We start from the raw sequence: 127215 nt of genomic DNA on the forward strand, positions 1-127215 counted from the left end.
TCACACCTGTAATCCCAGCACTTTGAGAGACCAAAGTGGGCAGATCACTTGAGGTCAGGAGTTCAAGACCAGCCTCGCCAACATGGTGAAACCCTGTCTCTACTAAAAATACAAAAATTAGCCAGAAATCACTTGAACCTGGGAGGTGGAGGTTGCAGTGAGCTGAGATCGTGCCACTGCACTCCAGCCTGGAGTGGACCCAGTCTAAAAAAAAAAAAAAAAAGCAATAGTCACATTACTAGAAGCCTCTCAATGTCCCCAGTCTGTGAGGTAGAAAAGTAATTGCAGCATCAGGAGGGTAGAAGATTTCTCCAGACTGGTTCCATAGGAGAGAGAGAAACAGACTCTGCCAAGGCAGTCTTCTGGCCTGTGAGTGGTATCCTTCCCTCTCAGTCATCAAGGATGCCCCACTGCTACTCAAAAGCCACAGGAAAAGTTACCAGTTATGTTGGGATTATAGTTTTGTGTTTCCTTGAGGGTGATCAGCTCTTTCTTGCTTATAGGTTTCTTTTTTTTTCTTTTTTTTGTTTGGACAGAGTCTCACTCTGTCACCCAGGCTGGAGTGCAGTGGCACGATCTTCTTGGCTCACTGCAACCTCCACCTCCCAGGTTCAAGCGATTCTTCTGCCTCAGCCTCCTGGGTAGCTGGGATTACAGGTGTGTGCCACCCACGCTTGGCTAATTTTTGTGTTTTTAGTAGAGATGAGGTTTCACCATGTTGGCCAGGCTGGTCTCGAACTCCTGACCTCAGATCATCTGCCCACCTCGGCCTCCCAAAGTGCTGGGATTACAGGCGTGAGCCACTGTGCCCAGCCATGTTTCCTGAACACCCAAAGTAGCTTAAGTCACACATATTTACCAGGAGTCAGTGTTGAAAGAAAGGTCCATTGTCATTCCAAAATGCGCCCTTTACACTTATTAGGAAATAAGGTAACATTATTTCCACAAACATTAAATGCGGGTGATACAGATATTAGTAAAAGTCTTTTTTTTTTTTTGAGATGGAGTCTCGCTCTGTCACCCAGGCTGGAGTGCAGTGGCACCATCTCGGTTCGCTGCAATCTCTGCTTCCTGCGTTCAAGCGACTCTTCTGCCTCAGCCTTCCGAGTAGTTGAGACTACAGGCGTGAGCCACCACGCCCAGCTAATTGTTATACTTTTAGTAGAGACGGAGTGTCACTGTATTGGCCAGGCTGGTCTCGAACTCCTAGACCTCATGATCTGCCTGCCTCGGCCTCCCAAAGTGCCAGGATTATAGGCATGAGCCACTGCGCCCGGCTAGTGAAAGTCTTTCTATAACCACTATTGCCCCCATAAATTTTCTTCCTTTTCTTTTTTCTTTCTTTCTTTTTTTTTTTTTTAATAGTGATAGGATCTTGCTCTGTTGCTTAGGCTGGAGTGCAGTGGCTCATAGCTCATTGTAACATCCAACTCCTGGGCTCAAGCCATCCTCCCACCTCACCCTCCTGAGTAACTAGGATTACAGGCATATGTCACCATGGTTGGATAATTTAAAAAATTTTTTCCCATAGAGATGTCACATAGAGATGGGATCTTGCTCTGTTGGCCAGGCTGGTCTCAAACTCCTGGCCTCAAGTGATCCTCCTGCCTCAGCTTCCCAAAGCATTGGGATTATAGGTATGAGCCACTGTGCCCAGCACTCCTACAAATTTTCATGTGTGGGTATGAAATCCCCTGACTCCCTAATAAGCCCAATGGTTGAAAATTTAAAGGTCAACATATTTATCAGAAATGAGAAAATAGGCCAGACGCTGTGGTTCATGCCTATAATCCCAGCACTTTGGGAGGCCAAGGCAGGCAGATCACCTGAGGTCAGGAGTTTGAGACCAGCCTGGCCAACATGGCGAAACCCTGTCTCTACTAAAGGTACAAAAAATTAGCCAGATATGGTGACGTGTGCCTGTAGTCTCAGCTACTTGGGAGGTTGAGACAGGAGAATTGCTTGAACCTGGGAGGTGGAGGTTGCAGTGAGCCACTGCACTCCATCCTGGGCAACAGAGCGAGACTCCATCTGAAAAAAAATTTATATTATGTATAATAATATATGTATAATTTGTGTTATTACATTATATATTTTATGTTATATATTATGTATAAATAATAACATTATTATTAGAGAGTCCATCAAATAGTTGAGAAAAACATAGCTAATATTTATTGAGCATTTATGGTGTGCCAGGCTCTGTGTTGAATGTTACATGTGCTTTCTCAATAATAATAATGTGTCTATTATTCTGCCCCAGTTACAGATGAGGAAATAGGCTAAGGAAGGTTGGGTAACTGACCAGGCTGGCAAGTGGCAGGGCTGGGACTCCACCCCGAATCTGCTCAGTAGCCCAGGCTCTGCTGTCCATATGATTCACAAGCATTTATTCAACTAAAATTAGTCACAGACAGTTATCAGAAATTTACCTTTAAAATCTTAAAAATGGCCATATTTGATTTTTTTTTTTTTTTTTTTTTTTTTATGAAACAGTCTCGCTCTGTCTCCCAGGCTAGATTGCAGTGGTGCGATTTTGGCTCACTGCAACCTCCACCTCCCAGGTTCAAGTAATTCTCCTGCCTCAGCCTCCTGAGTAGCTGGGATTACAGGTGCCCACCACTGTGCCTGGCTAATTTTTGTATTTTTAGTAGAGGTGGGGTTTCACCATGTTGGCCAGACTGGTCTCAAATTCCTGACCTCATGATCCACCTGCCTCAGCCTCCCAAAGTGCTGGGATTACAGGCGTGAGCCACCACTTCCAGCCTGATCATATTTTTACCTATGAAGAATTGGTCCAGTTTTCTAGAGTGTCATATAAATATACTAATAACCTCACAACAAGTTGCTGAAATTAATAAATATATATATATCAAAGATTATAATGCATAATGTTAAAAGCTGCAGTAATTTTCAAAGAAAGTAGTACCTAGATACAAGAGTCCTCCAGTAAGGAAGGTGAGTAACTACCCATTTGCCATGAATCAGCAGTTAGCCTATTAGTGGTGCTTCACAAATACTTTTTTGTCATCTTTGAGGGGTAGAAGCACTGCTATTCCATAGCTCCTAGAGAGATGTAGCGGCCAGGATGAAACTCAGAAGCCCAGGGAGCTCCAGCCGTAGGATCCCAGAGCTCAGTCTCTCTGCTCCCCTGGAATGTGTTTTTCCAAACTGCGGTGTGAGGCTGAAGGGCCAGCACACTGGACCCAGGCTTATGAAATGGACAAGACCAATGTGAAAGGGACTGGTTCTTTGCGGGTGCTCATTAAATGTGGTTTTCCCCTTCTCTTATTCAATAAATAGCTATTTGGTTTGTGTCATCTCCTCTTTATTGCTATATTAGAAAATAATAGCATCATTCCCACATACAGCATCTGTGACTAGAGCTGACAACACCAACATAGGGCAACAGTGCTTTCTGTGGCATTTGCATAGAAAGTGCGCCCTTCGAATAGGCAGTATGCCTGGAGCTGTTTGGAGTTTAGCCTGAGACTCAAATCTGCAAAAGCCTTTTCTGAGAAAGCTACCCTGTTTGTGATTGCTACATTCCAGTTTATGTGACAGCCATTGCTTTGTTTCCTAGCAGTCCATAGATACATCATTGGAAATTGTGGTTTGGAGCATCATTTAAGGGTTTTTTTATTTTTTAATACGTGGTTTAAATGACACCGCTCTTCAGTTTATCATCTTCAGTATAGCATCTGTTTTTTATTCATCTTGTATCTGTACTTTACCTACTAAAGTAGGGGGCCATTGTTCAATGAAATTATGAAAATCATTTCAAAACTTTACCACTTTAGTTTGTTGGTGGTGATTATATGGAACAGACCCCCTCAGATATTGTTGATGACTGTATAAATTGATAAAACCTCTTTTGAAAGCAATTTGCACATGCATCAAGGATCATGAGCATATTCATACTCTGAGCCTATAATTCAGCATCTAGAATCTAAACCAAGGAAAAATAAAAATACAGAAAATATATGTCTAATGGTATTTATTGCAGATTTATTAATAGTGCAAAAGTATAAACAAATAGACATATGATTAATATATTTTAGTAACCCCCAAGTGAAATATCCTGCCATTAAAATGCTATCCTTAATAAGTTTTACTAGAAATGTTTTTAAAAATGTTTTTAAAATTGTAATGTTGGCCAGGTGTGGTGGCTCACAGCTGTAATCTCAGCACTTTGGGAGGCCAAGGTGGGAGGATCACATGAGGCCAGGAGTTCAAACCAGCCTGTGCAACATGGCAAGACCCCATCTCTACAAAGAAAAAAAGACATTGTAATGTGGGTTGGAGAAAGTGAGATATAAAATTGTATATTTATTTTATGCTGGGAAAATTATACACAAGTATATACCCATATACCAGGATGGTGGTATTATGGGTGATATGTTTTTCTTTCTACTTTTCCAACATTTTTAATAATGTGATTACATTATTTTTATAGTGGAAAGATTTTTTAATAATTAAAAAACTCGTAAGTGCAAGTAGAACCGTATGCCATTATGAGGAGAATTTTTAGAACTAAGGATACCAGGACACCTGGCCTGACTTAAAGCCTAGCAATAGGACACAGGGTTTGAAATTGAAACTATTCCCCCAAATCCAAGACATACACATATCCATAGATAAATTGGCAATGATGGCTGTAAACCAAAAGTGATTTGGGTAACTCAAGTTTATTTGAGGGAACCCCTCCAGACATTATGTTGGCAGGAACTATGGCCACCCATGGTGCCATACATAACCCCGGTACAAGCTGTCAGGGAACCAAATAAAATTGATATGCCCTCATGTGGCTCAGACAGTGAGTCTTGTCAGCAGTTGTTCTGCCCAGGAAACTTCTCTGTTGCTAGTGTCATCATTCTATACAAAGGCAAGTCTGGCCAGTCCTAACTAACAAATACCAGTACAAAGGCATTACAATGTCTTATCCATGATTTGGAAGCTTTTTGTTAGTGTTCAGATGACCACATTCTTCTACTTTTCCCCTCTCCCAGGACATTCACTCAGCCTGTCCTGGGAGAAGAGCCTTCCTCCTAGTCCCTGCATTCAGCAGTGCATCTGGAGTGATGGTGCAGTGGAGAATGTCTTGTTATTAGTTTCTGGACACTGTCTCTCTCTTTCTCTCTCCAAATTAAGTTTTAATAAAAATATATTGGTGAATGTCTTGAAGATTCATTCATTCATTTGGTCATTTCTTCATTTATTAAAGGATTCATTAAAACAAACATAATAGGCCAGGCACAGTGGCTCATGCCTGTAATCCCAGCAGTTTGGGAGGCCAAGGTGGGTGGATCACCAGAGATCAGGAGTTCGAGACCAGCCTGACCAATATGGTGAAACCACGTCTCTACTAAAAATACAAAAATTAGCTGGGCGCCGTGGTGTGTGCCTGCAATCCCAGCTACTCAGGAGGCTGAGATGGGAAAATTGCTTGAACCCAGGAGGCAGAGGTTGCAGTGATTCAAGATGGCACCACTGCACTCCAGCCTGGGCGACTGAGTGAAACTGTCTCAAAACAACAACAACAACAACAACAACAAAAACAGGCATAATTTATTACATACTGGAATTAAAGAACACAGAAAACCACCACCCTTCTTTCAGTTTATAGGCTAAATCAGGCTCACAGATAAAAATCTAAGGATCCTCAGCATGGTATTCCAGAAATTGCTGGGGAAGCTGGCGGGGTTGGGGGGTGGTGGGGGAAGTGGGGGCCGTGATGAGTGTGCTTAGGACCTGGTAATGAGAGTGAGATGGGACCACATGTTCCTTAGGGAGTAGAGCTCAGACTGGGGAAGGGGGAGAGGCTCTGGGAATTGCTGAAGGGAGTGGGACTCGGGTGTGGCCCAGGAAGGTCTTGGGAGGGCTGGTAACTACTGGTGAGCTGAGTGTAGCTTGAAACTTAAAGGGAGATTCAGGAAAGAGATGAAAGAAGACAAATGTCACATACTAGACAATTTTGCTTAAGTCTATCTCTTGAGTGAGGGAACAGTAGGACTGTTGCTTTTTCTTCCTGAATCCACCTCTGCAGTTTGGTCCCCTTTGGGTAGATCTGCAAATAGGGAAGTGTTCATGGCCACCTGCCCAGGAGGCTTCCTAAGAATTTGTTGAGCAAATTTCTTTGATACCCGGGATTTGATATTTGCCAAGAGTCAGCCTGAGCAAATTCCTAACTGTTGAACATGAAAGCAGAATTCTCAGAGTCGGCCAGCTCTGCAAATTGTGTCTTTCCCTAGCAGAGAACTTGCAGTAGTACAGGCTATTTCCTCATCCACTAAGCACATGCTTGTTGGCCTATGTGGTGGTCTAGCCTTTGCATTCTTGCCTTTGAGAAGATTTCTGGAGAGTACCAGGCAAGATTCTTCTCCAGCCTAGGAGGTGGGACGGCAAGAGGATGGGCTCTCCAGTTCTTTTTTGTCTATTAATTCTACTCCTCCCCTTCTAGGATCTTCCTTTATCTCTTCATCTCCATTTTCCCCGCTTTTTTCTCTACCCTCTTATTCCCTATTCTGGCCAAATGGATTAGGGAGTGGGGAGGGAATGGTCAGGGCTGGGAAGTCCATTCTTATTTATTTTTCTCTTTATAGCAAATCCCAAGCTTCCTTCATGGAAGCACATGGGAAATTACACCCCTGGGTTGCTGAGGCCACTTAATTTAAAAAGTAAGCCCAGTCTGGAATGTATCAGTTGGGTGAAGCGTCCATCCCTGGGGCATGGTCTTCAAATGCCTGCCATGTCTTGGAGAAAAGCTGGGGCTCACAGAGTGCTGCTGCCCCTGCCTTGCACACACATGTGCAAGGGTTGGTGGTGCTGGGGACCAGGCTTAGGTAGAAGGGAGGTCAGCCCTTCCAGAGGTGAATATTCTGAACTCAGCCTCTCTAACTCCAAATAACTTAAAATGAAAGATTTTGTCTGGGAGCAGTGTCTGATGCCTGTAATCCCAAAACTTTGGGATGCTGAGATGGGAGGATCGTTTGAGGGCAGGAATTGAAGACCAGCCTGGGTAATATAGTGTGATGGTTAATATTTGGTGTCAACTTGATTGAAAGATGCCTAGATAGCTGATCAAGTATTGCTTCTGGGTGTGTCTGTGAGGGTGTTGCCAGAGGAAATTAACATTTGAGTCAGTGGACTGGGAGAGAAAGATCCACTCTCAATGTGGGTGGGCACCATCCAATCAGCCACCAGCATGGCTGGAACAAAGCAGACAGAGGAAGGTGGGATAAGACGGCTTGCTGAATCTTCTGGCTTTCATCTTTCCTCTGTGCTAGATGCTTCCAGCCCTGAAGCATCAGACTCCAGGTTCCTTGGCTTTTGGACTCTTGGAGTTACACCAGTGGTTTCCCAGGAACTCTCCAGCCTTGGGCCACAGACTGAAGTTTGCACTGTCGGCTTCCCTGCTTTTGAGGTTTTGTGACTCAGACTGAGCCAACTGGCTTCCTTGCTCTTCAGCTTGCGGACGGCCTATCGTGGGACTTTGCCTTGTGATTGTGTGAGTCAATTGTCCTTAATAAACTGCCTTTCATATATACATCTATCCTATTAGTTCTGTCCCTCTGGAGAACTCTGACTGCTGATACACATAGCAAGACCCCATCTCTAAAAAAAAGAGAGAAAGGCACATTGGAAAATAGAGAATAGATCAAGAAAACAATCCACTCATAATTCCATTACCCTATCACTACCACTAGTAGCATTCCAAAAAGGTTTTCATTATTAATTCAGGTTGGTGCTATAGTGGGTACACAGGGTCAAGGGGAAGGTACCTGCAAAGTCTAAGTGAAGCAAAGACTATCCTTTGAGAATGAAATTAGGAAAAATTGTTGAGATCAGCCCTCTATAGCAATGGCCCAATCTATGAAACTGAAATAACTTTGCTGAGACATTTCAGCTTTCTCATCTGTAAAATGGCAATAATACTTGAATTCCCTCCTTTTCAGACTTGTTGTGAGATTAAAATAAAATAATAAAAAGCAACAAAGTATAAAGTCATTAGTAAATGGATGTATCCTACTGTGTCATGATTATCCAATTTATTTAAATGACATAGGCAATCAAATTTCATAATTCAGGATTTAAAAAATTGTACTTGGAGCCTCTCAATTCCTTTCCTGTCTGATTTGGTGAAATATAATAGGTAGGTAGTTGGTAAATAAGTCTTGTTTCTCACAGGTTGTATATATCTATCTGGTTGGAAATAAAATAAAGATATGGCAGACTAATGCCTATTTGCACGTGCTTTTAGAACATCTCTACTGTACTGTAGCACCATTAGATGATTAGTGTTAGTAACTAATGCTCTGGAAGTATGAGAATAATAAAATAATGATGAAAACAAAAAGAATAAAGAAAAATAGAATACTCATACTTTATTATAGTTTTGTATTCTTTTTTCTAATTAAAAAAAATTTATTATAGCCACACCGAGAAACAGTCTATAAAAAAATGAAAACAATTCTTATTTTTTAGAGACAGGGTCTCACTCTGTTGCTCAGACTGGAGTGCTATGGCATGATCATAGCTCACTGCAGCTTTGAACTCCTGAACTCAAGCAATCCTCCCACTGCAGCCTCCTGATTAGCTAGGACTACAGATGCACACTACCATGCCCAGCTAACTTAAAATTTTTTTTTTGTAGAGAGAGGGTTTGTTTTGTTGTCCATGCTGGTCTCAAACTCCTGGCCTCAAGCAATCCTTTTGCCTCAGCCTGCCAAAGTCCTAGGATTATAGGTGTGAGCCACCACCTCCAACTTAGATTTGTACTATAAAATTAACCTCAGAAGCAAATCACTGCTCCAGACTCTGTGAAACCATGTGATCTTGGTCTATTTTGTGTTGCCATAACAGAACACTTGAGACTGGGTAATTTATAAACAAAAGAGGTTTATTTGGCTCACAATTCTGCAGGCTGAGAAGTTCAAGGGCATGGCCCTGGCTTCTGGTGAGAGCTTCCATGCTGCAACATAACATGGTAGGGAAGGTCAAAAGGGAAGTGAACACATGTGAAGAGGGAGAACCTGAGGGATGTCTCAGCTTCATAAACAACCCACTCTCACTGGAACTAATCCTTTCCGACAGGAACTAATCCAGTCTTACACCAAGCCATTCATGAGGGATCCTCCCCCATGATCCAGACACCTCCCACTAGGCCCACCTCTCAGCACCACCACATGGGGGATCAGATTTCAACACGAGTTTTGGTGGGGACAAACAAACCATGTCCCAGCCACGCCACATGTGGCACACCAAAGCAGAAACATAAACATATGAACAGCTGTTTTAGAGAAAGTCTGTTTTCTATGCTGCCAGAAATACAAAGCAACGGTACTTATTCTGATGGGTTCTTGAGTTATTTCAATCTTTTCCACATATTTCCTAAGCATCATTCCTTCATGTACAATTAGATGGCCCTCAGGCTTCATCCCATCAGAGATCAGAGTCAAATCCCTATGAAATGAGTTGAATTTCATCCTCCCAAAATTCACATGTTAAAGTTCTAACCCATAGCACTTCAGAATGTGACGTGATTTAGAAATAGGGTCATTACAGGACAAGTGCAGTGGTTCATGCCTATAATTCCAGCACTTTGGGAGGCCAAGGCAGGAGGATTGCTAGAGCTCAGGAGTTTGAGACTGGCCTGAGCAACATGGCAAAACCCCATCTTTGCAAAATACACAAAAATTAGCCAGACATGGTGGTGCGTGCCTGTAATCCCAGCTACTTGGGAGGCTGAGGCATGAGAATCGCCTGAACCTAGTAGGTGGAGGTTGTAGTGAGCCAAGATTGTGCCACAGCACTCCAGCCTGGGTGACAGAGTGAGACTCTGTCAAAAAAAAAAAGAAAGAGGAAGGAAGGAAGGAAGGAGAAATAGGTCATTACAGATGTAATTAGTTATTTTTAAAAAATAAGAAATAGGGTCATTACAGATGTAATTAGTTAAAATGAGGTCATACTGGAATAGGGTGGGCCCCTAATCCAATATGACTGGTGTTCTTTTTTTTTTTTTTCTAAACAATATTGTATAAAGACTGGTGTTCTTATCCAAGGGAGAAATTTGACAGACATGCATAGAGGAAAGATGGTGCAAAGAGACACAGGGAGAAGACGGCTACCTACCAGCCAAAGAGAGAGGCCACAGACAGATTCCCTTACAGCTCTCTGAGGACCAAGCAGCCCTTCCGACACCTTGATTTCAGACTTCCAGCCTCCAGAATGCGAGACAATACATTTCTGTTGTTTAAGCTATCCAGGCTGTTGCCCTTTGTTATGGCAGCAAAAGAATACACCTTTCTTGTAGGAGATACTTATTTGTGATTAGTTCCAGAGGAAGAACTTCCTGGAGAAGGTGGGCAGGTCAGTGGGAGCTCAGCCCCTCACATGGGGCTGTGGGCCTTCAGGCTGCCAAGGCCCACCCAACACTTGAGACGGTTAATGGCACCCATGTAAGGCCAGGGATTTGGGGAAGATGATTTCCCTCCATCTCTGGCACAGACTGATCCTGGCCTAAAGTAACTCACATTATGCTTCCTCTCTTGACCTACACTTGACTGCCATTACTGAGACAAGACTGGCACATGGCCAGGCACAGTGGATGGCTCATGCCTGTAATCCCAGCACTTTGGGAGGCCAAGGCGGGTGGATCACTTGAGGTCAGGAGTTTGAGACCAGCCTGGCCAACATGGTGAAACCCATCTCTACTAAAAATACAAAAAATAGCCAGGCATGGTGGTATGTGCCTGTAATCCCAGCTACTCGGGAGGCTGAGGCAGGAGAATCACTTGAACCCAGGAGGTAGAGGTTGCAGTGAACCAATTTTGCACCATTGCATTCCAGCCTGGGTGACAGAGTGAGACTCCATCTCAAAAAAAAAAAAAAAAAAAAAGACGGGCACAGCACTACACTGAGATTTTGTTCCATCAGAACTTCCTCTGGCCACAGAGTCAAGTCATTTGTAAACCATCATCACTTGTGCAAATCTGAAAACTGGGGACTCTGCAGAGGATGACAAAGGACACCGGATGTGGACAGAGGAAGTTGTGATGAAGTAAAAAAAAATCCCTCAGTGAAATCAACCAAAGTGTCCATTTCTACTTTGATAATGTTACATGAGAGTGGAAATGCAACTTATTTTATAGGAATACTAATTTTGCAATGAGTTTGCTAAGGTGTATGCCCTGCCCACTGCTGATGGACCAGGGTTGGGGATCTGGTCCTGAGACCAGCCAGTCCACTGGATAAACTGTGCCCTAGATGCCCTCCCTTGAACACTTTCACTCAGGTCTGCCATCATTCTGTGGATAAGAGGGACAGAGAGATGCCTTTTTTTTTTTTTTTTGACAGAGTCTTACTCTGTCGCCCAGGCTGGAGTGCAGTGGCACGATCTCGGCTCACTGCAACCTCCACCTACCGGGTTCAAGCAGTTCTCCTGCTTCAGCCTCCCAAGTAGCTGGGATTACAGGCACGCACCACCATGCCAGGCTAATTTTTGTATTTTTAGTAAAGACAGGGTTTCACCATGTTGGTCAGGCTGGTCTCGAGCTCCTGATCTCATGATCCACCCACCTTGGCCTCCCAAAGTGCTGGGATTACAGGTGTGAGCCACCGCGCCCGGCTGAGAGATGCCTTTTAAGAGAAAGCTAGGCAGAAGACACTGCTCAGGAGAGATGAGTGGAGAGAGGTGGAGCTGAAGGACCCCGAAGTACAGGAAGCAGAGGGGAGCCTCCTTTTCTGTCCCACCGTGGTCCCCTAAGGCTCATCCTTTCGCCCTGTTTCCTGCTCTTTGAATCCAGCAATCCAAGATTGCCTGCTGTGTCCTAGTAATGCCCACTGCTGGCCCCACCCTCTCTGACCTGAGCTAGCTCAAGTGGATACCTGTTCATTGTAACCCCTCACCTTGCCCGGAGCAGCATCTTGTCCTTACCCAGGGAGCAGTCCAGCCACCCCGTCCCTGGGCTGCCGAGCACCTGGAGAAACAGCAGCCAGAAGACTGGACCCCACTACTGTTCATATCCCCGTCTGCATGGATTGAAACTCTGTTTTATTCACTGCTGTGGTTCTAGCCCCTAGTGCAATTCCTGCCACATAGTGAGCACTCAAGACAGTGTTTGAATGAATGAAATGCATTGCTTCAACCTCTGCTGGGCTATCTGAGCTCTCTGTCTTCTCTCAGCACTTTTCACCTGTCTTTGCTTAAGTCCTGTTTGTTTCCTGCCCTGGCTCTTCCACTTGCTCAAGTTACCCTCCTGCTGCCTCTCTCTTCAGCAGTAATAGCTAACGTTTACTGAGTGCATATTGTGGACTGGGCACTGTTCTAAGTGTTTTTACATGTGTGAAATCCTTTAATCCTCTTGAAACCTATGAAGCAAATCCTATTATCACTCCTATCTTACAGATGAGAAAGCTGAGGCATGGAGACTAAGTGACTTGTCCAACGTCACAAAATAGCAATAATGAGGACTCAAACTAGACAGTCTGGCTCTAGTCAACATCCTTAACCCCTCATTAGCTTCGTGATAATAAAACCCAGCAGTGCTCAGCAGCCTAACTAAAAGAGCAGAGAAAACTCTTTCTTCATTAGAAGAGAACAAGACTATTCTTTATAAAATGTTTGTGAAAAGGAGTGATTGGTCTCTAGTTTGGGTGCCTAGCACAAGTCACCACCCCCTGGTTCACCAAGAAAACTGAGGGAATTGGGTATGAATTCTGCAGACCCTCCTGCCTGCAGACATCTTTGTCAGACCATTCTGCTGCCTTCCTCCTGTCTCAGAGAACTGGGTCTGCCCTTGCTTTAGCTCTTGATCTAGGTCCCTCCTGACTGTTTTGGGGGTTGCCTCGTTAGATGCACCCATCAGGGTCCTGGCAGAAGAGAGGTGGTGCACTCAAAACTTGGGCTGCTAAGCACCGTCAGAGTTTAAGCAGGGTTCGATGAAGAGCCCACCCACAGGGTGTGAGCAGAACAGGACAGGGTGCGTGGGCACAGGCAATAGCAAGGACCCACAAGGGGGGGTAAACGGTGACCCTGGGGCCTGGCACAAGTGGGCTCTGTGGAGAGTGGGGGCCTGGGAGTGAGGTGGAGTAGAGTTGTATTTGACAGCAACAAGCCTTGCCGCTCTCTCTCCTGCCCATCCGTGGTGCAGAGGCTCCTGGAAGCTGGAGGGCAGTGGAGGCTGCCTGATGGAGTCTCCTGGAACACGGAAAAGTTGTGGAGAAGTGAGGGTCTTGGGTACACGGAGCATAGCCAGCACATGGCTTCCCCGTCCTGTGTGCTCAGCCTCCCCTTCTCTGTTAGAATGCTGTCTTCTCTCCTCTGCTGACCCACATCTCCCCTTCCTTCCAGGGACAATTCATCTATAGAATAATTTCTAATAATCGTCTCCACTTCCTTACTACCTATTAACTTTATTTATTTATTTATTTATTTATTTATTTATTTATTTATTTATTGAGACAGAGTCTTGCTCTGTCGCTCAGGCTGGAGTGCCATGGCACGATCTCAGCTCACTGCAACCTCCGCCTCCCAGGATCAAGCAATTCTCCTGCTTCAAACTCCCAAGTAGCTGGGATTACAGGAGTGCACCACCACGCCTGGCTAATTTTTGTACTTTTAGTAGAGACGGGGTTTCACCATGTTGACCAGACTGGTCTCAAACTCCTGACGTCAGGTGATCCGCCTGCCTCAGCCTCCCAAAGTGCTGGGATTACAGGCGTGAGCCACTGTGCCTGGCCAACTTTTTAAAATCCTTATTGCGTTTTAGATTACAAGTACAACATTAAGTTATGTAAAATTTGAACACTACAGGCCGGTTGTGGTGGCTCATGCCCCCAGCACTTTGGGAGGCCTAGGCAGGCGGATCACCAGAGGTCAGGAGTTCGAGACCAGCCTGGCCAACATGGTGAAACCCCGTCTCTACTAAAAATATTAGCCAGGCATGGTGGCAGATGCCTGTAATCCCAGCTACTTGGGAGCTGAGGCAGGAGAATCGCTTGAATCCGGGAGGCGGAGGTTGCAGTGAGCCGAATTGTGCCACTGCACTCCACTCTGGGTGACAGAGCAAGACTCTGTCGCAAAAAAAAAGAAAAAAAAGGCACAGTGGTTCACACCTGTAATCCCAGCACTTTGGGAGGCCAAGGTGGGCGGATCACGAGGTCAGGAGATTGAGACCATCCTGGCTAACACGGTGAAACCCCGTCTCTACTAAAAATACAAAAAATTAGCTGGGCGTGGTGGTGGGTGCCTGTAGTCCCAGCTACTCGGGAGGCTGAGGCAGGAGAATGGCGTCAACCCGGGAGGTGGAGCTTGCAGTGAGCCTAGATCGTGCCACTGCACTCCAGCCTGGGCGACAGAGTAAGACTCTGTCAAAAAAAACAAAAACAAAAACAAAAAACTACAAAAGTATATAATATATAAAGGAGAGTCTTCCATTGAATTAACCCATACATACACTAGAAACCACCGCTGTCAAGAGTATGGTGCATGTTTGTCTAACTTGTAAAAAGTATATGTATGATCCGAATGACTGAAATAAAAAATAATGACACCATTAAATGCTGGTGAGGATAGAGAGAACTTTGATCACTCACATATTGCCAGTAGGAAAATAAAATGGCATGGCCACTCTAGAAAAGAGTATGACTGCTTCTTACAATATTAAATATGCACCTGCCATATGATGCAGCAATTACACACCTGGGCATCTACCCAGAGAAATGAAAGTTTTTATGTTCCTGGTCATAACTGTTCACAATAGCTTTATTCCTAATTGCCCCAAACTGGAAACAACTGAAATGTCCTTTAATGGTGGAAGGTTCAATAAACTATGGTACATTCATACCATGGAATACTACTCAGCAATAAAAGGGAAGGAATTATTGATACACATGACGATCTGGATGGATCTCCAGAGAATTTTGCTGAGTGAAAAAAGCCAATCTCAAGTTACATACTGTGTGATTCGTTTTAGATAATATTCTTGAAACAATAAATGCATAGAGATAGAAAACAGATCAGGGGTCAGGTAGAAGGGAAGAGTGACTGTGGCCATAAAAAGGTAGCATAAGGGGTCTGTGTGGTGGAACTGTTCTTCATCTTGAGTTTGGTGGTGGTCACATGAATCCACACATGTAAAATTGCTTAGAACTAAATACACACACATGAGTGGCTGGGTATGGTGGCTCATGCCTGTAATCCCAGCACTTTGGGAGGCTGAGGCAGGCATATCACTTGAGGTCAGAAGTTCAAGACCAGCCTGGTCAACATGGTGAAACCCCATCTCTACTAAAAATACTAAAATTAGCTGAGTGTGGTGGCACATGCCTGTAATCCCAGCTACGCAGGAGACTGAGGCTGGAGAATCGCTTGAACCCGGGAGGTGGAGGTTGCAGTGAGCCGAGATCGCGCCACTGCACTCCAGCATGGGCAGCAGAGTGAGACTCCATCTCAAAAAAAAAAAGAACTAAATACTAAAAAACTAAAAATTGATGACATCTGAGTAATGGCGAAGGGTTCTATCAATGTCAGTTTCCTGGCTGTGATATTGTACAATAGTTATATAAGATGTTACCATTGGGGGGAAATGGGTGAAGGGTACGCAGGATCTCTCTGCATATTTCTTTTTTCAATAAGTTTTATTGAGATAAAATTCACGTAATATTTACCTTTTTAATGTGTAAAATTTAGTGGTTTTTAACATATTTACAAAGTTGTGCGACTTCAGCACTATCTAATTTTAGAACCTCTTCATCACCCCCAAAAGAAACCCTGTATCCATTATTAGTTACTCCCTGTTCCCCTCTCCCCCAGCTCCTGGCAGCCACTAATCTACTTTCTGTCTCTGGATTTGCCTACTCTAGATATTTCATATTAATGGAATCATACAATATGTGGCCTTGTGTCTGGCTTCTGTCACTTAGCACAAGGTTTTCAAAATCCATCTATTAATATTTTATAAAATGTGTCTGTACTTCATTTCTTTTTACAGCCAAATAATACTTCATTGTATGGATCTACTTCTGCATTTTATTTATCATATTCATAAGTTGATGGACATTTGGGTTGTTTCTACTTCTTGGCTACTATGAATAATGCTGCTGTGGACATTCATGTACTAGTTTTTGTGTGAACATGTGTTTTTAATTCTCTTAGGTATTTATACCTAGGAGTGGAATTGCGGAGTCATATAGTAACTGTATGTTTAACTTTCTTTTTCTTTTTTTTTTTTTTTTTTTTTGAGATGGAGTCTCACTCTGTCGCCCAGGCTGGAGTGCAGTGGCGTGATCTCGGCTCACTACAACCTCTGCCTCCCGGGTTCAAGCGATTCTCCTGCCTCAGCCTGAGGCCTGAGTAGCTGGGATTACAGGTGCGCGCCACCAAGCCCAGCTAATTTTTGTATTTTTAGTAGGGACGGGGTTTCACCGTGTTGGTCAGGCTGGTCTCGAACTCCTGACGTCGTGATCCACCTGCCTCGGCCTCCCGAAGTGCTGGGATTACAGGCGTGAGCCATCGTGCCCGGCCCTCTGTGTTTAACTTTCTAAGGAATCACCAAGCTGTTTTTCAAACGGGTGGCACTGTTTTGCATTTCCATAAGCAATGTCTGAGGGGTCTGATTTCTCCACATCCTTACCAACATTTGTTGTTGTCTGGTTTTTTTTTTTTTTAATTACAGCCATCCTAGTAAGTGTGAAATTGTAACACATTGTGATTCTATATTATCTCCCTTTTTTTTTTTTTGAGATAGGGTCTTGCTCTGTCACCCAAACTGGAGTGCAGTGGTGTGATCACAGCCCACTGAAGCCTCAACCTCCCAGGCTCAAGTGATCTTCCCATCTCAGCCTCCCAAGTAGCTAGGGCTACAGGCATGTACCACCATGCTTGGCTAATTATTTTCTTTTTTGTAGAGACAGGATTGTACTGTCTCTTATAATTGCATGTAAATTGGCCTGGCACAGTGGCTCACACCTATATTCCCAGCACTTTGGGAGGCCAAGGTGGGTGGATCACTTGAGGTCAGGAGTTCGAGACCAGCCTGGCCAACATGGTGAAACCTGTCTCTACTAAAAATACAAAAATTAGCCGGGCTCAGTGGCACATGCCTGTAATCCTAGCTATTTGGGAGGCTGAGGCAGGAGAATCACTTGAACCCGAGAGGCAGAGGTTGCAGTGAGCCGAGATCGTGCCACTGCACTCCAGCCTGGGCAACAACAGTGAAACTCCGTCTCAAAAAAATTGAGCCACCACACCCAGATAAATTTTGTATTTTTAGTAGACACGGGGTTTCACCATGTTGGCCAGACTAGTCTTGAACTCCTGACTTTGTGATCCACCCGCCTCCGTCTCCCAAAGTGCTGGGATTACAGGCATGAGCCACTGCACCCGGCCTACCTGGTGTTTGTTAAATGAACACTTGGGTGAACTGAAAACACCCAGTGATGCTCCAGAAAGGAGCACAAGTGCAGTAGGAAGGGGAGGAGTTTTTCCTATTGGCAAGAGGCCTCATGGAGACTACATCATGGTAGAATTGGTAGAATTGGAACTGCTCTGTGAGCAGCAGAAAGAAGGAAAGTGAGAAAGGAAGAGGGAAAAACCTTGGGGCTATTCCCTGGGAGTCTTAGAGCCAGCAGGAGATTCTTCTTTCACTGCTGCCCACAGGCAAAGAGGGAAGTAAAAAGGTGAAGGAAGATACAGAGAGCTCCTCTGTCTCTGCTGTGCCTCCTTTGCTGAATTCAGCACCTACATGCTAAATGCAAAAGCGCTTTATTTACTCAAAAGAAGTTTGGACTCAATGGTCCCAAACGCTTGGCACCTCTTTCCTCCTCAGGTAGGATGAGAATCCCTCTGAACAAAGCTGGATAATGGCTTTACTATGTCCATGGAAATTTTCCCCCTGGGAATAATGCCTTTCTCAATTATATGGGCATTTTCAGTGTACACCTCTTTGGAAAAGGTCAAGAACAAGCCATATAAATACAATCTTTTCTAATTATACATTTATATTTGGGTAAAAGTTCTTTCATAGTAGGGATCAAAGAGAATATAGAACTTAAAGACAGAGAGAACTCTCCAGAAGAAAGTCTGAACTTACCTGACAAAAAGTTAGATGAACAGCATTGGTTGTTTTTTTTCCTTTTTTTGCTTATATATATTATATGCCTTACAATGAATATGTCTTACTTTCCTAATAAGAGAAAAAAGCAATACGTTTATTTAAACCATAAGAATTGCTGCCGGGTGTGGTGGTTCACACCTGTAATCCCAACACTTCGGGAGGCCGAGGTGGATCGTTTGAGGCCAGGAGTTCATAACCAGCCTGGGGAACATAGTGAGACCCCGCCTCTACAAAAAAAAAAACAAAGAAAGAAAAGAAAAAAACCTATAAAAATCCGGGTGTGGTGGCACACACCTGTGGTTCCAGCTACTCGGGAAGCTGTGGTTGGACGATCACTTGAGCCAGGGTCGAGGCTGCAGTGAGCTATGATCATGCCAGTGCACTCCAGCCTGGGCAACAGACAGAGACCCTGTCTTAAAAAAATAAAATCAATAAAATAAAATAAGATAAAAAAGAATTGCTCATTAGCGGACATGGAGTAAAGGTTATCAGAAGAAAAAGCAGAAGGGCTGAGGCCATCTTGCTCAGATTGGAGGCTTATAGGATAAGGGAGCATATTTGTTTCCTATGCTGCATAACGTATTACGACAAATGCGCTAGTTTAAAACAACTTCCCTTTATTATCCCACACCCTGTGAGTCAGGGGCCTGGGCATAGTGCAGGCCGCAAGGCTGTCATCATGGTGTCGGCCGTGGCTCAGCTCCATCTGGAGGCCTGACTAGTGACAGATCTGCTGCCAAACTCATTCGGGTTGTTGGCAGAATTTGGTTCCTTGCTGCTGTAAGACCAAGGGTCTGGATTTTTGCTGACTGTTGGCTGCCCTTAGCTCTATGAGGCTGCTCACAGTTCCTGGCCATGTGGACCTCTTGATAGGTCCTCTTACAAAATAGCAGCTTGCTTCCTCAAAGCCACTAAGGGAGGAACAGAGCTAGTGGGGTAGAATTGTATATAATGTAATCTAATAACAGACTAACAGCCCATCACCTTTGCCATATTCTGTTGGTTAGAAGTAGTCTTAGATTGGGAGGCTGAGGCAAAAGGATTGCTTGAGCCCAGGAGTTAGAGGCTGTAGTGGGCTATAATTGCATCTGTGAACAGCAACTGCACTCTAGCCAAGGCAACACAGTGAGACCCCATCTCTTTAAAAAAAAAAAAGAAAGAAAAAAAAAAGAAACAAACAAACAAGAAAAAAAAAGAAGCAGTCACTGGACCCACCCACACTCAAAGGGAGGGAATTATATGATTATACAAAGGTGTGAGTTACTAGGAGGTGGAGATCATGGGGACCACTTTAGAGTCTGTTCCTTAAAGGGAGCTCAGAAATTCTTTCGGGATCCATATCCCCTTGTCATTCAGCATTCCAGTACATTCCAGTGGCTGTCCTACTGCAAGCACCTGGGATTCTTCACCTGACAGTTTTCCTTCCACCTGAGACACAGACACGCTGAAGGGTTACTGACCCTACGAGCAGGCCTCAGCCAATGATGGATGGAAACCGGAGGCTCCCCATCTTCCTCACCTCTTGGGTAGGAAAGCTCAGAGGCATGTTCTGCACTGTCTCCCAGGGTCCCCAGTAGGACTGAACCCCAGCTGCAGTTACACAGAAGCAACTTGCTTAATAATGTTCCTTTTCTTGGCTTCCTTCCCTTTCCTGCCTTACTTCCCCACTCTAGTCTTCCCGCAATCGCCTCTTAAACAAACTAGTTGAATCTAGAAACAGAAAGTAGAGTGATTGCTAAGGGGTAGGGAAAGGAGGGAATGGGGAGTTATTTGGTTTAAGGTATACGGTTCAGTTTTACAGGATGAAAAGTGTTATAGAGATGGATGATGGTGATGACTGCACAACATTGTGAATGTGTTTAATACCACTGAATTGGACACTAACACTTATTAAGATGGGGCCGGGCACGACGGCTCACACCTGTAATCCCAGCACTTTGAGAGGCCTAGGCGGGCAGATCATCAAGTCAGGAGTTCGAGACCAGCCTGACCAACATGGTGAAACCCCGTCTGTACTAAAAATACAAAAATTAGCGGGGTGTGGTGGCACATGCCTGTAATCTCAGCTACTCAGGAGGCTGAGGCAGGAGAATCGCTTGAACACGGGAGGCAGAGGTTTCAGTGAGCCGAGATCATGCTACTGTACTCCAGCCTGGGTAACAGAGCGAAACTGCATCTCAAAAAAAAAAAAAAAAAAAACCAAACAAAAAAAACAACTTATTAAGATGGTAAATTGTATGTTACATGTATTTTACCACAATTTAAAAAAATGAAACAAAACAAAATATACAGAACAAAACTAGTCGCACTCAAATCCTGCCTTAAGGTGTGATTCTGGGACAACCTAACCTAAGGTAATAGGAATCTATATTAATTTTGGGTAGCACAGAAAAAAAGCACTTACAAGCTGAGTTTAGGGTTATTTATACATGGCATCCAACTGAAAGAAACCTGAAATCAGCAAAGACTAGAAATGAGAAAAAGAGTCCAGCAGGTCTGGGGAGGAAAATGAAGAATCAGACACCATCTTCAACAAGTTAGTCAAATGTGACTAAGCTGGGAATGGTTAAATTTCCCAGCTATAGATAGGTAATATCCTAAGATTCCTCACAGTGTAATAAAGCAGATTTTTTGCATCCTAAACCTGAACGTAGCAATTTGGACATGTCACAGAGGCAGGGCACAGAAGAGGCAGCCAGACTTCAGCCCTCCAGCGATTAGTAAGTAGAAGTGACCAGCAGTTTTGGGCTGCCCAGCACCTATTGCCACTATCTTGTTAATTGTACCCTGTTTTTCCTTGAATGTCTCCAAGATACCTCAAAATCAGTAAGTCCAAAACCAAACTCATGATTCTCCCTGCCAGACCTAGGCTTCTTTGAGCATTCCATAGGTCAAGATGGTGCCATCATCCATCTATGTAAGCAAGCCAAATATGATGGCTCCAGACTGGTTCCCTTCTCTCCTTCCCTGTATACAATCCGTCACCAAGTCCTGCAATTTTACTTCCTCAATTTCTTATGGGTTTTTGTTTTGTTTTGTTTTGTTTTTGTTGTTGTTTTTTTTTTTTTAGATGGAGTTTTGCTCTGTCACCCAGGCTGGAGTGCAGTGGCATGATCTCGGCTCCCTGCAACTTCCTCCTCCTGGGTTTAAGCCATTCTCATGCCTCAGCCTCCCAGGTAGCTGGGATTATAGGCATGCACCACCACGCCCAGCCAAGTTTTTCTTTCTTTCTTTTTTTTTTTTTTTTGCATTTTTAATGGAGATGTGGTTTCTTCATGTTGGCCAGGCTGGTCTCAAACTCCTGATCTCAGGTGAACCACCCGTCTCGGCTTCCCAAAGTGCTGGGATTACAGGTGTGAGCCATGGCGCCAGGCCTACTTCCTCAATTTCTGTTAAACTCATCAATTTCTCTCTGTATCCACCACTATGACTACTCCAGTCCAAGTCCCTGCCATCTCAGCTTCCAAAATAGTTTCCCAGCTGTGTCACTCAGTAACAGGGCAATCCCTGTGTGATGGTTAATTTTAGGCATCAACTTGACTGGATTAAGGGATACTCAGCTGGTGAAGCATTATTTCTGGGTATGTTGGTGAGGGTATTTCCATAAGAGATGGGCATTTGAATCAGTGGACTGAGTAAAGAAAATCCACTGTCACCCAATGTGGCTGGGCACCATCCAATCCTTTGACGGCCTGAATAGAACCAAAAGCTATAAGACAGGCAAATTCTCACTTTCTCACTCCTGAAACTGGGACACCCTCTTCTCCTGCCCTTGGATGTCAGAACTCCAGGTTCTCTGGTTCTTTGGACCCTGGAACTTGCACCAGCAGCCAGTCTGTTTCTCAGGCCTCTTGCTTTGGACTCAGAATTACACTGTCAGATTCCCTGGTTCTCTAGCTTGCAGACAGCATATAGTGAGACTTCTCAGCCTCCATAATCATGTGAGCCAATTCCTATAATAAATCTTCTCTCGGCTGGGCGCGGTGGCTCACACCTGTAATCCCAGCACTTTAGGAGGCCAAGGCGGGCGGATCACCTGTGGTCAGGAGTTTGAGAGCAACCTGGCCAACATGGTGAAACCCCGTCTCTACTAACTACAAAAATTAGCCTGCGTGACGGCAGGCACCTGTAATCCCAGCTACTCGGGAGGCTGAGGCAGGAGAATCGCTTGAACCTGGGAGGCAGAATTTACAGCAAGCTGAGATCGTGCCACTGCACTCCAGCCTGGGTGACAGAGTGAGACTGTCTCAAAAAAATAAAATAAAATGAAAAATAAATCTTATCTTCTATCTATCTATCTATCTATCTATCTATCTATCTATCTATCTAATCTATCTATAATAAATCATCTCTCATCTCTGTCATCTATCTATCCATCCATCCATCTCTCTCTTTCTCCTATTGATTCTCTGTCTCTCTGGAGAATCCTAATACACTCTGGGCATACAAAGCCCTCCTGACACCCCCTCAGTTTCTTCTTAGGGAAGTGCCCCTGGCCACACTTCCCAACCTCAGGACTCCTACACATTCTCACAGTCCATGTACCTCATTGTTTTTAGCGTTCAGTCATAGTTGTAACATAAAACATTTGTAAATATATTTTTATTGTGAGAACGTTCAGTATAACGAAATACAGAGAACAACATATCAAGCACCTATGTAGTCATAACCCAGAATTAACAATATTAACACATGTTAACTTTCTGCCATATTTATTTCAAATTTCGTTTTACATTTAAAAGAAATCAAACATAAAACAGATGTGGTTAAAATCCACTTGAACAGTATTTCCCTTCTCCACTTCTGTTCTCTCTCCCTCTTCAGAGGAACTAGCAACAAGAATTTCAATGTATTTCTTTCTCATTCATGTTTTTATGCTTTTAATAGATAAGGTGTATTTTCAAAACCATTGGTTGTGTTCCTATTGTTTTTTGGTTGTTGTTGAGACAGAGTCTCACTCTGTTGCCCAGGCTGGAGTGCAGTGGCGCTATCTCAGTTCACTGCAACCTCTGCCTCTTGGGTTTGAGCGATTTTCCTGACTCAGCCTCCTGAGTAGCTGGGACTATGGGCATGCGCCACCACGCCTGGCTAATTTTTGTATTTTTAGTAGAGACGGGGTTTCACCATGTTGCCCAGACTGGTCTTGAACTCTTGAGCTCAGGTGATCTGCCTGTCTCGGCCTCCCAAAGTGCTGGGATTACAGGCGTGAGCTACCGCACCTGGCCTATTCCTACAGTTTCTAAAAGCAGATATAATTAGTTTTAATTTAAACCACTTTGATTTCATTCAAGCCAAGAATATCTTGGTCCTCAGATGGTGGATTCAGAAGGGAACCAAAGAGGGTTTTCATTCTGTCTCATCGTGGAGAAACAGCAGCAAGAACAACGAGCTCATCTTTCATCTTCTTCCACTTCCCCCCAAGTACCAGAGGGGAGCTGGGGCCAGCAATACCCATCAGAGAATATCAAAGCAGAAGCACATAATGTTTTGGCACCTGTGGGCTTACCTGGTGGCATCATAAACATCTAACACCAGCCCTGAGAGTTGAACATTTTAAAAATAGGTAAAAATACAGTGGATGAACAGGTGGCCTCAAGTTTCTGTGACGCCTGGTCCTGGAGACATGGTGCTGTGCTCAGGTTGGCTTCCAGCCTACTTCCGGTCTGCTTCCTGTCTGCTTGAGCCATGTGGCCCTGCTGCTGGAGGCTTGGCATCTGAAGATGTGAAGCTTTTGGTTAAGAGGCTCAAAGTGCCTCTCAGTTGTTACATGGAATTAATAAGGGTGAGTAAATGCCCGCGGCCTTCTCTGGGACACTTTCCCCTCTTTGGTTTGTTACAGAAGATAAGGCTAAATAAATTTTATATTGATTGCTTCCAGACACAAAGGAGGACATCAAAGAGGAGTAAACTCCTTACTTTCCAAGTGATAGCGCCAGCCAATCTGTCTAGTCTAGATTGAGAATTATACCTTGCCATGACAAAGGGTCCAAAGAACATAGTCAACTCATCATCCTTGGCCAGGAATAAAGTTATTGCTTCTTAAGGGGCGGAGAACTCTCTGGCCTCATATCGTTAACATACTTGCCACCTCTAACTAGACCCAGTCAGGCCCAATGAGCTCCATTAGAGTGAAACTCAGAACCTGCTAATACCGAAGTGTCAATGGACAACAGTATTTGTTTATGTGTAAAACTGGTACTTTTTTTTTTTTTTTTTTGGTGGAAAATGAGGAAGTGAAAAGAACGTGACCTTTGGAGTCACACAGACCTGGGTTTCTCTCCTGGCACCGCCTCTGACCTGCTGTGTCACATGAGCTTTCTGAGCTTTAGTTTCCACTTCTATGACACAAGGAGAAAATTCCCATCTCATAGGGAGAATTTAGTGAAAGGACTGAGCATTTTTTCTGGGAGATGATTGGATCCCTTCATCTGATTTTTTTTTTTTTTTTTTTTGAGACAGAGTCTTGCTCTGTTGCCCAGGCTGGGGTGCAGTGGCCCGATCTCAGCTCACCACAACCTCCACCTCCCAGGTTCAAGTGATTCTTGTGCCTCAGCCTCCCAAGTAGCTGGGATTACAGGCACGCACCACCACGCCCGGCTAATTTTTGTATTTTTAGCATGGATGGGGTTTTGCCATGTTGGCCAGGCTGGTCTCGAACTCCTGACCTCAAGTGATCCGCCTGCGTTGGCCTTCCAAAGTGCTAGGATTATGGGTGTGAGCCACTGCACCCGATCCCTTCATCTGAATTTGGAGAGGGCAAAAGTTTCAACTCTGGGTTGTGCCTGGGAAAGGTGGATATGAGGTGAAGATCAGATTCGGGCAACCACAGGAGTTGACAGAGTCTGCTGGCCCTGCCATCATTTAGTGACTGGTAGAAGGCTGCTGCGGTGAGAGCTGGCTTTGCTTCGATCCTGTTAAGTAAACCACGAGGATGCTTCAGTGTTTGGAGCGGCCTTCTTTGGTCACCCACTGTGACCTGGGGCAGAAAGCTTCCAATCTCGTTCCCACGGGAGTGTTAGAGTGTTATCCATGTTAGGAAAGAGAGTGGTTTTCATTTTCAGAAGAACACGAACACATTGGCCTCCAGATGAATATGCAGCTTCAAAGCTTCTAAAATAGCTGGCTATCCCTTGTCCTGAGTTTTTGCTCAAGGTTTATGACACTGCTGTCGGATGTCTGTTGCCCCATATTGGCTAGACCGGAAAAGTGGAATCTCTTCTCCCTCTCCACATCTGAAAGAGCAACACTGTCTGCTGTCCTACAGAGCCTGTCATTGATCTATGATTTGGCCTCTCACCTTAGACTGTTCTCAATAGGTAGAACAGCACTCCACCTTCGCCCATGTGTAACATTAGGCTGTATAAACACTACCAAAGGAAACATACATTATTCAGGGAATGTGAGTGTGTAGGTCCCACGCCCACAGTGTGTCATGGACTCACCAAAGAGATGTGTTGCAAATAATGAGTGGCATCTTGTTTCAAACAATGCAAAGCCAACAATAATAGGAAAAATGACACTTCTCTGGATTCTCCAGCTAAGAAAACACAAAGCAGTTTTGGTGGATGGCGTTCAAGCCAATGACTTTTCTACCTAAATTATTCTTTTAGTTCTTTCAAGCTGGTTTTGCAAGGTTTTAAGGAAGCCACCCAGTTGTGGGTGGAGCATTTTCTTCTGGGAGCTACTCCCAGGTACATGAAATACCATTCAGAAATGAGCAAGACATGTTCACAAGGCCAAGGGCTTCTTTGGGGCCATAGTTACACTTCACTATGTGCTGTTCACACATGGATTTTTGGTTTGACTTGTAAACCCTAGGCTGTTGTTGGCAGGCATTAAAAAATATGTGTCAGCCAGGCGTGGGGTCTCACGCCTGTAATCCCAGCACTTTGGGATGCTGAGTTGGGAGGATCACTTGAACTCAGGAGTTTGAGACCAGCCTAGACAACAGGGCAAAACCCCATCTCTACACAAAATACAAAAAATTAGCCGGGTGTAGTGTCATGTGCCTGTAGTCTCAGCTACTGGGGGGCTGAGGCAGGAGAATCTCTTCAGTCTGAGAGGCCAAGGCTGCAGTGAGCTGTGATCGTCCCATTGTACTCCAGCCTGGGTGACTAAGTGAGACCCTGTCTCAAAGAAAAAAGAAAGAAGGAAAGAAAATATGTGTTAATGATGGGGAATCTGATCATTAAAAATATACATATATGTGGAATAATAAAGTATATGATATTTATCCTTCCCTTGTTTGTTATGACAGTATTTCCCCAGAGCTTACGTGGCAGGTGTCAGAGTGTTTTACGTGTAGTCCACATCTTGTATTACATGCTCATTCTCGGAGCTGGGCTTTGGCAGAGACGCTAAACACACAGATGCCAATTAGGAAACTAAAATCCAGTCATTACCCAGAGATTAAATATTTCAACACAGTGTCTCAAACTATAATTAAAGTCAGTGAGCTTTGTTACTGGGAGAACAAAAACAGAGAGAGGCAGACAACTATTTTTGGAATTGTCCTTATCTTCAACACGATCTACTCTATACATTTATCAAATCGTTTACTGTACTTGCAACTTTACAAATCAGTCTAAATAAAACATCATAAAATGACATCTTTGCTGGCCGAGTGCAGTGGCTCATGCCTGTAATCCCAGCACTTTGGGAGGCTGAGGCAGGAGGATCACTTTTTTCTTTTTCTTATTTTTTTGAGACAGAGTCTCTCTCTGTCACCCAGGCTGGAGTGCAGTGGCATGATCTCAGCTCACTGCAATCTTTGCCTCCCGGGTTCAAGCAATTCTCCTGTCTCAGTCTCCCGAGTAGCTGGGACTACAGGCGGCCACCACCATGCCTGGCTAATTTTTGTATTTTTAGTAGAGACAAGGTTTTACCATGTTAACCAGGCTGGTCTTGAACTTCTGACCTCAGGTGATAGGAGGATCACTTAAAGCCAGAATTTCAAGACCAGCCTGGGCAACAAAGTGAAACCCCATCCCTACAAAATATTTGGTGACACACATCTGTAGTCCCAGCTACTCGGAGAGGCTGAGGTGGGAGGATCACTTGAGCCCAGGAGGTTGAGGCTGCAGTGAGCTAAGATTACGCCACCGCACTCCAGCCTGGGTGACAGAGTGAGACTCTATCTCTAAAAATAAATAAGCAGGGCCAGGCGCAGTGGCTCACGCCTGTAATCCTAGCACTCTGGGAGGCAGAGGTGGGCAGATCACTTGAGGTCAGGAGTTGGAGACCAGCATGGCCAACATCATGAAACCCCCGCCTGGGCGCGGTAGCTCACGCCTGTAATCCCAGCACTTTGGGAGGCCAAGGCGGGCGGATCACGAGGTCAGGCGATCGAGACCATCCTGACTAACGCGGTGAAACCCTGTCTCTACTAAAAATACAAAAAAATTAGCCGGGCGTGGTGGCAGGTGCCTGTAGTCCCAGCTACTCGGGAGGCTGAGGCAGGAGAATGGCGTGAACCCGGGAGGTGGAGCTTGCAGTGAGCCGAGATCACGCCACTGCATTCCAGTCTAGGCGACAGAGCGAGACTCCGTCTAAAAAAAAAAGAAGAAAAAAGAAATACAAAAATCTGCTAAAAATACAAAAATTAGCTGCGCGTGGTGGTGGGCACTAGTAACCGCAGCTACTCCAAAGGCTGAGGAGGCAGGAGACCGGAAGGCGGAGGTTGCAGTGAGCCGAGATTGCGCCACTACAGCCCGGGAGAAAGAGTGAGACTCCGTCACGAAAAATAAATAAATAAACAAACAAACAAATAAGTGATGCAGCTGTGAAGTGGCCTAGGGAGAAGTAGGGAGGAAACAGGCAAAAGAAGAGATGGTAGGAATAAGAGACAGAGAGACAGACCTCCTCCCTGCCACCCCCAGAAAGGTTAAGAAAGAAAATTAAAAAAAAAAAAAAAAAAAAAAGCCAGGCACAGTGGCTCACACCTGTAATCCCAGCACTTTGAGAGGCCGAGGTAGGCGGATCACTTGAAGTCAGGAGTTCGAAACCAGCCTGGCCAACATAGTGAAACCCTGTCTCTACTAAAAATACAAAAAGTTGGCTGTGTGTGGTGGCGGGCACCTGTAATCCCAGCTACTTGGGAGGCTGAGGCAGGAGAATTGCTTGAACCTGGGAGGCGGAGGTTGCAGTGAGTGGAGATAGCACCACTGCACTCCAGCCTGGGCGACAGAGTGACACTCCTTCTCAAAAAAATAAAAAATAAAATAAAATCAATCAATTAAAATCCGTAGTCTTTGCACCACATTTTAAGTGGTAGTACAGTTCAATTTTGCCCTAAATTTACTATTTGTATTTTGTTATATCTTCTAAATCAAAGTATAATTGCAAGAGTATAAAGTACACATACACTATGTGCATGTCTTGAGCATATACTAATAAAATTATTTACTTTTTTTTTTTTTTGAGACGGAGTGTTGCTCAGTCGCCCAGGCTGGAGTGCAATGGCGGGATCTCGGCTCACTGCAAGCTCCGCCTCCCGGGTTCACGCCATTCTCCTGCCTTAGTCTCCTGAGTAGCTGGGACTACCGGCGTCCGCCACCACACCTGGCTAATTTTTTTGCATTTTTAGTAGAGACGGGGTTTCACCGTGTTAGCAAGGATGGTCTCGATCTCCTGACTCGTGATCCGCCCGTCTCGGCCTCCCAAAGTGCTGGGATTACAGGCGTGAGCCACTGAGCCCGGCCAAAATTATTTACTTTATAAATATCAAAGTTTATCATTGTAGAAATGACAGGTCATATATAACAGTATTTATCTATCTATCCAAGTCAGAAAAAATTACTTGCTGAAAGAATTAAGTTTAAAAAACCATTTCCTACTACCTAAACATTTGGTCAGCTAGCTTATGATTTCATTTGTCTGTTTTTATCCTGTTGTTTTTGCATCATGTAAGTACATTCTTAATGGCTTTTTAAACAAACTAAATGAGTAAATGTGGATAAAAGGCTTAAGAGTGCTATATAAATGTGTACATTATTATTATTTCTGACTCTGGAAATTAACAGAGCTAAGAATATTTTAAAGGTGCTGCGAACATTTTACTATATTTTTACTTATTTTTTTTTTTTGAGATGGAGTCTTGCTCTGTCACCCAGGCTGGAGTGCAGTGGCACGATCTCTGCTTTCTGGGTTCAAGCAATTCTCCTGCCTCAGTGTCCCGAGTAGCTGGGATTACAGGCGCCCATCACCACACCCAGCTAATTTTTTTGTATGTTTAGTAGAGACGGGGTTTCGTCATGTTGGACAGGCTGGTCTTGAACTCCTGACCTCAAGGCCTGCCTTGGCCTCCCAAAGTGGTAGGATTACAGGCGTGAGCCACCGTGCCCAGACCCATTTTACCACATTTTCTATACCCATTTTGGGATAATAACAGAACAGGTATTTCCAAGGCAATGTCAGGAAACACCACACATTTCCCTAACACTTTTTGCTGACTACACAGAGAATGGGGCAGATAACTATTGACATGTGGCAGGGAGATGTACTTACAACTACGATTTATCTGATTAATTACATTTTCTGACAACTAGCATGATGTCACAGTATCCAAAATGGAAACTCATGTTACAGATAATATCCAATCCATAGATAATAAAGAAGGACACCCCCTCCCCCATCCAAATACTTCTAAACTTGTTTATGTCTAAAAGGATTTTTTTTTTTTTTTTTTGACAGAGTCTCACTCTGTCGCCCAGCCTGGAGTGCAATGGTGCGATCTCCACTCACTGCAACCTCCACCTCCTGGGCTCTATTGATTCTCCTGTCTCAGCCTCCCAGATAACTGAGATTACAGGCACCGGCCACCATGCCTGGCTAATTTTTGTATTTTTAGTAGAGACGGGGTTTCAGCATGTTGGCCAGGCTGGTCTCGAACTCCTGACCTCAAGTGATCCACCCGCCTTGGCCTCCCAAAGTGCGGGATTACAGGCATGAGCCACGATGTCCAGCCAGGAATATTCTTTTTAAAAGACATTTTACAAAGAAAAAAAATCTCTAAAGTTTTTTCCATCTTAGTATTCTCTAATTTTATTGTTTTAAGTGTGTATCACAGAAAATAGCCAAGTACAATAGAATTAAATAGGCTGCACTTTAATGATCAGAGATATTTGATTATAGTTTGGGTATTAGGTGAAAATAGGAAGTATTGTTCATCCTGTTAGGTGTGAAATTGACATTATGGTCAAACAAGAACATATGCACATTTTTAAGAGACACATACTGAAATATATATGGGTGAATTGAAATTTTAAAAAATTTTATTTATTTATTTATTAACCATGGGGTCTCGCTATGTTGACTAGCCTCCCAAAGTGCTAGGGTTACAGGCATGAGCCATCATGCCTGGGCAATTGAAATAATTTCTAGGATTAAAACAAAAAAATCACAGAGAGAGAAAGTGATAACGTGGCAACATCTTGATAATTGTTAAATCTGATGATGGGTATATGAAGGTTTATTGTTCTGTCTACTTTTGTGTAGGTTTAAAATGTTTATATAAAAAGGGTTTGTTTATTTTATTTTAAAATTTAATCTATGTGTTTATTTATTTTGAGACCAGGTTATGAGACTGGCTAATTTTTGTATTTTGGGTAGAGGTGTGGTTTTGCTGTGTTACCTAAGCTGGTCTTGAACTCCTTGGCTCAAGTGATCCAACCACCTCAGCCTCCCAAAGTGGTGGGATTACAGGCGTGAACCACCACCCCCGGCCAACAAAAAAAGTTTTAAAAATGATTCAAATAATTGGTTTAACAGTTTTGTTTTTTCATATGTAGAACATAAATTGGATAGAGAGAATTCTGCTACACTGTTTATCTGCTAAAAGGATTATTTATCTAGTTCACTAGTTCTCAAACTTGAGTGTGCTGTTTAAAACTCAGATCGCTGAGTCCAGCCCCAGAGTTTCTGATAATAAGTCTTGCAGGGGCCCAGCAATTTGCATTTCCAACAAGTTCCTAGTTGATGCTGATGCTCCAGTCCAGGGACCACGCCGTGAGAATTACTTCTCTAGGTAAACCATCTCTTCTAAGCTATCCTTCTTATTCTTTCTGCAGCCAATTCCATTCCTTTACTATTTCATGTCAAGCATGAGCTTTACCTGTCCTTATGGGCCAGTTTCTTATCTTAATTTATTCTGGAATATACTGAGAGTCAAAATCTTGAGAATTTGATAATTAAGGCTCCTCATTGTTTGGTTCTGACTTACCCAACTTTTCAATCTTTTCTTCCTTTATTCCCCTGACTCCAGCAATATCAGGATATTTGTACTCTAAGTGAGTCATACATATTCCTACCTCAGTACCTTTACCCATTGCCACCATCCCCTCCTGAAATGCATACATTGCGTTCACACACACACACACACACACACACACAAAATGAGTAACCAAAAGGTCCAGTCCAAATCTCCCCTTCTCTGTGAAGCTATCAGCATCCATGATGATCCTTCCCACTGAAAACTTCTCACTTTACACTAGTCATACCATCATGTAATAATTTATATTTTTTTATATTCGTGCTTTTTTTTTTTTTTTTTGGCTTTTTGAGATGGGGTTTTGCTCTGTCACCCAGGCTGGAGTGCAGCGGCACAGTCTCAGCTCACTGTAGGCTCGACCTTCTGAGTTCAAGCAATCCTCCAACCTTAGTCTGCCTGGGACACAGGCATGCACCACCACGCCTAGCTAATTTTTGTATTTTTTGTAGAGACAGCGTTTTGCCATGTTGCCCAGGCTGGGTATTCATGCTCCTTATCTCCTCAATAGACTTGTCAGTTCCTTGAGAGCAGAGACCTTGCCTTACACAGAACTTCTTTGTGCAGCCCACAGACTTTGGCCCAGAGCTGTGTTCTTAATAGGCACTTTCATTTTCCCTGCAAACTGGGGGAAGTATGTTTTTTCTAATAATGGATGGAACCTGAAGTCTACAGCTATAGAATAAGCACCAGGGAAAGGCTCATAGAATCCTATCATCTATGCACATCCAAGCAGTGCTATGAGAATAATTAATGATTATGCAGGTCTTTGAGATCCTCAGATGAAAGGGGCTTTAAAAGAGTCCAGAATTATGATGATGATCCATGTCACCTTTTTTTTTTTTTTTCTGAGACAGAGTTTCGCTCTTATTGCCCAGGCTGGAGTGCAATGGTGCGATCTCGGCTCACCACAACCTCCGCCTCCCAGGTTCAAGCGATTCTCTTGCCTCAGCCTCCTGAGTAGCTGGGATTACAGGCATGAGCCACCATGTCCAGCTAATTTTTGTATTTTTAGTAGAGATGGGGTTTCTCCATGTTGGTCAGGCTGGTCTTGAACCCCCAACCTCAGGTGCTCCACCTGCCTCAGCCTCCCAGAGTGTTGGGATTACAGGCATGAGCCACCATGCCCGGCCCATGTCACCCTTTCAAAGCCTGAAACCAAATTTCACAGCATCCCTCAGGTTTCCTCAGACTGGGAAGAGTTCAGGGCTACTCCTCCAAGGGTGGCTAAAAAGTGACTTCTCAACACCCACCACTCAGGATTTTCAGGAAAGACAAACTTTAAAATAAGGCTGGAGATAGCAAAAGTCCCAACAAAACAAACTCTTGGCTTCCTGAGAAAAAGTGAAACCGAGATACTATGTGTTGTCCTCCAGCAGGGACAGTTGGACTCCAGACCAGTCATCTGCACCTGTCTTCCTATCTTGTCCTCTTGGCTAGTGGCACTCACTGGCTTTCAGGTGTTGGGATCTGCCTGCAGTCACCTGGATCAGAACCTGCATGTTCAGGCCAGGCATGGTGGCTCACACCTGTAATCCCAGCACTTTGGGAGGCCAAGGCAGACGGATCACTTGAGGCCAGGTGTTCGAGGCCAGCCTGGCCAACATGGCAAAACCCTGTCTCCACTAAAAATACAAAAAGTAGTTGGATGTGGTGGTGGGCACCTGTAATCCCAGCTACTCAGGAAGCTGAGGCAGGAGAATTGCTTGAACTCAAGAGGCGGAGGTTGCAGTGAGCCAAGATCATGACGCCATTACACTCCAGCCTGGGCAACAGAGCCAGACTTGGTCTCAAAAAAAAAAAAAAAAAAAAAAAGGACCTGCACGTTCAAGTTGTTATTTTTGTTCTAAGTATATAAATTTTGGCCTGAGTTCAGCTTTCATGAAGCACTACGAATCAATCTCTCTCTCTTTCCCTCCCTCTCACTCATGGCATGGGTGAAGCCATCTCTTGATTACCACTTGAAAATCTGTTATGACCCAAGCTCGGGAATATTGCTTCAACATCGAAGCTTAGATTTTCTTCAACTTCCATTTTCCTTGATAGCAAGTTTCCTCTCTCTGTTCTCTTTGCTTTATTCCTGCATCCTTGTTTTAGTTGACTTGGGTTGGTACCACTTTACCAATAATTCACTAAACATAAAAAATGTCTTCTCTGAGTCTGTAGCTATGACTGCCTATGTTAGATGGAACTAAAAGAGCTTCAATACTTTTGCAGGCCCAGGCAAACATGGATACAGTTATAATTAAGCAGTAAATCACAACAAGATGCTGTTAGAGCATGTCTCAGATGTGTTGGCGAAAGTTGAATGTCCTCACCTGCCAGCAGGAAAGAAAAAAAAAGAATGAAAAGCCCAGCCAAGCTTAACCAGACAGGGCTTATACCCAGTATGATCATAAAGCCACTCCTGGCTTATATTTCCAGGAATGAAAAATCCATTGTACAAAGAGCCAGGGTTATATTACATACCAAATGCTAATTCCCTCTTTAGCAGATCAGGTTAAATCATTTCCTGGTTTGCAAGGGGCAACTTTGATTAGACTAATTGTGAGATTAGAAGAACCCAGACCTCTATGACTGGCATGCCAAAAAAGTACAATTTATTTAAAACAATGACCAGAAAATTACATACAAAGACTTAATTCCAGACCCTAAATTAGAAGGTGTAGGGTTTTGTGTTTTTTTTGTATTTTTTTGTTTGTTTGTTTGTTTGTTTGTTTTGAGACAGAGTTTCGCTCTTGTTGCCCAGGCTGGAGTACAATGGTGCAATCCCCGCTCACTGCAACCTCCGCCTCCTAGGTTCTAGTGATTCTCCTGCCTCAGCCTCCCGAGTAGCTGGGATTACAGGCATGCACCACCATGCCCGGCTAATTTTTTGTATTTTTAGTAGAGACAGGGTTTCTCCATGTTGGTCAGGCTGGTCTCAAACTCCCAACCTCAGGTGATCCGCCCGCCTTGGCCTCCCAAAGTGCTGGGATTACAGGCATGAGCCACCACGCCCAGCTAGAAGGTGTAGGGTTTTAACCTGGATCTGCCATCAACTAATGGAGTAATTTGGCCTCATTGTACCTTGCTCTGGCCTCGGAGGCTCATTGTTGGTTTTGGTCCCTATACAGCTAATGTCAGTGTGGACAGTCCTTGATTTCCAACTCAGACTTGGAAAACAAGCAAACGAGTACTGGAGGAGGCACTGACTCTCAGTCTCTAACTACCCTTTGAGCCCAATTCAGGACATGCTTTCGTGGAAGAAGGAGGTCTTTCTTCTGGGCAAATATATATATATGTGTGTGTGTGTGAATATATATATATAACATATCTATATACATGTACATACACACACACATATATATATTCTATAATATATATAATATGTAATTTTTTAGAATGAGTCTCACTCTGTTGCCCAGACTGGAGTGCGGTGGCGTGATCTTGGCTCACTGCAACCTCCACCTCCCGGGTTCAAGCAATTCTCCTGCCTCAGCCTCTTGAGTAGCTGGGATTACGGTCCCCCGCCACCATGCCCAGCTAATTTTTGTATTTTTTAGTAGAGATAGGGTTTCACCATGTTGGTCAGGCTGGTCTCGAACTCCTGACCTCAGGTGATCCACCTGCCTCGGCCTCCCAAAGTGCTGGGATTACAGGTGTGAGCCACCACGCCTGGCCCTAATATTTGTATTTTTAGTAGAGATGGAGTTTCTCCACGTTGGCCAGGCTGGTCTCAAACTCCTGACCTCAAGTGATCTACCTGCCTTGGCCTCCCGAAATGCTGAGATTACAGGCATGAGCCACCATGCCCAGCAAATATATCTGAATGATGTATCTTGGGCAAATATATCTGAATAACTTGATGATGCCTCCTCCCCAGGCCCCTCCCTAGCTTCTACTGAGGTAGGGTACTGGTACCAGGCTTCTACTGAGGCTCAGCTGTTAGCAGCCCCTTAAGCTGGAAGAAGAGATGCAACGAACCAGAGGGAAAAGAGAATCTTTAGTAAGTTATAGTTGAAACAATACTATAAATTCATGTAAACCATGGGCTAAATGGCTTTTTGTGATTTGGACTGGGACCTTCAACCACTACCTGTGACCATATTTTTGCAGGAAAATGTTTCCTGAGGTGTACACAACTGGCTTATTGACTTTGGGATACAAATTCCTCAGTAAATTGCTGACTGTGCCCTCACAATAGAATCTGATTCTGGAAGAGACCTTAGAGACCATACAGTTGAACTCCAGATTTTCTAATGCCTTCCTTTAGATTGTTCTAAGGCATGGGATCAAAGGATTTGTCACAACTATATTGCTCATAATCTGTAACATGTTCTCTAAGTGTGGTCCCCGACTATCTGGCAACGACAGCATCACCTGAGAGCTTGTTATAAATGCAGATTCTCAGGCCTCTCTCCAGACTTACAGAATCAGAGGCTCTGGGAATGGGGCCCAGCGATCGGTTTTAACAACTCCTCTGTGTGGTACTAGTTTGAGAATCACCGGTCTATAGGAAAAACGTATTTATCAAGGGAGAAAGTTGTGGGGAGATGCTTTATTGTCTACCTTGAGTGTGCTTAATATTAAATATGTGTGTAAGTAGCCATTTTTGTCCTGTCTTTGCAACCTGCTTTTTGCGTTTGAAAAACAGAAATGACCTCATTTTGCCCCCTCCATCAAAAGCGGGTTGACGACGTCATAGTTGAACATTCTCTCTCTATCTGTCTTTGATCTCACGATGGAGCCAAGATTCTGCTCAGAGAAAGGTGCTCCTGCCAGTACCAGGCCTCTGAGCCCTGGAGGTCACCAGGCAAGGTGCTTCCCATACAATTCAGAAGCAGGCTGGCAAGCTGAGGTAAGGGATTTGACGGCTTGGCCACCACCTGACAGGGAGGAAATCAGCTCGCGCACTCGAGTCCTGCCTGGTCCTGCTGGGGAGCTCCCCAACTCGGGAAACACCTGGTCCACATATGGTCAGAGAGCTGAGGGCCAGGGCCTCACAAAGCAAGGACAAACATCCTCAATAACCTTCCATGGGCTGTTATCAGAATTAATGGCAAGGCAGGGGGCACCCACAGGGCTCTGAGCCCTTTCAGAGAAAGGCATAGTATGAAGACTTTTCACAGAAATGCGTGTTTATTACGTGTGGGTGACTTTTTCCTATTTATCTCTCTGCTGGACACAAATTCAACTGGGAGTTCTTGAGGAAAGGGCCATCGCCTCACTTAATATTATATTGCTAAGATTCAACCATATTGTTATCTGTAGCTGTAGTTCATTTGTTTTTTGTTTGTTTATTTTTTTCAGAGCCCACTGAAAGAATAGTTCATTTGTTTTAACTGCTGAATCACATTCCATTGTAGGAATAAAACACAACTTACTCATCTTCTCTCCTCTTGATGGGCATTTGGATTGTTTTGGGGTTTTTGTTACTGTAAACAGGAGACAAGATGTTCCTGTCTGGAAAAAGATCAGTAAGGAGCAACTTAACCTATTGATAACAAAACCCATTATGAAATATAATAATTAAAGCAATGCAGTACTGGCCTGGGGAGAGACAAACTGACCAATGGAATAGAATGGAATGGTGTGGAACTTTGGCATATGCCAGAGGTGGCATATAAAACCAGTGGGAGGGCCAGGTGTTGTGGCTCATGCCTGTAATCCCAGCACTTTGGGAGGCTGAGGCAGGAGAATCACTTGAACCTGGGAGGCAGAGGTTGCAGTGAGACAAGATTGTGCCATTGCACTCCAGCCTGGGCAACAAGGGTGAAACTCCATCTCCAAAAAAAAAAAAAAAAAGAAAAGAAAAGAAAAGAAAGAACATATAGGTGAATCTTTCAGACTTTGAAGTTGGAAAAGACTTCTTAAATAATACCTAAACAGTATTTAACTGAAAAGGAAAGACTGATAAATTTGACTATATTAAATGTAAGAACATTTTTCACACATAGATTTTTCTGCAAAAAAATTTCCAAGAATAAAGATTATTCTGCTACTCTTAACCTCTCCCCAGTAATAAACTTTTTATAATTTGAGATTAGATTTGAATATAAATACAATTCCAGGCTGGGCGTGGTGGCACATGTCTGTAATCCCAGCACTTTGGGAGGCCAAGTCAGGAGAGTCACTTGAACCTGGGAGGCAGAGGCTGCAGTGAGGCAAGACTGTGCCACTGTACTCCAGCCCGGGCAACAGAGCAAGACACCATCTCAAAAAATAATAATAATAAATAAATACAATTGCAGTTGACTCCATAGTCTTTTTTTTTTTTTTTGAGACAGAGTCTCATTCTGTTGCCCATGCTGGAGTGCAATGGCATGATCTTGGCTCACTGCAACCTCGATCTCCTGATCTCCCAGGCTCAGGTGATCCTCCCACCTTAGACTCCCGAGTAGCTGGGACTACAGGTATGCACCATCACACTCAGCTAATTTTTTTTTTTTTTTTTTTTTGAGACGGAGTCTCGCCCTGTCACTCAGGCTGGAGTGCAATGGCATGATATCAGCTCACTGCAACCTCTGCCTCCTGGATTCAAGCGATTCTCCTGCCTCAGCCTCCCAAGTAGTTGGGATTACAGGCCAAGCCACCATGCCTGGCCAATTTTTTGTATCTTTAGTAGAGATGGGGTTTTATCATGTTGGCCAGGCTGGTCTCAAACTCCTGACCTCGTGATCTGCCCGCCTCATGAGGCCTCCCAAAGTGCTGGGATTACAGGCGTGAGCCACCGTGCCCGGCCTCGGCGAATTTTTGTATCTTTTGCAGAGATGGGTTTTCACCATGTTGTCTGGGTTTCATAGTCTTAAAGGGAATCATTCTTTCCCCAAAACTGCAGTAACATTATTGGTGCCAAATCACCCTCTTCCCTTGACCTGGTTCATCTTAACCAAGTGTTCCCTTATTGCTTCCTGCTTCCTCTTTCACCCCACTTAGAATAGAAACATCAGAGCCTTTACTAGCTGGAAACCATAATGGGAGAGAAAGGTCAAAATATGCTGAATTAAAACATAAGTGGGACATTATCCTCACCCAAAGATAAAAATTTGAAGTTACCAACAATAAAGAAGCTAATGGAAATTAATTAATATTCCTTCCTCAAATATTTATTTGAGCATTAACTCTCTCTTAGACACTGTGCTAGAAGCTAGAAATAGAAACATGAGATGCAGCCAGGCACGGTGGCTCAGCCACCGTGATTACTCCCAGCACTCTGGGAGGCTGAGGTGGGTGGATCATTGAGGTCAGGAGTTCGAGACCAGCCTGGCCAACATGGTGAAACCCCCGTCTCTACTAAAAATACAAAAATTACCCAGGCATGGTGGCACGTGCCTGTAATCCTAGCTACTGGGGAGGCTGAGGCAGGAGAATCACTTGAATCTAGGAGGCAGAGGGTGCAGTGAACTGACATTGTGCCATTGCACTCCAGCCTGGGAGACAAGAGCGAAACTGTCTCAGAAAAAGAAAAGAAAAGAAAAAAAAGGAAACATAAGATCCAGTCTCTGTTCTAAAGGAAGACAAGGAGATGCTAGGGCCAGTGTGCTTGGCACTATGTTAGAGTTCTATAAGCTCCCAGCAGAGCACACAAGAAGGAATGGGCGGTGATAGCAGGGAGAGTGGGGAAGGTTGGGGAAAGGCAGGGATAGGAGAAGCTTGAAAGGTCCAATTTGAGCAAGGACATGAAGGTGTGAATAAGCAGCTGAACACAGAGAAGCAGAGGTAGTCAGCATGGCTGAAGCACAGGGTCCCAGTGGGGAGACTGCTTGAGAACCAAGGCACAGCATGAGGCAGAGGCCAGTTTGGGTGTTTGAACTTTCTTCAGAAGCTAGAGGTGCCACTGAAGAGTTTCAAACACAGGAGTGGCATTATTATTATTATTGAGACAGTTTCGCTCTTGTTGCCCAGGCAGGGGTGCAGTGGTGCAATCTCGGCTCACTGCAACCTCCACCTCCCAGGTTCAAACAATCCTCCTGCCTCAGCCTCCCAAGTAGCTGGGATTACTGGCATGTGCCATAATGCCCAGCTAATTTTGTACTTTTAGTAGAGACAGGCTTTCACCATGTTGGCCAGGCTGGTCTCGAACTCCTGACCTCAGGTGATCCATCCACCTCAGCTTCCCAAAGTGTTGGGATTACAGGCGTGAGCCACCGTGCCCAACCAGGAGTGACATAATTATATTTGGTTTCAGGGAGATCACTATGGCTGCAGTGTGCAGTGCGGGCGGAAGGGTTTGAGGATGGTGGTAGGAAGTTCACCCAGACCGGAGCCCATGGTGGCTGAAACACAGAGTTAGCATTGGGAGAGGAAGGGCACTGAGAGAGAAGTGAAGCAATTGGATGTTGACTAGATTTGGGAGATGACAAAGCATGGGATCTAGGATGACTCTGTTTTAGACGCCCAGGTGGATAGATGGTGGTACCACTCACTGAATTACAGAATACAAAAGCTAAAGCGAGTTTACGGGGAAGATAATTAATCTTGAGATACATATGGGACATCCAGATGGCAGAGCCAGAGAGCTAAGAGGCCCACCATGGCATGCTGCAGAGCCAGGGCAAGGAAAGGGGCAGGGCAAGCCCAGAGAAACCTCTGCAGAACCTGGCTGGGAGGGGCGGATTGACAGTGGAAGAGACAAAGGGCACACGGCGGAAGAGGGTGTTTTTTTGGGGGGTTAGGACAGGGTCTTGCTCTGTCACCAGAGTTGGAATACAGTGGTGTGATCATAACTCACTGTAGCGTCAAACTCTGGGGCTCAAGGAATCCTCCCACCTTAGCCTCCCAAGTAGCTGGGACCACAGATGCATGCCACGATGCCTGGCTAATTTTGTAATTTTTTGTAGACATGCGGTCTTGCTCTATGCCCAGGCTGATTTAGAACTCCTGGCCTCAAGTGATCTTCCAGCCTCAGCCTCCCAAAGTGGTAGGATTATAGGCACGAGCTACCATGCCCAGCCAAGGCTGGTTTTTAAGTTTAAGACATGTGAAACATAAATATGTATCCAGATTGTGAAAAAGAAGCCAGTAGAACTGGAATATTTGATGGAGAAATCCCATCTTTATGTCTTACATCTTGTGGATATTGAACTTTCAAAGAAAAGGTAATGATATCTGTAAGAAGCCACTCTTACTCTAAATCCTAGAAAGTGTCAGAATTATAGCATAGTCCCTCTTGCCTCATCAACAGCAAACAATAATTTTGATGCACAAACAAGGTATATATCCAAAATTGCAAGAATCACGCAAAGGAACGTAATTCAGAATGGCAGGCGCAGGCCTAATATCTTCATCTGCATCTGTGTTCCACTAATATCCTAACAGCATCCAGCCCTTCTCATTGGACTTTTCTATTTCGGTGGGATCTGTGATACAATCACATAGGCATTTTCCAGATTTATGCAGATAATACAGAATATCATTATAAATTCATGACATAGACATTGACGGGCTGTACATGGAACCCAGCTATAGAAAGGGAAAGGCAAAGAAAAAGAACCTGGCTAGGAGTACATTGAAGATGAAAACACACTGGAAATATTCCCACCCAAGCCTTCCCACTCGGCACTCAGTAGTGAGTGATCATGAAGGTTTCTGGCAGGAAGAGGACACTCAAGGAGATTGATCAAATGTCTCTTTTTTCCTCCTCCCTGATCTTCTACCTTCTGGACTGTGCTTTGTCTTTTTTTTTTTTTGAGACGGCTGTCGCCCAGGCTGGAGTGCAATGGCGCGATCTCGGCTCATTGCAAACTCCGCCTTCTGGGTTCACGCCATTCTCCTGCCTCAGCCTCCTGGGTAGCTGGGACTACAGGTGCCTGCCACCACGCCCGGCTAATTTTTTTGTATTTTTAGTAGAGATGGGGTTTCATCATGTTAGCCAGGATGGTCTCGATTTCCTGACCTCGTGATCCACCCACCTCGGCCTCCCAAAGTGCTGGGATTATAGGCGTGAGCCACCGCGCCCAGCCTGTGCTTTGTCTTTGAGGACACCAGATTCCCATGAGTAAAGAGGAAGCCATTTAGTCAATTCTGCTTCCTCAGGGTCTCCCCCATTTTCCTTCGTTTGGTGCCCTTGTCTGCAGGCCTTCATCCCCTCTGGACCTTGGCAGAAGCCTGACTGGTCTTTATGCTGTGGAATCACTCAGACCCGAGTTGAAATCTTGGTTCTGATACCTTATGGCTGTGTGACCTAGGTTAAGTCACTTCACCTTTCTGAGTCTGTTTCCACACTTGTAAAACAGAGATGGCTACTCAATAAATGGTGACTAGTATTGTTGTTATTTATGCCTTCAATCTCTATCCAGGGTTCTTTTTCTTTTCTTTTTTATTTTTTTGAGACAGAGTTTCAATCTTCTCACCTAGGCTGGAGTGCAATGGTGTGATCTTGGCTCCCTGCAACCTCCACCTCCCAGGTTCAAGTGATTCTCCTGCCTCGGCCTCCCGAGTAGCTGGGATTACAGACATGCCCAGCTAATTTTTGTATTTTTGTAGAGATGGGGTTTCACCATGTTGGTCAGGCTGGTCTTGAACTCCTGACCTCAAGTAATCTGCCCGCCTTTGCCTCCCAAAGTGCTAGGATTACAGACGTGAGCCAAGTAATCTGCCCGCCTCTGCCTCCCCAAGTGCTAGGATTACAGACGTGAGCCACCACGCCTGGCTCCTAGGGTTATTTTTCTAAAGCATGGATCTGACCATGTCTCCTTTCTGTTCAAAACCTGCTGTGGTCTCTCCTTCCTTACGGAGTGAGGTCCAGATGTCTCAGCCAGGTGTTAAAAGCCCAGTCTGCCTCTTCAGCCATTATCCTCCACGCTTTCACCCTTTCCCCTGCTATGTATGCTCTTGCAATAACTTCTTTCCATTCCTTGAACGAACCTCGTGCTCCTCCTCAGTGCCTTTCTATTAAGTGCATCTGTGTGTTTGTCATCAACGCTTTTATTTTTTAACCTGATCAGCCTATCCAATGCATACCCATTCAAAGCCCCAATTCTTTGTCTCTCTGTCTCCCCTAAGTGCCTTTGGGATGTAGCTTGTGTGTGCCTGTGGGTCTGTTATAGCATTTACTGGTCTGAGACATTTCAAGAATGATTTTTTATTTATTATGGTTTTAGAACATCTGGAGAGTAGGCCCTTACCTTTTTTATCCTGGTATCTCTCTGTCAAGTTCCCTCCCTCTCATCCCTCTTTTCCTGCACTTAGGAGGTAAGAAATAAATGGTTGTTAAATTGAATTGAACAAACCACTCATACTGCAGGTCTCTAAATCTTTAGAGTGAGCTGTGATGATACAGAGTTTCATCTTTACACAGCGAATTCCTTTGTGGTTATTGACTCTGCACGTGAGCATAAAGAGGACACATAGGGTAGCTGTGTTCAGTAATTACCTTATCCTCCAAGTGGAAGAAGGTGGGGAGACTTAGCTCATCACCTCAGTCTTAACAACTAGAAAAAAAGATACAGTAAAGTGGATTTTGATGGTGTGTGGAGAAAAAAGAGTGTGGGTGTTTATGAATTAAAATGAAATGAGCTCTGGCCAGGCATGGTGGCTCATGCCTGTTATCCCAGCACTTTGGGAGGCCGAGGTGGGCGGATCACCTGAGGTCAGGAGTTCAAGACCAGCCTGGCCAACATGGTGAAACCCCCGTTTCTACAAAAATACAAAAATTAGCTGGGTATGATGGCAGGTGCCTGTAATCCCAGCTAGTTGGGAGGCTGAGGCAGGAGAGTCGCTTGAACCCGGGAGGCAGAGGTTGCTGTGAGCTGAGATCTCGCCATTGTACCCTAGACTGGTGACAGAGTGAGACTCCATCTCAAAAAAAAAAAAAAAAAGAAACGAAAAGAACTGAGCTCTATAATATCCTGAGGAATCGAAGGCAGTGCCTCTGTAATCTGCATCTCTGGTTTTTTGTGTAGAAACTCTTTAGTTAACTTATAGTTCCTTACTTCAATCTCAGACTTCTTTGAATACCAATCTTAGGGCATACTATTAGGTATGACTTGAAAAGAAGTTCCATAGTCAATTAAGTTTGCAAAATACTGGATTAAACAAACAAAATAAAATTTCTCAGGGCTTTTACTATGTTAATAAATTTTGTGAATCTCTAAAAGAGGGCATATGGTATAGGAGTTGTTACAGAATGAATGTTTGTGTCTCTGCCAAATTCAGTTTTTTTTAAGAGATGGGGTCTCACTCTATTGTCCAGGCTGGAGTGCAGTGGCACCATCATAACTCACTGCAGCCTCAAACTCCTGGCCTCAAGCAATCCTCCTGCCTTAGCCTCCTGGGATTACAGGCTCAAGCCACCATGCTTGGTTCAAATTCACATATTGAAGCCCTAACCCCCAGTGCGATGGTACTAGGAGAGGCAGCCTTTGGGAGGTAATTAGGGTTAGAGAGGTTAGGATGTAGCGCTCATTATGGGATTAATGCCCTTATCAGAAGAGGAACAGACTGCATCTTGCTCTCTCTCTCTCCCATCTGGACATGCCAGCGAAAAGGCATCTGTCTATAAGCCGGAAGAGGGCCCTCACCAAGAACTGAATCTGCCAGCACCTAGATCGTGGGACTTCCCAGCCTCTAGAACTATGAGAAATAAATATCTGTTGTGTAAGTTACCTGGTATGTTTTTCTTTCTTTCTTTCTTTTCTTTTCTGAGACAGTCTCGCTCTGTCACCCAGGCTGGAGTGCAGTGACACGATCTCGGCTCACTGCAACCTCCACTTCCTGGGTTCCAGTGATTCTCCTGCCTCAGCCTCCCAAGTAGCTGGGATTACAGGCAGGCGCCATCACACCCTGCTAATTTTTGTATTTTTAGTAGAGACAGGGCTTCACCATGTTGGCCAGGATGGTCTCGAACTCCTGACCTCAAGTGATCCTCCCACCTCGGCCTCCCACATTTCTGGGATTACAGGTGTTAGCCATTGCTCCCGGCCTGGTATGGTATTTTGTTACAGCAGCCCAAGTCAGACTAAGACAGGAGTGTTCTCAAATGTATCTGAAAATGGAATTCTTTTATAACAGCGCATTGTGGTCTAGGGTTTTCTGGAGTGCAGTTTGGGAGATGCCACTCTGATTTAACCTTCATAGAATCTGGAGCCTGTATATAGATTTGTTTCATCTCCTAACAGCAGCACATGATGCGCATTATGCCTTTCCTTCTATCAATGTCCAGAGGACTGCGACAGTGACTATGCATTTCATGTTCTTTATGAATCCTTTACACAGCCCAAATACATGGATTCTAGATTTCTGGTAAATATTCTAAGGAAAACCCTCTACTAATTTATGGAAAATGAGAGAATTTTTGTATCGTTCCTATCCTTACCTTCTTATTCAGAATGATGTAGGTTGTCTGTATTCAAAGGCTACAGGTAATTAAAAAGAAAAGTGAGGTATTTAATTAAATGTCACATTACACTAACAAGGAGGAAATTGTTTTTTGTACATAAAGCAGCTTGTCTTACCCTCTGTCTGAAATACATTAGAATATAAAAATTATCGGCTGGGCGCAGTGGCTCACGCCTGTAATTCCAGCACTTTGAGAGGCTGAGGTGGGTGGATCACTTGAGGTCAGCAGTTTGAGATCAGCCTGGCCAACATAGTGAAACCCTGAATCTACTAAAAATACAAAAAATTAGCAGGGCATGGTGGTGCGCACCTGTAATCCCAGCTACTTGGGAGGCTGAGGCAGGAGAATCACATGAACGCACGAGACAGAGGTTGCAGTGAGCTGAGATCAAGCCATTCCACTCCAGCCTGGATGACAGAGCAAGACTCCATCTCAAATAAATAAATAAAATAAAAATAAAAATTATTTGCAGGAGTGCCTAAATAGCTAAGACCTTCACTGTCTGGAACTTTTAGAAAACCTGCTGTTCTGGATAGCTGAGGTTCCCTGATTGTTAGGGTTTAACCCATAAATTCACGAATATTCAAAATTCTTCCCTTTCTGGAGAACTTTTTCTTCTTCTTCTTTTTTTTTTTTTTTTTTTTTGAGACAAAGTCTCGCTCTTGTCCCCCAGGCTGGAGTGCGATGGCACGATCTCGGCTCACTGTGACCTCCGCCTCCCGGGTTCAAGCAATTCTCCTGCCTCGGCCCCCCGAGTAGCTGGGATTACAGGCACGCCACCACGCCCGGCTAATTTTTGTATTTTTAGTTGAGACGGGATTTCACCATGTTGGCCAGGCTGGTCTCGAACTCCTGACCTCAGGTGATCCACCCACCTCGGCCTCCCAAAGTGCTGGGATTACAGGCATGAGCCACTATGCCCAGCCGACTTTTTCTAAAATGTGTTTTGTGCTGCCTTGCCATCATAACTAGAAAACACTGAACATAACTGAGCCTTTGCATTAGACTCGGGATATGGAAAATCCCTTTAGGGCCTAATTTCGTGTGTCACATTGTTTGACCCAATACAATCTTTTCCCCAATGGTGGTGATTTGGAGTTCCTTCTCTGTGTTGATTTTTTTTTTCTTCCTTCCTTCCTTTCTTTCTCTCTCTTTCTTTCCTTTTCCTTTCTTTTCTTCTTCTTCTTCTTTTCTTTTTTTCTTTTTGAGACAGGGCCTCACTTTTTCACCCAGGCTGGAGTGCAGTGGCATGATCATGGCTCACTGCAGCCTTGACCTCCCAGGCTCAAGCGATCCTCCCACCTCAGCCTCTGGAGTAGCTGGGACTATGGGCATGCATCACCACACCCAGCTAGTTTTTTGTATTTTTAATAGAGACAGAGTTTCACCATGTTGGTCAGGCTGGTCTCAAACTCCTGGTCTAGGATTACAGGCGTGGGCCACCACACCGGCCTGATTTTTGTCTTTAAATACAGGCGGTGGCTCACTCCTGTAATCCTAGCACTGTGGGAGGCTGAGGCAGGCGGGTCACTTGAGGTCAGGAGTTCAAGACTAGTCTGGCCAACGTAGTGAAACTCCATCTCTACTAAAAATACGAAAGTTAGCTGGGCGTGGTGGCGGGTGCCTGTAATCCCAGCTACTCAGGAGGCTGAGGCAGGAGAATCACTTGAACCTGGGAGGTGGAGGTTGCAGTGAGCCAAGATTGCGCCACTGCACTCCAGCCTGGGTGACATAGAGAGACTCAGTCTCAAAAAAAAAAAAAAAAATCACTCTGGTAGGCAGCCCTTATTTCTCATTCTTGTCCCCATGCCAGCCTCTTGCAGCCCCCATTTTGCTCTCTTCTCTTCCTGTCTCCTCACTAATTTTCTGCAGGCTGTTAAGCAGAGCACAATAGAATCTATTTTAGAATCTGTTTTATTTTATTTTATTTTATTGGAGACAGGGTCTTGCTCTGTCACCAAGGTTGGAGTGCAGTGATGCAATCCTGTCTCACTGCAACCTCAACCTCTCAAGCTCAAGTGATCCTCCCACCTCAGCCTCCTGAGTACCCGGGACTACAGGCATGTGCCACCTTGCCCAGCTAATTTTTGTATTTTTTGTAGAGGCAAGGCTTTGCCATATTGTCCAGGCTGGTCTTGAACTTCTGGACTCAAGTGATTATCCCACCTCAGCCTCCCAAAGTGCTGAGATTACAGGTATGAGCCACCACGCATGGCCTAGAATATTTTTTAAAACAAGAAGGGCCTAGAATTCTACAAGAAAATTATACAGACATTAACTGTTCAGAAGCCATTGCACTTATTTCTATTTTTAGTTTTTAAAAATGTTTTTCAGGGTGCTACAGTGGCTCATGCCTGTAATCCCAACACTTTGGGAGGCTGAGGTGGGAAGATCACTTGAAGCAAGGAATTCAAGACCAACCTCTACAAAAAACCTCTACAAAAAATGTTTTTAAAATTTACAAAGCAAGACCTTGTCTCTACCAAAAAAAAAATTAAAAATAAAAAAGGTAGCTGGGTGTGGTAGTATACACCTGTGGTCCTGGCTACTTGGGAGACTAAGGCAGGAGGTTTGCTTGAGGCTAGGAGTTTGAGGCTGAGTGAGCTAAGATTGGGCCACTGCCCACTTCAGCCTGGGTGGCAGAGTGAGACTCTGTTTCTTTTCTTTTCTTTCTTTCTTTCTTTTTTTTTTTTTTTTGAGACAGAGTCTGGCTCTGTCACCCACACTGGAATGCAGTAGTGCGTCTAAGCTCACTGCAACCTCAGCCTTAGGCTCTCCTGCCTCAGGCTACTGAGTAGCTGGGACTACAGATGTGCACCACCACGCCCGGCTAATTTTTGTATTTTTAGTAGAGATGGAGCTTAGCCAAGTTGTCCAGGCTGGTCGTGAACTCCTGACCTCAAGTGATCCACCCACCTTGGTCTCCCAACGTGCTGGGATTACAGACATGAGTGACCACGCCTGGCCAAGACCCTGTTTCAAAAAAACAAAAATGTATTCCAGATAGGTGAGTTACAGAATGTTGGGTTTTTCAAATAAATTCAGTAAACTTATTCAAAGCTGAATCCTAATTCAATTGCCCAATGACCCCTGACCTTTTATATTATTTTATTTAAAAATTTTTTTTCAGAAACATTGTTTTGCTATATTGCTCAGGCTGGACTTGAACTCCTGGGCTCAAGTGATCCTCCTACTTCAGCTTCCGCCCCTGACTTTTTATTTTTATTTATTTATTTATTTATTTATTTATTTATTTATTTATTTATTTTTGAGATGGAGTCTTGCTGTGTCACCAGGTTGGAGTAGAGTGGCATGATCTTGGCTCAATGCAACCTCCGCCTCCTGAGTTCAAGCAATTCTCCTGCCTCAGCCTCCCGAGTAGCTGGGACCACAGGTGTGCACCACCACGCCCAGCTAATTTTTGTATTTTTAGGAGAGACGGGGTTTCACTATGTTGGCCAGGATGGTCTCAATCTCTTGACCTCCTGATCCACCCATCTCTACCTCCCAAAGTGCTGAGATTACAGGTGCGAGCCACCGCGCCTGGCATTTTTGTTATTTTGAGATGGAGTTTTGCTCTTGTTGCCCAGGCTGAAGTGCAATGGCACGATCTCAGCTCACTGCAACCTCCACCTCCTGGGTTCAAGCGATTCTCCTGCCTCAGCCTCCCAAGTAGCTAGGATTACAGGCGTGCACCACCATACCCAGCTAATTTTGTGTTTTTAGTAGAGATAGGGTCACCACATTGGCCAGGCTGGTCTCGAACTCCTGACCTCAAGTGATCCAACTGCCTCGGCCTCCCAAAGTGCTGGCATTACAGGTGTAAGCCACTGTGCCCGGCCAGCACCTGACTTTTTAATTGATAGGGCACAACACCTTCTATTTTAGAAATCTCAAAGAAGGCTGGGAGCGGTGGCTCACGCCTGTATTCTCAGCATTTTGGGAGGCCAAGGCAGGTGGATCATCTGAGGTTGAGAGTTCAAGACCAGCCTGGCCAACATGGTAAACCCCATCTTTACTGAAAATACAAAAATTAGCCAGATGTGGTGGCACATGTCTGTAATCCCAGCTATTTGGGAGGCTGAGGCAGGAGAATAGCTTGAACTCGGGAGGCAGAGGTTGCAGTAAGTCGAGATAGCACCACTGCCCTACAGCCTGGGTGACAGAGCTAGACTCTGTCTCACAAAAAAAAGAAAAGAAAAGAAAAGAAATCTCAAAGGATTCACAATCTGGAAGTCTGGCCACATCCTGTGGTAGATAGGTAAATTCTACCAATAGTCATAGTCGTAACTCTTCAACCATTCAGAAACAAATGTGTAAAATAGTCAGATGAGCTTCCTGAGTTCACACAGCAAAACATCTAGGGAATAAGAGACATTTGACTTTCAGTCAGTCTCTCTCTATTTGCTAAATAACATTTCCTCTTTGGTTGCACAGCTAAATTTAAATAAAATAATGAAAGTTCTTTATTTGAGACAGAGTCTTGCTCTGTTGCCCAGGCTGGAATGCAGTGGTGTGATCTCGGCTCACTGCAACCTCTGCCCACCGGGTTCAAGCGATTCTCGTGCCTCAGCCTCCCGAGTAGCTGGGACTACAGGCATGCACCACCATGCCTGGCTAATTTTTGTATTTTTAGTAGAAGGGGATTTCACCATGTTGGCCAGGCTCAAACTCTTGACCTCAAGTGATCTGCCTGCCTCAGCCTCCCAAAGTGCTGGGATTACAGACATGAGCTACCGTGCCCAGCCAAAGGTTATTTATTTATCAAAGATATTCAGTTAGTGGATATGATGGTTAATTTTATGTCAACTTGCTTGGGCCATCATGTGCCCAGATGTTTGGTCAAACATGATTCTGGGTGTTCCTTTGGGGTGTTTTTGGATGAGGTTAACATTTGAATCAGTAGACTGAGTAAGGCAGGTTGCCTCCCCTAATGTGGGTGGACCACATCCAATCAGTTGAAGGCCTGAATAGAACAAAATGGTTGACACTTGCCCCAGTAAAGGAGAACTCCTCCTGCCTGACTCCTTTTGAACTGAGACATCAGCTTTTCCCTGCCTTTGGACTTGAAGACTTGAACTAAAACACAGACTCTTTCTTAGTTCTCCAGTCTGCTGGCCTTCTTGTGGGAACTACACCATTAGCTCTCCTGGGTCTCCAGCTTGCCGACTCACCCTGTAGATCTTGGGACTTGTCAGCCTCCATAATCATGTGAGCCAATTCCTTATTATCTATCTATGTATTTATTGATCTGTCTATTCATCCATCCATTCATCCTATTGGTTCTGTTTCTCTGGAAAACCCTAATAGAGTAGACCTACACCAATGTCAACTAATTAAACTACCCCCAAAGGCCTATCACTTCTCCAGCAAGAAAATCCCTCTTTGAAATGCTTGGCTATACAGAATTCAAACAGGATCATGGATTTTTATTGACCAGAGAGAAATCAAGTTCAATGTTGAAAAAAATTCTAGTACTGAGATACTAAATTTCTGGAAGATAGGCACTATGCTAGTTTTGCTTTATAGTTTTAGTACAGTGAATAATATAGAAATTTTATTTTTTAAATGAAACAGCATTGTTTGATGGTGATGATAAGAGTAATGATAACCAGTAGGGCTTTGTAAGCTAGTGTTGTCATGATAATGCAAACAAGGTAATATCTAGAGCAACTGGGAGTGATAGAATTTATTGGCGGAAGTCCACTCTGAAGGACGGTCCTTTTGTCTTGCTGATACTACAAAGAGGTGGGCTTCTATACTCAGCACTGACTGTGAGGCCAGCTTTTTATCTCTGCTCTGCACCTCTACCCTAGCGTTCTTTTCTGCCCTCTCATGCTCCTTACCAGTGTCAGTGCTGAACACAACCCTTCTCTGCCTCTCAACTCCACCTCACCATTGTCCTGTTTTCTTCCATCCAATAAGGAAGGAGGGCGGGGCTGTGCCTTCCCTGACAGCCAGCATCTTGGGACTTGCTTCAGGCTCCACCTCCCACACCATCCACCACCCGCTGTGGACTACACAGCTCTCACCCAGATGCTGTTTTTCCATCTTAGGAGCTGACCTCATTGTCCCTGGGGCTGGAGCCATCTATAAGGCAACACTTGCCAATTTGGGGGTTTATGGCATTTTTGCATTTCTGGCACAGAAGGAGTCAGCCTGTCCCATTGTCTTTTGTCATAAATAAGGTATTAGCAACCACCTTTCCTCTCTGCGCACAAACATGGCTGAAAACACAGAAGTGCGACTTGTATGTCACACATGGATATCGATTCACTAGTTTAGGAGCGTGGCTGCTGTTTATGGAAATTGCCAGCATACAGTTCTGCTTCCTGTTCTTGCAGACCAGCATGACATTTGGCTCGATTGAGCCCCTGTCATGGGTTGCCACACAAACATTGTCTGTCTGGTGCTGTCATTTCCTGGCAGTGAACAATTATTCCACATTGCCTCAAGATGCCCTCCCAGTGTCCCTCTCACGGCAGCAGAACCAGTCCTCAAAAGGCAAATGTGTGGCCAGAGCATTCTTCTGGAGAACATAGGCAGGAACAAAGCCAGTGTGGTTTACTGGAAAGCACACCAAATATAGTCTGAGGAGCATGGCCACACTATGTAGACAATAGAGGAACTGGCCCCCCTCCCACTCACCATTTAGTTGTCACAACCACACACGTGCCTTCCTGTGCCTTCCCTACCTGACGTCATGAGGTGGGAAAGGTAGCAGCAGTTGGCTCTTTTCCATAATCACTGATCAGCCCCGCCACATAGCACTGTCAACTGGAAGCTACCACACACCCATAGTAACCCAGCTAATAGCTGTCTTTCTAGATTTTTTTTTCCACTGATGTGCACTGTGTTCTTGGCCATAGCCCTAACTTTACATGCTTCAATTTCCCCATTCTTTAAAGGAATTTAATAGCAATCCAAGTTAAATTCTGCATCCTTACAATAGATTGTGTTATATTAGTGCAAAATATATTTCATCATATGTACATTGAGAATAATTAACTTCTACCTTAGTAATCCATCAAGTATCCAACTAATATTTACTTAATATCTACTCTGTACATGTCATGGTACTACAGGCTCATTTTGAAGTTTTAACAACAAATTATATATTACTTGGAAATTTGTGTCTTTCAAAAGCTAATATCAATGGTTATTTCATATTTTAAATGACAAATACCTATTCAATACTTGGGATTCTTTAAATAATAGGAATTTAAATGCAACAGAGGGATAAAAAGCGAAAAATTCCATTCAGACATCAGGTTTTATGAGGACTAAATATAATGTTAGTAATAAATGATGTGGAGTTTCCTTACTGGAAAGTACTACTTATGCCAGGCACGGCAGGTCACGCCTGTAATCCCAGCACTTTGGGAGGCTGAGGCGGGAGGATCTTTTGAGCCCAAGAGTTCAAGACCAGCCTGGGCAACTTAGCGAAAAACTCGTCTCTACAAAAAATTTAAAAATTAGCCAGGTGTGGTGGCATGCACCTGTAATCCATTTGGAGTCTGTGGCAGATCACTTGAGCCCAGGAGTTCAAGGCTGCGTGTGCTATGATTGCGCCACTACACTCCAGCCCAGGTGGCAGAGCGAGTGTCTCAAAAAAGAAAGAAAGAAAGAAAAAAAAGACTAATCATAATAATTCCTCACAAGACACGAAGCATTATCCCGACACAAAAAATGTTTTGGAAACCCAAACTGACCTTTATACAGTTACTTGTAGGATCTCAGACCTTTGAAATAGTCATTTAAAAAAATTATTTATTTATTTGAAATAGTCATTTTTGATCACCAGAAGGAAGAAATCACAAATAAAAAAAGAAGAGGCTTAAGGCTCAGATCTGTAGATTACTTTTTCAGGAACCTGGAGGACAGAGAGCTGGGGAGCAGACTGCAGAGGGACTTGAGGTTTCTGGAGTTTGGACGGCTTACATGTAACCTGGTGACACCTTCACGCCCCAGGGTTGCCATGGCACCACCTTTCCGAAATACTGCTTCCTAGGTACAATATATCTTTTTTTTCTGAAACGGAGACTCTCTCTGTCGCCCAGGCTGGAGTGCGATGGCACGATCTCAGCTCACTGCAACCTCTGCCTCCCGGGTTCAAGCGATTCTCCTGCCTCAGCCTCCTGAATAGCTGGGATTACAGGCGCGCACCACCACGCCCGGCTAATTATTGTATTTTTAGTAGAGATGGGGTTTCACCATGTTGGTGAGGCTGGTTTCGAACTCCTGACCTCGAGATCCGCCCGCCTCAGTCTCCCAAAGTGCTGGATTACAGGCATGAGCCACCGCGCCCGGCCAGTACAATCTATCCTTATTATTTTTTTTTTTGTAATTTTTATTTATCTACTGGCATCCCCATGGAGGCCCTTTCCCTCCCCAACTTTCCCTCGTGTGTGAAATAAAGACCACTGAATCTATTAACTTCCCAGGCCTTGAAATTCCATTTTCGCACATACTGCCACCGCTAAACGATTTCTGAATTTTTTGTTGTTACCCCCTCAGCTAGGAGTTCCATTTGCTAAGCATTTTAACAGCAGAGAATGCAATTCTGTGGGCCGATGCATTTGTGTTTAGCAGGCTCAGATATCTCCAAATAACCTTCCTATCTTCACACTGGTGGCTTTTGAATTGTTCAGGGTTTTAGAAATACCATAATCTCATTCTATTAAATATTAAGGGACTCTTTCGGATTCCCTGAGCCTTAAGGTTACGTTATGCAAATCTGTCCGAGTGTGTTTCCATGGTGCAGAATAAAAGTTATGGTAGGGTTTTTTGAAGCAGCATGACTATAAACGTCACTCCTGTCACTGTCTTTCACAAGAGCCCACTTGCTGTGAAATATTTTGAAAACAGAGCTGAAGTGGAGATAACGCAGAGCACAAACAGGCGGAAATAAGAATAAACCGTGCGTGGCAGGCAGAAACCCGGAGGTTGGCTGTTTCTGGAGGGGAAGAGAAGGCTCTGTAAAGCTGGAGGAGAAACCACGCCGGCCACTGTTTAGGGGCCTCCTGGGGGTCGTTTCCCTTGCCCCCTCGGGTTGGGGAGCTCCTCCAGGCCAAGGAAGCGGCCCCCTAAAACCGCTTCCGGGACTGCAGCTTGTCTCCCCACACTCTCAAGGAGCAGAGCCTTCTCGGGCCACAATTCTCCGCGACCCAAAAATAACTACACAGATGTGAGGAAAAGGGCCAAAGCCTACAGCACAAGGTGGTGCTTAGTTAAAGCCTTATCGCTTACGCCCAGGAAGCTCGAAACCCAACCCAGCGCCAGCCTTTTATAGCCGGTCCCTCGAGCCCCGCCCTAGCAACTTCTCCTAGCAACGCCTCGCCCCGTGCTCTGCCGCCTTATCTGCCTCCGCCAGGCCTTTCCTGTTCCCCTCCCCCAGCCCGCACCGCCCCGCCGCCCGGCTCACTTGACCCGCCCCAGGGGAGGGGAGGGGTGAACGGAAGCGCGAGGGGCGGGGCGTTGGAAGATGCTCGCGTCATCAAGATGCGCCGGGCGAGTTGCGGCGCCGGGCGAGTTGCGGCGCCTGGTGTCTCAGGGAGGCTTGAGGTTCGGGTAGTCGGTGACATGGCGGAGGCCGCGGCGCTGGTGTGGATTCGCGGCCCTGGCTTCGGGTGCAAGGCGGTGCGGTGTGCCTCGGCTCGGTGCACCGTCCGGGATTTTATCCACCGGCACTGTCAAGATCAGGTGAGGATTTCGGTTCCTGTTAGGAAGGAGAAAGAGGCAGACAGGTGGCAGCGCTGGGTGTGGAGTAGGTCTGTCCGGGGCGGGGGTACGTTTATTCTCTGGGGTTTTCACTCGTTGAGGCTGAGAGTTCCTCAGTGTTAAGGTGCTTCGAATTGTTACTGAGACCTTCCTTTGCTTTTCTTTTGTGGTGGTGGTTTTGCCTCCCCACCAAGAGGGAGAAAAAAACTGTTACAGGCACTTAGTCCCGCTCACAGTTACAAATACTTTGTTTCTCTTTCTTTATCCGTAAATATAATGGTCTTCTGGCAGTTGGGCCGGCTGATTTTTAAGGCTCCAGTCTTCACCTTCTTACTATGGTTATGTGACGTGTATTTTGTCCACTCATCACACATCCTTGTTAGCCCCAGCCTAGAGAAGTATGTCATATCCAAACCCAGGCCAAAGGATGATTGGGAAGGAAAATTGATTCTTCTGGTCACTCGTTGTGACCAAGCATTCACACGTGTGTCCTGTTGAGGGCCTGGGTTCTTAGGGCCTGTTACGTAGAAGTGTTCACTATTAATTTGATGGTCTCATTTGTCCGTGCATATTTGTGAAAACCTACCAGGGACTTCCAAAGTTACACGTGAGCTTTTACTGAACTTTCAAGTAAGTAAGCTTTTACCAGCTATAAGATATTAAACCTGTTCAGTTGTCAAAAGAATTTAGTGGTTTCCCTGAATGTAATTTTAATGTTGGCACTTGATCTAGAACTCTGTTCTTTCCGCACCTCATCCGTGCTTTCCTCGGCTATTTCCTCTGCTTACTATTTATAAGCTTAACAAATGTTAACACTGCAGTCTAGACCAAAATTTTAAGAGACTTGGATCGATTCCGTGAAGAAGCAATGTGTGTTTGCAAATAATACGGTTTTTCACTTTCCATGTTTTCCTTCCTGCTCTGTAATCCTGTCTAAAAACTGTAAGCACAACTGTTTTTGACCATGAAAATAATTGCATTCTAATTCCTTTGAAAATAATTCTTATTTCATGAGTACAGTGTTCTTTTCTCCCCCTCCCCCCCCCCCCCGACGGAGTTTGACTCCCGTTGCCCGGGCTGGAGTGCAATGGCGTGATCTCGGCCCACTGCAACCTCCGCCTCCCTGAGTTCAAGCGGTTCTCCTGCCTCAGCCTCCCAAGTAGCTGGGATTGCAGGCGCCCGCCACAATGCCTGGCTAATTTTTGTATTTTTAGTAGAGACGGGGTTTCACCACGTTGGCCAGGTCTTGAACTCCTGACCTCGGGTGATCCGCCCACCTCAGCCTCACAAAGTGCTGGGATTACAGGCTTGAGCCACTCCTCCCGGCCTATGAGTACAGTTTTCAAACTTGCTGACAATTGATCCAAAGTGAAACCAGAAAAAATAGGATCTTAATCATGAGGTATGTTGGAAAAAAGAATTTTTAAATCGGAAGCAAGAAATATAGGCCAGGCGTGGTGGCTCACGCCTGTAATTCCAACACTTAGGGAGGTCGAGGCAGGCAGATCACCTGAGGTCAGAAGTTCGAGACCAGCTTGGCAACATGGTGAAACCCCATCTCTCCTAAAAATACACAAAAATTAGCCAGGCGTGGCGGCAGACACCTGTAATCCCAGCTACCCCGGAGGCTGAAGCAGAAGAATCGTTTGAACCTGAGAGGTGGAGGTTGCAGTGAGCCGAGATTGAGCCATTGCACTCCAAACTGGGTGACAGAGCAAGACTCGGTCTGAAAAAGTATATATAAAGAAATATAAATGAGTGGATTCAGTCAGAAACTTAAGGAACATGACCATAGCAAATATGAATAGAAACACAAAAGAATATTAGTTGAGATACTGGAACAAGTAAGAATAGCTCAAGTTCACACCTATGTTTTTAAAAACAAAACTATTCTGAGACATGATGAAGTTAGTGTTAACTCCCACTGAGAAAATAAAAATCTGCCCTGCTTTTCATCAGGCTGGGATAACAGACACAGATGAAGCCAGCTGCAAAGTTTTTGTTTTTTGTTTTTGTTTCCCCCACACTACACCGATGTATAGCTGCAGAGTTAACAGGAAATGGTGATGTGTCATAATGTCATAACGACCCCCACGAAGGTCTGCTGCTTTCTTATTCACTGAGAAACCTTGGTCTCAAACACCATAGAATATATAAGAAATTTTGCTGTTTAAAGTTCTCTCAATAAGAGTGAACCTTCCCACTCTTGCCTCGTAGAGAAGCATTCTTGATTTCCAACCCAGGTCAGAGCTTCCCATTAAGGGTTTCTGGACACAACTTTCCACATTTATCTTGAATTTGTAGTTTCCAAGGAAAGAGGAGCCTTCACAATCCAGATCTGATGTTGACGTTTTTATATACAGTCCTGCTTTATTTTGAACCTGTTTAAACACTGCTTGATGTAAATTTCACCTCAACTCCACCCTAGCCCCAAATCTTATAATGACACTCCTTTCTTTGGGTTGGTGAGATACCCATGACTCCTGGTGTGCAGTTCCCCTCGTTGCAGTGAATCAGTAAGTTTGACAGGTTTATCTCTGATAGCCTTAGGCTGGTTGTGCTAAAACACACGTGATAATTTGTGTTTGAAGCACTTTACAATGCACAAATGGTTAAAAGCAGTTAAATTGAGTCTAAATGTTGTATCCTTTTTTCTGCTTGTGACTTCATTGACAAGAATCTTAAGTAGAAAATGCAATTTTGTTGATCAGTTGTTTTGTTTAATAAGCCATTCTGTTTGGAAATGAAGTATACATCATTTTCATGGTGTATACTTTCTGCCTTCATATTAATATCTTTTAAAATTATTTAGAAATACCATACCCATTAGACATACAAAAGGCTTCTAATGTGTAAACATTAAACAGATACAAAATGTATTACATATCTCATTTAATGTTTACAACAGCTCTTTGAGGTAGACAGTATTTTAAAGACAAGAATAGTCGTTCATGTTACCTCATTGCAGATAGCCTGAGCTCCCTTGCTCCTCTCTCCCGCCATTATATTTGTCTGGGAGAACCCCAGACAGCATAAATCCATCTCTCCACCTGTTCTGCCCTGGCATCTGGGCAGTGACTGTGATAGAGAACTATAATCACATAGCTCAGTCTCCATACATCCACCAGCCTGGTGCTGCTTGGTAATTCTGTATTTTCTTGGTCCAGAGTGGGCTTTTACTGGGTTACAGGACTGCTTAGTGTATTGATTCATGTAGGCTTTGGGGCAGCTACACAGAATCTGGGGCTGCCCAGCATCTTAGGCTGTCTTCAGCAACTTTGCTCATTTTTGCTCATTTTTCATGTATTTATGTCTCCTATGGTGTACTTATATAGGTGTATTAAAAACCACACTCTTGACTCCTTCCTTCTCTACTTCTTATTCCTACCTGCACTTTTTAGGATTGAGGACTACTTTTGATGTTCAATTTAATTTTACCTGTTTAAGAAAGTCAGAAAATGGGACCTCCACAGTTATTTAATCTGAGTCCTGCATAGTCTTCTACCTTGACTCAGATTACCTATCAGAGAAGAAGAAGCAGTTTTTGTTGTCACCGCAAAGACTGAAGTTTCTTCTATATGTGATGATTAGGTAATATTGGGAAAAAATTATACCCAAAATGCATCATGTGAAATGACTTTTTCTCCTAGTAGTTTACATTTTCAATTCAACAAATATTAATTGAACACCCTCTGTTGTAACCAGAGTAATAAAAAGACAGCTAGGTCCCTTCTTGTAACAAACTTAGACTATTATCTCATAAAAGGCATTAAAAAAACAAATTTGTCTCTAGAATGTTCCAGTGGAAAACTTCTTTGTGAAATGCAATGGAGCACTCATTAACACCAGTGACACAGTGCAGCATGGAGCTGTTTATAGTTTGGAACCCAGACTTTGCGGTGGAAAAGGAGGTAGGACCTGAACATTGACTACTTAGTTGTAACACATTTGCAGTCTTTATTCATTTATTTTCATATTCTGCTGCTGACATTTGCTGTCTTTAGCCATGGTATTAAATTAACAACCTTCTTAGTCTCTTTAGTATGCCAATATTGTTTTACCTTATGAATTCTTTTATTTACTTAACCTGATTTTGGACATTTTCTCTCTTATTCTTTTGTTTTCTTTCTTTTGAGACACTGCCTTGTTCTGTCGCCCAGGCTGGAGTACAGTGGTACGATCACGGCTCACTGCAGCCTTGACCTCCTGAACTCAAGCAATACTCCCACCTCAGTTTCCCCAGTAGCTGGGACTATAGGCACATGCCACCATGCCCAGCTAATTTTTGTATTTTTTGTAGAGATGGGGTTTCGCCATGTTGCCCAGGCTGTCTTTTATTTTGGTCGAGGAAAAAATATTGTATGATACAATTCCCACTTTGTTCAGCTGGATAGCTCTTAGGGAACCTAGGCTCTAAAACTTTGGGGGAAAATTAGATGAAGAGAGATGGCCATTATTCTGTTCAATTTGCTGAATAAAGAGTTTTTTTTCTAAATCTCCTTCCGCTTTAATCAGGATTTTGTCTCATTTTTGTAGTTCCAAAGGAAGTCTAAAGTTACCTTAGGAAACACAATTGTTTATAAGTTGAGGCAGATTAAGGTTTTGTTTAACACAACTACTAGGAAAGAAAATAACAAAGAGCGAAAACAATATAAACAGTTGTTGGTATTTCTCCTAATGTAGTAACATGTGATCCCTAAGCTTTCTCAAAATCTACAGTGATTTGGTTTGGTTTTCAGAGAGCTGACATCTCAGACTATATCCAGCTGTTTGAAATTGTATCATTAAGAATGAAGCGTGGGCTGGGCACGGTGGCTCACGCCTGTAATCCCAGCACTTTGGGAGGCCAAGGCGGGCGGATCACCTAGGTCAGGAGTTCGAGACCAGGCTAGCCAACATGGTGAAACCCCGTCTCTACTAGAGATATAAAAATTAGCCAGGTGTGGTGTTAGGAGCCTGTAATCTCAGCTACTTGGGAGGCTGAGGCAGGAGAATCACTTGAACCCTGGAGGTGGAGGCTGCAGTGAGCCGAGATTGTGCCACTGCACTACAGCCTGGGTGACACAGTGAGACTCTCTCAAAAAAAAAAAAAAGAATGAAGCATGTGGCCAGGCATGGTGGCTCATGCCTGTAATCCCAACACTTTGAGAGTCCAAGGTGGGAGGACAGTTTGAACCCAGGAGTTTGAGACTAGCCTGGGCAAGATGGTGAGACCTTGGTCTCTACAAAAAAAAGAAATAGCTAGCTGCGTCGGTACACGCCTATAATCCTAGCAACTTGGGAGGCTGTGGTAAGAGGATCCATTGAGCCCAGGAGTTCAAGGCTGCAGTGAGCTTTGATTACATCAAGCCATTGCCCTCTAGCCTGGATGACAGAGCAAGGCCCCATCTCTTAGGGGGGATAAAAAGAATGAATGAATGAAGCATGTTATATCAGCCAGTGGAGCTTAAAATTGCCTTTCCTTCTAAACTCATTGAAAAATCTCACTATATACTTTTTAAGTTCTTAATCTGAGAATCTTGGGATCTCTGTGATTGTGTAAAGCTTTTTTTTTTTTTTTTTTTGAGACGGAGCCTGGCTCTGTTTCCCAGGCTGGAGTGCAGTGGCACGAGCTCGGCTCACTGCAAGCTCTGCCTCCTGGGTTCACGCCATTCTCCTGCCTCAGCCTCCTGAGTAGCTGGGACTACAGGCGCCCGCCACCGCGCCTGGCTAATTTTTTGTATTTTTTAGTAGAGACGGGGTTTCACTATGTTAGCCAGGATGGTCTTGATCTCCTGACCTCATGATCTGCCCGCCTCAGCCTCCCAAAGTGCTGGGATTACAGGCGTGAGCCACTGCACCTGGCCTGGGTAAAGCTTTTTAAATATTCTAGCTGTACAGGTATTATACCGGTATGCAAATAACTAACACAAGGATAAATAATTAGGTTTGGGAAGGCTAGGTATTTTATCTCAGAACTATAAAATGAAAGGTGAAAGGCATGAGGTTAAATCAGTCTTTTTACTTTCGCTGCCTGAATTAGAACCTTGATGTTCATCTTTTCTTAAAAAAAAAAAAAAGAAAGTAGAGATCATTGTTAATCTTGTGATACAGATTGTTTTCACAAATTCTGCTTTTATCCATCCTTGAACACATTTTAACCTGCTTTCTCCAAATACATCTGCTCAGGTTTTGGATCTATGCTCCGAGCACTTGGTGCTCAGATTGAGAAGACAACCAATCGAGAAGCTTGTCGGGATCTCAGTGGAAGGAGACTACGCGATGTCAATCATGAAAAAGCGTAAGATGCCCACCTTTTTTTGTGTTTTTGAGGAGAGACATATACTTTCCTATTAGTAGTGATTATACATATGCCACGCATATTGGAAATGGAAACTTAAAATATTTACATCCAAATTTATTATCAGATTTAACCTTTTCCATAATTTAATAATCATCTTTGGGATTAAGTTAAGATCAGTACCATATGCTAGTAGTAAGCATGGCTCACCTTTCTAAGAGAATATCACAGTATGAACAAGTGCATTAATTCGTCAGAGACATTTTATATATAAAAGTGTATATGTAATATATCTATTCAGTTATATCTCTTCCTCCCTCATCCCCAGAATGGCTGAATGGGTAAAACAACAAGCCGAGCGAGAGGCTGAAAAGGAGCAGAAGCGGCTGGAGCGACTGCAGCGGAAGCTTGTAGAACCCAAGCACTGCTTCACCAGCCCCGACTACCAGCAGCAGTGCCATGAGATGGCTGAGCGTCTGGAGGATTCCGTCCTCAAAGGTGAGAATGAGGATTCCTTAGTGTGTTCAGCTGGCACCCCTGAAGCCAGCTGTTCAGACTGCTCTACGCTACACACAAAGAGCAGTTCTTAAGCTTTTTTTAGGTTACAGATGTCTGAGAATCTGATGAAAACCTTGGAACTTTTATCCTCAAAAGTGAACACAGTATTTTTTTTAAAAAAGAACACATACACAACATTTGGCTTTTTTTTTCCCCCCAAAACGGAGTCTTGCTCTGTTGCCCAGAGCTGGAGTGCAGTGGTGTGATCTCGGCTCACTGCAATGTCTGCCTCCCGGGTTCGAGCAATTCTCCCGCCTTAGCCTCCAGAGTAGCTGGGATTACAGGCACACACCACCACGCCTGGCTAATTTTCATATTTTTAGTACAGTCAGGGTTTCACCATGTTGGCCAGGCTGGTCTCAAACTCCTAACCTCGTGCTTGGGATTACAGGCATGAGCCCAGCCAACATTTGGCATATTTAACCCCTGAATTCCATGGGGCCATGGGCCCCAGGTAAGAAAATTTTTTGTTTGTGTTTAGGGATAAGCTAAGTCTTCAGAAGATGTCTAGACCTCAAAGAATTTGCTGCCAGTTTTAAGTCAGTTTTTAATGTGAATGAGTCTCATTAACTTTTGTTTTTAGCATCCAAAACATGGCAGGCCTAGTATGGGAACAATCGAATAAGAAACAATCTTTTTGCATCAAAAAGGTTATGACATAACAGGAAAAAGACAAGTGTATGCAAATAACTAACGCAGGGATAAATAAATAGGTTTGGGGAGGGCTGGGTATGAACTTGTCAGTCTCAAGGTTACAAATTGTGCAATGGTGCTTTAAAAAATCTGCTCCTAGACTAGAATGTTTATCATTTTAAATCTGTGTAAATTTGAGATTAACTGTATAAAATGTTGGTATCTTAAGAAATTTAAATCTGGAGCTGTAGATTGCAGCTCTTTTTGCAATCCAGGTTATTTATGATTTCTTTAAACTTAGTCCCTATAGTAGAAACTGAGTTGTTAAAATTTCTGGTTAGGTATGCAGGCTGCCTCCAGCAAGATGGTTTCAGCAGAAATCAGTGAGAATCGGAAACGGCAATGGCCTACTAAATCTCAAACAGACAGAGGAGCCAGTGCGGGAAAGAGGAGATGCTTCTGGTAAGTGTTTCACTTTCGTTCCCAATTGATCTTTGAGGACTGACTTGAGACATTTCCTCCTTGTTTATCTGGCATAAACACATTTTTGTGTAGTGTTTGGTGGGAGCTCAGACAATTTCCAGAGTGCTTCAAGCTTTAGGTTTCAGTGATTGTCACATTGTACTGGTAATGGTTTCTGCTGTGAATGCCATTAATTGAATGTAAAGGATGAATTTTTTCCTTACACTGAAACATAAAAATAGCTTTATATTTGAATTACTTTTTTGGTGTTGAAGGGGTTTAACTTTTAGAAATTCTAGGTGGAAATCAAGCTGTACTTTCCAGGTGGTTGTTTTCTGTGGTTTTTCGCAGTCATCATTGAGGTCTTTGGTCACTTTGCCAGACTTCTCTTCACCACTTTCGCACTTGAGGGTAAAAAGCACAGCAGTACTTTTTCTTGTCCATTTTTCTGATAGTTCTCTTGTCCCTCTAGTTGGTCCTCTTGTTGCCAGTGACTTCCCTTGGGCCAAGTTCTTGAAAATAAGTTTATCCCCTTTGGGGATAAATAGATAATTATTAATCAAAGATCATATAACACTATGAGTTCAGCATACAATGTTTGTTCTTTCTGAAATGGGAATTAAATGTTCCTGAGAGAAAGGGTGGTGACACTACCTGTGGTTTGTATTTTTTTAATGAGTTTTATTGAGGTATAATTTATATATAGCAAAATTCACCCTTTTTGGTTGATTGGTTCTACGACTTTTGAAAAATGTATATATACTATATAGTCACGTTACCACCACCACAATCTAGATAGGGTGTATTTTAATGACCTGAAATAGTTCCCACGTGCCCTTTTGCAGTTAAGTCCCTTTTCCCCACCTCTAGACCCTGGCAACCATTGGTCACCAGTGTGATATTTGTTACTATGGTTTAGTCTTTTCTAGGATGTCATATAGCCTTTAGTGTCTGGCTTCTCTCACTTAATATAAAGCTTTAGAGATTCATCCATGGTAGTGTATGTATCAGTAGTTCATTCTTTTTTATTACTCAGTATCATTTCATGGTGTGAATGTACCACAGTTTGTTTATCCAGTCTCCATTTGGTAGACATTTGGGTAATTTCTGGGTTTGAGTAATTATTAATAAAGCATGGTTTTTTTTTTTGTTTTTTTTTTTTTTTTGAGACAGGTTCCTCACTCTGTTGCTGAGGTTGGAGTGCAGTGGCGCGATCTCGGCTCACTGAAGCCTTGACCTCCCAGGTTTAAGCTATCTTCCCATCTCAGCCTCCTGAGTAGCTGGGGCTAGGGTACATACCACCATGCCCAGCTGATTTTTTAAAATTTTTTTGTGAAGACAGGGTTTTGCCATGTTGCCTAGGCTGGTCTCAAACTCCTGAGCAGGTGATCCTCCCGCCTCAGCCTCGCAAAGTGCTGGGATTATAGGCGTGAGCCACCGCGTCCAGCCCAAGCATAGGATTTATAAATGTGTGTGTGTGTGTGTGTGTGTGTGTGTGTGTGTGTATTAATATTTATTATTGGGCAACACCTCTGTAAAACAGAATAATTGTTCCTAGGATTTTCTTTATATATTTTTTCACCAATCAAATCAAGGGGCGGCACCGAATAATTTTCTTTCTTTCTTTTTTTTTTTTTTGAGACGGAATCTTGCTCTGTCGCCCAAGCTGGAGTGCAATGGCACAATCTCGGCTTACTGCAACCTCTGCCTCCCAGATTCAAGCAATTCTCCTGCCTCAGCCTCCCCAGTAGCTGGAACTACAGCCATGTGCCACCACACCCGGCTAATTTTTGTATTTTTAGTAGAGATGGTGTTTCACCATGTTGGCCAGGCTAGTCTTGAACTCCTAACCTCAAGTGATCCACCCACCTCAACCTCCCAAAGTGCTGGGATTACAGGCGTTAGCCACCATGCCCGGATGGATTTTCTTTATAACTATTTATTATTATTATTATTATATATTTTTTTTTTTGAGACAGTCTTGCTCTGTCGCCCAGGCTGGAGTGCAGTGGTGCGATCACGGCTTACTGTAACTTCTGCCTCCTGGTTCAAGTGATTCTCCTGCCTCAGCCTCTCGAGTAGCAGGGACTACAGGCACCTGCCACCAGGCCAGGCTAATTTTTGTATTTTTAGTAGAGACGGGATTTCACCATATTGGCCAGGCTTATCTTGAACTCCTGACCTTGTGATCCACCCACCTAGGCCTCCCAATGTGCTGGGATTACAGGCATGAGCCACCACGCCTGGCCAACTATTTATTTTATCTAATTTCCAGCCGTCGAAAGTAATGTAATGCGGGGGAAGAAAGCTTTAAGCAAAATCAATTTTGCTTTTAGAGATTCAGGACTTTAGAAAGGAGATCCTCTTGGATCTTTGGGACAGTTGGTCCCAGTCTCATTGAAATGTTTTTTCCTTCTGTTTATAAGCTCTGGAATATCTTTTTCCAACATTTGCCTGTTCTCCATCTCAAGCTAGCAGAAACAGATTCTGTTTCCTGAACAAACTATAACTCTTTGCTTTATTTATTTATTTATTTTTGAGACGGAGTCTCACTCTGTCACCCAGGCTTGGAGTACAATGGCGCGATCTCGTCTCACTGCAACCTCTGCCTCCCGGGTTCAGGTGATTCTCCTGCCTCAGCCTCCTGAGTAGCTGGGACTATAGGTGCATGCCACCACATCTGGCTAATTTTTGTATTTTTAGTAGAGATGGGGTTTCACTATGTTGGCCAGGCTGATCTCAAACTACTGACTTCGTGATCTGCCTGCCTTGGCCTCCCAAAGTCCTGGGATTACAGGCCTGAGCCACTGCGCCCAGCCAACTCTTTGCTTTAAATAGAAGCTACAAACGCTGTTAAACCTTTCTGTTGCTTCTGACAGGTTGGGCATGGAGGGACTAGAGACTGCAGAAGGGTCTAACTCTGAGAGTTCAGATGATGACAGTGAAGAAGCACCAAGCACTTCAGGAATGGGTTTCCATGCTCCAAAAATTGGTAGCAATGGTGTCGAGATGGCAGCCAAATTTCCCAGTGGTTCTCAGAGGGCGAGAGTAGTGAATACAGACCATGGATCACCAGAACAACTGCAGATCCCAGTGACTGACTCTGGGAGGCATATTTTAGAAGACTCATGTGCTGAGCTGGGGGAGTCCAAAGAGCACATGGAAAGCAGGATGGTTACAGAAACAGAAGAGACCCAGGAGAAGAAGGCAGAGAGTAAAGAACCCATAGAAGAGGAACCCACTGGGGCTGGACTGAATAAGGATAAAGAGACAGAAGAAAGGACTGATGAGGAAAGAGTTGCTGAGGTAGCACCTGAAGAAAGGGAAAACGTTGCCGTTGCCAAACTGCAGGAAGGCCAGCCAGGAAACGCAGTAAGTATGTTTTGGGGTTGATACCTAGAGCCAAATCAGTTTAATCTCCACAATAAGTCATTAAAATGAAAATGTGCTTTTGCCCCTCAGCTGCTTAGTGAAAGGCTTATTTGATTTTAAGAAGTACAGATTATGGTGAAGCTTGCCTTATTCCCCAAAAACTTTTTAAGCTCTGGCATTTATACTATGTTGCCACTAGGTGGTGTCCTTGATTCCATATTGCATCAATTGTAAGATGCATGTTTTCCACATTTTAGCATGTCTAAAATGAGATGTGTATAACATATTATAACTTAATTGGTATTGTTTATTCTTAGTAATACATGAATGAGGGTATATTACGATAGATGGCATTTTAGATTTGATGAAATGTGCTCATTTTTCCCGTCACTAAATTGCTACTCAGCTTTTTCTAATGCGAGGATAGCTTGAACAATAGTTTCAGCTGAATGTGAAGACCTCTTCTATAGAAGAGGAACCTCCTTTTAAATTTATCATTAAATCTCAAGTACCCACAGTCAGCCTTTTAAAAAAGGCATCTTCAGCCAGGTGCGGTGGCTCACGCCTGTAATCCCAGCACTTTGGGAAGCCGAGGTGGGCAGATCACTTGAGGTCAGGAGCTCGACACCAGCCTGGCCAGCATGGTGAAACCCTGTCTCTATTAAAAATAAAACAACAACAAAAATTAGCCGGGCATGGTGGTGCACGCCTGTAATCCCAGCTACTCGGGAGGTTGAGCCACGAGAATGGCTTGTGCCCTGGGAGGCGGAGGTTGCAGTGAGATGAGATTGTACCACTGTACTCCAGCCTGGGTGACAGAGTGAGACTCCATCTCAAAAAATAATAATAAAAAGGCATTTTCATAGTACATTCTCTCAAAAAGTTGGTTTTTCACTATCTACAATGGACTGGCTTCCAGCAAAAATCTCTGTGCTTTGATCTAATGGTTTGCTTTTTAGAATAGGTGAAACCTAAACTACTTAATTTCCTTCGATAAACACAAAACCTACCATTTGTTTAGCCAGCACCTTCCCCTGCCCCCAGTAAGTAAGTAAAAATGCATAAATTGCCCTTTCTGGTGAGACTATTGGAATTTTTTTATGCTAAGGTCCTTACAATCTCTGAATTTGTAAGCATGTAATTTTTGTGTTATGTGTATACAGGTAAGAGCTTTATCCTGACTGAAGTCTTAGAAAAATAAAAAAGGAATCATAGGATAAAACCTGATATTTTTCAGTGTTAGCCATGGAGTTTTGTTCTTGATGTTGTAGTAATAGCTGTTGTATTCCTAACAACCAAGTGTGATTCTTTAAACACACATAAGTGGCATTTTAGAATTTGGTCATAAATAAGCCAAGGTTAACTCCCAGAAATCTAACAAAACAGCTTTTTTAAGAAAACAAAGATCAACTAGAAAGATAGAGTATGTCTCCAGAGCTCTTTAATATTTTAAAACTGTGAAAGTTATTCTTTGAATATAAAAAATCACTCAAAGATAGACATTTTCATTCTTTTCAAGGTATCATCATTAGCAGTATTTAATTTTGTCTTTTTTTTTTTTTTTTTAATGACAGAGTCTCACTCTGTTGCTCAGGCTGGAGTGCAGTGGTGTGATTTCTGCTCTACCTCCCAGGTTCAAGTGATTCACCTGCCTCAGTCTCCCAAGTAGCTGAGACTACAGGCACGCTGAGACTACAGGCACGCGCCACCACACCCGGCTAATTTTTGTATTTTTAGTAGAGACGGGGTTTCACCATGTTGACCAAGCTGGTTTCGGACTCCTAATCTCAAGTGTTCCGCCTGCCTCCACCTCCCAAAGGGCTGGGATTACAGGCTAATTTTGTCTTAAAGTCTATAAAGGCACTTGGTGGGTAGAACAGTTGCAAGTCTATTGAACAGCATTTGAGTTTGTTGAGTTATATAAGGGAGAGGTCTGACAATTAGTTTTAATTACTCAATTAAAATAGAAAGCATTAAGATTATGGAATTAGTAGATTCAGAGGCATGGGATTCTCATTAAGCTTTTAGGAGTGCCTGCTCTTTCTGTGGGAATAGTGTGGGGATAGGCTGGCTATATTTTACTGTTTAGATGTTTACTAGAAAAATTGGAAAAGAAAGCAATATTAAAAATCTGTTTGGGAATGCTATACTTCTGTTACTGTTCTGAATGCTTGTTTCTAAATGTATAGATGAAAAATTAGTTATTATGTGTGTTGAGAATACTTATGGAATAACGTGGATGGATGATGATTAAAATTCAGTTGCAAGGTATGGCAAATTAAATGAAAATTTCTCAAGAAATGTAGTTGACAGTCTTTATTCACAGGAAGGAGCCTGTTTTAAATATTTTCTTATTTTTTTCCCTCAGGTTATTGATAAGGAAACTATAGATTTATTGGCGTTCACCTCTGTTGCAGAACTGGAGTTGCTGGGTTTGGAGAAGCTCAAATGTGAACTGATGGCCCTTGGACTGAAATGTGGGGGCACTCTGCAGGAGCGGGCAGCAAGACTCTTCTCTGTCAGAGGACTGGCAAAGGAGCAAATTGACCCGGCTTTATTTGCCAAGCCTTTGAAAGGGAAGAAAAAATGAGTATCATCAGAGCTGATTCCTATTTGTTTATAGTGTCTACCATTTACAACCTGCATAATGTGGACTCTTGACCAGTATTCCTGTTGATATTAAAAGCTAACTTTTTAGTAACCCAATTCTAACTATCCCCTTTTTCCTTGTCAGGGCTGTAGAATTAATGTCTGAAACCATCTGGGCCTTAAATTTTCTTTGTCTGGTTTTCTTTAATGTATTTAATAAATACAGGGCTATTCACATTTTTTGGTTTGATCTTGGTGTCATTTAGGTAATGAATCTATCCAAGGAATCTATCCTTTTGACCCAGGTTATCAAATTTGTAGACATAAGGTTATTTATAATGGTCCCTTCTTACCCTTTTAATGTCTTTAGGAGCTGTGTTGATAATTTCCTTTTCATTATGATACTGGTAATTTCTGTTCTCACTTTCCTAATCAGGTTGGGTAGGGGTTTATCAGTTTTACTGATCTGACTTTTTATTTTATTTTATTTTTTTTGAGACAGTCTTACACTGTCTCCCAGGCTGGAGTGCAGTGGCGCGATCTCGGCTTACTGCAAGCTCTGCCTTCCGGGTTCACGCCATTCTCCTGCCTCAGCCTCCCCAGTAGCTGGGACTACAGGCTCCCACCACCACGCCCGGCTAATTTTTTATATTTTTAGTGGAGACTGGGTTTCACTGTGTTAGCCAGGATGGTCTCGATCTCTTTACCTCGTGGTCCACCCGCCTCAGCCTCCCAGAGTGCTGGGATTACAGGCGTGAGCCACCGTGCCTGGCCGACGATTTAACTTTTAAAGAACCAACCTTTGGTTTTATTTTTCTCAATTGTTTATATAATTAATTTCTGTTATTTTCTTTCTTCTATTTAGCTTGAGTCTCCTTTGATCTTTTTTCTTTAGTTCCTTAAGATAAGCCTTAGGTCATTGATCTTAGACGTTATTTAAAATACATATTTAAAGCTATACATTTTCTTTTAAGCATTACTTTAGTTGCAACTTTACAATTTTATTATGTCGTATTTTTATTATTCAGTTCTAATTTTCTTTTTTTTTTCTTTTTGAGATGGAATTTCGCTTTTGTTGCCCAGGCTGGAGTGCAATGGTACGATCTCAGCTCACTGCAACCTCTGCCTCCTGGGTTCAAGCGATTCTCCTGCCTCAGCCTCCTCAGTAGCTGGGATTACAGGCTCCAGCCACCATACCTGGCTAATTTTTGTATTTTTAGTAGAGATGGGGTTTCACCACATTGGCCAGGCTGGTCTCGAACTCCTGACCTCAGGTGATCCACCCACTTTGGCCTCCCAAAGTGCTGGGATTACAGGTGTGAGCCACCATGCCCAGCCTCTGATTATTTTCTAATTTCCTCCCTCAGTTCTTCTTTGACCCATGGATTATCAGAAGTGGGTTGTCTGATTAGCAAACATTTGTTTTTTTTCCTCTTAATATCTTCTTGTTGCTGATTTCTAGTTTAATTCCATTGAGGTCAGAAAATATCCTCTTTATGATTTCAATCCTCTTAGTTTTATTGAGACTCGTTTTATGACCCAATATATTGTCTGTCATGGTGAGTGTACCACACACAGTTTAAAAGAATGTGTATTTTAGGCCAGGTGTGGTGGCTCGTGCCTGTAATCCAGCATGAGATTACATGCTGAGATTACAGCTGTAATCTGTAATTTGAGAGGCTGAGGTGGGAGGATCATTTCGAGACCAGCCTGGGCAATGTATAGTGAGACCATGTCTCTAAGAAAAACAATATGTAATTTGAATTGTTGGGTTAATATGTTTTGTAATATCGATGAGATTAAGTGGTTGATAGTATTGTTCAGATCTTCTATGTCTTTACTGATCTTTTTGTTTATTTCTATCAGGTGCTGAGAAAGGATGTTAAAATCTTCAATTACGATTGTGGAATTGTCTATTTCTTAAATTCTACCAGTTTTTGTATGAAGCTCTAATTTATGTCTTCCTAATGTATTGACCATTTTATCATTATGAAATTTCCCTCTGTCTCTGGTAATTTGGGTTTGAAATCTACTTTATCTTATGTGAATATAGCCACTGCAGCCTTCTTAAGCTTAGTGTTTGCACAGTATACCTCTTTCTATTAATTTACTTTGTGCTTCTGTGCCTATTTAAAGTAGTTTCTTTAAACAACATATACTTGAGTCTTGCATTTTTATCTGTTCTCTCTGTATCTTTTAATAAGTTTAACATTAAATGTAATTATTAATAGGTTTCTAATTTACATGTTTCCTGTTTAGATAAGATTATTTTATAATTGTATTTTAATTTATTGGCTCTTTAGCTATACTGTTTTAATAATTTTTTTAAGTTGGATGTTCTAGTGATTACAATATACATTCTTAATTTTTCAGTCTACCTAGAGTTGATGTGCCACTTCACATAAAATGTAGAAATCTTGTAAGTATGTACATCCATTTATCATACCTGTCTTTTATGCTGTAGTTGTCATACATATTAAATCTACATATTTAAATATTGTAAGTCCTGTCATAAGTTACAATTTCTGCTTTAAATAATGATATGTATTTTAAAGAAATTAAGAGGAAAAAATAAAATCTTTTGTATTTATTCACATATTTACCATTTCTAATATTCTTCATTTCTTCTTAAAGATCTAATAGCCTTTCCCTTAAGATGGAAGAACTTTCTGTAGCATTTTTTGTGTCTCCTGGCAACAAATTAGTTTTCTTTTTCCCTTTTTGTTTTTTTTTGAGATGGAGTTTCGCTCTCATTGCCCAGGCTGGAGTGCAATGGCACAATCTCGGCTCACTGCATCCTCCATCTCCTGGGTTCAAGCAATTCTCCTACCTCAGCCTCCCGAGTAACTGGGATTACAGACATGTGCCACCACACCTGGCTAATTTTGTATTTTTAGTAGAGATGGGGTTTCTCCACGTTGGTCAGGCTGGTCTCAACTCCTGACCTTGTGAACCACCCACCTCGGCCTCCCAAAGTGCTGGGATTACCACCGTGCCTGGCCAGTTTTCTCTTTTTTAAAAAGAATCTCTTCGCTAGGTGCAGTGGCTCAGGCCTGTAATCCCAGCACTTTGGGAGGCTGAGGCGGGCAGATCATTTGAGGTCAGGAGTTCAAGACCAGTCTGGCCTTCATGATGAAATGCTGTCTCTACTAAAAATACAAAAAAATGAGCCAGGTGTGGCGGTGCGTGCCTGTAATCCCAGCTACTTGAGAGGCTCAGGCATGAGAATTGCTTGAACCCAGGAGGCGGAGGTTGCAATGAGCCAAGATCATGCCACTGCACCCCAGCCTGGGTGACAGAGTGAGACCCTGTCTCAAAAAATAAAAAGAATCTCTTTACAGATCTTGTTCCACTGTCTTCTGGCCTTCATTGTTTCTGATGACAAATCAGTGGGTATTCAAATAGTTTTTCCCTTTATAGAATGCGTCTTTCTCTTTGGCAGCTTTCAGGTGTGGTTTTCTATGTATTTATCTTGGGAGTTTGATGAATTTCTTGGCTCTCTAAATTTATGCCGTTTAATCAAATATAGGAAAGTGTCAGCCATTATTTCCTCAGATCTTTTTCCTGACCCATGTTTTCTCTTTCCTGGGACTTCAGTTATAAATATACTAAGCTTCGGTCTCAGTCTCCGAGTCTCTGTCTTTTTTTTTTTTTTCCACCAAACGCTTCTCTGTGTTCTTCAGATGATTTCTGTAATATAGCTAAGTTGATGGAGAGTCTTCAAGCCAAAGTTGCCTTTTGGAGGAGTTGGCATCTTGCCAGAATGGGCCTGCCTTAGTACCTGTACTGTGCTCGTTGGCTATAAAGAGTCCCCAGAAAGTGTGGCCTGAGTGTGAACCCAGTGGCCCCAGAGCATCACTGAGTGATGCTCCCCACAGCAGGAGATCTGAGAGGCGTATTTTCGTGGCTGCCACAGTATGTTCTGTTGCTTAGGGAGGATTATTTTTCTAGTTTGGGTAGTTGGAAACAGTTTTCTTCAAATTATGTGGGTGCCTGTTCAGATTTTAAAAAGCACACCCAAAGGGAGAAGGGAAACATTTAGATTTAGTGAAGGTTTACTTTTTAAAATTTTTTTATTTTATTTTATTTTTAGATGGAGTCTTGCTCTGTCGCCCAGGCTGGAGTGCAGTGGCGCCATCTTGGCTCACTGCAAGCTCCACCTCCCGGGTTCACCCCATTATCCTGCCTCAGCCTCCCAAGTAGCTGGGACTACAGGCACGTGCCACCACACCCGGCTAATTTTTTTGTATTTTTAGTAGAGATGGGGTTTCACTGTATTAGTCAGGATGGTCTCGATTTCCTGACCTGGGGATCCGCCCACCTTGGCCTCCTAAAGTGCGGGGATTACAGGCCTGAGCCACCGCGCCCAGCATAGTGAAGGTTTACTTTACAAGATCAGAGTTTCATCTTTGAGAGACTCAGGCAGCCATGCCCAAAGAATTTCTTTCTTTTGTGGCAGCATGAAGCTGGCTGGGCCAGTGCCCCTTTCCTAATTGGCCTGGTTATCCTCTTCAGGTTGCCAGAGCACTAGCTGGGCCCTGCTTTATTTAGCATGGGAGTGTGAGCAGCCGTTGCCCTGCTCCCTGCAGGCAAATAGACCTTGACTGGCAAAATGAAAAGACTATAGAGTTTTCTAATTGCCCCCTCTCTTGTAGCATTAAAGGCTAAAAGTAAGGAGGCTGCTGATGAGCAGAAACTGACCATCTAGCCACTCTTCCTAGGTGGCTGTAGTTCTTCCAGCCCTCGCTGATCTGTGCGTGGGGATGTTAATGGGCTTTTGCTGTGGGTCCATTTCACTCACCCACACATTTTGTTTTGGAGATAGCTACCTTCCTCCTTCCTCTTCTAGTACTCGTACCGCAAGCTTCCTCATTATATTCCTTTTGTCAGTTCAAATGGGAGTTTGCAAGAGGGAATTAAACAAATATGCTCAGATTACCATCTTGAGCCAGCACCTGTTAGTGATTTTCAAGGTGAAAAGTAACCCCCCCCCCCCCCCGAGAAAGTCTAGGAACACCAGGTGTTAATTCTAGGCTGGTTCTGATCAAAATCTTAAAAATGTTGACTTAAACTTTATGGCCTTATTTGTGTGCCTGAACTAGAATACAGGAAAGGATATTATGGACTCCAGGTGGCCCTGTGCCACCCACACTGTTGCTGCAAGTCACCTGCCTATTGGCCTGTTTCTGGGAGGGATCTCTGATTCAGTCAGTGCCAGTCTCATCTCTGGTGTGTTTGGTACTACTTTTTCTCTGCATTCACCTTCATGAGATTTCCTTTGAGAAAAACTAAATTAATGATGCTCTATAAAGTAAGCCTACACTCAAACCATTCATAGGTCATTGATTCAGGATGGCCCCCACATAATACTGATGAGCTGAAGGAAAGAATGTGCATGGTCATACTTCGGTTTTCCCTGGAATACAGGCCATGTGGTGTGGTGGGCCTTAGGGCAAGGGTTTTAGGGTTACTGATCTGGGTCTAAAATCCTGATTTTCCTCCTTTCTAATAGTGTTTCCTCAGACAAGCTCCATAGCCTTTCTGAGCATCAGTTTTCTGCTCCTGCTATTAAATGGGGTCATATCTACTTTTAGGGATGTTAGGGTTAAATAAAGTAGTATGTAAGGTTCCTAGCACAGTGCTTAGCAAATTTGTAGTTGCTCAGTAAATGGAAGCTGTTGGAATACTCTACAGCACCATTGTCCAATAGAAATGTAACATGAGCCAGATAATGTAATTTTACATTTTCTTTCAGTCATTAAAAAGTACAAAGAATTAGCCAGGTGTGGTGGTGCGTGCCTATAGTTCCAGCTACTTGGGAGGCTGAGGTGGGAGGATTGCTTGAGTCCAGGAGTTGGAGGCTGCAGTGAAATTTTTTTTTTTTTTTGAGATGGAATCTCACTCTGCTGCCCAGGCTGGAGTGCAGTGGCATGATCTTGGCTCACTGCAACCTCCGCCTCTCGAGTTCAAGTGATTCTCCTGCCTCAGCCTCCTGAGTAACTGGCCTTACAGGCACGTGCCACAACGCCCAGCTAATTTTTGTATTTTTTGTAGAGATAGAGTTTCACCATGTTGGCCAGGTGAACTCCTGACCTCAGGTGATCTGCATGCCTCAGCCTCCCAGAGTGCTGGGATTATAGGCATGAGCCACCACGCCCGGCCAATGATGCAGTGAACTTTGAAGGCGTCACTGCAACTCCAGCCTGGGCGACAGAGTGAGACCTCATTTCAAAAAAAAAAAAAAAAAAAAAAATTACAAAGAAGCAGGTGAAATTAATTTTAGCAATATATTTTATTTAACCCAAAAATATTCAAAATATTTCAATAATAGAAAATTATTAATGAGATAGTTTACATTTTTGTGCTAAGTCTGAAATCTGGTGTGTATTTTACACTTATAGCACTTTTCAATTCACAGTGGCTACATTCCAGGTGCTTAATAGCCCCGTGTGACTTTGAGCTCCTGTATTAGGCAGTGCCCCTCTAGAACACATCTTAAGGCAAGGCAGTGAGCACAGCAGAACTGTCCACCTTAATCCAAACACACGTGTACAGAGCTGAATCAAAGCCACATGAGGCTGGGAGGACTTGGGGCTTTTAGCACGCTCTGCCCTTCCCTCAGCCACCCTTGTGATAAGTGGAATATATGTAAAATAAAAGCTTTATGACCAGTCAGATGTCTTTCCTGTGGGGACTCCTTACATGCCAGGCTGGCAGAGGTGCAGAAACAAGTGCGAGAGCTGTGGTCTGTGAGTCCTAACCTTGGCCTTGCTGGTGTGGGGCTGGGTGACCTCATCTGGCAAACTGCGGTATCTGTTTAATTTTATGAATTGAGCTGTGAGGCATAGCTGAAATTTGCATGGGGGTGACAAACATACTTTAAAGCATCTTGCAAAAAAGTAGTAAGAATTAGGAGTTGTAGACAAATGCTCAATGAAAACAGGAGTGTGATACTGGGTATTGCACCATACCGTAGTGCTGGATCCCTCAGTTTACCAAGTAGATCTTTTGGTCCAATTACGGGGTAGTGTAGGAATGGCGATTAGCCTGGTGTGTCCCATCTCTCCTTGTTGAAGTTCTGCTTTTTTTTTTTTTTTTTTTTTTTGAGATGAGGTCTCGCTATGTAACTCATGCTGGAGTGTAGTGGCACAATCACAGTTCACTGCAGCCTCCACCGCTCGGGCTGGGACCACAGGCATGTGCCACCTTGCCCGGCTAATCTTTTAAAAATTACTTGCAGAGGCAAGGTCTCACTGTGTTGCCAGGCTGGTACTTAACTTCCAAGACGGCTCACAGGCTTCCTCTTCCAACTGCGAGCCTCAGTGAGGAAACAGTGGGCTTGTTGTGGAGTTTATTCTGCAGCCCTCCAGCCTCCAAACATTAATTGTGCATGTCTGATCAGTAAAACATTTGGGGGTGCACCCCACATGATGTCACTCATCTGTCAGAGCCCTCCATCGGCCTTGGAGTACAAGCCCACGCACTTGCAGTGGCCAGCAATCCCCTCTCAGGCTGCACGCCTCTCCCCTCTCTGACCTCATCTACTCCTCCTCACTCCACCACTGCCCCCGGGGCCTCCTTGCTGTTTCCTGAACCAACCAAACACACTGTGCTCCCCTGGCGTGGCACAGACTGTCCCTCCTTCCAGAACAGTCTTTTCCCAGACGTCCCCAGGGAAGACTCTCTCACCTCTCACTCGGTTTAAAATGGCAACCCCCACCCCCATCACTTTCTTTCCTGACTGGTTGGTTGTTTTGTTTTTTTGAGACAGCCTCGCTGTGTCGCCCAGGCTGGAGTGCAGTGGTGCCGTCTCAGCTCACTGCAATCTGTGCCTCCGGAGTTCAAGCAATTCTCCTGCCTCAGCCTCCCAAGTAATTGAGACTACAGGTGTGCGCTACCACGCCCAGCTATTGATTGATTGATTGTATTTTTAGTAGAGATGGGGTTTTGCTGTGTTGGCCAGGCTGGTCTCAAACTCCTGACCTCAGGTGATCTGCCCATCTCGGCCTCCCACCGCGCCTGGCCGACAGTTTTATTTTTTTGAGATGGAGCCTTGCTCTGTCGCCCAGGCTGGAGTGCAGTGGCGCGATCTCGGCTCACTGCAAGCTCCGCCTCCTGGCTTCAAGCAATTCTCCTGCCTGAGCCTCCTGAGTAGGTAAGACTACAGGTGCGTGCCACCACGACCGGCTAATTTTTGTATTTTTAGTAGAGACATGGTTTCACTGTGTTGGTCAGGCTGGTCTTGAACTCCTGACCTCGTGATCCGCCCACCTCGGCCTCCCAAAGTCCTGGGATTATAAGCGTGAGCCACCGTGCCAGGTCCTGACAGGTTTTGTTTTGTTTTGTTTTAATAGTACTTATTACCCCTTATCATATATATATATATTTTTAGTTAAATGTCCCTCTCCCCTCAGAAAATAAGCTCTGCCAGGGCAGAGAGTTGATCTGTTTTATTAGTGCCGGATACCTAAAATGTGCTCCATGAATATCTATTGAATGAATCCAGTGTACTAACATATTTATAAAACAACAAACAGAATTCCAAATAAATTAATCATCTCTCAACAGACCACATGACATGTCCACTGGGGTGTATGTACCTGCTTTGAAACATTTGCTTGTAGAAATGGGTGTCTTTTAGGCCGGGCGCGGTGGCTCACGCCTGTAATCCCAGCACTTTGGGAGGCTGAAGAGGGTGGATCACGAGGTCAAGAGATTGAGACCAGCCTGGCCAACATGGTGAAACCCCGTCTCTTCTAAAAATACAAAAAAATTAGCCAGGCGTGGTGGCAGGCGCCTGGAGTCCCAGCTACTCGGGAGGCTGAGACAGGAGAATCACTTGAACCCGGGAGGCAGAGGTTGCAGTGAGCCGAGAACGCACCATTGCACTCCAGCCTGGTGACAGAGAGAGACTCCTCCTCAAAAAAAAAAAAAAAGAAATGGGTGTCTTTGAAGGTGGTTGAGGAAAATGACTGGGACTTACTGTTTTACCAAAATCTGAGAGCAACTGAAGTGAGTGCATGAGTGGCAATTCTGTAGAAAGGGATTCTGTTGAGTCGCTCAACACCAGCAAACCATTAAAAAGGTTACCTATTTCTGAGGAAGAGTCTTCCTGTAACCACTAGAGGGCGCTGTGCACTAACAAATGCCAGCCAAAGCCGTCAGGGAGAGACTGCTGGGGAAGGTGGGGAGGAGGTGGCGCGGCAGTGTTGCCTGGCAGTGGGGTAGCAGGTAGCAGGATGGCCAAATCCTGTGAGACCCACCTTTCCCCGTCCCTACACTCCCCTACACACCATAAGTGGCAGACTGATGATCAGGTGCAGCTGGCCTGGGGTGGACTAGGCCCTGTTCTTTTTTTACTATTTTTTTCTTTTTTTTGAGGCGGAATCTTGCTCTGTCGCCCAGGCTGGATTGCAGTGGCAGGATCTCGGCTCACTGCAAGTTCCGCCTCCCGGGTTCACGCCATTCTCCTGCCTCAGCTTCCCGTGTAGCTGGGACTACAGGCGCCCGCCGCCACCACGCCCGGCTAATTTTTTGTATTTTTAGTAGAGACGGGGTTTCACCGTGTTAGCCAGGATGGTCTCCATTTCCTGACCTCGTGATCCGCCTGCCTCGGCCTCCCAAAGTCCTGGGATTACGGACGTGAGCCACCGCGCCCGGCGCCCTGTTCTTTCTGATTCCTTAATTCTCAGATTTAGCTTCAGTTTTCGCTGTACAGGTGGTGAATAAATCATTTAGTCTTGCTGAATATCCCATAACATTATTACTTCTGTCCTCAACAAACAACGTTATCTTTAATCATTTGCTGTTGTTTTCCGCTAGAGGAATTTCAGTATCTGTGTATACAACCATGTCTTTATTTTTGTGTTATCAAAAATAAATCTGGGGCCGGGTGCGGTGGCTCATGCCTGTAATCCCAGCACTTTAGGAGGCCGGGGTGAGCGGATCGCCTGAGGTCAGGAGTTTGAGACCAGCCCGGCCGACACGGTGAAACTCCATCTCTACTAAAAATACAAAAATTGGCCAGGCATGCTGGTGGGTGCCTGTAATCCCAGCTACTCAGGAGGCTGAGGCATGAGAATTGCTTGAACCCAGGAGGCAGAGGTTGCGGTGAACCGAGATCACACCACTGCACTCCAGCCTGGACAACAGAGCCAGACTCCATCTCAAAAATAAAATAAAATAAAAATAAAATAAATAAATAAATCTGGGGGTATATATAGCTGTGTTGTGTATAGCTCTGACATATTTATTTGTGACTGGCCCCTGCATTTCTCCTTGGTGGGAAATGTACGTGTTGACATTAGGATTCAACTCAGTTATTACACCCGACCTGAGCTGCTCTTAGACCAGGCAGGCAAAAGAGGCCTCTGCCCAGAGTCTGCATCTAGAAAACACAGAAACACAAGGCTAGGGGAAGAGGAGGACAAAATCCCAGCCCACACCCTGGAAATTCAGAGAAAAAGTGGCTGCTTTTGATCTAGGTTCATCTCCCCAGGTCATCCTTAGTTGGTGTTCAGGCAGACGGGGTCCAGGAGGTGCCCTTCCTCCCCAGCTCCATTCACGTGGGTGTAGTTAGCGGGGCTGCTAGAACTGCCTGGAAGTCCTGAGTGGGCACAGCAAGGTGTGGGGAGGGGACTCGTCCGCCCAGCTTCCGAGGAGTTGACAGATCCTTCAGGCCAGGCCCTGTACCGTGGCAGCGCTATTTCACGGGCTGTGTTTCTGTGGTTGCTCAGGAGGATGAGGCTGTAAGGTGGGCCTCCCCGGCTCCAGGCTCCAGTTTTGTCTTCATGTGAAGAGCCTCAGGGCACATACTGACCAACATGACCAAAGTGAGCATCAAGCCTTAGACTCAGAAAGTATATTTATTTGAATAAAATATCACTGTTAGACACTTTGGGAGGCTGAGGCAGGAGGATCTTTTGAGTCTGGAAGTTCGAGACCAGTCTGGGCAACGTAGTGAGACCTCATCTCTATTAAAAATATGGATAGATAAATAGATAGGTAATTACTGTTATATTTTTGTATATTGGAGTTCTATGTAAGATTCTATTTACAAAAGCATTCACTGATAAAATTGAAAGTTTGCAGGCATTAATTTTTATATCACTATACAGAAATATGGATTTTGGAAAAATGGATAGCTCTTAACTGAGTAAAGTGGGAAAAAAGATGAAAAATGATTCTGAGATATAAGAATGAAATATTGTACCTGTTGTCATGTTAGAAGAGGAAGGACATAAAATTTTTGTAGAGATTGCAAAATCATTAATGCAAAAACAAAGATTATGCCTAGGAAAAAATGACAAGAAGGAAAATACAGGTTAATGTTTCCCAAAATTTTCCTTGGGGATATAAAGGTGGATTGTTTTCCCTTCTTCCCAATCTTTTATGTTATTCTAAGCTTTCTATGATCACATTTTTTTTTTTTTTTGAGACGGAGTCTCGCTCTGTCACCCAGGCTGGAGTGCAGTGGTGTGATCTCAGTCTCAGCTCACTGCAACCTCTGCTTCCTAGGTTCAAGCAATTCTTCTGCCTTAGCCTCCCAAGTAGCTGGAATTACAAGCATGCACCACCACGCTCAGCTAATTTTTGTATTTTTAGTAGAGATGGGGTTTCACCATGTTGGCCAGGCTGGTCTCGAACTCCTGACTTCAGGTGATCCACCTGCCTCGGCCTCCCAAAGTGCTGGGATTACAGGTGTGAGCCACTGCACCTGGCCCAGATATACTTTTATAATAGTAAAAAAAAAAAGTTAGGGCTTTTTTGTTGGAATATGTATATCATGATGATTTAGTTCAATTTTATTCAACAAGTGCCTGCTGAGCACCTGCTCTGTGCTCTGCTCTATACCAGCCCGGGATGCCTCCCTCACCGAGAGAACTCAAATCTAGCAAGAGCAGGTGGCCATGATGTGACTACAGTTGTTGTATACACACAGCGTACAGTAATGAAGTGCAGTCATCCGGGGAGTGGATGGAGGTGTGGCATTCCATCTGGTGGAGTGAGGCGAGGTCACTGGGGAGGTGAATTGAGCCCTGGGTTTTAAAAGCTATCTCCCAACCCAGGCAAAACATGGAGACCAAATGAGAAGGCTCTTAAGAAGAAATAGCATTTCCATGCCACAGAGCGATAAATAAATCCTCTCCTACTGAGAGGCAGTGCCCAGGGCTGGCTTAGGTGGGGAAGTTTCGCTGCCGACTTCCCCTCATAATCTCCCTCAGACCCTCCCAAGCCTCCTCCAACACACAGTCTGAATAAAACACTGCTCAAATGCCTTATCTCATTTGCTTCACACTACAACCCTTCAACGTAGATACTGTTATCATCCCCATTTTACAGGTGAGGAAACCGAGGCTGACAAATATTAAATAAGTAGCCCAAGGGCACACAGCACAGAGAGGGCAGAGCCGGGGCAAGGCCGAGGACTTACAACTCTGAGTCCACAAGCTTCCGTTCCGCCTGTGGCCTCCTCGCCGCTGACCCTGCTCTGGTCCAAGCTGGCGTCAGTGGGGCTCCCCTTCTGAAGGGTGGTCCTAAAGTCCTACCGAGACCAGCTTCTCCAGACAATGCCTGTAGTGCACCATGCTCTCAGCCGGTCAGGCCCAGCCCTGCCCCAGAGAAGGAACCAGAAAGAGCCCTGTCCTCAGGACCTCTGTTTCCCCCTCTGCCTCTGTTGGCCCCAGGGGGGTTCTGGATGGGACTCCTTTCCTGAGCCTCCTCCCACCCCTTGGGAAACGAGAGCTTCTCCCCACTGTGGACTGGTGGCTTTGTGTTCAGCCCACCTGCTATCAGAGTCCACCTTGTGCCCACCCCGGGGCACAGCAGCATGGGCTGACCACTGGGACCTAGCTACAGAGAGCAGAGGCTCACAGCCCATTCAGTCTCTCCAAGCCTCAGCTCCCTTATTTGTAATCTATGGGACACAGGTCCTGCCTCATACGGTAGTTTCTGGAACGCTGCAGATGATTTCCCTAAAGCACCCATCATGGTGCCTTCCCGTGCTCAGGGACTGGAATGTCGCCCTCTACCATTAGACAACCCCCCTGGGAGTCAGGAAAGAATGGAGCTCGCTGAGCCAGCCTCCACTGGAATGAGAGCCGCAGGGTCATGAGGTCTGAGGCCAGGCACCCCACACCCTGACATATGCTGGGCTTGGGGACTTGCAGTGGCCTTGCCTATTGGTTTTTATTTTTTTCGAGACAGAGTCTTGCTCTGTCATCCAGGCTGGAATGCAGAGGTGCCATCATAGTTCCCTGCAGCCTCAAACTCCTAGACTCAAGTGATCCTCCCGCCTCAGCCTCCTGAGTAGCTGGGACTACAGACGTGCACCACCATACCTGGCTAATATTTATTTAGTTATTTATTTTTTGTAGAGATGGAGTCTTGATATGTTTCCCAGGATGGTCTTGAACTCCTGGCCTCAAACGATCTACCCACCTTCGCCTCCCAAAGCGCTGGGATTACAGGCATGAGCCACTGCACCCTGCTTTGTTGTCCTGTGGGTTTTAAAATCTTGTTGTTGAAACAAATGATTTATCTTTTGTTTTGAGACGGGTCTCACTCTGTTGCCCAGGCTGGAGTGCAGTGGCAGGATCTCAGCTCACTGCAACCTCTGCCTCCTGGGTTCAAGTGATTCTCCTGCCTCAGCCTCCAGAGTAGCTGGGACTACAGGAGCACTACCACGCCCAGCTAATTTTTATATTTTTAGTAGAGATGGGGTTTCATGATCTTGGCCAGGCTGATCTTGAACTCCTGACCTCATGATCCACCTGCCTTGGCCTCCCAAAGTGCTGGTATTACAGGCGTGAGCCACCACGCCTGGCCTAATTTCTGTATTTTCAGTAGAGACGGGGTTTCACCATGTTGGCCAGGCTGGTCTTAAACTCCTGAACTTGTGATCCACCCACCTTGGCCTCCCAAAGTGCTGGGATTACAGGTGTGAGCCACCGTGCTGGGCCAGAATTTCCTTTCTTTTTAAGGCTGAATAATATTCCATTATATGAATAGACTCCATTTTGTTTATCCATTTGATTTGTTTGTTTTGAGATGGATTCTCACTGTCACCCAGGCTGTGTGTCCGGAATTGGTGGGTTCTTGGTCTCACTGACTTCAAGAATGAAGCCACGGACCCTGGAGGTGAGTGTTACAGCTCTTAAGGTGGTGTGTCTGGAGTTTGTTCCTTCTGATGTTCGGATGTGTTTGGAGTTTCTTCCTTCTGATGGGTTCGTGGTCTCGCTGGCTCAGGAGTGAAGCTGCAGATCTTCGCGGTGAGTGTTAGAGCTCTTAAGGCAGCGCATCTGGAGTTCTTCGTTCCTCCAGGTGGGCTCGTGGTCTCGCTGGCTTCAGAAGTGAAACTGCAGACCTTCGCAATGAGTGTTATGGTTTATAAAAGCAGTGTGGACCCAAAGAGTGAGCAATTACAAGATTTATTGCAAAGAGCGAAAGAACGAAGCTTCCACAGTGTGGAAGGGGACCCGAGCAGGTTGCCACTGCTGGCTCAGCAGCCTGCTTTTATTCTCTTATCTGGGCCCACCCACATCCTGCTGATTGGTAGAGCCGAGTGGTCTGTTTTGACAGGGTGCTGATTGGTGCGTTTACAATCCCTGAGCTAGACACAAAGGTTCTCCACCTACCCACCAGAGTAGCTAGATACAGAGTGTCCACACAAAGGTTCTCCAAGGCCCCACCAGAGTAGCTAGATACAGAGTGTCGATTGGTGCATTCACAAACCCTGAGCTAGACAAGGGTGCTGATTGGTGTGTTTACAAACCTTGAGCTAGATACAGAGTGCCGATTGGTGTATTTACAATCCCTGAGCTAGACATAAAGGTTCTCCACGTCCCCACCAGACTCAGGAGCCCAGCTGGCTTCACCCAGTGGATCCCGCACTGGTGCTGCAGGTGGAGCTGCCTGCCAGTCCCGGTGCTGTGCGCCTGCACTCCTCAGCTGTTGGGTGGTTGATGGGACTGGGCGCCATGGAGCAGGGGTGGCGCTCGTCAGGGAGGCTCGGGCTGCACAGGAGCCCATGGAGGGGGTGGGAGGCTCAGGCATGGCGGGCTGCAGGTCCCGAGCCCTGCCCCGCAGGAAGGTAGCTAAGGCCGGGTGAGAAATCAAGCACAGCGCCGGTGGGCTGGCACTGCTGGGGGACCCAGTACACCCTCCGCAGCCGCTGGCCCGGGTGCTAAGACCCTCATTGCCCAGGGCCAGCCCTGCCGGCTGCTCCCAGTGCAGGGCCCGCCAAGCCCACGCCCACCCGGAACTCCAGCTGGCCCGCAAGCGCCGCGCGTAGCCCCGGTGCCCGCTCGCGCCTCTCCCTCCACACCTCCCTGCAAGCTGAGGGAGCCGGCTCTGGCCTTGGCCAGCCCAGAACGGGGCTCCCACAGTGCAGCGGTGGGCTGAAGGGCTCCTCAAGTGCTGCCAAAGTGGGAGCCCAGGCAGAAGAGGCGCCGAGAGCGAGCGAGGGCTGTGAGGACTGCCAGCACGCTGTCACCTCTCAGCTGGAGTGCAGTGGCGCAATCCCAGCTCACTGCAACCTCCGCCTCCTGGGTTCAAGCAATTCTCCTGCCTCAGCCTCCCGAGTAGCTGGGATTACAGTTCCACACCACTATGCCTGGCTAATTTTTGTATTTTTAGTGGAGATGGGATTTCACCATGTTGGCCAGGCTGGTCTCGAACTCCTGACCTCAGGTGATCGGCCTGCCTCGGCCTCACAAAATGCTGAGATTACAGGCGTGAGCCACCGCACCTGGTCTGATTTTTTTAAAAATGCAAATCAGACTATGTCACTCTTTTGCTTGAAGCTCCTCAGTGGCTGCCTATGGCTGTCAGGGTCAGAGCCTCACCACGGCCTGGGTTTCCTCCTTTGGCCCCTGGCTTTCGCCTCCCGCTCTATTCTTATCCTGAACTACGCGAAGCCCTTTCTCAACCCCGCCCCTTGCTCCCTCTGTCTGGAACTACCTTCCCAGGCCTTTTTGTGCCGTTCATTCTCAAGTCACCTCCTCAGCGAGCCCTCCCTAGTCACTCCCTTTCATCACCCTGTTTGCTTCCTTCCCATTATCTGGTTTCCCTGGAGGCTTATGTCTGTCTCCCCTCAGTGGAATGTGGGCCTCATGGCACAGGCCCATCGGGTTCACTGCTGTGTTCAGGGCTCAGTAAGGATGCCTCGGTGCGCCTGGATGCGGCGCTGGCCGGCTGGCTGGGGGTGCCACCTGGCGTGATTTGTTGTCACTTGCTCACTTGTCCTAGATGCTGTTTATAAAAGTACTAATAGAACCAGGCACGGTGGTTTATGCCTGTAATCCCAGCATTTTGGAAGCCCAAGGTAGGCGAATCCCTTGAGCCCAGGTGTTTGAGACCAGCTTGGGCAGCAGGGCAAAACCCTGTCTCTACTAAAAAAAAAAAAAAAAAAAAAAATTAGCCAGGCATGGTGGTGCGTGTGTAGTCCCAGCTACTTAGGAGGCTGAGTGGGAGGATCACTTGAGCCTGGGGAGGTTGAGGCCGCAGTGAGCTATAATCGCGCCACTGCACTCCAGCCTGGGTAACAGGGTGAGACCCCGTCTCAAAAATAAATAAATAAATGATACTAATAGTAGAAGGTGATGTATGGCCTTGGAAAAGGCTGAGTTCGATGGCTAGGAAGCCTAGTTTTCCCCTCTCTTCCTCTCCTTGCACTATACCCTGCAGATCATGGAGCTGGATTGAAGGTCTCAGTTTCTTCTTACATCACATCAAGGAGGGTGATGCTGACAGCAGGCATCCTCTCGTGAGTTGCCAGCAGTTTTGTGAAGGTGTGGGGAGAGGCCAGTCACGGTGACTCACACCTGTAATCCCAGCACTTTGGGAGGCCGAGGTGGGTGGATCATCTGAGGTCAGGAGTTCAAGACCAGCCTGGCCAACATGGTGAAACCCCGTCTCTACTAAAAATACAAAAATTAGCTGGGCGTGGTGGCGAGTGCCTGTAACCCCAGCTACTGGAGAGGCTGAGGCAAGAGAATCACTGAACCCAGGAGGCGGAGGTTGCAGTGAGCCGAGATCGCACCATTGCACTCCAGCCTGGGCGACAAAGCAAGACTGTCTCAGAAAAAAAAAAAAAAAAAGATGTAGGGAGAGAGGGAAACGAAGAATATGGGGGGGAAATGAAGAGCTTAAAAAATAAAACTACAAAATATTTTAGCCAAAGGGGGAAAAAAACAAGGGCAACATAAATAATTTGAAATTTTTCTCCAGAGAAATAGCAAAAGTTCCACTCATCTCCATTTAGAAGTTTGTAATGGGGAGAAACATATTCCATAAATCAAAAAGAGTAATTTATTTTCAAATTATGTATGTCTGTAGAAACACATAAAATTCATAGAGAAAGATGAAGAGATCATAAGAAAAAAAAAAGCCCTTAATTTTTTTTTTTTTTTTTTTTTGAGACGGAGTCTCTCTCTGTTGCCCAGGCTGGAGTGCAGTGGTGTGATCTTGGCTCACTGCAACCTCTGCCTCCAGGGTTCAAGCAATTCTCATGGCTCAGCCTCCCAAGAAACTGTGACTACAGTTGCGCGCCACCATGCCTGGCTATTTTTTTTTGTATTTTTAGTAGAGACAGGGTTTCACTCTGTTGGCCAGGCTGGTCTTGAACTCCTGGCCTCAGGTGATCTGTCCATCTTGGCCTCTCAAAGTGCTGGGATTATAGACGTGAGCCACCGAGCCTGGCCCCTTACTTAATTTAGAGTAAAGGCAAAGACCTAAGTGATATTTTTATGTGTTGCAAATATCTCCTCCTACTCTCAGCTTTCCAATTCCTTAATGGTGTCTTAAAAATTGAGTTATTGAATATAACATACAAACAGTATGAACAATGAATAAATCAGAATGTACAATGTGAATTTTTTTTTTTACAAATGAACTCTGTGACCAGCATCCATATCAAGAAACAGAACAATATAAGAACTCCAAAGCCCTGGAGACCCCTTCTGGTCACCACCTTCCAAGGGTACCATTATCCTGACTTATATAAATGGAATCTGAGAGAAGGCAAGTTTTCTTTTACATGTATGATGTATGTGGGATTCCCTATACGGTTTCATTCATTCATGAGTAGTGGTCATTCATTCATGTTCGTTGCTTTATAGTATTCTAGTGTGCAGCAATTCATCCACTCTACTATTGATGGATATTTGGATAATTCCCAGTTTGGGGGTATTATTAATGGTGCTGCTATGTGAAGGGGTGGCCTTCCCCTCCACACCTGTGGGTATTTCTAGTCAGGTGGGATGAGAGACTGAGAAAAGAAATAAGACACAGAGACAAAGTATAGAGAAACAACCGTGGGGACCGGCACTCAGCATACCAAGGACCTGCACCGGCACCAGTCTCTGAGTTCCCTCAGTTTTTATTGATTATTATTTTTATTATTTTAGTGAAAAGGAATGTAGTAGGAGGGCAGGGTGATAATAAGGAGAAGGTCAGCAACAAACATGTGAGCAATAGAATCTATGTCATAATTAAGTTCAAGGGAAGGTACTATGACTGGATGTGCACGTAAGCCAGATTTATGTTTCTCTCCACCCAAACATCTCAGCGGAGTAAAGAATAACAAGGCAGCATTGCTGTAAACATGTCTTGCCTCCCACCATAGGGCGGTTTTTCTCCTATCTCAGAATTGAACAAATGTACAGTCGGGTTTTATACTGAGACATTCAGTTCCCAGGGGCAGGCAGGAGACAGTGGCCTTCCTCTATCTCAACTGCAAGAGGCTTTCCTCTTTTACTAATCCACCTCAGCACAGACCCTTTACGGGTGTCAGGCTGGGGGATGGTAAGGTCTTTCTCATCCCACGAGGCCATATTTCAGACTATCACATGGGGAGAAACCTTGGACAATACCCAGCTTTCCAGGGCAGAGGTCCCTGCGGCTTTCCACAGTGCATTGTGCCCCTGGTTTATTGAGACTAGAGAATGGCGATGACTTTTACCAAGTATACTGCTTGTAAACATGTTGTTAACAAGGCACGTCCTGCACAGCCCTAGATCCCTTAAACTTTGATTTCATACAACACATGTTTTTGTGAGCTCCAGGTTGGGTCAAAGTGGCTGGGGCAAAGTGGCTGGGGCAAAGCTACAAATTAACAACATCTCAGCAAAGCAACTGTTTAAAGTACAGGTCTTTTTCAAAATGGAGTCTCTTATGTCTTTCCTTTCTACATAGACACAGTAGCAGTCTGATTTCTCTTTCTTTTCCCTACACTATGGAACATTCTCACTCTCTCTCTCTCTCTCTCTGTAGCAATTTTACTGAACTGGTGCTGCTCCTTTTGTAGGAGGACTAACCCATAGGCACTGTGCCCAGAGTCAGCCTGAACATTCTAGAACTTGCTTTTGATCAACACCTTGTATTAGGGACAGAACTAAAGGGACAGAACTAATAGGATGTATGTACATATGAAAGGAAGTTTATTAAGGAGAATTGACTCACAAGATCACAAGGTAAAGTCTAACGACAGACTCTCTGCAAGCTCAGGAGCAAGGAAGCCAGTAGTGGCTCAGTCTGAGTCTCAAAACCTCAAAAGTCGGGAAGCTGACAGTGCAGCCTTCAGTCTGTGGCCAAAGGCCCGAGAGCCCCTGGCAAACCACCAGTGTAAGTCCAAGAGTCCAAAAACCAAAGAACTTGGAGTCTGATGTTCCAGGGCAGGAAGCATCGAGCACGGGAGAAAGATGAAGGCCTGAAGACTCAGCAACTCTGCCCTTCCATCTCCTGCCTGCTATTTCTAGCCACGCTGCCTCTCCCAGTCCACTGCCTCAAATGTTAATCTCCTCTGCTACCACTGTCACAAAAAAACACCCAGAAACAATACTTTGCATCCTTCAATCCAATCAGGTTGACACTTTTTTTTTTTTTGAGACAGAGTCATGCTCTGTCGCCCAGGCTGGGGTGCAGTGGCGCAATCTTGGCTCACTGCAACCTTTGCCTCCCTGGTTCAAGCAATTCTCCTGCCTCAGTCTCCTGAGTAGCTGGGACTACAGGTGCGCGCCATCATGCCTGGCTAATTTTTGTATTTTTAGTAGAGATGGGGTTTGCCATGTTGACCAGGCTGGTCTTGAACTTCTGGCCTCAAGTGATCTGCCAGACTCAGCCTCCTCCCAAAGTGCTGGGATTACAGGTGTGAGCCACCACGCCCGGCCACAATCAAGTTGACACTTAATATTAACCATCACACACATGAACATATTTCTGTTGAGTATATACCTATGCTGGTCACAGGATGTGTAAATATTCAGCTTTAGGAGATATTGGGAGAAATAGCAACACTTGATATACATATATATATACATATATATACATATATATACATATATACACATATATACATATATACACATATATACATATATATGTACATATATACATATATATGTACATATATACATATATATGTACATATATATATACATATATACATATATATATATATATACATAAAGTTGTTGGTTTTCACATTTTTATTGGGAGCCATGTGAGGGGCCTCTTCTGTCAGTGGAGGTGCTCACACTTTCTTCAGCCACTCCAAGCTGGGGCCCTGGGGGCCCTGGGGGTGGCTGCACATGTCCGCATGTTCCCATCATCGTGGACGGGCACTGGATAGTTGTAGGGTGTGGCCTCATTGATCATGATGGAATACTTGGTGTAGGGGCTGAGTGGGGGCAGAATTACAGTGAGGCTCCCAATGACGAAGGAGACCACCAGCATTGGCTCCTTGGCCCAGGCGTTCTTGAGGAAGGCGCCAAGTCTCACAACCATCTTGGTCTCGGCCATATATATATATATATATATATATATATATATATATATATATATGTTTATTACAGTGGGAGTGTGTGTGTTTGTGTGTGATTAGAGATTTCATCTCACTATGTTGCCCAAGCTGGTCTTGAAGGGCTCAAGCAATCCTCCCGCCTCAGCCTCCCAAAGCACTGAGAATAGAGGCATGAGCCACCGTGCCCGGCCACATCATGTATTAACTTGCATTTCCCTGATGACTAATGAAGCCAAGCATTTTTTCCTGTTGATTGGCCACGTGGATATCCTCTTCTACCATGTGCCTATTCTAGTCTTTTGCCCATTTTGTGAGGTTTTTTTTTTGCCATTTTTTTCATTGAATTGTCTGACTGTCCTTTTCTTATTGACTTTTTTTCTTTTTTTTTGAGATGGAGTCTTGCTCTGTTGCAGTGGTGCGATCTCAGCTCACTGCAACCTCTGCCTCCCGGGTTCAAGAGATTCTCCTACCTCAGACTCCTGAGTAGCTGGGATTACAGGGGCCCATGACTATGCCTGCGTAATTTTTGTATTTCTAGTAGAGATGGGGTTTCACCATATTGGTCAGGCTGGTCTCGAACTTCTGACCTCAGGTGATCCGCCCACCTCGGCCTCCCAAAGTGCTGGGATTACAGGCGTGAGCCACTGCGCCTAGCCTCTTATTGACTTTTAGCAAGTTTTTCTATATTCTGGATTCAAGTCCTTTGTCGGGTATATGAATTATGAATATCTTCTCCCACACTCTGGCTTGAATTTTCATTCTTATTGGTGTCTTTTGAGGAACAGGACTTCTTAAATTTAATATAGTTTAATTACCAAGTTTTTGTAAATAAGAATAGCCTAAATCAATACTGAGAAGTCATATTATAGCTGTTATACCGGTAACAAAACAAGAAAGCTAATTCTGAAACTTCCCTGTACTGCTGAGGATTCTGGGAAACACACTCATTTCATTGCTCAAGATTTTTTTTAATTTTTAATTTTATTATTATTATTACTACCATTATTATTTTTGAGGCAGAGTCTCACTTTGTCGCCCAGATTGGAGTGCAATGGCGCGATCTCGGCCTACTGCAACCTCCGCCTCCCGGGTTCAAGCGATTCTCGTTCCTCCACCTCCAGGTGGGAATACAGGCACCCACCACACCCAGCTAATTTTTGAATTTTTAGTAGAGGCGGAGTTTCTCTACTACAGAGAAAGGAGAGGCAGGCCAGGCTGGTCTGGAACTCCTGAGCTCAGGTGATCCGCCCGTCTCGGCCTCCCAAAGAGCTGGGATTACAGGTGTGAGCCACGGTGCCTGGCCGAATTATTATAAAATATATAATTTTTAAACATTTGATAAGCTCTTGCCCTAACCCTTCCTCTCCTACAGGGCGTCTCATAGTCGCTGCCTGAATCCTCCGGCTTGACGTTAAGTTAGAAGAGCAGGAGTTTTTCCATTAAACAGTTAGGGACTCTGGGCAAGTCCTTTGACCTCTCTGTCCTCGGTTTCTTCGTCTGGGAGGACCCTCTGCACCCCCTGGGTTTAGAGAAGAGATGACCGTTCAGCAAAAGCACCTGAAGACAGCGCTGCAGAGGCACGGTCAGCGCCGTGATTCCCATGTCTGCAGCGACCCCTGCTGGCTGCCGGCCCAGGCTCGGGGTCCACCGAAGCCCGCCTCCAGCCCCTACTTCTGTGCTTCCTGGAGGGCACTGCCCAAGAGCCTGGGCAGCTGCAGGTGGGTGGGTCCTCTGAGTCCGTTTTCCCCAGTCCTCCCTTTCGTCTTCTTTCCTCCTTCCCCCGCTACAGCCTGGGGTGGGACAGGAACCCCGAGAGACCTCACACAATTCTTCCCGGTAACTATCCCCCACCCTTGGACATCGCTTGACCACTTTAGTGTGCAAGACCTTTTTCACGAATACTCTTTCACTGGCGTGCTCAGAAGGAAATTTCTTTGAATGTGTGGGTTTATGAAGACAGCTTATACAGCCAAGAAGTACTTCCTTCAGAAACTAAAAATTCCGGCCAGGCGCTGTGGCTCACGCCTGTAATCCCAGCACTTTGGGGGACCGAGGCGAGCGGATCACAAGGTCAGGAGTTCGAGACCAGCCTGGTCAACATGGAGAAACCCCATCTCTACTAGAAATACAAAAATTAGCCGGGCATGGTGGCACATGCCTGTAATCGCAGCTACTCGGGAATCTGAGGCAGGAGAATTGCTTGAACCCGGGAGGTGGAGGTTGCAGTGAGCAGAGATCCCGCCACTGCACTCCAACCTGGGCGACACAGTGAGACTCCATCTAAGAAAGAAAGAAAGAGAGAGAGAGAGAGAGAGGGAGGGAGGGAGGGAGGAAGGAAAAAGAAAAGAAGGAAAGAAAGAAAGGAAGGAAAGAAAGGAAACTAAAAATTCTAAGACATCCCAAGGGAGGATAGGACTCTTCCCCTAGGCATCCCCTCTAGGGGATGTGGTGCGTGGGGTCTGGACCACAGGTTCTGGTGCCTTGCTTCATTCTCCATCCCCACACTTCATGGAGTTGATGTTCTCACATCTCCTGGTTGATCAAACGGAGTGTCCGAGTGGTTAAATAACTTGCCTAAGCTTCTAAGTAGGTAGGTGAGGTAGGTTATTGGCAGAATTTATCTGTTGAGACTTCAGAGTTTGTGCATTAAAAATAAAATAGAATAAAAATTCTTTTTTTCTGATTATTAAAAAAAAAGCTTTCAGAGATTCTGGAAAATATATAAAGAATATAAAGATGAAGCTGAACATCACCCAGATGTCCTCAGCTCAGTAATAGTCATTGTTAATACTTTGGTAAATATCCTTGTTTGTTTGCTTTTCTGTGTATATTGACTGAAATCATATATTATGAGTGATGATGATATGTGTTCCTTTTTGATTTGATATTGCATAGTATGAGCTTTCTTTATGGCATGTAAAATTCTTCCACATGTGGTTTTTAATGACTATATAACAGTTTTCTCTGTGTATGCACCATCATTTGACCTTTCTTGTTTTGTGAGGCATTTGCATTTCTCAATTTTTTTGAAATTGTATAAAATCTTTGCATATTGACCTTTGCCTGAATCTCAAATGATCTCCCCAGGACATTCACAGATAGGTTCTTACTGGCGCTAGTCTATGAATATATGTACATATATTTTTTTGAGACGGAGTCTCACTCTGTCGCCCAGGCTGGAGCATAGCAGCGCGATCTCGGCTCACTGCAAACCCTGCCTCCCAGGTTCAAGTAATTCTCCTGTCTCAGTCTCCCTAATTTTTGTATTTTAGTAGAGACAGGGTTTTGCCATGTTGGCCAAGCTGGTCTTGAATTCCTGGCCTCAAGTGATCTGCCCACCTCAGCCTCCCAAAGTGCTGGGATTAGAGGTGTAAGCCACCACACCCAGCCAAGGAGATCAATATTTTTAAGGTTCTTGACACATATTATCAAGATACTGCACGACAAGATGACACCTGTAAGTGTGCCTAGCAACCATCTCACTGCTCCCTCACCAATGCTATTCCCTTCTCAAAAGAAGTCTTTTTTTTTTTTTTGAGGCAGGGTCTCGCTCTGTCACCTAGGCTGGAGTGTAGTGGCATGATCTCGGTTCACTGCAACCTCCGCCTCCCCGGCTCAAGCAATCCTCCCACCTCAGCCTCCCAAGTAGCTGGGACAACAAGCGTTTGCCACCATGCCCAGATAACTTTTGTATTTTCTGTAGAGGTGGGTTTCACCTATTGCCCACGTGGGTCAAAAGAAGTCTTTATTAATTTAGTGCCTGAACAATGCCACCTTCCGCTGATTAAGGCTGTTTTTTGTTTGTTTGTTTGTTTTTTGAGACAGAGTCTTGCTCTGTTGTCCAGGCCAGAGTGCAGTGGCACAATCTTGGCTCACTGCAACCTCCACCTCCTGGGTTCAAGGGATTCTCCTGCCTCGGCCTCCTGAGTAGCTGGGATTACAGGTGCGCGCCACCACACCCAGCTAATTTTTTGTATTTTTAGTAGAGATGGGGTTTCACCATGTTGGCCAGTCTGGTCTCGAACTCCTGACCTCGTGGTCCGCCTGCTTCGGCCTCCCAAAGTGCTGGGATTACAGGCGTGAGCCACCTCAGCCAGCCAAGGCTGTGTTCTGAGGCTTTCCACACTCCATGGATGATGGGATCCTTGCTGAAAGCAGTGGGATCAAAGAGCCTCTTGGATTCCTTATTTTATTCTGTTTTTATTATTTTTTGACACAGGGTCTTGCTCCGTCACCTAGGCTGGAGTACAGTGGTGCAAACACAGCTCAGTGCAGCCTCAACCTACTGGGCTCAAGGGATCCTCCTGCCTCAGCCTCCTGAGTAGCAGGGACCACGGGTACATGCCACTATGCCCAGCTAATTTTTTAATTTTTTGTAGAGACAGGGTCTCACTTTGTTACCCAGGCTGCTTGACCTTCTGAGCCCAAGCGATCCTCCCAAAGTGCTGGGATTACAGGTGTAAGCCACTGTGCCCGGGTCCCTTCTTTTATTTATTTTGTTTTTTAAAGCATTTACATAGTGTTTTCCATGTTCTGGGAACTGTTTAGAGCCTAATAAACAGCAAGTGATTTACAAAACCTAGAAAAAAGACTCTATTATCCTCATTCTGCAGATGTTGAAGCCAAGGCAAGGAGGGTACCCAAGACCACCTGACTCTGGAGTGGTGAACTGGGCTCCGGCCTGGGCAATGTGGCTCAGGGCTCTGTGGGCTTGGCCAGCACATGACATTGCCTGGGAGTGGGCGCAAGGCCACTCAGAAGCAGGAAGGAACAGTGCAGGCTGGAGGGGTCTCTGCTGAATGAAGAAGCCAGCATCCTTGATGTGGGTCTCAGCCACGGATTTCCTGGCATCACTTTATTTCTTTTAGGCTCAGTCTTATTTCTTTTTATTTATTTATTTTTTTTTTTTTTTTTTTTGAGATGGAGTCTCACTCTGTCACCTAGGCTGGAGTGCACTGGTGTGTTCTCGGCTCACTGCAACCTCTGCCTCCTGGATTCAAGTGATTCTCCTGCCTCAGCCTCCTGAGTAGCTGGGATTACAGGCACGCACCACTATGCCCAGCTAATTTGTGTTTGTTTGTTTGTTTGTTTGTTTTTGAGATGGAGTTTCACTCTTGTTGTTCAGCCTGGAGTGCAATGGCATGATCTTGGCTCACTGCAACCTCCGCCTCCTGGGTTCAAGCGATGCTCCTGTCTCAGCCTCCCAAGTAGCTGGGATTACAGGTGCCTGCCACCATGCCCAGCTAATTTTTTGTATTTTTAGTAGAGACAGGATTTCACCATGTTGGCCAGGCTGGTTTCGAACACCTGACCTCAGGTGATCCACCCGCCTCAGCCTCCCAAAGTGCTGGGATTATAGGTGTGAGGCACTGTGCCCAGCCAATTTTTGTATTTTTAGTAAAGACAGGGTTTCACTATGTTGGCCAGGCTGGTGTCAAACTCCTGACTTCAAGTGATCCACCCGCCTCGGCCTCCCAAAGTGCTGAGATTACAGGCATGAGCCACTGTGCCAGGCCATCCCAGTCTTATTTCACTGATGGTCTTTCAAAGCCAGGTCACGTTAACTGGGGCCAGTGTCCTTTAGGGTGGCAAGAATGCCACTTGCTTTGCAAGCAAGGCTGTGGCTCAGCCCTCCTGCAATGAGGCAAGAGTAGAGGCAGGTCTGAAGGGATTATACCCAGGATTATACCTGTGCGTCCCTGTGCCAGGGCCTTCTCCAGGCCCACTGCTCAGTCAGTGGCAGGGCTGCATCCGTTCAGTCAATGTGGAAGGGCCTCTGACCCCAAAAGAAGGAAATTCTGAAGTCAGCTGCTCAGTGGGAAGCTGATGGAAATCCACATTAGCATGGCCTGGGCCCAGCCACACTTCGTATCCTGTCCACTATCATCCTGTTAACTAAACACTGAGCTCCTCAAGGGTGGGACCCGGGCTTTGTATCCCCAGCTCTGAGGTGGCTGATGATGGATAGGTGCTCAGTAGATGTGGATTGCATGAATGAACTGTGGATGGGATTAGCCTGCTGCCCAGAAGTAGCCCATCTACTAGGATTAGGAGATTGTTTACCCATTAGATTAAGGGGCCAAAGGTGCAGCCTAGACTGGTCAGGGGGCGTGGGTTCAAATCTCAGCAGGACACCCTGACCCTGTTGACATGGCAGTCACACTGCAAGGCCTTGGATGAATTAGTTTGTGCGTTTTGGCCTCAGTTTCCCTTCCAAAGTCCTCCATTGTTTTGAGGGTAGAAATAGAACATGTGTGACAGCAAGGAGACCCAGCCCGGGTAGATGTAGATGCAAACGCTGCACACTGAGCCTTAAACGGGGATCAGGGAGCCACAGCGTTCCTCGTTCATTCCCATTCTTTTATTTTTTATTTTATCTTATTTTGTTTTTAGAGATGAGGTCTCACTATGTTGGCCAGGCTGACCTTGAACTCCTGGGCTCAAGGGATCCTCCCGCCATGGCCTCCAAAAGTGCTGTGATTACAGATGTGAGCCACTGTACCCAGTTCACTCACATTCTTGGTCCTTCTGAAGAGAGGTGACACCATTTGAAGCTTCAGGGTTAACTTTTTCCCCCTCCTCAAAAATGATTTTCTTAGAGGGGGCTCTGCTCTTTAGATAGTGTTGCAACCTCTGGGAGGCAGGCATCGAAGCTACAAAGCTCCCTGGGGATCTGCCTGGAAATATCTCTCACTGCCTGAGGCTGGACTCTAGGAAGTTCTAAATTCTCCTCCCACCTTTGATAAATTTAAGAAAAAACCACAGTGACGTGGCAAAGGTAGAGGAAGGAACGGTCCCATCTCCGCTGCTGTGTCTTCATTGACCATGCCTTCTTTCTGAAACCCTTTCCTCTCTCGACTTTGTTTTCTCACTTTCCTGCTATTCTCCCAGGCCCCAGCTGGGACCCTCCACTCTCCCTAGAACTGGGCCCAGGTGGGGTCAGTGGGATACTCACCTTGGATGCAAAATCTAAGAGGGCACCAAAGAATTCAGTAATCAAGATAAACAATATTTTAATTTAACATTTTTTAAGTGAAAATTAACACCAAAAAATCACAATGAGCAAAATATCAAAATATATATATATATATTTTGAGACAGGGTCTCACTCTGTTGCCCAGGCTGGAGTACAGTGGTGCAATCACAGCTCACTGCAGCCTCGACCTCCCCAGGCTCAGGTGATCCTCCCACCTCAGCCTCCCAAGTAACTGGGACTATAGGCGTGCACCACCATGTCTGGCTAATTGTTTTTGTATTTTTTGTAGAGGTGGGGTTTCCCCATGTTGCCAAGGTTGGTCTTGAACTCCTGGGCTCAAGCAATCCCCACCTCAGCCTCCTAAAGTGCTGGGATTACAAGTGTGAGCCACTGTGGCTGGCCCAAACTTCTTTTTTTTGAGACAGAGTTTCACTCTATCTCCCAGGCTGGAGTGCAGTGGCGCAATCTCGGCTCACTGCAACCTCCACCTCCCAGGTTCAAGCAATTCTCCTTCCTCAGCCCCCTAGTAGATGGGATTACAGGCACACGCCACCATGCCAGGCTAATTTTTGTATTTTTAGTAGAGACGGGGTTTTGCCATGTTGGCCAGGCTGGTCTCGAACTCCTAACCTCAGGTGATCTACCTGCCTCGGCCTCCCAAAGTGCTGGGAATACAGGTGTGAGCCATCGTGCCCGGCCCAACTTTTAAATAAAGTCAGAATCCGTCTCTCTCTTTCTGTGACATTTGTTTTTGTGACATCAAGTATTACTTCTATTTGGACAATTCACAGATTTCTCTTTTAAGCCCTGACTTCCTCTCTTGAGTAAAAGTTGTGGGTCTGCAGCTGCCTTCTGAAGACCCATGGAGAGGTCCACTCAGGGAGGACCTGATGCCTTCTGCAAAGAGCCAAAGAGGAGCTGAAGCCTTCAGCCAACAGCCATGTGAGTGAATCCTGCAGGTGGATCCTCGGGCCCCAGGTAAGCCTTCAGCCGACTGCAGCCCTAGCCGACATCTTCATGGCAACCTCATGGGAAACCCCGAGCCAGAACCATGCAGCTAAACTGTTTCTGGATTCTTCATCCATAGGAACGGTGAGACAATAAATGCTTGGTGTTTAAGCCACCGAGTCAAGATAATTTGTTACACAACAATCTTTCTCTGGAGAGGTTCTGGTGGATGTCTCCAAAGGGCTTCATAAGTGTCCTTCTCCTATATCATCTGATGATGGCCTCTTCCCCCCATGGCTCCAGGTACCACCTACATGCTATGCTGATGTTGCCCAGGGTCATGGTTCCGTAACTTCTCCTCCCAGATTTCCCACAGGCTCCTCATCACTCAGACAGAACCTGATGTCTTCTCCCTTGAAATCTGGACCCGCCTCCTCTTACAGGCTGGGAGTCTCCTCTGCCACATCTACTCGGTCCTTGGTCACCATAGACTCACCTCCTGGATGGCTAGTGGCTTTATCCCATTTGCTACTGCCATGATTCAGGTCCCACAATTTTTCTTCTGTGTGACCACAGAGGCCACTCCTCCTGGCCTCCTTTCCTCCATTCCCCACAAGGCTGCTGAGCGAGCTTTTCAAACCATGACTGTCTCAGAAATCCCACTGTCTTCAGAATAAAGTGGAAACTGCTGATATGGTCCCCCACTCCCATACCTCTAATGACCACTAGGTTCAACCAAGACCTCCTTGGCTTGCTACACAGAAACATGTAAACCAAGCCATGGTGGGTCTGAGGGGCAGGGCTCAGCCAGACTGGTGGTTCCTCATGCTGGGACAATGCAAACAATTGGACCCCTGCTACCCTCCCAACGAGTGTCAGACCAGCCTCGAGCCTTTGCTCCATGGTCCTTAACTGAGGAGAGAACGTGAGCGACCTGTTTAAGGTGACCATATATACGTTATCTATTTCATACCAATTTTTAGAAAAGGTGGCTCAGTGGCCAGGTGTGGTGGCTCATGCCTGTAATCTCAGCACTTTGGGAGGCCGAGGCGGGTGGATCACGAGGTCAGGAGTTCGAGACCAGCCTGACCACTAAAAATACAAAAATTAGCCGGGCGCGGTGGCACGCGCCTGTAATCCTAGCTACTCAGGAGACTGAGGCTGGAGAATCACTTGAACCTGGGAGGTAGAGATTGCAGTGAGCCGAGACTGGGCCACTGCACTCCAGCCTGGGCAACAGAGTAAGACTCCAACTCAAAAAAAAAAAAGAAAAAGAAAAGAAAAGAAAAGAAAAAGAAAAGGTGGCTTGGCTCACACCAGTGAGAGCTGCCATCCCCATGGCCTCCAGACGGTCTCCAGACTGCCTTGCAGAGGTCATCCCATCCACCTAGCTGGAGTCTTCCTTTCTCACAGACTCTACAGGTGTTTTGGTCAGGTTTGGGCTCCTACATACAGTCCCCCAATCTGCATACCTCAGAGGTTTCTCCAGGCTCTGGGCACAGGTGGGCGCTCCTTTGTTTAGGGGAGGCTTCCTCAGGACAGAGGGAAGGGGCTACCCAGCCCTGAGGTCAGTATCCCTAGGGAAGCCCAGAAGCTGCCCATCACCCAGATTGAGAAGGGATCTGGGTGATGTCCAAGGTGGCCTCTTGTGCTCACAGCCCCCGTGGACCTCCCAGTGGATAGGGCCTCGATGCCTATGCTCCTGTCCATTGCAGTCAGCACATGGCTGAAATTCACAATGGGAGAGCTGCCCAATGGGAGTCTTTGTCCAAGAACAAGTGTTCATCATGACGACTCCCAGCTCTACTTTCTCTATGGTAATAGACGATGGCTTAGGTTGGTCCCCTTTGAAGAACTGACTGTAGAGCAAGCAAATACTTGGGGGGAACATAAAATACTTTAAGATTATAATTCATATTCTCAGAATGATTCCATAATAAAAAAAGGAGCTTTGGACATTTTAATATTACTTGTGAAAATAAAAACCCAAATGTCACAGCCAAGAGGAGACAAGACAACTACATGTAATATAGTGTGATGAGTGGGATCCTGGAACAAAAAGTGGACATTAGGTGAAAACTAAGACAATCTGGGTAAAGTGTGGATTTTGTATCAATATTGCTTCAATGATTATAACAAAGGTACCATACTAATGTAAATGTTAATAATAGAGTAAACTTATGTGGGATATATGGGAACTATCTGTACCATCTTTGCAATTTTTCTATCAATATGAAATTATTCTAAAATAAAAACTTTGTTTAAAAAACAGCAAGAGAAGGGATAAACTATAAAGATATGATATTTCAGAATGTGGGGCCAAGGGCAGAGAAAAACAAAGGAAAGGTGAAATGTAGATATTCCATCAGTTCTAGATCTAGAGAACAGAGATCATGGAGAGGAGACGAAGAGGGTTGGTAGGATGAGATAGTATTAAAAGAAGACAGAAAAGGCAGAGATTTCCCACAGTTAAAGGACTTCAGGCTGGGCGCGGTGGCTCACGCCTTTAATCCCAGCACTTTGGGAAGCCAAGGCGGGCGAGTCACGAGGTCAGGAGTTTGAGACCAGCCGGGCCAACATGGTGAAACCCCATCTCTACCAAAATACAAAAATTAGCTGGGCATGGTGGCAGACGCCTGTAATCCCAGCTACTTGGGAGGCTGAGGCAGGAGAATTGCTTGAACCCGGAAAGCAGAGGTTGCAGTGAGCTGAGTTCACGCCAATGCACTCCAGTCTGGGTGACACAGCGAGACTCTATCTCAAAAAAAAAAAATAATAAAGGGTAAGGACATGCAGAGATAGGCTCTCTCACACAAATGAATGAGTCTATAAATTGGTGGAAACTTCTTGGAGGGCAATTTGCCAGAATCTGATAACACTGTAAAATATGTACATCCTTCTCCCTAGTTCTCAGTATCTACCTTAGAGAAATACCCACCTACAGGTGCACAAAGAGGAATGCTCAAGAATTTTCATTGCAGCATTGTTTGTAACATGGAAAAAATCTAAAAGTCCATCAGGGGAATGCTTCTAATTTTTAAGACAGTTTAAGAGTCTCACTGTGTTGCCCAGGCTGGTCTTGAACTCCCGGGCTCAAGCCAAAGGAATGCTTCTCCACCTTGACATAGTATTCAGCAGTGAAAAGAATGGAATCGAACTTGGTGGGCCACCATGGAAATATCTCTAAGACATCTGTTAAGTGAGAAAAGCAAGTTGCATGGAGTTATGTGCAGTTTGATCCCAATTATGTGAAAGAGAAAAGAATGCAAAATATATATTTTGTATGTATATATAAGTACAAATTAATAGAAAAAATGTCTCAAAGGATGCATACCAGAATGATAGCAATGATTAATTACCTTGCAAGAGTTTTCAGAGGCTGGGCATGATGGCTCATACCTATAATCTTAGCACTTTGGGAGGCTGAGACAAGAGGATCACTTGAGCCCAGGAGTTTGAGACGAGCCTGGGCAACATGGAGATCAGTGGGAGCCCAGGGAGCTCATGGTGCTTCTCCTAAGGTCCAGGGGCTCTGCTGCAAGCTCCTCTCATTGTGGTGGGGGGGTTGCTCTGGGACCCTCTCCCCTTTTAGCTTCTTCCAACTCCCAGCCAAATTTGAAAGCCCTCTTCCCAGCAGCACAGTGTTGAAACTGCCCGTCGACAGTTGTAGAGATGTTGAAACATCTCTACAAAAATAAATTAGCTAGGTGTGGTGGCAGGCACCTGTTGTCCCAGCTATTCAGGAAGCTGAGGTGGGAAGGTTGCTTGAGCTCAGGAGTTTGAGGCTGCAGTGAGCTATGATGACACCACTGCACTCCATCCTGGGTGACAGAGCGAGACCCTGTCTCTAAAAAAAAAAGAAGAAAAAAATGTAAAAGAAGAGTTTGCAGGGAGGCAGGGAAGATGAAGAGGTATTAGAATATGGACGTTTTTGTTTTATCAGGATTGTTTATTTTTATTTATGTATTTATTTATTTAATTATTGAGGCAGAGTCTCGCTCTGTCACCCAGCCTGGAGTACAAGTGGCACGATCTTGGCTCACTGAAACCTCCACCTCCTCTCAGCCTCCCGAGTAGCAGGGATTACAGGCAACCGCCACCACACGCAGCTAATTTTTGTATTTTTAGTAGAAACAGGATTTCACCATGTTGGCCAGGCTGGTCTCTAACTCCTGACCTCAGGTGATCCACCCACCTCGGCCTCCCAAAGTGCTGGGATTACAGGCGTGAGCCACAGTGCCCGGCAGTATCAGGATTGTTTAAATCTTCTACGGTGAAATTTATTTGCTTAATCTAAAAATTATATAATGTTATTAATTGGTGTTTTCAGCATTTAAAATCAATTTGTAAACAAAGGACTGAACAGAATGTAAAGGTTGTCAGACCTGAGCACACACAGGTAAGGATGTAGCTGGTAGAGGTGGTAGATGAGGGGTGCCTCATTGCCTGGCTTTACCTGGTGAAACACTGAGACATTCCCTAAAGCTTGGGGAGCAGGAAATAGAGGTTTTAGTGTATTGTTTAAATGTGCAAAATTAACAAAAAGAACTGAAATTACCAGTGCACTTATTACAATTGGTGGGGGGTAGGGAATGAAATGCCAAAGGGGGAAGGAGCTAAATTCTTGTCTTTCACAACAGGGAGCCAGTAGATATTGTCCAAGTTAAGAATCCTAACTTAGAGTTCAAGGCTAGCCTGGGCAACGTGGTGAAACCTTGTGTCTACAAAAAAAAACAAAAAACAAAAAACAAAAACACACAAAAATTAGCCAGGAGTGGTGGTGTGTGCCTATAGTCCTACCTACTTGGGAGGCTCAGGTGGGAGGATCGCTTGAGCCCAGGAGGCGGAGGTTGCAGTGAGCCGAGATCATGCCACTGTACTCCAGCCTGGGTGACAGAGTGAGACACTGTCTAAAAATAAAAATTAAAAAAAGTATTCCTGACTTGCTTCCTTTTGACAGTTGGAGTGCCTTTTCTTTTTGGGGACCTGCCACTAACTTCCTATTTTCTGGCCCAGAAACATTTCTGTCTCTTGGCACCACCTTAGAGTTCCTTAAACACGGACTCCTGTGTGTCATTTTTTAAAAGACGGATGGAAGTCGCAACATTTCCCTGCACTTCCATCTGCCCGCTCGCCCTTTCCCTCTACTTCCCTGCCTCTGTCTGTCCTGCCCTGTGCCCAGCAGGGGACCTAGGGGGAGGAGCTAAGCAGGGGGCTGGGACGCTGCTGAGCCTGTTGCTGCTCCGCCTAGGCAGAAGAGGCCGGAGCCCCTGGCCTGATTCCACAGCTCTTTCTTTCAGGACCACCTCCCCAGAGTCCCCCCGCAAAAAGGAGCCCCTCAGGCCAGTGGGCTGCGTAGATGCTGGTGGCAAAGCCTGTTGTCCCCTGCCAGCCCTCTTGTCTGCCATTTTCAAGCTACTTTTGCCTTCTGTGCCTCTAGGTCTCCCCTCCCCACTTCTGGGTATGGGGGTAGTGTGTGGATGCCACCTCCTGACTCCTCCTTCTTGCTGCCCTGAAGACCAACCTAGCGGGCCCTTCACTGTCAGCCTTGGAGGGCAGAGTTCACAGCCTAGTGGTGTTCAGGGCTTAAGGTCTTTGCAGGTCTTACACATGGACCTGGTCATTCTACCTTCTCTAGTTCAGTATTCAAAAGATCAGTGGGAGCCCGGGGAGCTCATGGTGCTTCTCCTGAGGTCCAGGGGCTCTGCTCCCAGCTCCTCTCATTGTGGTGGGGGGTTGCTCTGGGACCCTCTCCCCTTTTAGCTTCTTCCAACTCCCAGCCAAATTTGAAAGCCCTCTTCCCAGCAGCACAGTGTTGAAACTGCCCGTCGAGTGGGCGTTATGGGTGGACAGAAGCATCCAGTCGGGATGAGCAGCCCGGCCTCTGTGCAGGAGCAGGTTCCTGTAGATGGGGTCTCCTGACCCAGCCTTGACCAGCCTGACTTCCTGCTCTGCTTCTCTTCCCTCAGCCAGCCCTTCCATTCCTCTCTGCCTCTTGGTTTCAGGGAAAAGCAAAGCCATTTAAAGCGCATAGCACCGTGTACGGCTGGTTCAGACCTTCCGTAAATGTTTGTTAAATGGATAAAAGAATGAAGCTAAAAAGAAAAAAAAAAGCCTGGGCGCGGTGGCTCATGCCTGTAATCCCAGCACTTTGGGAGGCTGAGGCGGGCAGGAGTTGAGGCCAGGAGGCACTTGAGGCCAGGAGTTCAAGACCAGCCTGGGCAACATGGTGAAACCCTGTCTCTACTAAAAATACAAAAACTTAGCCCGGCATGGTGACTCGCACCTATAATCCCAGCTTCTTGGGAGGCTGAGGTACAAGAATCGCTTGAACTTGGAGGTGGAGGTTGCAGTGAGCCGAAATCGCACCACTGCACTCCAGCCTGCTCAACAGAGCAAGACTGTGTCTCAAAAAAAAAAAAAAAAAAAAAAAAAAATTGCCACACGCAGTGGCTCAAGTCTGTAACCCCAACACTTTCGGAGGCCAAGGTGGGCAGATCACCTGAGGCCATGAGTTTGAGACCTTCCTGGCCAACATGGTGTAAACCCATCTCTACTAAAAATACGAAAAATTAGCCGGGCATGGTGGCATTTGCCTGTAGTCCCAGCTACTCGGGAGGCTGAGGCAGGAGAATTGCTTGAACCCGGGAGGCGGAGGTTGCAGTGAGCCGAGATTGTGCCACTGCACTCCAGCCTGGGTGACAGAGCGAGACTCCATCTCAAAAAAAAAAAAGAAAAGAAAAGAAAAAAAGAGGCACAAGTATTCTGTTTATTGTTTTGGAGGTAAACCCTCAGAACTGACCGCTGGAGTGGGGAAGGGTGGAGTGGAGATTATTGCTTACTGCTTTTCACTGTAGACTCTTCTGTGCTATTTGATTTTGTACCAAGACATGTCTTTAATTACATACACCACACGTGCACACACACATACACCCCTACCCACCCAAAAGGTTCTTTGGAAAACTCATCAGCTCCCACCAGGAACCTCTCAGGGCTCCAAAACCAAGAGGCAGGCCAAATGCTGAAGGGATAGCTTAGCGTTGCATTGCAGAGGAAGCAAAAAGTGTTTCTAGGAGGTGTCAGGGCCGCTTGGTGGCTGGAGTGTCACATTCCCTAATGAACATGCAGGAAGGGGGTCAAATACGCCAGTAGCTTCTCACAAGTGTGGATGGCAAAAGCTCGTTTCCTCTCCACGACAGCTGCAGGGCTGAGCTGTTGATGAAATGCTGCAGGTTTGGAGAAGAGGATCTACCCCAGCAGGACAGGGCTTATCCCGGGGATTCCCAAATGACTCCATATTCATTATTCTGAATTTTGTTTACTTGGCCCACCTTTCCAATTATCTGTCAGAATGTGCAAATCCTCCCTCCCTGCTTATCAGCCACACTCTGGAGATTAGGGAACAGGGTAATGACCCTCATTATCAATACCACAGCCCCCATGGATCCTCTTCCCTGGGCTGGTGAGAACGCTCCCTCTGCTTCATGGACTTAGTACCCACAGCCTAGAAGACACGATCCGAGTCTTTAACATTTTCCATCTAGAACAGGGTGATCCTAAAGAAAGGCCAAGGGAATCCTGTGAGGTCAGGAGAACTGCATCTCCGAGGGAAGGGAGGTGGTTGAAGATGTGTCCCCAGGTGAAATCAGGGTACAGGGGAACAATGTTCCTGCATACACAGTGTTATCACACACCTGGGCTTTGGCAAGCTTAGACTGTCCTGGAAGTGCATACAAGATAGAGCGCTGCTTTGGGGAAGCTGACCAGGGGTTAGGTGTCAGAATAAGAGAGACACTTCTTACCTTCTTCACTGTCTGTATTTTTTTTTCTTTTTCTTTTTTCTTTTTTTTTTTGAGACAGGGTCTCGCTCTATCATCCAGCCTAGAGTGCAGTGGTACGATCTTGGCTCACTGCAACCTCTGCCTCCTGGGCTCAAAATATCCTCTTGCCTCAGCCTCCTGAGTTGCTGGGACCACAGGTGCATGCCACTATGCATGGCCAATTTTTAAATTTTTTGTAGAGATGGGGTCTCAGTATGTTGCCCAGGCTGGTCTCAATCTCCTGGACTCAAGCAATCCTCCAGACTCAACCTCCCAAAGGTCTGGGATTACAAGCGTTGAGCGATCGCACCCAGCCTGTTTTTTCAACTTTAAAGTTGTGTTTGTTGGTTACCAGTTTCCTTAAAGAATACTGGCCTTAATCTGGACTAAAATCTCATGTCTCAAATTTTCCATTTTAAATTTCTTAGCAAAAAAGGTATGATCCATCTATTCTCTCTCTCTTTTTCTTTCTTTCAGCAAATAGCATTTGAGCACCAATTATTTTCTGTGCAGTATGCTCGGCATAATTACAGGATGGAGTAAGAGGGAATCCCTTTGCTGAGCCTGTGCTGTATGGGAGCATCTGGGCATATCTCTCTATGATGCCAGGAGAAGGTGTCATCCCACTGTGTTCATGAGGGACCAAGGGCCACCCGGAGAACACAGCGATGAGCAAAGCAGCGAGAGGCGGGAGTGGTCAGAACAGGACGGGAGGATTTTCATGAAGAAAGTGAGTGTTATGCTGAGGCTTGCCAGATGAGCTGTGATTTCAAAGGTAAAGAAGAGATGAAGGGCACGCAAGCGTGGGAAAAAGAATGAGCAAAGAGATGACCATTCAGGGCCTCAGAATGCTGGGGGCGTAGGGCAGTGGCAAGGGCAGGATGTGGGGGTTGGAAATCCAGGGTGGAACCTGGAGAAGAGCTTCCCGGTAAACTAAGGAGAAGAAACTTCTGTGATGCGGGGAGTCATGATAGTGGCTTCTGATCAGGGGCAAGATAGGAACTTCTCTGCATGAGCATGGAAATGGCAGGCTAAGTGTTCCCAGGCAGGCACAGGTCAGAATCAGCACCTTGGTCTCCTGCCTCCTATGTCAGGGGTCTTGTAGGAGAAAATTTCCGGAAGTACTGAAGCTGTGGGGAAAGATACAAAAGGGTTTTTTGCAGGAGAGGGAGGCAGAGGGGGTGGAGAAGAAACAAAAATTTAGAGGAGGGTGGAAATAATTACACTTTGATAGATCTATTGACCTACATACTGTTAACTTTGGAGCATTAAATGTTATGATGCTGAGGCCGAGCGCAGTGGCTCACACCTATAATCCCAACATTTTGGGAGGCCAAGGTGGGTGGATCATTTGAGGTCAGGAGTTTGAGACCAGCCTGGCCAACATGGTGAAACCTCACCTCTACTAAAAATACAAAAATTAGCCGGGCGTAACTGTGGGTGCCCATAGTCCCAACCACTTGGGAGGCTGAGGCAGGAGAATCACTTGAACCCGGGAGGTGGAAGTTGCAGTGAGCCGAGATCGCACCACTGCACTCCTGCCTAGGCAACAGAGTGAGCCTCTGTCTCAAAAAAATAAATGAATAAATAAATGTTTTAATGCTGAATTTGCATATAACCTGATTATGTTCAGGGTATTGAGAGAGAGAGAAAAGAAACCCCTCTGTTCACCTGTTCTTACTCTCAAATATTCAGAGAAACCCAGAAAATACCTCAGGAAAAAATGTTTTTCTAGTTTGTTCCCATTTGTGTTCTTTTCTCTCATCACTGACAATCATGAAGTGGAGGAATCATCCAGAAGGGCCAGGTTATAAGTTTAATGGAATGACGGAGTTCTTCTCACCTGCATTCTCCGGCAGCTTCCTTGCCAGCTATTGGCCCCCACCTATCCTCACCCTCCCCTGCTTCTCAAACCTAATGCGCATAGAGTCTTTAACACTCAGATTACTGGACACTGCCCCCAGCAAAGTCCATTCAGGAGGCCTGAGTTGGGGTCCAGGAATCTGTATTTACACAGGTTTCTCAGGTGATTCTGGGCAGAAATCACTAGACCCAGAGACTCCCCCATGGAACATCCCCAGACCTGGTGGAAGGTGGGAGGTGCTGGAGCAGTGGGTTGTGGAAAAGCTGTCTGGGGCTAAGAGGAGGTGAGGAATGGGGAGCCCATCCCCAAAGCTCAGGGGCAGCTTGCCTCGTGGCTCCATCATGGCCAAGCTGGGTGGGTGGGATGGCTGGGCCGGATAACACCGTATTAGGGAGACAGGAGTGGTCCAGGGAGGACAGAGCAAGCGGAGAAGTTTGGGTTATCTGAAGGTCATCTGGGTTGGAAGAGACTTTGGTCCTAAGTGCCTCAGTCCTAACGGATATGCACACCAACAAAACACCTGGCAGTGCAAAGCATCCACATCCTCACACAGCATCCGTACAATTACACCTAGAGCATCTGCAACATAACATCTCCAAAGAAAAAAAAGTCTTCACAACATCTTAAAACCCCTAACAATAGAGGTTCAGAAACAGTCTGCATTTTTTCCACTTTAGTAATTTTTTATTGAGACAGCTTGGTTAAGTAGTATTCCCTGTTCTTCAAACACCTTCCCTCCCACCAGGACAGAAGAGGCTTTTTTTACAATTTTTCAAGGCTGACCTGACCCCACAGCCAGACTCTCCACTCAGACCCTCAGAGGCCCAGCTCCTTCCACTGCATGACAAAGGGTGGCTGCCCTCCCTCCTGACGACTAATCAGACCATTGTAAAAAGTTTCCCAATCCACATTCAAGCTCTTCTTTTGGCTGCTAGCTAATTGCCCAATTATTTTATTTCCCCAACAAAACTCTTCAGGCTGCCGGGAATCCACATTTAGGACCCAGGCCTGTATCTTGGGCCTCAGGAGTCTGGGGGATTTGGCCTTTGTCTGTTTGTCTGCTTCTCACGCCTCCCTGCCCCCTGCCCAGACCCGACCCTGGGTTGACTGAGTCCCCAGCTTGCCTGGGGCTGACAGATGACCCTACTGGCTTCAGGGAGTCAGGGCAGGACTGGAAATAGTTTGAGGGCGTGGAAAGAACTTTGGTCTGGGAGTGGGAAGACCTGACTTTATGGGAGTATTGATCGTGGATCATCGACTGTGTGTGTCTGGGGAAGATGTCATCTCTCTGAGCCTCATTTTCTCGTTTCTAAAACCTGGGGGGCAGGAGCATGGCCTGGATAGCCAATTTCAGTGCTAAGCTCTCTCTGATTCTACAAACTAGCCGGTGAAATAAAGAGGGTAAGTCGCGTCTGGCTGGACAAACCCCTCCATTGGTGCTAAATGTTCCCCGGCTCCTCCACCTAAGGGAGGTCCCCCAACATCAGGAAGGGATCTCAGTTTCCCAATCATGGATCACTTGCCCAGGCTACCAGCGGCCCCCAGGGCCACCCTGAGCACTACGTCCCAGACACCCATCCCTGCAGGCAGGATCGGTCCTTAGAGAGGCTGGATATTGACTGTGTAGTTTCACTTCCTGTTGAGGGCTCTGCTCTAGCTTTGGTCCTGTGCTGAGGGGCCGATGCAGAAATATCAGCAAGACATCTGGGGGAGGCAGGGAATCAAGAAGGTGGGGGGGTCCCTCCAGGGGGAGGCAGGGAATCAAGAAGGTGGGGGGGTCCCTCCAGGGGGAGGCAGGGAATCAAGAAGGTGGGGGGGTCCCTCCAGGGGGAGGCAGGGAATCAAGAAGGTGTAGGGGGGTCCCTCCACTTTGCTATCTTCTCTGGAAATGAGGTTTCAATTTAGCTGGTCTGTTACCCCAGATGTAGAAGGAGCTCCTGAATCCCTGGGGACTTCCAGAGGTTCTCAGCCCTGTGGTGTTTCATAGCTGGAAGAGAACCTCGAATGGGCATCTGCAGGTCAGGGAAGCAGCAGCAGCAGGGGCCTGGCCTCCCTCAGCCCTGGAACAGCAGGTCCCTGCTGAACCAGAACAGGGGCCTGTGAGGTCTCATTGTGAGTGTCCAGCCTTAGTGAGCTCCCAGTGGGTCTATATGTTGGGGTTCTGGGGAGGGGGTAGTGGCATGCAAGGACAGCCTGGGTGTGATATCCTTGGCACCAGTGATAAGCCACAGGGCTTCCTGTCACCCAGCAGCAAGGGTAGTGGACTATTGCATATTTATGAAACACCAGCCCAGAACAGCTTCCAGAGACTGAGGCCCGCAGGTCCTGGCTTGCCTGTAAATGTGACACTTCTGCACCTTTTGGCTTGACTTAAGACCCAAATGTTTGCATCAAGTAAGTCCTTTCCCTGTTAATCACTTGCAAAGAAAGGCAACAGCTTCTCTTTTGAAGAAAGCTACCCTTGTCACAGAGAGAACAGGAGGTCTTGTTTGGACCGGACACAGTGGTGGGAATTTATATTTCACGGGATGTTCCAACTATGGGAGATGAGTGCCAAGATGGGATTTGAATTCCTCCTTGTGAATTACACAAATCCCATGGAAATATAGATGGGAGAGAAAAGGAAAGGGAAACAGAGAAGCAGCTGAGGTCATGATTCTATGACCCCAAGGGTCTCCTTCTCCCACCCCGGGGTCAGCTGTTAGGATTTCTGTATTTCCTCTTACCTTGGTTTGTGGACACATGTGACCAAATCCCTGTTCCTTCCCTTCAGATACCCTGAGCTCTAGCATCTACTATCTGTATGACTGTGGGCTAGTCAGACAACAGTTTTATGCTCAGTTTCTTCATCTATAAAAAGGAAATAATAACGGCAACTTCCTCCTCAAGTTATGGTGAGAATAAAGAGTTAACAATAAATATAAAACATTCAGAACAGTGTGTGGCCCACAAGCACTATTAGCCATTGTGGTTATTATTTATGCTTATCTGTAGAGATGGGGTCTTGCTACATTGTTCAGGCTGACCTCGAACTCCTGGCCTCAAGTGATCCTCCTGCCTTGGCCTCCCCGAGTGCTGAGATTACAGGCGTGAGTCACACCACACTCAGCCCATTACATTTATTATCAGTGTTATTCTTATCCCTTCCCCTTCTCTGATGCTAAACACTCCCCCAACACACACACTGCGAAAAGCCCTTCAGACAGCAGTATCATTCTGGGGTATGCTCTCCCCAGTGAGCTAGTGGACTGGCTCATGCCACCAGCACTCAGCTGGAGCCCAGGTCATTTCCAGACACAGAACAAGGGACAGAAACCTAGAAAACAGAGGCCAAAACTGCCCAGAGGCATGGCCTGTCCAAAGCCACAGGTACTGGGGGCAGATTGAGGTGGGAGCCCCCCATGCCTCCTCAAACACACACTGTAGACTGGCTGGGTTCAAATATGAGACTTCCATATACATATACATATGCATTTGCATATATATGTGGTGGCATGAAGTCCCTGGGCTTTCATCCAAAAGAAATTCCACCTTCGAGCACCAGAAGATTCCCTCTTCCTCTGCCTGAAATGTTTGAGGACAGAAGCAGGGGGATGACATGGAGAGATCTGTCAGTGACACAGCATTCCCACAAAGGGGCCAGAGTGCCCCCATTTAGAAGGTGAAGGGGGATGCCCCTTGCCCGGCAGCCCCCTTGGCCCAGGGTCCTTGTCCTCCTCCACCATCCTTACTCATGTGACAGAACATGGGCAAGTGAGGCTGTGGAGTTTTGGGAAGAGCTTCCCCCTGCACATCCTCAAATCCCCTATGCCAGTGCCAGAGGGAGATGCCTACAGAGACAGAGGCTCCATTTAGCTCCCAAGCCCTTCATTGAGGTTGGCGAGCAGGTCACTTCCCCAGGCAGTGGTCTGACCTTGCATCTGCAAGATGCACCTGAAACTGACACCTGCCTCCTAAGGGCTGTGTGAATACACATTCAGAGCTTAGAACAATGACTGGCACATGCACTCAGGAAATGTGTGCTATTATTGTTGTTGATAGTTTTATAAAAAGCCACGACCTGGCCCGGCACGGTGGCTCATGCCTGTAATCCCAGCACTCTGGGAGGCCAAGGCAGGTGGATCACCAGGTCAGGGGATTGAGACCATTCTGGCTGACACGGTGAAACCCCATCTCTACTAAAAATACAAAAAATTAGCCGGGCGTGGCATGCGCCTGTAGTCCCAGCTACTCGGGAGGCCGAGGCAGGAGAATTGCTTGAACCCAGGAGGCAGAGGTTGCAGTGAGCCTAGATCGCGCCACTGCACTCTAGCCTGGGTGACAGAGTGAGGCTACGTCAAAAAAAAGAAAAAAAATGCAAAAAGCCACGACCCTGTGAATGCAGATTTGAGGCAGATAATAATGATAGCAAACCCTTACAGAGTGTTTACCTGTCACTAGACACTGGGTGAAACATCCTGCATGTATTAATGCATTTAATCTTCACACTAACCCTATGAAGAAGACCTTATGATCATCACCCTCTTTCTGTAGATGAGGAAACTGAGGCACTGAGAAGTTAACTCACTTGCTAGCAGGTCAAACAGTTAGCAGATGGCAGTTCTCATATTTGAACGCGGCCAGTCTAAAATGTGTGTTTGAGGAGACACAGGGGGGCTCCCACCTCAATCTGCCCCCAGTACCTGTGGCTTTGGACAGGTCATGCCTTTGGGCAGCTCTGGCCTCTGCTTTCTAAGTTCCTGTCCCTTGTCTGTGTCTGGAAATGACCTGGGCTCCAGCTGAGTGCTGGTGGCATGAACCAGCCAGCCAGCTCACTGGGGAGAGCACACCCCAGAATAATTCTGCTGTCTGAAGGGAGGACTCCTGTGCTGTGGTCACGTGACTGCAAAGGCACGTGCTGAAATTGCTGTTCCTGGGACTCCTAAAGACAGTAGAGCTGCCAGATTTGTGTCCTGACCGTGTCTAGACAGAGGATGTCATGGGGGGAGGGCAAAGACGGTGCGACAACCCTGAGGGACCCCTGGTGCGGGGAGAGGCAGGGGGTGTGCAAGGAGTGTAGGTTGGAGGGAGATGACCAAGGGGCTTCTGTGAATGTGGCCAGAACCAGCAGGAAGGCAGAATCCTTCCCGCCCTTCCTTTATGATTTGCAGACCTGGACCCAGCCCAGCCTCCAGAAGAGACTTCAAGAGATTTAAGCAGCTGGCTAGCAGGACTTTGTTTTTCACAGAATAGACTCACTTTTTCATAGAACAGGGCTGGGGTAAGGCCAGGAAAATTCAACAGGCACTAAAAATATTGTCAAGCTGCTGACAGCACAGCCAGAGGCCCCAGGCCTGGGTGGCATCCAGACAGCCCTGTCCTTTCTAGACAGCCCCCTCCTCCAGGCTCAGGGACCTGTCTGGCTGTGAGCTCCCAGGAGGTCCCAGGGGTGTGACCTCCCTCCCTCCCTCCCTCCCTCTTCCCTTCACCCCAGGCCAGCCCAGGGCCAGCTATAAAGCTGGCCCAGCCTGGCTCTCAGCACACCCAGCTGCCTGAGACCCTCCTTCAACCTCCCTAGAGGACAGCCCCACTCTGCCTCCTGCTCCCCCAGGGCAGCACCATGTGGCCCCTGTGGCTCTGCTGGGCACTCTGGGTGCTGCCCCTGGCTGGCCCCGGGGCGGCCCTGACCGAGGAGCAGCTCCTGGGCAGCCTGCTGCGGCAGCTGCAGCTCAGCGAGGTGCCCGTACTGGACAGGGCCGACATGGAGAAGCTGGTCATCCCGGCCCACGTGAGGGCCCAGTATGTGGTCCTGCTGCGGCGCAGCCACGGGGACCGCTCCCGCGGAAAGAGGTTCAGCCAGAGCTTCCGAGGTGAGACCCTCCCTCCCTGCTGCCCCCGGTCCCATGGTCGGGGGCAGGCCGGTTGTGCCCACTCTGGAGGTGTCGAAGGGCCCCTGGCCTTTTGGGACTCTGTGGGAGGCTGTGTGAGGGCCACGGTCCAAGGAGCAGTGAGGAGGAGCCGGGCCTGGGCCCAGGGTCTCCAGCTGTGCACTGAGGGCCCCCTCCAGCCCAGGGGAGGTGCACCAGGCTAGACCTGCTGGAAAAACCAAGACATCAGAGAAGGGGAGGGTAGAGGAGAGAAAGTAGAGCTGGGGGAGCAGGTGAGTGTGTGCCTCAAGGCACTTGGTGCAGCTGGACTCCCAGGGTATGTTTTCACACTGCCACTCTGGTCTGAGCCTGACCTTGAGTAAATGGCTTTAAAATCCTCTCTCCACCATGTGCTCATCTGGAACAGGGGTATGACTATGTCTTAGCCATCTCCCAGCACTGTGAACATCAAAGTGAGTCCTTGTGGATAGAAGCGTGTTTGGATAACTGAAAAATACCTAAGTAGACTACCTGGGTTATACCTGGCTGTCAGGGGTGCAACTGGGCCTGAATCCTCCTGCAGCCTCTCGCCTCCCTAGCTCCTCAGTGCCCAGAGCTAGAGCCAGTGCCAGGCACCTGGGTGAGGATTCTGCTCCCAGCATCTCAGCTGAGGCAAACTTGCTAGCCAGGGTCCCACAGGCGCCCCTGCCTGCTGGATGGAAATTGTTACTAAACAAGGCCCAGATCCAAGGGAGATTTGTAAACTGGGTTTGCCCCAGAGATAGAACAGGGCCGGTGTCTCCTGGCCTGGCTGCCAGCTCAGTGGCCCTGCCATCCTCAGAGCTCCGCTGGAGTCCGGGGAGGCCCTGCTGACCCTGCTCTTGTCCCCAGAGGTGGCCGGCAGGTTCCTGGCGTCGGAGGCCAGCACGCACCTGCTGGTGTTCGGCATGGAGCAGCGGCTGCCGCCCAACAGCGAACTGGTGCAGGCCGTGCTGCGGCTCTTCCAGGAGCCCGTCCCCAAGGCCGCGCTGCACAGGCACGGGCGGCTGTCCCCGCGCAGCGCCCAGGCCCGGGTGACCGTCGAGTGGCTGCGCGTCCGCGACGACGGCTCCAACCGCACCTCCCTCATCGACTCCAGGTGGGGGTCGCGCGGGCGCGCAGGGCAGGAGTAGGAGGCTGCTAGGCCCGGCTTGGGGGCGGGGACGCAGGGGGCGGTGCAGGGTCCTCGGGGCCCGTCCCAGTCCCCGCCCTCAAGCGGCGCTGGGTCTCCGTGTCGTGTGTATCATGTCTCAGGCTGGTGTCCGTCCACGAGAGCGGCTGGAAGGCCTTCGACGTGACCGAGGCCGTGAACTTCTGGCAGCAGCTGAGCCGGCCCCGGCAGCCGCTGCTGCTACAGGTGTCGGTGCAGAGGGAGCATCTGGGCCCGCTGGCGTCCGGCGCCCACAAGCTGGTCCGCTTTGCCTCGCAGGGGGCACCAGCCGGGCTTGGGGAGCCCCAGCTGGAGCTGCACACCCTGGACCTCAGGGACTATGGGTAGGTGCAGGACTGGGCAGACGGGAGGCAAGCAGCCACTGAGTGGTCCAGACCCCCGTCCCCAGGACTGTCTGGGGGACCGGATGGTGGCGGTGGGCTAGGGGTAGGGAGAGCGCGGTGCAGACTGTCCCAGGATGCCAGCGATTGCCCACTACATGTCAGGGTTTCTAATGGCAGAAATTGTATTATTGGCCAGGCGTGGTGGCTCAGACCTGTAATCCTAGCACTTTGGGAGGCCGAGGCGGGCTGGATCACAAGATCAGGAGTTTGAGACCAGCCTGACCAACATGATGAAACCCCGTGTCTTCCAAAAATACAAAAATTAGCCGGGCGTGGTGGCGCGCGCCTGTAATCCCAGCTACTCAGGAGGCTGAGGCAGGAGAATCGCTTGAACCCGGGAGGTGAAGGTTGCAGTGAGCCGAGATCACACCACTGCATTCCATCCAGCCTGGGGGACAGAGCGTGATTCTGTCTCAAAAAAAAAAAAAAAAAAAAAAAAAGGAAACAAAGAAAAGAAAAGAAAAAGAAATTATATTATTCAGGCCAGCTGCAGTGGCTCATGCCTGTAATCCCAACACTTTGGGAAGCTGAGGTGGAGGATTGCTTAAAGCCAGGAGTTTGACACCAGCCTCGGCCACACAGTGGAATCCTATCCTTAAAAAAATTAAAAAAAAAAAGTTTTAAAGAAATGACAAAAAAAAAAAAAATTATAAGGCCAAGTATGGTGGCTCACGCCTGTAATCCCAGCACTTTGGGAGTGGAGGCCAGCGGGTCACCTGAGGTCAGGAATTCCAGACCAGCCTGGCCAACATGGTGAAACCCCGTCTCTACTAAAAATATAAAAATTAGCTGGGCGTGGTGGCGGGTGCCTGTAATCCCAGCTACTTGGGAGGCTGTGGCAGGAGAATTGTATGATTTATTTTATTTAAAAATATCTTTGACAATTTTCAATGGATTTTTGTATTGCCATTGACTCCATATACACGATTGTAATCATCTACTTTCACTTTACCCTTCTCCATGATTAAATCTTTGAAAAATCCTAGCTTTAGCTGTTACTAGGGGCAATGAGCTTTCCTTCTGCTTTGGTGAATTCTTTCTCATGGACAAGTTAGCTCTCTGGAGCAGATGGGGGCTGTGTAGCACAGTGGTTAAGAAGAGGCCTTGGAGCCGGTTGGCCTGGCCTCCATCTAGCTCTGCCTTCCACTGGCTGTAGGTCCTCTGGCCCATCACCGAACACCTCTGGGTGTCAGTGGCCTCAGGTGGAATGGGGATAATGCTGGAACCTACCTGAGGATGAAATGCAGACGTCACCTGAGATAATACATGTGAAGTACCTCCTTCATTGTCTGGCCTATTAGGATACCTTTAATTAATAGTAGCTGATTTATTATTTATGTTTCAGATATGTTTATTCATTCATCTTCTCACAAATATCCAGCTTTTAGAACATAGTGAGAGCTGGATCATAAACCTCCCTCCCAGTTGCCCACTAAGCTGTGCCCCAGGCCTTCTGACTTCAGCCTTCCCAGATGACCTCTGACCCTGCTCTCTTTGCCCACACAGAGCTCAGGGCGACTGTGACCCTGAAGCACCAATGACCGAGGGCACCCGCTGCTGCCGCCAGGAGATGTACATTGACCTGCAGGGGATGAAGTGGGCCAAGAACTGGGTGCTGGAGCCCCCGGGCTTCCTGGCTTACGAGTGTGTGGGCACCTGCCAGCAGCCCCCGGAGGCCCTGGCCTTCAATTGGCCATTTCTGGGGCCGCGACAGTGTATCGCCTCGGAGACTGCCTCGCTGCCCATGATCGTCAGCATCAAGGAGGGAGGCAGGACCAGGCCCCAGGTGGTCAGCCTGCCCAACATGAGGGTGCAGAAGTGCAGCTGTGCCTCGGATGGGGCGGTCGTGCCAAGGAGGCTCCAGCCGTAGGCGCCTGGTGTATCCATTGAGCCCTCTAACTGAATGTGTGCATAGAGGTGGTCTTAATGTAGGTCTTAACTTTATACTTAGCAAGTTACTCCATCCCAATTTAGTGCTCCTGTATGACCTTCACCCTGTGTCCTTCCATTTCCTGTCTTTCCCGTCCATCACCCATCCTAAGCACTTACGTGAGTAAATAATGCAACTCAGATGCTGAGCTCTAGTAGGAAATGCTGGCATGCTGATTACAAGATACAGCTGAGCAATGCACACATTTTCAGCTGGGAGTTTCTGTTCTCTGGCAAATTCTTCACTGAGTCCGGAACAATAATACCCTATGATTAGAACTGGGGAAACAGAACTGAATTGCTGTATTATATGAGGAATTAAAAGCTTCAAATCTCTATTTCCCCCAAATACTGACCCATTCTGGACTTTTGTAAACATACCTAGGCCCCTGTTCCCCTGAGAGGGTGCTAAGAGGAAGGATGAAGGGCTTCAGGCTGGGGGCAGTGGACAGGGAATCAGGATACCTGGATTCTGGTTCTGACAGGGCCACAAGGTAGGATCTCAAACAAACGCAGAAGGCTTTGGCTTGTCATTTCCTCTTAAAAAGGAGGAGCTAGGCTTCAGCTCTAAGAACTTCATTGCCCTGGGGATCAGACAGCCCCTACCTACCCCTGCCCACCCCTCTGGAGACTGAGCCTTGCCTGTGCATATTTAGGTCATTTCCCACACTGTCTTAGAGAACTTGTCACCAGAAACCACATGTATTTGCATGTTTTTTGTTAATTTAGCTAAAGCAATTGAATGTAGATACTCAGAAGAAATAAAAAATGATGTTTCACTCTGTGTCTGTTTTTAATTTCCAGGAGCAATAATGGGGAATGAGAGCAACACAATGATCTGAAGAAAGGACCCCCAACCTCTAGGGCGCAAGACTATAATAGCTAAATTTATATAGATGAGGCTTTCATTTATGATATTTCTATTTTCTCACACAACTCTCATTCCAAAAATATTAAACAATCACTCACAGATGTCTCCTCTTTAGTTTATGTGTTGCCAAAGCAAGCACTGCAGCCTCATTTTTTTTTTTTTTGAGACAGAGTGTGGCTCTGTCACCCAGGCTGGAATGCAGTGGCACGATCATGGCTCACCGCAAACTCTGCCTCCCTCCCAGGTTTAAGCAATTCTCACGCCTCAGCCTCCCGAATTACAGGCATGTGCCACCATGCCCAGCTAATTTTTTTTTTTTTTTTTTGAGACGGAGTCTCACTCTGTTGCCCAGGCTGGAGTGCAGTGGCATGATCTCGGCTCACTGCAACCTCCTCCTCCTGGGTTCAAGCAATTCTTCTGCCTCAGGCTCCCAAGTAGCTGGGACTATAGGCGACCACCACCATGGCCGGCTAATTCTTTGGGTTTTGTTGTTGTTGTTGTTGTTGTTGAGATGAGTCTCGCACTGTCACCTGGGCGGAAGTGCAGTGGCGTGATCTCAGCTCACTGCAACCTCTGCCTCCCAGGTTCAAGCGATTCTCCTGCCTCAGCCTCCCAAGTAGCTGGGATTACAGGCGCCCACCACCACGCCCAGCTAATTTTTTGTATTTTTAGTAGAGATGGGGTTTCCCCATGTTGGCCAGGCTGGTCTCGAACTCCTGATCTCGTGATTCACCTGCCTCGGCCTCCCAAAGTGCTGGGATTACAGGTGTGAGCCACCGTGCCCGGCCCTTGGTATTTTTTTAGTAGAGACGGGGTTTCACCATGTTGGCCAGGCTGGTTTCGAACTCCTGATTTCAGGTGATCCGACCGCCTTGGCCTCCCAAAATGCTGGGATTACAGGCATAAGCCACTGTGCCCAGCCTAATTTTTGCATCTTTTAGTAGAGACGGGGTTTTGCTATTTGGCCAGGCTGGTCTTGAACTCCTGACCTCAAGTGATCCGCCCACCTCAGTTTCCCAAAGTGCTGGGATTACAGGCGTGAGCCACGGTGCCCGGCCTGCCTCCTCTTTAGAAAGCACTGTAACCCCTACAATAGTGGTGATGGGCAATGGGGGTTGACAATAGTGTGGTAAGCGAGCTAACATTTCTTGACCATTCACTATGAACCAGGGAACTGGGCTAGGCATTGTCACATGTCACTTAATTCTTGCAGCTATCCCATGAGGTGGGTATTATTAATCCTATTTTTTAGATGAAGAAACAGCCTGAGGTAATGCGAGCGTGTTGAATCTCTATCCCACAGAATGGGTTATAAACTTCTTCCTATGCCAGTCCGCAATAAGCTGCTCTGCTGATGACACAGGCATTAGGTTAAAATGTCATTTGGGAGCTGTCTTATGCAATTCCCCTCCATTTAGCTTTCCCATTGAGCTGGGTTTCCTTATGCTTGTCTGTGGAGAAAGTTATACAGTCATATACCGCAAAATGATAGTTCGGTCAATGACAGACCACATACACAATGGTGGTCCCATAAAATTACAATGGAGCTGAAAAATCCCTATGGTCTAGTGACATCATAGTCATTATAATGTCCTAGCACAACCCATTACTCATGTGTTTGTGGTGATGCTGATATAAACACACTTACCGTGCTGTCAGTTGTATAAAAACATAGCACATGCTAGGCCAGGCATGGTGGCTCACGCCTGTAATCCTAGCACTGTGGGAGGCTGAGGAGGGTGGATCAGCTGGGGTCAGGAGTTCAAGGCCAGCCTGACCAATATGGTAAAACCCCTTCTCTACTAAAAAAACAAAAACTAGTCAGGCGTGGTGGCGGGCGCCTGTAGTCCCAGTTACTCAGGAGGATGAGACAGGAGAAAAATCACTTGAACCCTGGAGACGGAGGTTGCAGTGAGCTGATATCACACCACTGCACTCCAGCCTGGGTAACAGAGCGAGACTCCATCTCAAAAAATAAATAAAGTAAAATAAAATAAAGCACAGCACATGTAATTATATATAGTATATAATACTTGATAAGTGACTGTTACTGTTATGTATTTACTATACTTTTTATTATTTTAGAGTACTCGTTCTACTTATTAAAAAAAAAAGTTAGGCCGGGCGCGGTGGCTCATGCCTGTAATCCCAGCACTTTGGGAGGCCGAGATGGGCGGATCACGAGGTCAGGAGATCGAGACCATCCTAGCTAACATGGTGAAACCCCGTCTCTACTAAAAATACAAAAATTTAGCCGGGCGTGATGGCGGGCGCCTGTAGTCCCAGCTACTCGGGAGGCTGAGGCAGGAGAATGGCGAGAACCTGGGAGGCGGAGCTTGCAGTGAGCCGAGATGGTGCCACTGAACTCCAGCCTGGGCGACAGAGCGAGACTCCGTCTCAAAAAAAAAAAAAAAAAAGTTAACTGTAAAACAGGCTCAGGTGGTTCCTTCAGGAGGAATCCAGAAGAAGGCATTGTTATCATAGGAGATGACAGCTCCGTATATGTTATTGCCCCTGAAGACCTTCTACTGGGACAAGAAGTGGAGGTGGAAGACAGTGATATTGCTGATCCTGACCCTGTGTAGGCCTAGGCTACTGTGTGTGTTTGTGTTTTATTTTTTAACAAAAAACTTAAAAATTAGAAAAAAATAAACTTTTTAATAGAAAAAGCTTATAGAATAAGGATAAAAAGAGGCCAGGCGCGGTGGCTCATGCCTGTAATCCTAACACTTTGGGAGGCCGAGGCGGCAAATTGGCTGAACTCAGGAGTTTGAGACCAGCCAGGGCAACATGGTGAAACCCCAACTCTACTAAAATACAAAAAAATTACCTGGAGCATGGTGGCGCATGCCTATAGTCCCAGCTACTCGGGAAGCTGAGACAGGAGAATCACTTGGATCCGAGAGGCAGAAGTTGCAGTGAGCCGAGATCACACCACTGGACTCCAGCCTGGGCAACAGAGCAGGACTCTGTTCCCCTCCAAAAAAATAAAAGAATAAAGATAAAAAGAAAAATATTGTATATATCTGTACAATATGTTTCTGTTTTAATTGTTATTACAAAAGAGTTGGCCAGGTGTGGTGGCTCATGCCTGTAATCCCAGCACTTTGGGAGGCTGAGGTGGGCGGATCACCTGAGGTCGCGAGTTCAAGACCAGCCTGACCAACATGGTGAAACCCTTTCTCTACTAAAAATACAAAATTAGCCGGGCATGGTGGTGCATGCCTGTAATCCCAGCTATTCGGGAGGCTGAGGCAGGAGAATCGCTTGAACCTGGGAGGCAGAGGTTGCAGTGAGCTGAGATCGCACCATTGCACTCCAGCCTGGTGACAGAGTGAGACTCCGTTTCCAAAAAAAAAAGAGTCAAAAAGTTTCTTTTTAATTTAACGTTTATAAAAAAGTTACAGTAAGCTAAGGTCAATTATTAAAGAAAGAAAAATTTATTTTTACAAATTTAGTGTAGGCTAAGTATACAGTGTTGATAAAGTCTACAGTAGTGTACAGTAATGTCCTAAGCCTTCACATTCACTCATTACTCACTCACTGACTCACCCAAAGCAACCTCCACTCCTCCAAGCTCCATTCATGGCAAGTGCCCTATAGATGTTATGCCATTTTAAAATATTTTACACTATATTTCTACTATATCTTCTCTATGTTTAGGTATGTTTAGATTCACAAATACTTACCATTGTGTTACGATTGCCTACAGTATTCAGTACAGTAATATGCTGCACAGGTTTGTAGCCTAGGAGCAATAGGCTATACCACATAGTCTAGGTGTGTAGTAAACTCCACCGTGTAGGTTTATGTGAGTGCGCTCCATGATGTTTCCACAGCAATGAAATTGCCTAACAATGCATTTCTTAGAACATATCCCCATCGTTTTTTTTTTTTTTTTTTTTTTTGAGTTGGAGTCTTGCTCTGTCACCCAGGCTAGAGTGCAGTGGTGTGATCTCAGCTCACTGCAGACTCCGCCTCCCAGACTCAATCGATTCTCCTGCCTCAGCCTCCCAAGTAGCTGGGATTACAGGTACCCGCCACCGCACCCAGCTAATTTTTGTATTTTTTAGTAGAGGCAGGGTTTCACCATCTTGGCCAGGCTGGTCTCCAACTCCCGACCTCATGATCCACCTACTTTGGCCTCCCAAAGTGCTGGGATTACAGGCATGAGCCACCGCACCAGGCCGATATCCCCATTGTTAAGTGAGGCATGGCTGTACTTCAGGATAAAGGACTCTCTATTTCTTACCTGCAAAGCTAATTAATACTAACTAAATAAATAAGAGAAAAATAGGCTGGGCGTGGTGGCTCGTGCCTGTAATCCCAGCACTTTGGGAGGCTGAGGCGGGTGGATCGCTCTAGGCCAGGAGTTCGAGACCAGCCTGGCCAACATGGTGAAACCCCATCTCTACTAAAAATACAAAAATTAGCTGGGCATGGTGGTGCACACCTGTGATCCTAGCTACTCAGGAGGCTGAGGTAGAGAATCACTTGAACCTGGGAGGTGGAGGTTGCAGTGAGCCAAGATTGTGCCACTGCACTCCAGCCTGGGTGACAGAGCAAGACTCTGTCTCAAAAAAAATTAAAATCATAACAGAAGAAAAATAGAGCTAAAAAATGTCTAAAGAGGGCCAAGATTTTCCAGTTGGGGTATTGTAAATACCAGGGCATATGGTTGCTTTGTGTACCAGAAGGATATCAATATCCACCTGAAGAACTCTACCAGCTACACAGTGATGTATCTGTGGCTCTGAAAGATCTGTGGATTCCCAGGCAGTCACATGCAATCAGTGACAAAGATGGGCCTGCTCACACCAGGCTGAGTGTGAGCTAAAAAAAAAAAAAACGCAGGAGATTGGCTTCATTTCAAAATGTAAGGTGTGCTCATTAGGATAGGGAGACAGTGTGGTAGACAGAACGCTCTCCCCAAAGACACCTGGGCCCTAATCCTTGCAACCTGTGACTGTTATGTTACATAGCAAAAAGGACGCTGCATATGTAATTAAGGTTACAAACCTTAAAATAGGGAGATTATCGTGGATTATCTGAGTGTGCCCAATCTAATCACATGAGCCCTTCAAAGCAGAGAACTTTCTCTGGCTGGAGGCAGGAGAGATGAGGTAGAAGGGAGAGGTCGAAGAGATCTGAAGCATGAGAAGGACTTGTCCTGCCACTGCTGGTTTGAAGATGAGGGAGGCCATGAGCTAGAGAATGTGAGTGGCCTCTAAAAGGTGGGCTGACTCCCAGCTGATAGCCAGCAAGGAAAGGGGACCTCAGTTCTACACCCACATGGAAGTGAATTCTGCCAACACTTGAATGAGTCTGAAGGTGGATCCTCCCCCAGAGCCTCCAGATAAGAGCCCAGATCATCAGCTGACATGGAGATTTGTTTTTATGAGACCTGGAGCAGAGAAACCAGCTGAGGCTACTCAGACTGTTTTTTTGTCTTGTTTTGTTTTGTTTTAAAGACAGGGTCTCACTGCCACCCAGACTGGAGTAAAGCACCATCATAGCTCACTGCAGCCTCTATCTCCCAGGCTCAAGTGATCCTCCCACCTCCCTCTCCCCAAGTAGCTGGGACTACAGGCTCATACCACCATACTGGCTAATTTTTACAATTTTTGTAAAGACAGGGGTCTCCCTACATTGCCCAGCATGGCCTCAAACTCAGACTTTAAATCTACAAAATGTGAGATAAAGTTGTTTCATTTTAAGCAGCTAAATTTGTGATGAATTAATACAGCAGCAATAGAAAATTAATACAGACAGTAAGCCAAATCCCATTAGAAGTAGGATGTAATTACAATTTTTTTTCACTTAAAAGATGAAATAAAGGGCCAGGTGCAGTGGCTCAAGCCTGTAATGCCAGCGCTTTGGGAGGCCAAGGCAGGCAGATTGCTTGAGCCTGCGAGTTCAAAACCAAACTGTACAACATAGTGAGACCATCCCCATCATCTATACTTTAAAAAATACAAAAAATTAGCCAGGAGTAGTGGTTGTAGTTCCAGCTACTTGGCAGGCAAAGGTGGGAGGAGTGTTTGAGCCTGGGAAGTTGAGGCTGCAGTGAGCCGTGATGATGCCACTACACTTTAGCCTGGGTGACAGAGCAAGAACTTGTCTCAAAAATAAATAAATAAATAAATAAATAAATAACATTAAAGATAATTTTTAATGTATTGCAAACCACCCATAATCCCACCATCCTAAAACAAAATTATTTTGGTTTTTGCATATCACCTGTTTCCATGCAGCATGAGTAAATACTTATTTTAAAAACCAAGGTTTTGGCTGGGCACGATGGCTCACGCCTGTAATCCCAGCACTTTGGGAGGCCGAGGTGGGTGGATCACGAGGTCAGGAGATGGAGACCATCCTGGCTAACATGGTGAAACTCTGTCTCTACTAAAAAAAAAAAAAATACAAAAAATTAGCCAGGCGTGGTGGTGGGCACCTGTAGTCCCAGCTACTCGGGAGGCTGAGGCAGGAGAATGGTGTGAACCCGGGAGGCGGAGCTTGCAGTGAGCCGAGATCCCGCCACTGAGCTCCAGCCTGGGGCGACAGAGCGAGACTCTGTCTCAAAAAAAAAAAAAAAATCAAGATTTTGGCCAGGTATGGTGGCTCACGCTTGTAATCCTAGCACTTTGGGAGGCCAAGATGGGTGGATCACCTGAGGTCAGGGGTTCGAGACCAGCCTGGCCAACACGGTGAAACCCCGTCTCTACTAAAAATACAAAAATTAGCTGGGTGTGGTGGTGCACACCTGTAGTCCCAGCTCCTCAGGAGGCTGGGGCAGGAGAATTACTTGAACCTGGGAGGCAGAGGTTGCAGTGTGCTGAGATTGCACCACTGTACTCCAGCCTGGGTGACAAAGCTAGACTCCATCTCAAAAAAAAAAAAAAGTTTTTTTAAATCTTTCTTTTTTTTTTATTATACTTTAAGTTCTAGGGTACTTGTGCACAACGTACAGGTTTGTTACATATGTATACATGTGCCATGTTGGTGTGCTGCACCCATTAAGTCATCATTTACATTAGGTATATCTCCTAATGCTATCCCTCCCCCTCCCCCCTACCCCACAACAGGCCCCGGTGTGTGATGTTCCCCTTCCTGTGTCCAAGTGTTCTCATTGTTCAATTCCCACCTATGAGTGAGAACATGCGGTGTTTGGTTTTTTGTTCTTGCGATAGTTTGCTTTTTTTTCTTTCTTTTCTTTTTCTTTTTTTTTGAGACAGGGTCTCACCCTTTTGCTCAGGCTGGAGTGCAGTAGCAGGATCTTAGCTCACTGTAACCTCCACCTCCCAGGCTCAAGTGATCCTGCCACCTCAGCTTCCTGAGTAGTTGGGACTACAGGCACGAACCACCACACTCGGCTAATTTTTTATTTTTATTATTTATTTATTTATTTATTTTATTTTTTGGTAGAGACAGGGTTTTGCCATGTTGCCCAGGATGGTCTCAAACTCCTAAGCTCAAGTGATCCTCCTGTCTCAGCCTTCCAAAGTGTTGGAATTGCAGGCATGAGCCACTGCGCCCGGCCAAAATCAAGTTTTAATGTGCTTATTGCATGGGAAAAAGAAGTGAAGAGAGTTATTCTCCAAAAGGGTCACATTTGTTCTAAATCTTTGTGTGGTGGAATTGAAAACAATGTTTTTCCATTTGTTCTCTTTCTTTTTTGTTTTTTCGAGGCAGAGTGTCACTCTGTCGCCCAGGCTGAAGTGCAGTGGCACGATCTCAGCTCACTGTAACCACCGCTTCCTGGGTTCAAGCGATTCTTCTGCATCCGCCACCAGAGTAGCTGGGAGTACAAGCACAGGCCATGATGCCCGGCTAATTTTTGTATATTTAGTAGAGACAGGGTTTCGCCACGTTGGCTAGGCTGGTTTGGAACTCCTGTTTTCAAATGATCGCCTGCCTTGTTCTCCCAAAGTGCTGGGATTACAGGAATGAGCCACTGCACCCAGCCTTCCATTTGATCTCATTTCTAATTTTTCTAAAGTAAACATGGATTATTTATGCAATAACAAAAAGAATGCAAAAATGCACTCAAAAATGCGCCTCTTTGGAGAGGCTCCTAGGACAGGGAGGATTGAGGGCCAAGGCACTTGCCATCTGTTTATCTGGGAGCAGCACAGGCTTCTCTCTCATTTCCTAGGTCATCTCAGTTCTTAGGAGAGACTGGCCTGCTGTTTAGAGATAGGAGAGACTGGCCTGCTGTTTAGAGGGAGGCCCTGAGGCCCTGATAGTGAAGAAGCAGAAGTAGACAGAAGTGAAGCAGTATCCATTTTGTCTGAGACAGCTGGAGAGGGCCATCAGGCAGGACAGAGGGGAGTGAAGAGGGAGGAAGGGTACAAACAGCTGGACCTGACTGGTGGATGAGAGGATGGGAGTAGAGGGGTGAAGGTGGGCAGTCCTGGCAGCTTTGTGGATGTGTCTGCTCCGAGACAGCAAAAGGATAGTGGGTGCCCAAGGAGACAAGTGCCAGCAGGGACTGAGCATGTCCCATGGCAGGATGGCAGTGCAAGGCTAGGGGTGTCCTTTAGGGTGGCTGGATGGGAAAGAAGGGCTTCCCCTCTCCTCTCCTCAACTTCAGTTCAGAGGAACTCCACAGGCATCAGATGTGATTGCCTTAGAAACCAAGGCAGTGGCCACAGCACCAAGGAAATGGGACGTTAGAGTCAGCAAGGTCATTAAAAGAGAATAAAATGGGCTTACCTACATTTAAAATAGGTAACAGGCTGGGTGCGGTGGCTCATGCCTGTAATCCTAACACTAGGAGGCCAAGGAGGGAGGATTGCTTGAGGTCAAGAGTTCAAGATCAACCTAGACTAACATAGTGAGACCCCGTCTCTATTTTATATATATATTATATAGATATATATTTGGGTTTTTTTGTTTTCTTACTTTGTTTTTATTTTTTGTTGTTTTCTTTTCTCTTTTGCTCTTTTTTATTTCCATCTTATATTTTTTAAAAATAAAATATAATAGATTTTGTATATATAAACTTTAAACTTTGGAGATGAAAAAATAATAGATCAAAACTACCACAAAAAAGAACAGTTTGTGGTCAGTGGCTCACTTGCTGCCCTAAGTCCAAACTGAGGGGAGCAAGTGCCTTTGCTACTCCGTGTCTTATGTGGCCAGTCCTGGCTGGGGATGAAGCCAACACTGGGGGTCACCAACATGGCCTCTTTTTTTTTTTTTTTTTTTTTAGACAGAGTCTCACATTGTCACTCAGCCTGGAGTGCAGTGGCACAATCTTGGCTCACTGCAATCTCCACCTCCCAGGTTCAAGCAATTCCCCTGCCTCAGCCTCCTGAGTAGCTGAGATTACAGGTGCCCGTCACCACGCCCGGCTAATTTTTTGTATTTTTAGTAGAGATGGGGTTTCACCATGTTGGCCAGGCTGGTCTCGAACTCCTGACCTCAGGTGGTCCATTCACCTCAGCCTCCCAAAGTTCTGGGATTACAGGTGTGAGCCACCATACCCGGCCATCCTTTCTTAGGCTTTTGCAGTTCTCCCATTTCACCCTGGCTCCTGGAAGCGGAAACGGGAGATATCAACGCAAGGCAACCAGGTAAGGGATGGGTGTATGTAAGGGGTCGGAAAGGAGTGAGACACAAGTGTCCCCCACACCCTACTCCAAAACACACATTCAGCTTCAGCACAACCTCCTGTATTGCAGGTCAGATCCAGAGCTCCCCACAACAGACCACAGCCAGGAAAAGCAAAGGGCCCTGCAGTGCCCTGGTGGACTATGGGGAGGGTGAGTATCCTGCAGAGAAGCAGGCAGCATTAGGAAGTTGTGAAGGAGGGTAAACTCCCAACTTCCTCACTACCTGACAAAGACTCCTCTACAACAAAAGGGAGGCCAAATGCAGGCAAACAGAAATGAGACAAAGAGAAGAGGGGAAGTGCTGGCAGCGCAGTGTTCTAGTTCCATTCCTGAGGTCCTGCTCTCTGTAGGTGCCCCTTCTGGTCTGTGAGCTCCCCTGTGCCTCTCCCAAGCGCTGTACAGAAGCCCCCCTTTTCCTTCAGCCAGTTTGGTTTCTGCTGGGTTTCTGGTTTCAGAGCTTTACGGTGGTAACCATTAGGCTATGCTGCAACATGGCAGCTATGAGAGCTCTTAAAGCCCCAAACCACTGGACCTTACAAATCTCACTTCTGGGAGTCATGTTAAGAAAATAATGAGTCAGGCAAAGATTTTATCACAATAATATGAACAAAAATTTAAAAAATTGAAGGCCAGGAG

General features: G+C 45.8%; 2 protein-coding genes and 1 pseudogene across 2 annotated transcripts; 2 read left to right on the forward strand and 1 right to left on the reverse strand.

Annotated features, from left to right (window-relative positions):
• Positions 1–54177: 54177 nt before the first annotated feature.
• SDE2 (SDE2 telomere maintenance homolog) lies at positions 54178–70913 on the forward strand. The gene is made up of 7 exons (XM_003814918.6): positions 54178–54403; positions 58215–58332; positions 60590–60701; positions 61030–61199; positions 62234–62354; positions 65234–65726; positions 68095–70913. The coding sequence occupies exons 1-7, from the start codon at positions 54203–54205 to the stop codon at positions 68314–68316; spliced, it is 1437 nt and encodes a 478-aa protein (XP_003814966.2). The 5' UTR covers positions 54178–54202; the 3' UTR covers positions 68317–70913.
• A 17932-nt stretch (positions 70914–88845) lies between these two features.
• On the reverse strand, positions 88846–89124 carry LOC103785461 (NADH dehydrogenase [ubiquinone] 1 alpha subcomplex subunit 3-like; annotated as a pseudogene).
• Positions 89125–111670: 22546 nt separating this feature from the next.
• On the forward strand, positions 111671–116870 carry LEFTY2 (left-right determination factor 2). The gene is made up of 4 exons (XM_003814914.6): positions 111671–112572; positions 113461–113707; positions 113863–114102; positions 115669–116870. The coding sequence occupies exons 1-4, from the start codon at positions 112323–112325 to the stop codon at positions 116030–116032; spliced, it is 1101 nt and encodes a 366-aa protein (XP_003814962.2). The 5' UTR covers positions 111671–112322; the 3' UTR covers positions 116033–116870.
• Positions 116871–127215: the final 10345 nt, after the last annotated feature.

The sequence above is a fragment of the Pan paniscus genome, chromosome 1 (genome assembly GCF_029289425.2).
Source record: "Pan paniscus chromosome 1, NHGRI_mPanPan1-v2.0_pri, whole genome shotgun sequence".
Taxonomy (NCBI): domain Eukaryota; kingdom Metazoa; phylum Chordata; class Mammalia; order Primates; family Hominidae; genus Pan; species Pan paniscus.

What these genes read in the sequence shown, in the direction of transcription:
- SDE2 (XM_003814918.6), top strand. Translation starts at nt 54,203, where the DNA reads ATGCGCCGGGCGAGTTGCGGCGCCGGGCGAGTTGCGGCGCCTGGTGTC. An exon ending in GATGTCAATCATGAAAAAGC is followed by an intron (nt 60,702 to 61,029) that starts GTAAGATGCCCA and finishes CCTCATCCCCAG; the next exon opens with AATGGCTGAATGGGTAAAAC. An exon ending in AAGGCCAGCCAGGAAACGCA is followed by an intron (nt 65,727 to 68,094) that starts GTAAGTATGTTT and finishes TTTTTCCCTCAG; the next exon opens with GTTATTGATAAGGAAACTAT.
- LEFTY2 (XM_003814914.6), top strand. Translation starts at nt 112,323, where the DNA reads ATGTGGCCCCTGTGGCTCTGCTGGGCACTCTGGGTGCTGCCCCTGGCT. An exon ending in ACCTCCCTCATCGACTCCAG is followed by an intron (nt 113,708 to 113,862) that starts GTGGGGGTCGCG and finishes ATCATGTCTCAG; the next exon opens with GCTGGTGTCCGTCCACGAGA. An exon ending in CTGGACCTCAGGGACTATGG is followed by an intron (nt 114,103 to 115,668) that starts GTAGGTGCAGGA and finishes TTGCCCACACAG; the next exon opens with AGCTCAGGGCGACTGTGACC.